The sequence below is a fragment of the Ranitomeya variabilis genome, chromosome 1, assembly GCF_051348905.1.
Source record: "Ranitomeya variabilis isolate aRanVar5 chromosome 1, aRanVar5.hap1, whole genome shotgun sequence".
Lineage (NCBI taxonomy): Eukaryota > Metazoa > Chordata > Amphibia > Anura > Dendrobatidae > Ranitomeya > Ranitomeya variabilis.
In genome coordinates this window covers 1,153,679,866-1,153,824,044 of record NC_135232.1, presented here as the reverse complement: position 1 = coordinate 1,153,824,044, position 144,179 = coordinate 1,153,679,866, and the positions used below count along the sequence as shown (strand labels likewise).

The window sequence follows — 144,179 nt, the reverse complement described above, 5'->3', positions numbered from 1 at the left end:
CGGGCCACCAAATCGGACCCAGAGTGACCCGGGCCACCAAATCGGACCCAGAGTGACCCGGGCCACCAAATCGGACCCAGAGTGACCCGGGCCACCAAATCGGACCCAGAGTGACCCGGGCCACCAAATCGGACCCAGAGTGACCCAACCCACCAAATCGGACCCAGAGTGACTCCGCCTACCAAATCAGACCGCCTGAGGGGCACCCAAGTGTGAAAGTCTTGCAGGGGCAGCCCTGGCACCATTCCATGGCACTATCTGTAGTTCCTTCAGGAAATACCCATCTAGTTATAGTGCTTTGGAACAAAGCACTATACTGTTATTCCATCGTGGTAAACTTCTTCTTATTCTTATTCTTATTATTATTCAGTCCGCACGTAATGCGGCCCGAACCGCTTCACTCACAGACTCCAGTGATGTGTCATTTAGAAGCCAGCGTCCCCAAGAGGTGTGCTAAGTATTTTTCGTGTCGATCGGATTTGTAGTTTTGGCGCAATTTGCGTTTGAAAATGTTTTTTCCCCTCATTGTAATGCATTTCAATAGGGAAATTTTCCCATAGGTTATAATGGCCGGGTTTCTAAGGCAATTTGAAATGTACCTGCCACTTGCCACCTGGCTGATTAGCTCATTGATATGCGCAGTCAGACGCAGTTACTATGCCAACGCCTGCGAACTGTACATGACCACACCAGCACAGTTTTGCCAGATAATATCAGCTCTTAAAGTGATAGCACAGCACAATTTCAAAGCACTATCTGTAGTGTTATTATAATTATTGCCCTGCTCACCAAATCGGACCCGGAGTGGCGCCTCCCGCCAAATCGGACCCACAGTGGCGCCGCCCGCCAAATCGGACCCAGAGTGGCGCCGCCCGCCAAATCGGACCCAGAGTGGCGCCGCCCGCCAAATCGGACCCAGAGTGGCTCCGCCTGCCAAATCGGACCCAGAGTGGCTACAACTACCAAACCAGCGCCTGAGGGGCACCCAAGTGTGAAAGTCTTGCTGGGGCAACCCGGGCACCATTCCAAAGCACTATCTGTAGTTCCTTCAGGAAATACCCATCTAGTTCTTAGTTGTTTTCCTTCATGTAGAATGAACCTACAAGTTAAGAAAGGGTTTATTTTAATTCCGATATTTTCGTCCCATTGACTTGCATTGGGATCGGGTATCGGATGAGATTCGATACTTTGACGGTATCGGCCGATACTTTCCGATACCGATACTTTCCGATATTGGAAGGTATCGCTCAACACTACTTTTGACTGATCATTCTGATCTTGGTTAAAAAATTGATACACTACACGCTTCCCACTATCGAAAACCTTTTCAGGCATTGTGCGCTGTGCTACTTTCACCGAATGGCCACGCTCTCCTAAAACCGTTTTTGTTTTTCACAAACATTTTTGGCCTGATACGGGCCTGCCAGATGACAGCTGTTTCAATGTAGATGGCTGCTGCGGATCATCCTCTGCTTCTGAGCTAGTGGCAGCGGCACCCTCTTCTCCAAATGGCTGCCAATCTGAGTCAACGACTGGGTCATCTATCACCTCTTCCTCAATGTCATGTGCACCTTCCTCAGTGTCACCGTGTAAGGTGCTATAGCGTTCGGGACAGGGCACCATAGTCTCATCAGGGTCAGATTCTGGCTCAGTAAACTGCGAGGGCAATGTAGTGATCAGAGACAATGGAACAGCATCACAATCTAGCTGTGGCTGTGCATCAGTGCACTCCATGTCCGATTCTTCTTGTAATTGGCAGTGTACAATTTCCCTTTCTAACCCAGGCACGGTATGTGTAAAGAGCTCCATGGAGTAACCTGTAGTGTCGCCTGATAAATCCTTTACTTTTGGTTTGGAAGAAGGACACAAGGAAACGTCTTTTTCCTGACCGGGAGCATCCACTGACGACTGGCTGCTCTTACATTTAGAACTTTTTGAAGAGGAAGCGAAAAAGCTAGAGGCTGAGTCAGCAAGGAAAGACAACACTTTATTCCTGCTTCTCTGGATTTAAAAGCTGTTTTCCTACTCCCAGGTAAGGGAGCCTTCGAGGCCTTGTGTAGCCAGATGATGACGCAGGCTCAACACCTCCAGCCTTAGGTGCTACTGTGCTTTTGCCACTACCACGAGATGCTGCACCACCAGCACCATCAGTACCAGCTGGCAACCCCCACCCATGGTCTCTTCCACCAGACTTCCTCATTTTTTGGGGGGAGACACTGAACCACAACTCATATTACACCATCGTAATATGAGGGGCCCTGTGCCAGTACCGCCGCCCACGAGAGAGTGTTCCCCCCCAGCTTGAACAGTGCTCTACCACTTGCAATACTACCTCTCCCAGCTCCAACACTGTGTAGTCTGTGCGGTTAAAACCTTAAATGGCACTGCCAATACGAATTATTTGAAATGATAGATGATAGTTAAAATATACAGGGGCCCTGGCCTCCATTTAATACTTTGCGCCTACTACCACTGTCTTTATTATTTGGGCGTAATAACGGTGTCTGCCGCTGCTTCTTTTTTTTCCTTCACTGAACAAAGCTGAACTTCAACTGTTGTCCTGTTTCAAATATTAAACTGCATTTGGCCTACTTGTTGGGTTGGGGCCTACTAACTGTGTCTGCCGCTCCTTGGTGTTCTCCTGGTTTGTTTTTCTTGCGCTTCAATTTTCAGGCTTTCGTTTAAATATTTTTTATATTAAACTGCATTTGGCCTACTTGTTGGGTTGGGCATAGTAACATTGTCTGCTGCCGCCTCTTGTTTTCCTCTACTAAACAAAGCTGAGCTTGAAGCTTCAGGCTTTCGGCCTGTAACAACAATATGAAACTACATTTGGCCTAGTTCTTGGTTTGGGCCTAGTAACGTTGTCTGCTGCTGCCTCTTGTTTTCCTCTACTACACAAAGCTGAGCTTCAATCTTGAGGCTTTCGGCCTATATTTAGAATATGAAACTGCATTTGACCTACTTGTTTGGTTGGGCCTACTAACGGTGTCTGCCGCTGATTGTTGTTCTCCTCCACTGAACAAACCAATGCCGCCTGTTTACTCCTGTTACCAATTTTTAACAGCTTTTAGCCTACTTTTTTATTTTGGGCCTATATCTGTGTTTCTTCATCATTCCTGCCCATTGCCCAGCCACTGCTAGATGAGTCTGCTGGTACATTGATACAGACCACTACATTCCCCTTGCACTCTACACAGCCTGAATCTGACCCTGCTGAAACTCAGGTTCCCCTTCCCGCATACTATACCACCTTACGTGGGGACAAAGAGGAATGTGCAGATGAAAGTGTAGGTTCCTTCATCAGGTGGGGGGGGCATACTCGTTGGCGACGTCACTGGCACAGGGCCCCTCATAGTACGCAAAAGTGTCTCTGCCAGTGTGAGACGCCACCTGCCATCAAACACACCGCTGTACTATGAGGGGCCCAGTGCCAGTGCCAACGAGTGTGCCCCCCCTGCTTGCTCAGGATCACAGCACTTGCAAATTTGAAATTCTTACCTCTCCCTGCTCCACCGCCGTGACGTAGTCCAAAATTTCCTGGGCCCCTGAAAAAGTTTAGCCAGCCCGAATCCCCCCACAACTTTTGCCAAATGAGCCCCAATTTTCAATGCCTAACTATTCTTATAAGGTAAATTAAGATTGACAAGCTTAAGTAACAAGAATTGATGTTTTTGGCATTAAAATGGGCTCTGGTGGTGTTTTCCTGTCCTCCACTCACTGCCGACTTTGCTTCCCCATTGACTTGCATTGGGTTTCGTGTTTCGGTCGGATCCCCGACTTTTCGAAATAATCGGCCGATTTCACCCGACCCGACTTTTCGCGAAACCCGACTCGATCCTGAAAAAGTAAAAGTCGCTCAACCCTAGTTAACCACTACACACCTTACGATGGATAAATGAAATAATAGACAACAGGGGTTGGAAAACTAAACTACTAAACAGCTATGATTCCTGAACTAAACAAATTAACACCAGAACATGGAGAACTATACTAATAAACAAAAGGGATTAGAGAACTAAACTACTGAACAGCCTGGGTTGGAGAACTAAACTAATACACACCAGGGGAAGGAGAACTAAAGCAGTAAACACTACAGTGTCACTAGACACCAAGTCTTGGAATTGCCAAGGCTTGCAGAATAAACCTCTGTCTGTAACAATTTCTGCAGTGCCTCTGCCTCATCCACCTCCTCTAGTGCCTCCATATGGGCTCTCAACCTCTGCCTTAATTAAACACAGGTTACAACACTGCAGAGAGAATCCCTCCCACACCTTCGTACTGCACAGCCCGGGCTCACCGTTATCAGGCAGTGTTTACAATAATATTGTCACGGTTCACACCGTGCTGCCAACAATATGTCACTGATCCCAACAATATGTCAGGGATCCCGGGGAGGTTACCTCGATCATCCCCACTACTCACCCCAATTCGTCACGATTAGTGTTGAGCATTCCGATACCGCAAGTATCGGGTATCGGCCGATACTTGCGGGTATCGGAATTCCGATACCGAGATCCGATACTTTTGTGGTATCGGGTATCGGTATCGAAACAACATTAATGTGTAAAATACAATATTAATGTGTAAAATAAAGAATTAAAATAAAAAATATTGCTATACTCACCTATCCGACGCAGCCTGGACCTCACCGAGGGAACCGGGAGCCTTCTTTGCTTAAAATGCGCGCTTTTCCTTCCTTCTGTGACGTCACGGCTTCTGATTGGTCGCGTGCCGCCCATGTGGCCACGACGCGACCAATCACAGCAAGCCGTGACGTAATTTTCAGGTCCTTCTAGGCATTCAGTATTTTAAAATTACGTTCCGGCTTTGTGATTGGTCGCGTCGCGGTCACATGGGCGACGCGACCAATCACAAGCCGTGACGTCACGGGAGGCAGGAGAAGCGCGCATTTTTAATATTACGTCACGGCTTGTGATTGGTTGCGTGCTGCCCATGTGACCGCGACGCGACCAATCACAGCAAGCCGTGACGTAATTTCAGGTCCTGAATGCAGAAATAGGCATCAGGACCTGAAATTACATCATGGCTTGCTGTGATTGGTCGCGTCGCGGTCACATGGGCGGCACGCAACCAATCACAAGCCGTGACATAATTTTAAAAATGCGCGCGTCTCCTGCCTCCCGTGACGTCACGGCTTGTGATTGGTCGCGTCGCCCATGTGACCGCGACGCGACCAATCACAAAGCCGGAACGTAATTTTAAAATACTGAATGCCTAGAAGGACCTGAAACTTACGTCACGGCTTGCTGTGATTGGTCGCGTCGCGGCCACATGGGCGGCACGTGACCAATCACAAGCCGTGACGTCACGGAAGGAAGGAAAAGCGCGCATTTTAAGCAAAGAAGGCTCCCGGTTCCCTCGGTGAGGTCCAGGCTGCGTCGGAGAGGTGAGTATAGCAATATTTTTTATTTTAATTCTTTATTTTACACATTAATATGGTTCCCAGGGCCTGAAGGAGAGTTTCCTCTCCTTCAGACCCTGGGAACCATCAGGGATACCGTCCGATACTTGAGTCCCATTGACTTGTATTGGTATCGGGTATCGGTATCGGATTAGATCCGATACTTTGCCGGTATCGGCCGATACTTTCCGATACCGATACTTTCAAGTATCGGACGGTATCGCTCAACACTAGTCACGATCCGTGGTTGTTTGATTGCCCTTTGTTAGGGCTAGCGGAATGCACCGAGTATAGGTAGGAAGCTACAAGGTGCGTTCGCAGCCCGGGGTCCACCTTGCAGAGATATCTGCTGCAAAGTAATGGTGGATAAACTCTGAGTTCACACGTGAGTTAAGCTTCACCCCGTGTGAACTGGAAGTGATCTCTTATACCGCACTGAGTCGTGCTGTACACAAAAAAATATTGCCCTAACTAGGGTTGTGCTTGCAAGCAAGCCAACGATTAATTGCCCCCACCGACGCTAACTGCCTGCTTGAGTGTACAGTCCCAGCACTACAGTCTCACACCACATGTATAAAGAGTGGTAAAGTATCCACTGGCATAAGCCAAATACATTTGATACTATTGCATGGCTGTGCGGCCATGCAAACCTTTTATAGTTGCAACTCTTTCAGGACCTTCCTGGAGGACCAATAGGAGCTGCTACAGGGCCTGAGCACGTGACCCCCGACCTCCAATGAGAGGTCCTCCTGTGGGCATGCTCAGTGTGTGAAAAGCAGGACTTAGTTCCAGACAAGCCTGCTCTCCGCTGAGCTGTGCTGGCTACAGAAGTGCAGCGTCCCAGAGTCTGATGGTACTAAAGGAGTTCACCTGACCAGGTATCACAGTCACACACTACTGTGAAGAGTGGAACAAAAATGGTTACCAAAAAGAATTTGTGATCAATATTGACCTGTCCATTCAAGGACATTTTAGCCATAGTGTGAAATCCTATTTTTTGTTTGTGAAACTGCCACTTAGGCGAAACTGTACTGTTTTGTTTGTTGTGAAACTATCACATAGCCGAAACTGTTTTTTTTGTCTTCTCTTTTCTCTCTTTGTTTAAACAAGCAAAACTTGTATAACCACTGAAACTACCTGTACAACTATATAAAGAGGGGATAGCACCTTGAAGGCAGGCGTGCTTCAGAGGCTTCCCAGTGATATACTATACGAGACGTGTCTTGTGTATTATTTCTGGTGATTCCCCACTTCCAAAGGCTGCTCCGACTGAGTGTGGTCCCGACATTTCCTGGCGCCTGAACAGGGACCCGAGGTCTGTGTACTCCTTCAAGAACACCGGCAGAATACGAACGAAAAGAGAATCTGGGATAATGGACGGCAGATGAATAAAAACCTGGCCAGGTAAGAGACACTGTTAGATCTCTTATATCTGCCCTGCACTGTCCGTAAGATTTTCTGTGTCGTGTCCTTTAGCGGGTAGTTCTAGTAGAGGAGGATACCTATAGCTCGGGTTCTTGAACTACTTAGGAATTGACCACCTCACGGAGTACGGCATTGAATGAGAGTGAATGTGAATAGAAGGTGTGTGGAAGTTGGGAATAGCCCTATAAGCCGCCCAGTGTGTTGAAACAGAAGAAGTGACTGTCCCACTGGGCAACGTGGTTGCGTCCTTTCGGGGAGACCTCCGTGCCTATGTTCAATCTCTGATCCTGTCTTTGACGAAAACCTGGTGACGGATAAGTGTATGATAGTATGAGCCCAGGACAGATAAATTAGCCTGGGACAAGATACGTTGTATTTTGATCCTCTGTCTGGTTGCATTTGTGTTGTTTGCTATAGGTGTAGGAATCAGGATTTTCTTACATCAGCATGGTACGCAGAAGCCGTTAAACATCCTAGCTCCTTAGGAAGAAGGTAACGAGGTATTCTCATACCCAAACGCCACCTAGGGCAAGAAAAGAAAAAAGCTCAGGATAAGAAAATGGGGAATAAGCAAACAAAGTCGGAACCAGAAGAATTAGATATCTATACTATCATAAAGGAGAGAAGTGGTGAAGATGCCACTAAGGGGCTGAGAAAGATTTTTAGTAAGTTTGGAGTTACTAAGGCAGAAGCCTTTAGTAGAAAAAAATGGGAAGGAATTCAGGAAAAAAAAAAGGCATAATCAGAGACAAGAAATGGATAGATCAGATCCAAGCGTTGATTGATGTCTCTAGGATAGCAGAAAAAGAGGGATGGACATATAATCAACAGAATAAAAAGTGGTGTATTAGACCCGCAGGCTATGGAGAAAAACAAAATGTGGAATATAAGAACACCCCACCCCCATACCTTAACCCACATGCCCCATCTTTTCTCCAAACACCACCTCAAAGTTTAGCCGGACCAGGAGGATGGGTATGTCCGCACTGTGGACAACAAAATCCAGACTGGAGAAATGATTGCCTAGCCTGTGGTACACCTAGACATGGCGCTGTACTTGCCCCTGTTAGGGTAGTACCAAGACCCTTTAGGGAACCTGGTGCTGACGGAGTAATGGGAACTAGATATCACCAAACTCGACAATATTTCCCTTGGTCCCCCGCTGAAGGCATGTCTCTCTTGCATAACGCACCAGATCCCACCCAGTGTCCAGTTAGATTTGCACAATATATACAGCAAATTATGCAGACTCACGCTGGAGTTTGGGCAGATGGAGAAGAATTATGTAGAATGAAAATGACTCCTGGACTCTTCCAGGAGCTATTAGCAAATCTACAGGTACATAGGCCCCAGGCAGGAGATGGTGCCTTACAAACGATAGAATCAGGTACGCAATTTGTAGATCACTTAATGGTTTTCATGAGTGAAAAACAGAGGCAGAGAGGAACAACGGGAGTGGTGGCTCAGAAATCTGGACAATCAGTAGACGAATATTATCTAAGTGTAGAAAATAATTTCAGAGATGAAGGCATGGATCTAACCGCTTCAGGAATGATGAGGTTAGTTACAAAAACCTTTATAGATGGATTGTCTCCAAAAGTGAAGGAAAAGCTTAAGGCCGCAACCCCTGATTGGAGAACCTTGGAAGACCCACACCTGGCTAGACAGAAAGCTGTAGGGATAGAAATGGACTTAAGAGAAAATTCTAAGCCAGTAAGAATTGCACAGGCTAATACTGGCTCTGCTAATCAAAAGTTTACTTGTCATTACTGTAAGAAGCCAGGACATTTCCAAAGGGAATGTAGGAAGAGAAAAGCAGATATAGATTCAGGAACCTTTGTACCCAAAAATAGGATAAATAACCCAGCGCCTGATCAAACAGACAGCTCAGAATGACTGAAGGTTATGCAGGTCTCTCTTCCTTCTAGAAGACCAATAATACAAGTTGAGGTTGAGGGTAAAAATGTACCTTTTCTGATAGATACGGGAGCAACATCCTCCATTTTAAATCAAGACTTTTTACCATATCCTGACAATATATCCTCAAAGGTTACATATGCAGAAGGGTATGATGGTAAAATTCAGGCGTTGCCCTTTACAAAACCTTTAAATGTGAGCTTTGGCCCTAAAACCTTTGTATCCAAATTTTTATTTGCTAAAGGTGCACCTACCTGCTTGCTGGGTACTGATGTCTTAAGTAAAATGCACGCAAACATCCATTTTAGAGAAAATGGCACAGTTATGCTGACCATCCCTGAAGATGCAGAAACTCTGGAACAATATGTTAGAATACAGGCAATGGAGGATTTTCCCGAAATTTACACTCAACAAGCAAAAATTGACTTGTCTCGGGTTCCTGACAGCCTATGGGCAAAAGGAGACACTGATGTAGGATTCTTATCAGTAGCTCCTATACTGTTAGAAACTGCCCTGGGAACCATTTTACCTCAGCTTAGGCAATACCCCATCAGCGCCCAGCAAGAACTGGCGATTTCTCAACAAATTCAGGATTATGTGTTACAAGGTGTTTTGGTAGAAATCCGGTCACCCGCCAATACACCCTTATATCCTGTTAAAAAGAAAGTTTCCTCCAAAGAAACTATGGTGAAATATCGCATGGTGCACGACCTACGGGAAATCAATAAGGTTTTGGCACCGGTCACCCCTGTGGTACCGAATCCTCATACCTTACTGTCTCAAATTCCCAGCACTGCTGCATATTTTACGGTAATTGACTTATCAAACGCATTTTTTTCTGTGCCACTACATAAGAACTGTTGGCATTTGTTTGCCTTTACATTCAAGGGTAAACAATTAGCATGGACAAGATTGCCACAAGGTATGGTACACTCACCAACTTTGTACTCTGAAGCAATGCAGACCGTGCTGAAAAATTTCACCCCAGAACCAGGAGTAGTCATTCTACAGTATGTAGATGACTTACTTATTTGTTGCCCTGATGAGCAGACGGCAGTTACCTCAACTGTTAATTTCTTAATTTTCCTAGCGCAAGAAGGCTGTAAAGTAAATAGACAGAAACTCCAGGCCTGTCAACAAACAGTCGTGTTCTTAGGTCACTGCATATCACAGGGCATCAGACATCTCACACCTCAACGTACGGAAGCCATACGTAACATGCTTGAACCCAGGAATCACAAACAGCTGCGTGCTTTCCTAGGTATTGTTTCACACTGTAGACAGTGGATCATACATGCAAGTCAACTCATGCAGTCTTTATATGACTGTATTGCCAACACGCCATATTCACTCAGTGAAGAGGCTAAACAGTCATTTTCCTCTTTGAAAACAGCACTGGTATCAGCTCCGGCTCTGGGACTCCCAGACTACACTAAACCTTTTCAATTGATGGCAGCTGAGATATCCTCACATGCTACAGGGGTGCTCACACAAAAACATGGAAACAAACAGAGACCTGTGGCATACATATCAGCTCATCTGGACCCTGTAGCTAGAGCCGCACCTTCTTGTGTAAGAGTAGTAGCCGCAATTTCACTGTTATTAGATAAAGCTTCTGAGATTGTTCTTGATCACCCACTTCTAGTTCAGACCACTCATGATGTACATGGCATTCTTAACCAGGTCCAACCTAAACATATTTCAATGGCCAGACACCTCCGTCTCCAATGTTCCCTACTACTGCCGCCCAACATTTCCTTTGCCAGGGTTCAGACTCTTAATCTCGCGTCTTTGCTCCCTTTAGAGTCTGAGGGGGGTACCATACCTGAGGAAACTGCACTCTCCAACTCCTTTGACCCATCAGAGTCAATGCATGATTGTGTACAATTAATGGAACAAGAGACTCAGGGCTTACGTAATGTACGTGACAAGCCACTCTGTAATGCTACATTTGAACTTTTCATAGATGGCAGTAGATATGCAGATATGAATGGACAATTTCATACAGGTTATGCGGTAGTAACTCAGCATGAAGTGCTGAAAGCAGAACCTCTCCCTGCTAATCAGTCTGCACAAGAAGCAGAACTTACGGCATTAGTTGAAGCTCTAAAAATAGCCAAAGATCAGACAGCAAACATATACACTGATTCTAGATATGCACATGGCATTATTTTCGATTTTGGCGTAATATGGAGAGCCAGAGGTTATATGACTGCTTCAGGCCAACCTGTTAAACATGCCTCCCTCATTAGACAGATTCTGGAGGCAGCACAAGAAACTAAAGAAATAGCGGTGATAAAGGTAGCTGCACATGTGAGACTCGACACCGAGGAAGCCAGGGGTAACGATAAAGCCGACAAAGCAGCAAAACAGGCAGCACGTAAACCCTTACATCATGCCCACACACTAGATAGCTCTGAAGATGATGAGGAGAGATTGAAGGAAGCTCAGAAACAGGTAGACGACGAAGAACGAGGGCAGTGGCAGAAAAAAGGGGCAGAAGATCAGCAAGGATTATGGAAAAAAGGAACTTTGTTGTGTTTACCCAGAGCCTGGTACCCCGCAGTGGCGAGTGACCTCCACCTACCTACGCATGTATCGGCAAACGGTATGACGCTCAAGGTAAAAGAAAGGTGGTTGGCTCCAGGCTTTGGTAATTTCGCTCGGAACATGTGTGCTGCATGCGCTATATGCCTGGCACACAATCCAGGTCAGACCATTAAAACCCCAACCAAGCATCATGTAAGACCACTGTATCCCTTTCAAAGACTCCAGATCGACTACATCCAGCTTCCTAGGTACAATGGATACGAATATGTGCTTGTGTGTGTGGACATGTTCTCAGGGTGGCCAGAGGCTTATCCAGTTCGTAAAGCCTCAGCAAAAACTACTGCCATTAAAATAGCACATGAACTGATACCCCGTTACGGCATGCCTGAGGTGATCGAGTCAGATAGGGGTACCCATTTTACTGGAGAAATATTCCAGAATGTTATGAAAATGTTGGGAGTAGAAAACCAGTTTCACACTCCGTATCACCCACAGAGTTCAGGTAAAGTGGAAAGATTAAATGGAACAATAAAATTAAAAATCCAGAAGGCCATGGCAGAAACAGGAAAGCCTTGGACCGAGTGTCTTCCACTTGCCCTGTATTCCATCCGAAACGCCCCAAGGGGGAAGGCTAAGCTGTCACCACATGAGATTCTTTTTGGTAGAGCAGCAAATTTGGGTTGTTATTTTCCACAACAACTGATGTTGAATACTGAGACTTTAACTGCTTATGTACAAGAATTACAAAAACGTTTAACTAAAGTGCATTCGCAAGTTTTTGCTTCCCTTCCAGAACCAGAAAATCTCGAAGGAGGCCACAAGTTGAAACCTGGTGATCAAATCTACGTGAAAAGACACACCAGAAAGACTCCGGAACTGAGATTTGACGGACCTTTCCAAGTCCTGTTAACAACTCCAACAGCAGTCAAGCTTGAAGGAAAGGCATCATGGATACATGCAAGCCATTGCAAAAAAGCAGTATAAGACTCATGATATTGATGTTAATAATGTTAACCTCAACGGAGGCATGGGAAAGATTGAATTCTCTAGCCCCTTTGAACAATAGATTCGTACAACATCATAGAAAATTAGTGCATGATTTGTTAAATAATACGCAACCCCTGGCAGATTGTTGGATCTGTACCCATTCACCAGTATCAGCCACAAGTATACCTTTTCTAGCAGTTCCCGTGTCAGCTGAAGAAATATTCGCTTGGCCTAATTGTTCAGACAACCTGGCCAACAACCAACCTGGCAATACTAGACTATGGAATACTACAATCGCCATACCAGTTGTGGGATGGGTAGAATTTCCTTGGTGGCAGGGCAATCTTACAGGAAAAATAGGCAACTTACAATATTTAGCACTCAGAGGAGGAGCATGGGTACCTAGGAATAAGACTGGATTAACTGATTTAGGACAGGTCCCCACTGAAAATCTACAGCTCAGTTTCAGTACAACCACCCCTTCCTCTGATGCTTTCAAACCTACAGTATTGGAAAGGTACATACATAATAGAAAATGGGAACATTCCGAGTTGTTCCCCCAAGGTGATGCAAACAGTTGTACAAGTAAGCCGGGGAACCTGGTTTGTAATGAATCCGATGAGTATGTCAACGGAATGCATGTATGTGGGAATCTCGCAGCCGGGTACTGTAGCCCCTTGGGACAAAAACCCTCTTGGTGTATGCTTCAGAATGTATCTAGTTTTGTGGATTTGGCTCACAGATTGGTATTGCAGCACTCAGCTTTGTGGGATCTGCCTGAGGGTACATTTTGGATATGCGGAGAAGGAGCATATAAATGGCTTCCCGTAGGTATAAAGGGTACTTGTGCATTAGGACGCCTAACCCCGGCTACTTTCATAATTTCGAACAAACAAGTGAATATGCAAGCCGTGCCCAAGCACACACTGTATAAAAGAGCTGCAGATAACTCACCACGTCCCTCGGGGAGGCCACAAATAGTACAAATGGGAATTCCCAACAAAATTGCTAGTACCATTTTTATTTATCCTATGTTAACACAGATGTGGGATAAATTAGTTAGAGCCACGGATTATCTAGATGACCAGATTTGGGATATATTGGACATATAAGGCTAAGGCAGACGCTGGGACCGAAGTCTCTGCTGAGCAGGTTCCCCTGCGGCTGCAGGAGAATAGGAGACCGCAGCAGACATGGTTTGAGATTCCCCCTGTGCAGCGGCAGGAACTCGACACCGAACATTACCCCACACCTAGGTCCCCGTCCTCCTTGAGCCTCGCAGCAATAAGCAATGGAGCCCAAATGTGCTTCCCAGGTTCTGTCCTCTGGACTGTGACCCTTCCAGTCAACCAGATAGTATTTTTGCCACGTACCACCTTGCACCCCAAGATAGAGTTCACCTCGTACTCATCCGTGGATGAACCCGATGTCCCGGCAGATGACTCGGAAAACCGGGACATATAGACGGACTTTAAGAGGGAAATGTGGAAGGTGTCGGTGATACCAAGGCGTGGAAAAATAGCCAAATGGTAGACCACAGGGTTCACCTGTTCCAGAACCATGAAAGGACCAATGTAGCAATGCACAAACTTAGTGGACTAAACTCGCAGCCTGATGTTACGGGCGGAGAGCCACACTAAGTCACCAGTAGCGAAGGTCGGAGCAGGGCGCCGGTGTGCATCGGCAGAAACCCTCATTCTCTCCTTGGAAGCCCGAAAGGCATCCTGTGTGCGGTCCCAAATGTAATGTGCCTCCACTGCCCAGTCTGCCACCCTGGAATCAGTGGATGTCACAGGCATGGGCACAGGGACACTCGGATGCTGGCCATAATTAAGGAGAAATGGAGTCTGCCCAGTGGAATCGGCTACGGCGTTGTTCAGAGCAAATTCCGCCCAAGGTAGCAAAGATGCCCAGTCATCCTGCCTAGCAGAGACAAAACGCCACAGGTATGTCACCAGTGTCTGGTTGGCCCTTTCTACCAACCCATTTGTCTTGGGATGGTATGCGGAAGAGAGATTCAGCTCAATGCTGAGTAAACGACAGAGCTCTCTCCAAAAGTGAGACGTAAACTGGGGACCTCGGTCACTGACAATTTTGTCAGGCATGCCATGTAGATGGAAGATATGCTTAACGAACAACGCCGCCAAGGCCCGTGCAGAAGGTAACCGTGGAAGCGGCACCGAGTACACGATTTTGGAAAAATGATCAGTGATCAGAATGGGGTTCCTGCCAGTCCATTGCAGCCTGTAGTTTGGCAGGATCCATAGCCAATCCTGGGGCAGAGATGATATAGCCAATTAAAGGCAAGGACTCCTGCTCAAACACACACTTCTCCAACTTGGCGTATAGGGAGTTTGCCCGTAAGAGGTCGAAGACTCTGCAAACATCTCTCCGGTGGGAGTCAATATCTGGAGAGTAGATGAGAATATCATCCAGATAGACTATGACCGAGGTGGTGAGCATATCCCAGAAGATGTCGTTCACAAAGTCTTGGAAAATGGCTGGGGGATTACAGAGCCCGAAGGGCATCACCAGATATTCATAGTGCCCAACCCTGGTGTTAAAATCCTTCTTGCATTCGTCCCCCTCACGGATGCGAATCAGGTTGTAAGCATCCCACAGATCTAATTTAGTAAATACCCTTGCTCCCCATAGTCTACCAAAGAGCTTAGATATCAGGGGTAGTTGGTATTTATTCTTAGCGGTGATGGCGTTAAGACCCCTGTAGTCTATGCATGGACGTAGTTCTCCACTCTTCTTCTGCATGAAGAAGAACACCGCCCCTGCAGGTGACACTGACTTCCTAATGAATCCTCTTGCCAGATTCTCTCAGATATACTGGGACATTGCCTCCATCTCCGGAAGAGATGACGGATAGACTCAACCCCAGAGAGGCTCTGCACCAGGCAAGAGGTCAATAGGGCAGTCATAGGGATGGTGAGGCGGAAGGGTCTCCGCAGCCCTTTTGGAGAAGACATCTGCATAGGGCCAATAGTACTTGGGGAGAGAGGAAAGATCTACGGGTATCTCAGTTGTAGCAACCTGAACACCCTTCCTCTTACATCTACCCTCATAGGATTGACTCCATCCCAGAATTCCCCCTGAGGACTACTCTATATGAGGAGAGTGATAGCGTAACCATGGTATCCCCAACAGGACCTCACCAATTCCCTCAGGAATGACTAATCTATCTATATATATAATTGTATAATGGAAATCCCAATCAGCGACGGGCACAGTATCGACGTAGATGTCATAATGGTTGCCATGGCGACGATGATGTCATAAAGGTTGCCTCGACCAATCAGCGACGGGTACAGTCTGCCGCGAATTCTGGAATCATCATTGTGCATATACTACGGGGACATGCATATTCTAGAATACCCGATGCATTAGAATCGGGCCACAGTCTAGTATATATATAATTGTCTAAGGGTTTTTCTGTCTGTCTGTCTATCTGTCTGTCCTGGAAATCCCGCATCTCTGATTGGTTGAGGCCGCCAGGCGGGCACAGTCTGCCGTGAATTTGCCTCGACCAATCAGCGACGGGCACAGTATCGAAGTAGATGTCATAATGGTTGCCATGGCGACGATGATGTCATGAAGGTTGCCTCGACCAATCAGCGACGGGCACAGTCTGCCGCAAATTCTGGAATCATCATTGTTCATATACTACGGGGACATGCATATGCTAGAATACCCGATGTGTTAGAATCGGGCCACAATCTAGTAGGGAAATAATCTCCTGATGAGATAGAGACATGGAAAGAGTGAATGGAATGGTTTGTTGAGTAATCGAGAGGGTATTGTCGACCCATTTACCACTCGAACGGTCCCTGGTTTGGTGATCATCACTAGGGGTATTGCGTGTCATTGGGCAAAAGCAGATGACATAAAATTGCCCTCCGCCCTGGAGTCCACTCAAAGCTCTACCATAAGAGTGGATGGGCCTATGGTAATTGTCCCCTTGAAGGACAATTTGGAGGAAAACATCACCAGGTCTAGTGTACTTCCTCCAACTACCACTAGACGTTGACGTTTTCCCGACTGCTGAGAACACCTGGAGGCAAGGTGTCCTCACTGCCGGGAAACATGACAGACCTTACTGTAAGAACACGAGCGGTCCGGGACTTAGATCCTGCTCGTGACACCTCCATAGCCTCATGTGACTCGGATGCCTGGACCAGTGATTCCTGAGGTTTGGCGAAGGTGGGAGCCAGCCAAAACCTCTGCCTACACTGGGCTCACTCTAACCTTCGCTCGTTAAAACAAAGTTTTAAAGCTCACATGGGCGGCCGCGGACCAATCACAAGCCGCGACGTCACCGTGACGTCACCGAAGGTCCTGGAAGGGCTGATTCTTAGGAAGGAAGGCTGCCGGAAAGAAGCAGAGCATGTACGAGGGTGAGTATATACCTAATAGGAATATACTCACCCTCGGCTTCTTTCCGGCAGTCTTCCTTCCTAAGAATCAGCCCTTCTAGGACCTTTGGTGACGTCACGGTGACGTCGCGGCTTGTGATTGGTCCGCGGCCGCCCATGTGAGCGGTCACATGGGCGGCCGCGGACCAATCACAAGCCGCGACGTCACCGTGACGTCACCGCAAGGCCCTGGAGGGCTGATTCAAAGGAAGGAACGTTCCCGCGTAGTACCAGGGCGCAACAGAGGGTGAGTATAGCGCTATTTTTTATTTTAATTCTTTATTTTACACTTAAATCTGAATTCCGATACCAATTCCCGATATCTTAAACATATCGGGAATCGGTATCGGAATTCCGATTCCAGATTCAGAAGATCGCCGACTTCATGGCCGACCCCACACAGGGGTCGGGTCGGGTTTCATGAAACCCGACTTTGCCAAAAGTCGGCGACTTCTGAAAATGTTCGACCCGTTTCGCTCAACCCTAGTCATCAGTCATCATTTTGATAATGCGGGGTGTTATGGACCTGGTGGTTAGGAGCACCTGAAATGACCTGATAGTCAAACTGCAAAATAGAGCGAGCTCTGGGAAGTGGGAGCTTTGCTGACCGCAGCCCTAATCCTATTATCACACACACTAGAATTAGCCGTGGATCGTGCCTGACTCTGCCTAGACGACTCTTCACAGCCTGAGAGGTAACTACCCCTAAAGAGAAATATAGCCTCACCTTGCTCAGAGAAATTTCCCAAAGGAAAAGAGCAGCCCCCCACATATATTGACTGTGAGTTAAGAGGAAGGCACAAACACAGGAATAAGACAGGTTTCAGCAAAGGAGGCCAGACTTACTAAATAGACAGAAGATAGATAAAGGGATCTTTGCGGTCAGCACAAAAAACTACAATAAGCCATGCAGAGTGAGCAAAAAACCCCCGCACCGACTCACCGTGCGGTAGGTGCCACTCTGCAACCCAGAGCTTCCAGCTAGCAAGACAATATCATGATAGCCAGCTGGACAGAACTTAGCAGGTACTCAGAAATATATTCAGCACACAAATGAACAACAAAAGAGCTTAGCAGGGACTTAGCTTCTGCTGAAGTAGACAGGTCATCAGGAGATCCAAGTGAGATCTGAACCAGTACTGATACATTGACAGCTGGCATCATGTAACTTTCTGAGCAGAGTTAAATAGAGGAACCAGCCCAGTCCTAAACGATGCAGCTGAGGAAGCCACTTCAAGACCAGCAGCACCAATTTCAGCCACCAGAGGGAACCCATGGACAGAACTCACCGAAATACCATTCCTGACCACAGGAGGGAGTTCAAGAACAGAGTTCACAACAGTACTCCCCCCCTTGAGGAGGGGTCACCAAACCCTCACCAGAACCCCCCGGCCGATCAGGACGAGCCAAATGAAAGGCACGAACCAAATTGGCAGCATGGACATCGGAGGCAAGAACCCAGGAATTATCTTCCTGACCATAGCCCTTCCACTTGACCAGATACTGAAGTTTCCATCTTGAGATACGAGAATCTAAAATCTTCTCCACCACATACTCCAATTCTCCCTCGACCAACACCGGAGCAGGAGGGTCAACGGAAGGAACCATAGGCGCCACATATCTCTGCAACAACGACCTATGGAACACATTATGGATGGCAAAAGAAGCTGGAAGGTCCAAACGAAATGACACAGGATTGAGGATTTCAGAAATCTTATAAGGCCCAATAAAACGAGGCTTAAACTTAGGAGAAGAAACCTTCATAGGAACATAACGAGATGACAACCAAACCAGATCCCCAACACGAAGTCGAGGACCAACACGGCGACGGCGGTTAGCGAAACATTGAGCCTTCTCCTGTGACAATGTCAAATTGTCCACTACATGAGTCCAAATTTGCTGCAACCTGTCCACCACAGAATTCACACCAGGACAGTCCGAAGGCTCAACCTGCCCTGAAGAGAAACGAAGATGGAAACCAGAATTACAATAAAAAGGTGAAACCAAAGTAGCCGAACTGGCCCGATTATTAAGGGCGAACTCAGCCAATGGCAAGAAGGTCACCCAATCATCCTGATCAGCAGAAACAAAGCATCTCAGATAGGTCTCCAAAGTCTGATTGGTTCATTCAGTTTGGCCATTTGTCTGAGGATGGAAAGCAGAAGAAAAAGACAAATCAATGCCCATCTTAGCACAAAAGGACCGCCAAAACCTTGAAACAAACTGGGAACCTCTGTCCGACACAATGTTCTCCGGAATGCCATGCAAACGAACCACATGCTGGAAACACAACGGAACCAAATCAGAGGATGAAGGCAACTTAGGCTAGGGAACCAAATGGACCATCTTAGAGAAGCGATCACAGACCACCCAGATGACCGACATCCTTTGAGAGACAGGGAGATCTGAAATAAAATCCATGGAAACATGCGTCCAGGGCCTCTTCGGGACCGGCAAGGGCAAAAGTAACCCACTGCCACGAGAACAGCAGGGCTTCGCCCGAGCACAAGTCCCACAGGACTGCACAAAAGCACGCACATCCCGGGACAAGGAATGCCACCAAAAGGACCAAGCCACCAAATCTCTGGTACCAAAAATTCCAGGATGACCAGCCAACACCGAACAATGAACCTCCGAGATAACCCTACTAGTCCATCTATCAGGGACAAACAGTCTCTCTGCAGGACAGCGGTCAGGTCTATCCGCCTGAAACTCCTGTAGAACCCGCCGCAAATCAGGGGAGATGGCAGACAAAATTACCCCCTCTTCGAGAATACCAGTTGGCTCAGAAACTCCCGGAGAATCAGGCACAAAACTCCTTGAAAGGGCATCAGCCTTCACATTCTTAGAACCCGGAAGGTATGAAACCTCGAAATCGAAACGGGAGAAAAACAGTGACCATCGAGCCTGTCTAGGGTTCAACCGCTTGGCAGACTCGAGATAAGTCAGATTCTTGTGATCCGTCAAGACCACCACGCGATGCTTGGCGCCCTCAAGCCAATGTCGCCACTCCTCGAATGCCCACTTCATGGCCAACAACTCCCGATTGCCAACATCGCAATTACGCTCAGCCGGCGAAAACTTTCTAGAAACGAAAGCACATGGCTTCATCACAGAGCCATCAGAGCTTCTCTGAGACAAAACAGCCCCTGCTCCAATCTCAGAAGCATCAACCTCCACCTGAAAAGGGAGCGAAACATCAGGCTGACACAACACAGGGGCTGAAGAAAAACGACGTTTCAGCTCCTGAAACGCCTCAACGGCCGCAGAGGACCAATTCACCACATCCGCACCTTTCTTGGTCAAATCAGTCAGTGGTTTAACAATACTAGAAAAATTAGCGATAAAGCGACGGTAAAAATTCGCAAAGCCCAAGAATTTCTGAAGGCTCTTTACAGATGTAGGCTGAGTCCAATCATAAATGGCCTGGACTTTAACTGGATCCATCTCGATAGTAGAAGGGGAAAAAATGAAGCCCAAAAAGGAAACCTTCTGAACTCCGAAGAGACACTTAGACCCCTTCACAAACAAGGAATTAGCACGAAGGACTTGGAACACCATTCTGACCTGCTTCACATGAGACTCCCAATCATCCGAAAAGACCAAAATATCATCCAAATATACTATCATGAATCTATCCAGATACTTTCGGAAGATGTCATGCATAAAGGACTGGAATACAGATGGCGCATTAGAAAGCCCGAATGGCATCACCAGATACTCAAAATGGCCCTCGGGCGTATTAAACGCGGTTTTTTCCATTCATCGCCCCGCTTAATACGCACAAGATTATACGTTTCTCGAAGATCTATCTTGGTAAACCAACTAGCCCCCTTAACCCAAGCAAACAAATCAGCCAATAGAGGCAAAGGGTACTGAAATTTGACCGTGATTTTATTAAGAAGGCGGTAATCTATACAAGATCTCAGAGAACCATCCCTCTTGGCCACAAAAAAGAACCCTGCTCCCAACGGTGACGACGACAGGCGAATATGCCCTTTCTCCAAGGACTCCTTTATATAGCTCCGCATAGCGGCGTGTTCTGGCACAGATAAGTTGAAAAGTCGGCCTTTAGGAAACTTACTACCAGGAATCAAATTAATAGCACAATCACAATCCCTATGAGGAGGCAGGGCACTGGACTTGGGCTCATCAAATACATCCTGGTAATCCGACAAAAACTCAGGTACTTCAGAAGGAGTGGAAGAAAAAATTGACAACGCTGGAACATCACCATGGGCCCCTTGACAACCCCAACTGGACACAGACATAGATTTCCAGTCCAATACTGGATTATGGACCTGTAGCCATGGCAAACCCAACACGACCACATCATGCAAATTATGCAACACCAAAAAGCGAATATCTTCCCGACGTGCAGGAGCCATGCACATGGTCAACTGGGTCCAGTACTGAGGCTTATTCCTGGCCAAAGGCATAGCATCAATTCCCCTTAATGGAATAGGATGCTGCAAGGGCTCCAAGAAAAAACCACAGCGCCTGGCATACTCTAAGTCCATCAAATTCAGGGCTGCGCCTGAATCCACAAACGCCATAACCGAGTAGAATGACAAAGAGCAAATCAAAGTAACGGACAAAAGAAATTTAGGCTGTATAGTACCAATGGTGATAGACCTAGCGGACCGCTTAGTGCGCTTAGGACAATCAGAGATAGCATGAGTGGAGTCCCCACAGTAAAAACACAGCCCATTCTGACGTCTGTGCTCTTGCTGTTCAGCTCTGGTCAAAGTCCTATCACATTGCATAGGCTCAGGCCTCTTCTCAGAGGACACCACCATATGGTGCACAACTTTCCGCTCCCGCAAACGCCGATCGATCTGAATAGCCAAGGACATTGATTCATTCAGACCAGCAGGCGTGGGGAACCCCACCATAACATCCTTAAGGCCCTCAGAAAGACCCTTTCTGAAAATTGTTGCCAGGGCACACTCATTCCATTGAGTAAGCACAGACCACTTTCTAAACTTCTGACAATACATTTCAGCATCATCCTGACCCTGACATAGAGCCAGCAAGATTTTCTCTGCCTGATTCACAGAATTTGGTTCGTCATAGAGCAATCCAAGCGCCAGAAAAAATGCATCTACATTAAGCAATGCAGGATCTCCTGGCGCAAGGGAGAATGCCCAGTCTTGAGGGTCACCACGCAACAAGGAAATAATGATTTTTACTTGCTGACTAGGGTCACCAGAGGAGCGAGGTTTCAGAGCAAGAAACAGTTTACAATTATTCTTGAAATTCAGAAATTTAGATCTATCCCCAGAAAACAAATCAGGAATTGGGATTCTAGGCTCTAACATAGGATTCTGAACTACATAATTCTGAATGCTTTGTACCCTTGCAGTGAGATTATCCACACAAGAGGACAGACCTTGAATGTTCATATCTACACCTGAGCCCTGAACCACCTAGAGGTTAAGGGGAAAAAAAAGACTAAACACACTGCAGAGAAAAAAAAATGGTCTCATATCTTCTCTTATCCCTCTATTGAGATGCATTAACACTTTGGGCCAGCTGTACTGTTATGGACCTGGTGGTTAGGAGCACCTGAAATGACCTGATTGTCAAACTGCAAAATAGAGCGAGCTCTGGGAAGTGGGAGCTCTTCTGACCGCAGCCCTAATCCTATTATCACACACACTAGAATTAGCCGTGGATCTTGCCTGACTCTGCCTAGATGACTCTTCACAGCCTGAGAGGTAACTACCCCTAAAGAGAAATATAGCCTCACCTTGCCTCAGAGAAATTCCCCAAAGGAAAAGAGCAGCCCCCCACATACACTCACTGGCCACTTTATTAGGTACACCATGCTAGTAACGGGTTGGACCCCTTTTGCCTTCAGAACTGCCTCAATTCTTCGTGGCATAGATTCAACAAGGTGCTGGAAGCATTCCTCAGAGATTTTGGTCCATATTGACATGATGGCATCACACAGTTGCCGCAGATTTGTCGGCTGCACATCCCTGATGCGAATCTCCCGTTCCACCACATCCCAAATATTTCATGTTGTTTACGCCAAATTCTGACCCTACCATCCGAATGTCGCAGCAGAAATCGAGACTCATCAGACCAAGCAACGTTTTTCCAATCTTCTACTGTCCAATTTCGATGAGCTTGTGCAAATTGTAGCCTCAGTTTCCTGTTCTTAGCTGAAAGGAGTGGTACCCGGTGTGGTCTTCTGCTGCTGTAGCCCATCTGCCTCAAAGTTCGACGCACTGTGCGTTCAGAGATGCTCTTAGGCCTACCTTGGTTGTAACGGGTGGCGATTTGAGTCACTGTTGCCTTTCTATCAGCTCAAACCAGTCTGCCCATTCTCCTCTGACCTCTGGCATCAACAAGGCATTTCCGCCCACAGAACTGCCGCTCACTGGATTTTTTTTCTTTTTCGGACCATTCTCTGTAAACCCTAGAGATGGTTGTGTGTGAAAATCCCAGTAGATCAGCAGTTTCTGAAATACTCAGACCAGCCCTTCTGGCACCAACAACCATGCCACATTCAAAGGCACTCAAATCACCTTTCTTCCCCATACTGATGCTCGGTTTGAACTGCAGGAGATTGTCTTGACCATGTCTACATGCCTAAATGCACTGAGTTGCCGCCATGTGATTGGCTGATTAGAAATTAAGTGTTAACAAGAAGTTGGACAGGTGTACCTAATAAAGTGGCCAGTGAGTGTATATTGACTGTGAGTTAAGAGGAAGGCACAAACACAGGAATGAGACAGGTTTCAGCAAAGGAGGCCAGACTTACTAAATAGACAGAAGATAGATAAAGGGATCTTTGCGGTCAGCACAAAAAACTACAAAAAGCCACGCAGAGTGAGCAAAAAAACCCCGCACCGACTCACGTTGCGGTAGGTGCCACTCTGCAAACCAGAGCTTCCAGCTAGCGAGACAATATCATGATAGCCAGCTGGACAGAACTTAGCAGGTACTCAGAAATATATTCAGCACACAAATGAACAACAAAAGAGCTTAGCAGGGACTTAGCTTCTGCTGAAGTAGACAGGTCATCAGGAGATCCAAGTGAGATCTGAACCAGTACTGATACATTGACAGCTGGCATCAAGTAACGATCTGAGCAGTTAAATAGAGGAACCAGCCCAGTCTTAAACGATGCAGCTGAGGAAGCCACTTCAAGACCAGCAGCTCCACTTTCAGCCACCAGAGGGAACCCACGAACAGAACTCACCGAAATACCATTCCTGACCACAGGAGGGAGTTCGAGAACAGAGTTCACAACAGCGGGAGTCCCTTTTTAGGATACACAAGGCAAACTCCGCCATATGGGCCAATGTTCCAGGTGTCAATTCACTGCTTGTGCTGGGTTGAGGAGCACTTTCTTGCAAATCAACATCACTTGTGTCCCGCAAAAACCCTGTACCTGACCTTGCAACGCCACCAGTTTCTATTGCCCCCTGAGAAGCATCCTCCTCCCATAAATATTCATCCCCATCATCCTCCTCCTCCTCTTTGTCCACCACCTCGTCCAGGAGAGTTCCCTGAGTTCCCTGAGATGATAGCTGACTGTCATCAAGGCTTCCCTCCTCCTCGGCTGCAGACACCTGCTCTTTAATGTGCTTCAAACTTTGCATCAGCAGACGCATTAGTGGGATGCTCATGCTTATGATGGCGTCGTCTGCACTTACCAACTGTGCATTCCTCAAAACACTGAAGGACTTGACAGAGGTCTTGTAGCTTCGACCACGGCACACCAGACAACTCCATGTCTGACATCCAAGTGCCTGCCCGTGTATGTGTATCCTCCCACAAATTAATTACAGCACGCCTCTGTTCGCACAGCCTCTGAACCATGTGCAGTGTGGAGTTCCACCTTGTTGCAATGTCGATTATTAGGCGGTGCTGGGGAAGATTCAGCGATCGCTGATGGTTCTGCATACGGCTGGAGTGTACGGGCGACCGGTGGATGTGCGAGCAAAGTCTTCACACCTTCAGGAGCAGGGCTGATAACTCCGGATAATTTTTGAGGAAGCACTGCACCACCAGGTTCAAGGGGTGAGCCAGGCAAGGTATGTGTTTCAAATCTGAAAGGGCTATGGCAGCCATAAAATTCCTTCTGTTATCACTGACTACCTTGCCTGCCTCAAGATGTACACTGCCCAGCTATGACTGAGTTTGTTGCTGCAAGTACTCGGCCAGTACTTCCGCGGTGTGTCTGTTGTCGCCCAAACACTTCATTTATAACACAGCCTGCTGACGCTTACCACTAGCTGTTCGATAATGGGACACCTCGTGTGCAACACTGGCAGCCGCTGGAGTGGTCATGCGACTGCGCTCCATGGACGAGCTTTCGCTTCTGGAGGAGGATGAGGAGGAGGAGGGGTGGCGAACGCCTACAGCCAACTATTTCCTAGAATGTGGGCTAGGCAGAACTGTCCCACTATGGCTGTCCCCTATGGACCCTACATCCTCCACACTAACCCAGTGCACCGTGATGGACACGTAACGTCACTGGCCATGCCTACTGGTCCATGCATCTCTTGTGAGGTGCACCTTTCCACTGACTGATTGCCTCAGTGCATGGACAATGCAGTCTTTGACATGCTGGTGGAGGGCTGGGATGGCTTTTCTCGCAAAGAAGTGCCAACTGGGTAGGTCATAGCGTGATACTGCGTAGGCTATCAGGTCTTTGAAAGCTTCGCTTTCAACCAACCGGTAGGGCATCATCTCTAACGAGATTAGTATAGCAATGTGGGAGTTCAAACCATGTGTACGTGGATGAGAGGATGAGTACTTTATTTTTCTAATGAGAGTCTCTTGTAGGGTGAGCTGGACTGGAGAGCTGCATATAATGGAACTAGCGGGGGTGCTGGTGGACATGGCGGATTGAGAGAGGATTGGTGATGGTATTCTTGATGTTGGCCTACATTCAGTGTTTCCAAGAACCTTGTGATTCCCTGACTGCTTTGGCCTTGCGACGATACCTCCACATTTGCTGCTGCTGGTGTCCTAACCGGTGGGCCTACAGTGAGGGAAGCAATGAAGCGTTGCTGACTACCTTCATTCTGAGCAGGTGCACCAACGGTACGGGACGTTTGGTAGTTAGTCCAGGCTTGCAAGTGCATGCTGGTAAATGTCTTAGCATGCACGTTGTATTTAAATTTTGAAGATTCTTCCCTCTGCTAAAGATCTTTGAGCATTAACAGATAAGATAAGCATGACTGTTCATTCGGATCTTGGTTAAAAAATTGCCACACTGCACTCTTCCTACTATGGAATCCCTTTTCAGGCATTGCATGCTGTGCTACTTTCACCGGATGACCACGCTGTCCTAAAACTGTTTTTGTTTTTGACAAACGTTTTTGGCCTGAGAGGGGCCTGCCAGATGACAGCTGTTGTGATGTAGATGGCTGCTGCAGATCCTCCTCCTCCGCTTCTGAGCTACTGGCAGCGGTACCCTCTTCCCCCAATGGCTGCCAATCTGGGTCAACAACTGGGTCATCTATCACCTCCTCTTCAATATCATGTGCACCTTCCTCTGTGTCACCGTATAAGGTGTTATAGCATTCGGGACGGGGCACCATAGTCTCATCATGGTCAGATTCAGGCTCAGTACACTGCAAGGGCAATGTAGTGATCTGAGTCAGTGGAACATCATAATAATCTAGCTGTGGCTGTGCATCAGTGCACTCCATGTCCGATTCATCTTGTAATGGGCATTTAACAATTTCCTTTTCTAACCCAGGCACGGTATGTGTAAAGAGCTCCATGGAGTAACCTATAGTGTCGCCTGAAGCATCCTTCACTTTTGGTTTGGGTGAAGGACACAAGGAAACGTCTTGTTCCGGACCGGGAGCATCCACTGACGACTCGCTGCTTTTATATTTTGAACTTTCTGAAAAGGAGTCGAAAGAGCTAGAGGCTGAGTCAGCAAGGAAAACTAAAACTTTTTTCCTGCTGCTCCAGCTTTAAAAGATGTTTTCCTACTCCCAGATAAGGGAGCCTTCGAGGCCTTGTGTAGCAAGACGATGACGCTGGTTCAAAACCTCTAGCCTTAGGTACTATTGTGCTTTTCCCACTACCACCAGAAGCACCACCACCATCAGTACCAGCTGGCAACCTACGCCCACGGCCTTTTCCACCAGACTTCCTTATTTTTTGGAAAATCTAACCAAAATAGCAACCGTTATATGGTACTGTAAAACAAGGTAGAAGATGTATATAAACTTCTTGAGAATTTAAATCTCACTATTTTTGGGGGGAGACAGAACCAAAACTCAGGCCCTGTGCATAAAACAACACAATGTAAGTGGCAGAAAGTGGCTGGCTGATATACGACAAACTAACAGGACTGAAATATCCACTTTGTGAGAATTTGAATCTCCCTTTTTTTGGAGGGAGACTGAACCAAAACTCAGGCCCAGTGTATAAAACAACACAATGTAAGTGGCAGAAAGTGGCTGGCTGATATACGACAAACTAACAGGACTGAAATATATCCACTTTGTGAGAATTTGAATCTCACTTTTTGGGGGGGAGCCTGAACCAAAACTCAGGCCCAGTGTATAAAACAATGTAATGTGAGTGGCAGAAAGTGGCTGGCTGATATACGACAAACTTAAGGTACCGTCACATTAAGCGACGCTGCAGCGATAGCGACAACGATGCCGATCGCTGCAGCGTCGCTGTTTGGTCGCTGGAGAGCTGTCACACAGACCGCTCTCCAGCGACCAACGATGCCGAAGTCCCCGGGTAACCAGGGTAAACATCGGGTTGCTAAACGCACGCCCGCGCTTAGTAACCCGATGTTTACCCTGGTTACCAGCGTAAAAGTAAAAAAAACAAACAGTACATGCTCACCTGCGCGTCTCCCAGCGTCTGCTTCCTGACACTGACTGAGCTCCGGCCCTAACAGCACAGCGGTGACGTCACCGCTGTGCTTTCATTTTCACTTTAGGGCCGGATCTCAGTCAGAGCAGGAAGCAGACGCTGGGGGACGCGCAGGTGAGCATGTACTGTTTGTTTTTTTTACTTTTACGCTGGTAACCAGGGTAAACATCGGGTTACTAAGCGCGGCCCTGCGCTTAGTAACCCGATGTTTACCCTGGTTACCAGTGTAAAACATCGCTGGTATCGTTGCTTTTGGTGTCAAACACAACGATACACGGCGATCGGATGACCAAATAAAGTTCTGGACTTTATTCAGCGACCAGCGACATCACAGCAGGATCCTGATCGCTGCTGCGTGTCAAACTAAACGATATCGCTAGCCAGGACGCTGCAACGTCACGGATCGCTAGCGATATCGTTTAGTGTGACGGTACCTTTAGGGTATGTGTCCACGTTCAGGATTGCATCAGGATTTGGTCAGGATTTTTCATCAGTATTTGTAAGCCAAAACCAGGAGTGGGTGGTAAATGAAAAAGTGGTGCATATGTTTTTGTTATACTTTTCCTCTAATTGTTCCAGTCCTGGTTTTGGCTTACAAATACTGATGAAAAATCCTGACCAAATCCTGATGCAATCCTGATCGTGGACACATACCCTAACAGGACAGAAGCATATCCACTTTGTGAGAATTTGAATCTTCCTTTTTTGGGGGGAGACTTAACCAAAACTCAGGCCCAGTGTATAAAACAATGCAATGTAAGTGTCAGAAAGTGGCTGGATGATATACGACAAACTAACAGGACTGAAATATATCCAGTTTGTGAGAATTTGAATCTCCTTTTTTGGGGGGGAGATTGAACCAAAACTCAGGCCCAGTGTGTAAAACAACGCAATGTGAGTGGCAGCAGGTGGCTGGCTGATATAAGGCAAACTAACAGGACAGAAGTATATTCACTTTGTGAGAATTTGAAACTCCCTTTTTATGGGGGGAGGCTGAACAAAAACTCAGGCCCAGTGTAGAAAACAACGCAGTGTTAGTGGCAGCAAGTGGCTGGAAGTTATATGAAAAAATACAAGGACTGTAGTACAATTTCAATCTTCCTACAATGATCTCAGGACAAGTATGGCAGCAATAAAAAGGACTGCTGCACACAAAAGTGTGGGCAAATAAACAAGATAACTGTGCAGAAAGGAGCAACAGGATTTTTGCTTTTAAAATAGCAGTTGGTTTGCACAGCGGCGTACAAACAGCAATGCAGCTATCAGGGAGCCTTAAAAGGCAGCCTAATAAGCTACAGAGCTGATGCACAAAAATCTAGCCTCCACTGTCCCTGCAAAACAAAGGTGGTGTTGGACAGTGAAAATCGCTACAGCACAAGCGGTTTGAAGGTTAATCTTCCCTCCCTAACTATATCCCTTCTACTGATGAAGCTGCAGCAATCTCTCCCTATGCTACGATCGGCAGAAGTAAGATGGTGGTCGGCGTGCACACCCCTTTATAGCCCCTGTGACACCGCAGAAAGCAAGCCAATCACTGTCATGCCCTTCTCTACGATGGTGGGGACCGAGACCTATATCATCACGCTGCCCACACTCTGCGTCCTCCTTCATTGGCTGAAAAATGGCGCTGAACACGTCATATGAAACGCGACTTTGGCGCTCTGATCGCCGACCGAATGGCCGATCCCACACTAGGATCGGTTCGGGTTTCATGAAACCCGACTTTGCCGAAAGTCAGCGATTTTTGAATTTGTCCGATCAGTTTCGCTCAACCCTATAATTTACCACCTGCGTAAGCGCTATTGAATGCTGTCATTTACTTTAGTTTAATCACCAGCAGCGTTAATTAGATAGCAATGAACGTGCCGAGCGTTAGCTGGCTGGAAACAGCTAGTTTATTATTATTAGGATGTGTAGGTCATAGATCTCTATTTTCTCTGTTGCTGTTGAATTTGTCCATGATTGTCAGGGAATTTACTATCCCTGTTGTTGTCATTTAAAGGGTTAGTTATTTACTGTTGTGATGCAGTGACCCCTGTTACAGCTAGGGGACGCTGCATATGCTTCTCAGGATATGCATGGAGGCATATCTGTGGTTATAATGGTTGAACTAGCCACCTCCCACCTATGGGAGTGGCTACAAGTATATAATGTGACCATGTGGGTCACATGGAAAAAAAGATGGATGGACCTGAGTGGTCTGTGTGCCAGGTCCTGGAGGGCCTCTGTGTTGGGAGGTCCTGGGAGCAGAACTAGATCCATGAAGAGCACATGGGAGAGGCCTTGGACGTGGGGGCCTGTGTGTTGGATGGTCCCAGATGGGGATGGACGTCCTGAATAGCACACAGAGAGGACACGTGTGCAGAGTCCATGATGGCACTGCGTTTGAGGAAGCTACAGCCCGTCTGAGGATCTGGACTGTCAGGTGGCCTGGTGAGCAAGGCATTGCCCAGGACGGTGATCCCAGTTTGGCAGCTTCCCTGAGAGAGTGCTGACAGGAGTCAGCGTATGGAGCAGGAGCTCCTGGAAGGTAACCCAGCATATGGGGAACTGTGCAGTCACCCATGGTAACTGGACAGAGTAAGGTCCAGCATGATTAGAGACTGCAACCGTAATGTCGTATGTTGGTGCCTGTTGTGCTCCATGGACATTAATGAACTGTATGGCGTGCGGTCACCCACGATAACTGGACACAGAGGCTCGGCATGTTTAGTGACCGCGTTTCAAAGCCGTATACTATGATGTGAAGATTAATGTAAAGACTGTTTGCTTGTCGTTCATATTTCTGTGGCTTATGACTCCACATGGACTGTTAAAGTGAAAACCCGTGCCTGACTACATTAATCCACTGCCAAATGAGTGTTCCCCAACACAGATAGTGAGCGCAATCTTACACTGTATAATATTTAGTGATTAAGGCGTAGTTGGCATCTGAGAAACCCAGCAAAAGTAATGAGAAAGCCAAAGCTGGAACTTATGGACTGGGTGGGGTGGAGACCGAGCAAGGAGATTGGGCAGCATGGATAGGATGGCAAGGACAATGTGATATTATATTGCTTCATAAAAATCTAGCAAAATGGCAAAATTCTGATTCACCAGAATCCAAAAATGATGGAAAATTCTAAGAAATTTGATTACCTTAGAACTAGTGATGAGCGAGTGTACTCGTTGCTCGAGTTTTCCCGAGCACGCTCAGATGACCTCCGAGTATTTGTTAGTGGTCGGAGATTAAGTTTTCATCACCTCAGCTGAATGATTTACATCTATTAGCCAGGCTAAGTACATGTGAGGATTCCCTAGCAACCAGGCAACCCCCACATGTACTCATTCTGGCTAACAGATGTAAATCATTCAGCTGCCGCGATGAAAACTTAAGCTCCGGACACTAACAACAGGGCCGCCATCAGGGCATTATGGCCGTGACTGGCGTATGGGGCCTGGTGGGCAGAGGGGGCCGCATCCGGCCCCGTCTCATCTGCCCATCGGGCCCGGCCCCAGCGGCAGGCTTCAGACAGTACACTGAACCTGCGTCTGAGATGCAGGTTCAGTGTCCTCTGTTGCTTGCGGGTCCGTCCGGGCCTGCAAGGCAACAGTTAAAGCCGCCAGCCAATCGGAGGCTGGCAGTGAAGTCGGCGCGCACGAACATCATTCGCCGGCGACTCCGCACTGAAATGCCTGCAATGGACATCGGCACTGGAGCCCGGTCAGGTAAGGAGAAAGGTGTTTTTTTTTGTTTTGTTTTTTTACCGAATGCGGCAAGCCTGGGGCATGATAAAGACAAGAGGGCTTGATGAAGACACGGGGGCAGGAATGTGAGACGGGGCAGGATTGAAAACACAGGGAGCAGGAATGTGAGACACGGGGCAGGAATGTGAGACACGGGGCAGGAATGTGAGACACGGGGCAGGAATGTGAGACACGGGGCAGGAATGAAAACACAGGGGGCAGGAATGTGAGACACGGGGCAGGAATGTGATACACGGGGCATGAATGAAAACACAGGGGGCAGGAATGTGAGGCACAGGGCAGGAATGCAAACATGGGGCAGAATGTGTGACACAGGGGGTAGAATGTGTGACACGGTGGCTGGATGGAGACAAATGGGGCAGGAATATAGGGCAGGATGGAGACAGATGGGGCAGGATGGAGACAGATGGGGCAGGAATATTGGGCAGGATTGAAACAGATGGGGCAGGGATATGGGGCAGGATGGAGACATGGGGCAGGATGGAAACACAGGGCAGAATGGAGACAAATGGGGCAGGAATATAGGGCAGGATGGAGACAGAGGGGGTAGGAATATGGGGCAGGATGGAGACATGGGGCAGGATGGAGACACAGAGCAGGATAGAGACAAATGGGGCAGGAATATAGGGCAGGATGGAGACATATGGGGCAGGATGGAGACAGATGGGGCAGGATGGAGACATATGGGGCAGGAATATGGGGCAGGGTGGAGACAGATGGGGCAGGATGGATATGATGGAGACAGATGGGGCGGCAGGATCATGGGACAGATGGGTCAGGATCATGGGACAGATAGGGCAGGATCATGGGACAGATGGGGAGATAATATGGGAGCGGAATGTGAGAACATATGGCTGGAGCCAGGAATGAGATACACGGGCCAGGATGGGGGATATTATTACCATAGGGGCTAATTAAGGGATATTATTACTGCAGTGATGTATTTATTTTATTTTTTGAGATACTATGTCGCCTTTTTTTCTTCATCTGGTGTAGTGTAGAAGTTGTGGAAAAAATTAAGCAATGTGTTCTGCAAGGGGAGCTCTAGAAAACTGTTATTTTCTGCAGAGACAAGTCCTGGCTGGAAGACGTGATGGTGGTCTGTGCTGCATGAAGATGGAAAGCGAGGCTGAAGCACTTCATCTAGAGACGTCACTGGTGAGTCAGTGTGTTACCTGTACACGGACACTGCATACTAAGTACAGATCTCCTGTGTATAATGGCACATATGGTGATATTAGTATTGTGGTTTTTCTTTTATTAATGATCAGTATTGCAGTATTCCGTCACTATGTGGTCGTAATATGTGGTCTGGTCATGGTGCGATGGTATTTGTCCCTTGTATGAGCTATTATTTGGTCACTGTGGTGGTAATATGTAGTCTGGTCATGGTGTGGTGGCATTTGTTCCCTGTATGTGGTATTATTGACCACCATGTGGTGGTAATATGTGATTTGGACATGATGCGGTGATATTTGCTCCATGTATGTGGTATTATTCGGTCACTGTGGTGGTAATATGGTGTCTGGTTATGGTGTGGTGGTATTTGTCCCTTGTATGTGATATTATTGGTCATTTTAAAAATTGAAAACTAAATAAAAATATACGTAAATTGTATTGCATATTTTAACAAATTTTTAATAGGTTACAGTAGCATAGGGCCCGGCCAAAAGAGTCTGCCGTGTCGTGGTGGCAGATTAGAAAAATCTTTTGGCTAAAACAAAAGCTGCTGTTATATGTGTGATATGGTGATGGGAACTGTTAATGTGTGATAGATGAGAAGTGGAGTTTTTCCAAGAGAGAGTGGTGGGGCTGTGGACAGTTTGAGGGGTGGAGGCGGAGCTGGGGTGGAGCCTGGGCGGAGTCTCAAGGGGGCCCTGAAAATGTTGCCAGTATGGGGCCCCGAAATTCCTAGTGGCAGCCCTGACTAACAAATACTCAGAGGTCACCTGAGCATGCTCGGGGAAAACTAGAGCAACGAGTATACTCGCTCATCACTACTTAGAACAGTTCCTCAAAAATGTGTTCTGTTGATACACTTACCGCTATATGAACCACCGAAAGGAAGTGCTATAACAATAAAGCAAATGTGCAGCCCAGAGATGGGCAAGGTGAGGACGAAAGAACAATCACTTACTATGACATCACCTCCTGAGTATTCAGTACAATATATGTATTCTTTTATTTATCATAAGCATTAAAATCTTACTAATAAAATTGATAACGAGGACTTTTCCCCAGTTTCTGAATGTTAAGCTGGCCAAATCACGGAATAGTGTTTGCACAGATGAACATAATGTAGTTTTTATTTATTAATTTCTCCCCTCCATTATGTAGATAAAAGGTTGTGAAGTTTAGGCTGTAATTTATTATAAGCCCAATGGAGCATTAGCAGAGATTCCCCTCTGGGGGGTTTGTACTTTTTCCCCTGCATGAAGTTGAGCAATCATAAGCAGGAATGATATGCAGGAGTAAAAAGAACATGTCTCCAGAAGGTCAGAAGAACATGTCTTCTCCTGTGGGATGTAATGATGGGGAGCCCTGCTCTCAGCCCTGATCTCTGCAGATACTGTGGAGTATAAAAAAGATCTGAATCTCATTACAAACACCTCTATAACTTTCATTTCACAGCAGTCAGTGAGGGGGAAAGGGGAGTAGAGTTGAGCTGGTCATGATTACAAACACCTCTGCAGTTGCAGCTCTCCCCTCAATGGACTGTCAGTACAGCTGTAGTTCCTTCTCCCACACTCACTGCTGAGAGATGGAAGCTAAACATGTTTGTAATCACACTCTGCAGTAGATTTTAGGCAGAGATCAGGGCAGAGAGCAGGACTATCTGTCATTACATCTCACAGGAGAAAGCATGTTCTTTTAACATTCTAGAGACATGTTCCTTCTTTTCCTGCACGCTCCCAGAGAAATTCTCTGGTGATGCCCATTTGTGTTCTTCATAAATTATAACCTATATTTCTAAACTCATATCTCCACAATGGAGATGGGAAATGATAAGATAAAAGCTGTGTTGTGTTCAGCTCTGCAGCCGCTATTCCATGATGAGTCCAGTTTAACATGGAGAAACTGCTAAAAGATTTTCTTTAAGGAGGAAGCAGATCATTTACCAAAACCACAGAGAAATTTCTACATTTCCCAAACTCTAATACAAATATGAGACGTCCTGATAAATACATCAATTACTGGAGATAACGGGATAATACATTTTTATATGTTTATTTCATACACAGGTTGATAGAGAATCTTACATCTTACTTTAAAATGGTTTCTATGGGTCTAATGTACAGAATTAGTCATTATTATCAGTGGTTCCTAATATTTGCTGTCATTCCTTTCTTTTTCCGAGCAGCTCCGTTTTTTTATTCATTCCAGATTTAAACAAAATAATAAAACATTTAGGGAAAAACACACAACCTAAAAGTCCAGCACTGGAAGCCATCACTGCAAATATCTCCACAGCCACCATGTTCTTCCCTCTGGTGCTCAGATAAGCCGGGATCATGGAAATCCAGACACTGAGGAACACCAGCATGCTGAAGGTGATGTACTTGGCCTCGTTGAAACTGTCCGGTAATGTCCTCACCATGAAAGCCAGAACAAAGCTCACAGCTGCCAGGAGCCCCAGATAACCCAACATGGAGTAGAACCAGATATCTGAGCCTTCATTACACTGAATGATGAGAATCCCAGGATAAGACTCGGTGTCCAGATCTTGGAATGGGGGAGAAATAGACAACCAGAAAACACAGATTACAACCTGAAGGGAAGAACACAACAACACTATGGTATAGGGCAGTTTCACATTCAGCCATTTTCTCCAGGCGCTTCCAGGCTTGGTGGACTTAAAAGCAACACAAACCATGACAGTCTTGGCGAGAAGTGAAGAGACGGCTACTGAGAAGAAAAATCCAAAACTGGTTTCACGTAATCTACAAGTTACATCATTGGGACGACCAAGGAACAAAAACACAGAGAGAAAGCTGAGAAAGATGGAGACCAGGAGGAGGTAACTCAGGTTCCGGTTATTGGCTCTAACAATAGGACTGTCCCGGTAGGAAATAAATATCCCAAATGTGAAGCCGGTCACAAGACATCCGAAGACCGAGATACAGGAGAATACCGAAGCCATTGTGTCATTCTCGTAAGAGATGAACTCCATCACTTTAGGCAGACACTGGTCTCTCTTCTCAAATGGCCATTTGTCATTTTGGCATTTCATGCAGATCTCGCTGTCTGTAGAAACATTTCACAACGTGTTACTTTTATTGTGGGAAGAATAACTAATATTTATCTATTATCTTTCTATCTATTTTAGAAATAATGGAGCAGCACACTTTCTAACTAGGTGGGTGCACAGCCCTGCCGGCAAACAATCTGTATACTTGCCAAATATATAAAGACAAAAAATGGGAAGCAGCACTGCAAAAATTACTTAAAGATTATGGTGGACTTTATTGGGTCCACATGGTGTGGTGACGTTTTGGCTCCCAAGAGCCTTTATCATGCATAATAAATGATTTTGGGAACGAAAACATCGCCACACCATGTGGACCCAAGTCCACCTTAGACTACTTTCACACTAGCGTCGTACTCTGCCCGTTGCAGTGCGTCGGGCCGACGTACCGACGCTAGCATTGTTTGCGCTGCACAATGGGTGCAGCGGAAGCTGATTTTCAGCGCATCCGCTGCCCCATTGTGAGGTGCGGGGAGGAGGGGGGTGGAGTTCCGGCCGCGCATGTGCGGTCGGAAAAGACGTTCTCGACGGAACAAAAAACGTTGCAAGCAACGTTTTTTGCTGCCGACGGTCCGCCACAACATGACGCAACCGTCGCACGACGGTTGCGACGTGTGTCAATGCGTCGCAAATGCATCGCTAATGTTAGTCAAGGCGGAAAAAACGCATCCTGCAAACAACTTTGCAGGATGCGTTTTTTCGCCAAAACGACGCATTGCGACGTATTGCAAAAACCGCTAGTGTGAAAGTAGCCTAACTCCTTAAATATTTTGTGGAGTGCTTCTTCCCATATTTTGGCTTTATCTATCATCTATCTATCTATTTTCTATGAATTATCTATTATCTATCTATTATCTAGCTATTAACTATCTATCTGCATAATATCTATCTGTCTATTATCTATCTGTCTATTATCCATTATTTATCTATTATCTAATATCTATCATCTATTATCTATTTTCTGTGTCTATTATCTATCTGTCTATTATCTATTATCCATTATTTATCTATTATCTATTATCTATCATCTATTATCTACTATCTATCTATCTCTCTGTCTGTGAATCTGTCTAATATCTATCTTTCCATCAATGTTAAATACAAATAAGTTTTATTGGATGACTAAATGCCCATCACATGTCATATCTCTCTCCGTATAAACAAGAAATACCATACTTTACTGCTACATGTTTGTGCATGCAGGGTCGCCATCTCCTTTGGTAATTTTTTTTCTGGACAAATTGGACAAAATACACAGACTTTTTTTTAGACCACACAACCCTTCACACCCTCAAAATAAGATCATGGAATCACATTGACATTAGTTTGTTCATGAAGATAAACATTTTTTGGCAGCAGCGACAAAACACAGATAACTTGTTCCTACTTACGTGCCCAGCATCACTGCTGCCAAACACAAAGCTCAGTGGTTTGTGCCATCTACTTTGTGCTGGACCCGATGAAGATGAGCTCTGTTTGTTATTTTACATGTGTAAAAGCATTTGGGGACAACTTTTCTTAAAAGCTCAGATGTCTTTAAAAAGACTGCATGGACCAGGGCTCATCCCTCTTAATGTCCACACTCCTTTCTCATGGGCAGAATACTACTCAGATAACACAGGGTGAGGGTAAAACAGTGTGGTAATAGTTTATTGGTCCACAAACAGACAATAACATATAGAACTGTCCCAGTAAATGTCCAAGATGATGCAAATTACAGTCTCACTCTTCCAATGGCACGCTGGAATTCGAGCTGCTGCGACCTTGGGGTCTTCCAGAGCCAGCTATACCCACCAGTGGCAACCCGCATTTGGCAGCACCAAGCTTAGAAAGCTGACAGTCTTTTGAGGTATGTGGCCAGGTGACCTGATTGTCCCAACCTGGAATATCTTTTAGAGAATTGAATATGGAGGGCACAACTAAACAATATTGGAGTTAGGGTTTCTGCAATAGCATGCTAATGAATAGAGAAGAAGAGAAAAGCTGCATGCTCACAGAATTAAGTGATGACTAGTGATGAGCGAATACTAAAATGCTCGGTTGCTTGGGTCGAGCAGATTGGGATACTCAGATACTCGACCCGAGCAATGAGCCCAATGTAAGTCTATGGGAAACCCAAGTATTTTTACCGCTATCCCCCTCGGGGGTCCTTTTATGGTCTAAAAATGTCTGAAAATGATGAAAACACTGCTCAAATGACACAGGGATATCATGGGGATCGCCCCTGGAAGCATTTTTGACTTCTAGGTCACAGCTGTAAGCTGTCAGAGTTTCACTCCATTTTTACAGGTGCACCAAAAAACATACAAAAACAAAACCAAAATGGATTTTGCTGAGAAATATGCAAAGGTAAATCCTTTCCAGGGTAATACCTTGTATATAAGTCAAAATAATTAACCCAAAATGAAATGTTCCTCCACCACTTAGGCTATGTTCACACGCCGCGTTTTTGATGCATTTTCAACTTTAACATTGCTTTCAACCAATACAAATGCATTCACTGGGAAATGTCATTGTAACATTTAACAACGCTAGCTGGCCATGTGGTGTGTGACACATAAGGAGACCCATCATGCTTCTTTTCTGAAGGAGGGACTCTTGAAGGCACAAAGCCTATTTTTAGAGGGGCATCAGGCGGCATTAATATTCTTAAAGGGCCATTATTAAACAGTGGGTCTCCTATGCTCTTATTGCCTATGCAATGAGTGGCTGGGCTGCCTAGAATTACAACACACCCAATACCCCTTTCACGAGAGGTGCAGGAGGGCCTCCTGAAAAAATGTTGCATTGAATGCAAGGCCTGCCCTGCTACCATGTCATATACACCCCAATAAGTCTTTGAACCCAGGTACTGGATGGCCACAGGAAAACCCAGTTCACAGTCTTCAGTTGGTTCTGCCAGACTGTTTCCTTATGCATTCAATGCAAGGGCCGCCTTGACCCAAATTTGCAGGCACCCCAATCCCCCTTTGGGAAGAAACATGGAGGAGGGCCTCCATGGGCATCATCCTAGCTCAAAACAGTAAACACTATTTTGTCATGATTTTTTTTTTTTAATTTACCCCCCATCGAGAAATGTTGGTCAGCCAATACGCTTAGTGTATGGGCAGTACGAGTCTAGGAGACCCGCTCCTTGGTAATGGGACAGTTTTTTTATGAGCCCCTCCTCCATGTTTCTTCCAAGGGGGGATTGGGGTGCTTGCAAATTTGGGTAAAGGCGGCCCTTGCATTCAATGCATAAGGAACCTGTATGGCAGGACCAACTAAAGAGTGTGAAGAGGGTTTTCCTGCGGCCATCCAGTACCTGGGCTCAAAGGCTTATTGGGATGCATATGACTTGATAGCAGGGCAGGCCTTTCATTCAAAGCATTATTTTTTCAGGCAGACCTACTGTACCTCTCGTGAAAGGGGTATTGAGGTGTGTTGCAATTGTTGGCAGCCCAGCCACTCATTTCATAGGCAATAACAGCATAGGAGACCCACTGTTTAATATTGGCCCTTTAAGAATATAAATACTGCCTGATGCCCCTCTAAAAATAGGCCCTGTGACTTTAAGAGACCCTCATTCATAAATGAAACAAGATGTGTCCTTATGTGTCACACACCACATGGCCGCTAGGGTTGTTAAATGTTACAATGACATTTCACAGTGAATGCATTTGTATTGGTTGAAAGCAATGTTACAGTTGAAAAACGCTTGAAAAACGCTGCATGTGACATAGCCCAAGTGGTGGAGGAACATTTTGGTCTGGGGTTAATTATTTTGCCTTATATACAAGTCATTACCCTGGATCTACATTAACATATTTCCAAGCAAAATCCATTTTGGTTTTGTTTTGGAATGTTTTTTGGTGCAACTGGAAAAATGGCGTGAAACTGACAACATTGCTTACAGCTGGGACCTAGAAGTCAGAAATGCTTCCAGTGGCGATCCCCATGATGTCCCTGTGTCATTTGAGTACAAATGACAGATTTGACATAACAGACTGTATAAAGTATTTTATTTGTTTTTTGTGAATTTTGGAAAAAAAAATTGTAGAACAAGGCTAGCAGACAGACCTATGCTACGTATGCCTGCTAAGCTACAGTTTTTCCACCACAGATACACCAGGCCTCAGTCTGACATAACACTGTATAAATTTTTTTTGGTTTTTTGGTGATTTTTTTGAAAAAATAAAAATGAGTTGAACAAGGCTAGCAGACAGAACTATGCAACTTATGCCTGCTAATCTACGATTTTCCCACCACAGATACAACAGGCCTCAGCCTGACATAACAAACTGTATAAAGTATTTTTTTTGTTTTTTGTGAATTTTGGAAAAAAAATTAAAAAAATTGTAGAGCAAGGCTAGCAGTGCAGACAATGCTGGGCAGTGACGGTGGCAGTGAACAGTGACCACTGCAGACAGTGCTGGGTGGTAATGGTGGCAGTGAACAGTGACCACAGCAGGCATTGTTGGGCAGTAAAAAAAAGGAGGAAGATCCAGCTCAACGATGCAGTGAAAAATCCATAACTTTATTCCACTACCAAAATAGCGTGTAAGGATAAAACATCAGCACATTTAAAAACCAAGATCAACGCGTTTCTGGTGGCTAAGCACCCTTAATCATGATTAAGGGTGCTTAGCCACCAGAAACGCGTTGATCTTGGTTTTTAAATGTGCTGATGTTTTATCCTTACACGCTATTTTGGTAGTGGAATAAAGTTATGGATTTTTCACTGCATCGTTGAGCTGGATCTTCCTCCTTTTTTTCCTGTTTGTCTACGCCCTGACACAGCGGTTCCGTGCTCCGAGCCTTTGGGAATGTCGATATGGTGAGCTGGACTTTGTTTTCTCTTACTTCGATTGTTGGGCAGTGCCTGCTGCAGACAGTGCTGGCAGGTGAATGAACAGTGACCGCTGCAGATAGTGCTAGGCTGTGACTGCAGCAGAAAGAGCTAGATGGTGACTGCTCGAGACACTGCTGGGCGGTGATGGTGGCAGTGAACAGTGACCGCTGCAGGCAGTGTTGGGCAGTGATCGCTGCAGACATTGCTGGTACTGAAATCCTGCACACCAATCCTGCTCTGCACTGTGTGAATGTGGTCGATGCGGAGTCCATCTATATATATAAGAGGCATCGTGATTACTCGCTAATCCTGCCCCCTACACAGTAGCTCTACCCCCCACACATCACCACACATAATCCCTCCCCCACCACATTACCACACACAATCTCACCCCCCCACCACATCACCACACACAATCCTGCCCCCAACACATCACCACACACAATCCCACCCCCCCACCACATTACCACACACAATCCAGCCCCCCCCACCATATTACTACACACAATCCCGCCCCCCCACCACATTACAAGACACAATCCCACCCCCCACCACATTACCACACACAATCCTGCCCCCACCACATTACCACACACAATCCTGCCCCCACCACATTACCACACACAATCCCCCACCACATTACCACACACAATCCCGCCCCCACAACATTACCACACGTATTCCCGCCCCTTCACATTACCATACATAATCCTGCCCCCCCACATTACCACACACAATCCTGCCCCCCACCACATTACCACACATAATCCCACCCCCACCACATTACCACACATAATCCCGCCCCCCACCACATTACTACACATAATCCCACCCCCCACCACATTACCACACATAATCCCCCCACCACATTACCACATAATCCTGCCCCCCCCCCACATTACCACACGAGGCTTTGTCCTCACACATTACCACACGAAGCTGCATCCTCACACATTACCACACGAGGCTCCGTCACCGCACATTACCATACAAGGCTCCGTCCCCACACATTACCACATGACGCTCCGTCCCCACATATTACCATACCAGGCTCCATCCCCACACATTACCACACGAGGCTCCGTCCTCACTCATTACCACACGAGGCTCCGTCCTCACACATTACCACACGAGGCTCCGTCCCCACACATTACCACACGAGGATCCGTCCCCACACATTACCACACGAGGCTCCGTCCTCACACATTACCACACAAGGCTGCATCCTCACACATTACCACATGAGGCTCCATCCCCATACATCAACACACGAGGCTCCGTCCCTCCACAATACCACACAAATCCAGTTTGCTTTTGATTTTACACTGTGAATAAAATGTATTATTATTATTCTGATATTTAATTATTATTATTGTGTCATGTCGGACGCTGTTCAGACCAGGTCGTTCGACAGACAGCGGTAATTCTGCTTTTGACCACTATGTGCTCATTGGCGTCAGCTAGATTTTGTCTAGCTGGTCCGGGGTTACTTTACCTGGTGCTCGGATTGGAAGCTAGGCCATGCCCATTGCCTTTAAATAGTTCTCCTGAACATTGGGCGTCACCAATTATAGCTTCTGTCTTGTGCGTTGTTATCTCGGTCTGGAGTGGTGAGCTACTAGTTGGAGTATCGTTGCTGGTGGTGTATTTCCCTTTGTCTTATTTACTCCTTCCTATATTTGTATTTATTTTGCCCTGCGCATTTATAGTGTATTCCTGAGTGACTGCGGCGTGGTGTATATTTTCCGTTATCCTTGTCTGTTCTAACTGTGGGTATTGGTGTATGATCTTTTCACTGGGTGGTGGGCGGTGGTTTCAGCCTAGGGTTGAAACAGGAGACAGGGCGAGGGTCGAGGCCTAGACATGCACACCATCAGTGTAAACTCTAGGTATAGGGTCAGTCAGGATTTCCCTAGTCTGAGGGAAATTGCAGGCGCCCGGATTATTAGCTCTTGCCCTCCTACTCTCCCCGTGACATTATAATCGGCCTTTAAAAAAAAAAAAAAAAAAAAGGGGTTTCCTTTTTTTGTTGTGTCATGGATCCAATGACTTCCATAACCCGCCACTTGGAGGCGCTGTCCCTACAGGTCACTGAGTTGAGGGGGGCAGTGCAGCAACAGGGACTAGCAGTATCTAATGTGCAAGCTGGAGCGACAGGTAGAGTTGCTGAGCCTAAGTTTCCTTTGTCTGAAAAATTTGCTGGGGAACGCAGTAAATTTGTTTCTTTTTGTGAAGCTTGCAAACTATATTTCCGTATGCGCCCGATCTCCTCAGGTAATGAGGCTCAGCGTGTGGGCCTGGTGTTGTCATTGTTAAGCGGGGATCCCCAAGCATGGGCATTTTCTTTGCCATCTGATTCTGTTGCAGTTGACTCTGTGGAGAGTTTTTTTTCCTTTCTTGGAAATATTTACGACGAGCCAGACAGAATGGCTCTAGCAGAATCTAAGATACGTACTATTCGCCAGGGGGAGCGAGTTGCAGAGGATTACTGTTCTGAATTTCGTCGCTGGGCGATTGATACACAGTGGAATGATCCAGCGCTGCGGAGTCAGCTTATTCATGGGGTATCTGGAAGGGTTAAAAAAAGCCCTTCTGATGTACGAGACTCCTACTTCTCTAGATTCCGCTATGAGTCTGGTTGTCCGCATTGATCGCCGTTTGCGTCAGGGGAGCATGAGACACCACCTATGGGAGAGGGTTTAGGTTCATGTGTAGTTGCTGCAGGTGAGCCCACGGAGCCAATGCAAATCGCAGGGGTGTCACATGTGAAGCGTTGAGCCCCTGAACTCAGGAAGCAGGGAGCCTGTTTTTACTGCGGTAAGACTGGTCATTTTATTAACATCTGTCCTCTACTGTCTAAGAAAAATGCAACGGCGGAAAACTTCTAAGCTCAGAGGGTGTGGAGGAGACCAATCTGAGCTTATGTATATCCTCCATGGTGGTTTCTCAATGCATGCTCCCTGCTAAGGTTATAATCGCTGGCAGTGAGCTGCCAATTACTGTGTTTGTGGATAGTGGTTCAGCCACAAATCTCATTGATGAGGAGTTTGCGCGCACAGCAGGTTTTAGGATTGAAAAACTGCCTCATCCTATCCGCGTGGTCACCATCAATGCTGCTCCTCTCTCACAGGGGGAGATTACTGAGTTTGTGGCTGAGGTGAAACTCCACATTGGGGTTCTACATTCCAAGCAGGTTACATGTAAGGTGCTCAGGAATCTTCCTGCTCAGGTGGTTTTGGGTTTTCCATGGTTGTCTATGCACAACCCGGTAATTGACTGGAAAACTCAGGACATAATCCAGTGGAGTGATTTCTGTCAGGAGAATTGCCTGGCCACATGTGTGTCTGCTGTGACTTCAAGCGTTCCGGAGTCACTTCTGGATTTTGTGGATGTGTTCTCTGAGAAGGGTTGTTCAGAGTTGCCGCCACATCGCCCCTATGACTGTACTATCAGATTTAAACCAGGGGCCAAATTGCCTAAAGCAAGGATGTTTAACATCTCCGGTCCGGAGAGACAAGCATTAAAGTATTACATTGCTGAAAGTTTGAGCAAAGGGCACATCAGGCCTTCATCCTCGCCTGTGGCAGCAGGGTTCTTCTTCGTGAAGAAGAAAGATGGTGGATTACGCCCGTGTTTGGATTTCAGGGAATTGAACCAGATTATGGTTCGTGATCCATACCCTATGCCACTGATACCAGATTTGTTCAACCAGGTGGCAGGTGCTAAGTGGTTTACCAAGCTTGACCTCAGGGGGGCGTACAACCTCATAAGAGTCCGTCAAGGTGATGAGTGGAAGATGGCTTTTAATACCCCTGAGGGTCATTTTGAAAATTTAGTGATGCCATTTGGGTTGACTAACGCACCTGCAGTGTTCCAACATTTCATCAATAGTGTTGAGCATTCCGATACCGCAAGTATTGGGTATCGGCCGATACTTGCGGTATCGGAATTCCGATACCGAGATCCGATACTTTTTTGGTATCGGGAATCGGTATCGAATCAACATTAATGTGTAAAATAAAGAATTAAAATAAAAAATATTGATATACTCACCTGTCCGGAGGCCCCTGGACATCACCGCTGGTAACCGGCAGACTTCTTTGCTTAAAATGAGCGCGTTTATGGCCTTCCATGACGTCACGGCTTCTGATTGGTCGCGTGCCGCTCATGTGACCGCCACGCGACCAATCAGAAGCCGTGACGTCATGGAAGGCCATAAACGCGCTCATTTTAAGCAAAGAAGGCTGCCGGTTCACAGCGGTAAGGTCCAGGCTGCGTCGGAGAGGTGAGTATATCAATATTTTTTATTTTAATTCTTTATTTTACACATTAATATGGATCCCAGGGCCTGAAGGAGAGTTTCCTCTCCTTCAGACCCTGGGAACCATCAGGGATACCTTCCAATACTTGAGTCCCATTGACTTGTATTGGTATCGGGTATCGGTATCGGATCAGTTCCGATACTTTGCCGGTATCGGCCGAAACTTTCCGATACCGATACTTTCAAGTATCGGACGGTATCGCTCAACACTATTCATCAATGATGTGTTCTCGCATGTTTTGGGGAAATTCATTATCGTGTACCTAGATGACATTTTCATATATTCTTGCGACTGTGATACTCATTTAGATCATGTCAGGCAGGTGTTACAGCTTCTCAGAGAGAATAAGCTGTATGCTAAACTTGAGAAATGTGTATTTTCTGTTCAAGAGTTGCCTTTCTTGGGTTATATTGTATCTGCTTCTGGTTTTAAAATGGACGCCGCTAAGGTGCAAGCGGTGCTGCATTGGGAACGGCCTGATAACCTAAAAGCACTTCAGCAGTTCCTTGGGTTTTCTAACTACTATAGGAAATTTATCAAGGATTTTTCCATCATTGCTAAACCGCTAACTGACATGACTAAAAAGGGTACCAATTTCTCCGTTTGGCCTGAGGCCGTTGTGCACGCATTTGAATTTCTTAAGAACAGTTTTGTTTTAGCCCCCATTCTTGTGAAGCCAGACGTATCAAAACCTTTTGTTGTGGAAGTCGATGCGTCTGAGGTTGGTGTGGGGGCGGTACTATCACAAGGCTCATCTTTGAGTGATTTGCGTCCATGCGCCTATTTCTCCAAGAAACTGTTGTCCGCCGAACGTAACTACGATATCGGCAACAGGGAGTTGTTGGCAATGAAGTTGGCCTTTGAGGAATGGCGACACTTCTTGGAGGGGTCGGTACATCAGGTTACTGTTATTACCGATTATAAGAATCTGCTGTATTTGGAGTCAGCCAAGCGTCTGTCCCCCAGGCAGGCTCGCTGGGCATTGTTTTTCACGCGGTTCAATTTTGTTGTCACTTACAGACCGGGGTCTAAAAACACTAAGGCGGATGCTCTGTCCAGGTGTTTTCCGGGGGGAGAACCTCGGTAGGATCCAGTACCCATCCTCCAAAAGGGTGTTGTGGTTTCGGCTCTCACTACCGAGGTTGAGGCTGAGATTGCCGAGGCTCAGGAGGAGGTACCATCTGAGCTTCCCATCAACAAAGCTTTTGTACCGCTTCATCTCCGCTTAAAGGTTTTGGTGGAGCATCATGATGCTGTCCTGGCTGGACACCCAGGGGTTAGAGGTACCTTGGAGTTGGTGTCACGTCGGTTTTGGTGGCCCAAGATCCGAAAGGACGTGGTCTCATACGTGTCAGCTTGTACCACGTGCGCTAGGGCTAAGACGCCCCGCTCCCGTCCTGTTGGCACACTACTTCCTCTTGAGGTACCTAGTAAGCCATGGACGGAAATCTCCATGGATTTCATCACTGATTTGCCCTCCTCAGCTGGGAACACGGTCATCTTGGTGATTGTTGATCGGTTTTCAAAAATGTCGCACTTTGTGTCTTTGCCTTCGTTTCCTAACGCTAAGACTCTGGCTCAGGTATTTGTGCAGGATGTGGTCAGACTTCATGGGGTTCCGTCTGACATCGTGTCTGATAGGGGTACTCAGTTTGTGGCAAAATTTTGGAAAGCATTTTGCTCATGGCTGGGGATCAAGTTGTCTCATTCTTCGGCGTTTCATCCTCAGTCAAATGGTCAGACTGAGCGTATGAACCAAAATTTGGAACAGTACTTACGCTGCTTTGTCTCTGATAACCAGGAGGAGTGGTCTACCTTTCCTCCTTTGGCTGAGTTTGCCATCAATAATCACCGCCAGAAGTTGTCTGGGGAGTCTCCGTTTTTTTGTGTTTACGGGCTACATCCTCAATTTTGTACTTTGAGTCAGAGGGGCTCTTCCGGCGGTCCGGAGGAGGACCAGTTAGGAGCACAATTGTCATCAGTTTGGAGGAGAGTTAAACAGCGACTGTTGCGTGTGGGTGCTAGATACAAACGTGTGGCTGACAGTAGGCGTGTGCCAGGTCCGGACCTGAGTGTGGATGACTGGGTGTGGTTATCCACAAAAAACATAAGACTCAAAATACCATCCCTTAAATTGGGTCCACGGTTTATTGGTCCATTTAGGGTCACCGCCGTCATTAACCCAGTAGCATACCAATTGGAGCCTCCTACGGTGTATAAGATATACAATGTGTTCCACAGGTCTCTTTTAAAGAAGGTGGTGGGTTCTGTGGACGCGGCGCCTATGCCACCTCCAGTCTTGGTGGATGGTAATTTGGAATTTGAAGTCTCCAAGGTGGTTGACTCTCGTGTAGTGTGCCGCACTTTACAGTACTTGGTACACTGTCGTGGTTATGGGCCTGAGGAGAGGTCCTGGGTACCAGCCACGGACATTCATGCGGATCGGCTGGTCAGGTTTTTTCACCGTCGCCATCCGGACAAGCCGGGTCCTATAAGCCGTTAGGGCCCTGGGGTCCCTCGTAGAAGGCGGGGTACTGTCATGTGGGACGCTGTTCAGACCAGGTCGTTCGACAGACAGCGGTAATTCTGCTTTTGACCACTATGTGCTCATTGGCGTCGGCTAGATTTTGTCTAGCTGGTCCGGGGTTAATTTACCTGATGCTCGGATTGGAAGCTGGGCCATGCCCATTGCCTTTAAATAGTTCTCCTGAACATTGGGCGTCGCTGATTATAGCTTCTGTCTTGTGCGTTGTTATCTCGGTCTGGAGTGGTGAGCTACTAGTTGGAGTATCGTTGCTGGTGGTGTATTTCCCTTTGTCTTATTTACTCCTTCCTATATTTGTATTTATTTTGCCCTGCGCATTTATAGTGTATTCCTGAGTGACTGCGGCGTGGTGTATATTTTCCGTTATCCTTGTCTGTTCTAACTGTGGGTATTGGTGTATGATCTTTTCACTGGGTGGTGGGCGGTGGTTTCAGCCTAGGGTTGAAACAGGAGACAGGGCGAGGGTCGAGGCCTAGACATGCACACCATCAGTGTAAACTCTAGGTAGAGGGTCAGTCAGGATTTCCCTAGTCTGAGGGAAATTGCAGGGGCCCGGAATATTAGCCCTCCTATTCTCCCCGTGACATATTGTCACTAACTTCATTTTAAGTTAATTTACCACCTGCGTAAGCGCTACTGAATGTTGAATGTTGTCATTATTTACTTTAGTTTAATCACTAGCAGCGTTCATTAGATAGCAATGAGCATGCCAAGCGTTAGCTAGCTGGAAACAGCTAGTCTTCTATAAGAAGGTGCCGGACGCCGGTTACACCCCTCAGACTGTACATACCAGTTATATTGGAGATCTCGCCTTCTGAACACGGGATGCAGTCATAGCAGCAGGTGTGAATTGTTGGTTTCACCTTTTTCCAGCTTCCAGGTGAGCAGGGATCTGAGCAGCGGGATACTGGGACCTGAGAAACAGAAGAGAACTTTACCGGAGGGACAAAGACTGAATGCTGATAAATGAGACAAGTGAAGGAGCCGCAGGGTGGACAGGCCACATGACAATCTAGAGGGTGGGAGTGAAGGGGTTAACTAATGTGACAATAAGGATGGGAGGGCTTTTTGGTGGTGTAAGGTTATTTAAGAGATAGGGGAGGGTTCCTGCCTTCTCTTGCATCCTGGATCCAACTGTCCACCCACTATCCGTTTTTTTTATTTTTGAGCAGAAGAGGGCAGTTGTTGACTACCAGCATCAACAAAGCCATCGGTATTCCGTTTAGACTCCACACATAAGACCTCAGGAGTGGACATGGATGTCAGATATATGTACCATCCTCCATAACTTTGATGATGGCACCAAGATGGTGAGCGTCGATGACACCATAATTAGCATCACAATCCCACTTCTCTGCATTCTGAAAACCTCTCTGCTCACAATTAAAGAGGATGCATTGCAGGCAGAGCAAGAGGACATGGAGCAAGGAACCATTCTGGGTGATAACACTCAGCCCAGCCTCATATTGTCCCAACGTGAATTGATGGACAATGAGGAGGAGGAGGAGGAAGAACGGGAGCTACGTTCATGCGCTATAGACAGTACTACAAGCACAGCTGTTCAGCGGGGATGGCCTGAGGACAGGGAGGAGGAGGACAGTATGATCAGTCGTCCTGTTGGTGACGACACAGAAGTCTTGCCTGTAAGCAATCTGGCACACATGGCTGACTTAATTTTGCCCTGCTTTTTCTGTGACCCTCGCTTTATTAAAATTTTCAGTGACACTCATTACTGTCTGGTGACACTTCTAGACCCATGCTACAAGGAGAACTTTCGATCTCTTCTTCCAGAGGCAGATAGGTGTACTAAAATGTTGCAGTACCTGAGGGGAATTACTTAAAAAACGCTGACAGCAGATGTTTGAGTTTGTTGTACAACCAAGGAGTCCAAGCGAAAGAGAGAGAAGTACAATCCAGCTCAGGCAGGGGAACAATGGCAAAGTTCTAGGACAGTTTTCTCAGACCCTCCCATTGTGCCAGCACAGAGGCAAGGTGTGCTGTCACAAGAAGTGCAATGTTTGGGAAGATGCTGTGGGAGTACATTGCAGATTGTACATATGTCCTCCGGGATCGCTCTGTGCCTTTTAATTATTGGCTATCCAAGTTGGACACGTGGCATGAACTGGCTCTCTACGCCTTGGAGGTCCTGGCCTGCCCTGCTGCTAGCATTCTGTCAGAGCGGTTTTTAGTGCCGCTGGTAGAATCATAACAGATAAGTGCATCCGCCTGTCAACAGAAAATGTGACAGGCTGACTCTTATAAAAATGAACAAGGGCTGGATTAGGCAAGACTTCTGTACACCACCAAGTGAAATCAGTGAAACATAACCTCAAATACATTGTCTTTTTTTGGGAGGTGTATTCTCATGCACCCCTTCACAACGACACATGGGTATATGCTTCCTGATTTGGTCTGTTTGGTGTTATCCTCTTCCTTATCCTCATCATCCACAAACATAAGAACACCAGGGTGAACGTATTCCGTGATGCAAAAGTCACTCGTTTTTTGTGCAAGGGTGTCTATGCTGCCCTTAAAATTATTTTTTTTAAATGTACCCCCCATGGGGAAATGTTATCATTCTCCCCCACTAGAACATTATGGTGAATGTGTTCTGTGCTGCTACAGCCATTGAATTTCTGGGCAAGGGAGTCTATGATCCCTATAAATATATTTTTTTAAATGCACCCCCATGGGGAAATGTTTGTCTGCCCATGCACTTCATGCATGGGCATTACAAGTCTACGAGAGACACTGCTTTACATAGGGCCTAGTTTTTAATGAGGTCTTCCTCCACGTCTCATCATCCACCGCTAGTGATCACTGATGAACGAGCAAGCTCGCCACTACTCTGTACTTGCCCGAGTATCACTGTGCTCGGTGTACTCGGGGAGCAACAAGCATTTCAGGAATGATTAGGCAGGAGATTGTGTCTCCTCCCTGCAATTCTGGCGTTCTTTACAGCGCCAATGAACATGGAGTAATTGTCTGCCATCCACTGTAATACCGCAGCCATCTTTGTTATGTTATTATAGTGATTGTCTGGCCGCACAGCGGCATCAGGTCTATAAGAGACCTGACGCCGCCCTGCTTGGCGCATTCTGCTCTGGACTCAGTATGGGGAGAGCTACCACTGAGATAGGGTCAGATTTGTTCTTTTATTAGTTAGTGTGGTTTTAATTTTCACCTTCTCGGTCCAATAAGGGTCGAATACTGAAGAGATCCTTGTTAAAAAAAAATATTTTATTTAGAACAAATTTAAAAACCATACAAAAAGCAAGAAAATGTCACAGAAAGGGATACCGCTAAGGCCCAGACAACTTCCAAAAGGTATACCACAGAAAAATATATAAATGCATCAAAAAAGACACTATTAAATCCAAATATAGTATCAATACCAATATTACTATGCCAAACAGGCTAATTTTATCATACAAAGTATTATCTAATCATGCTCTAATCAATTGATAATTGGTCCCAAAATAGATGCAAGCTATAAAATACAATTATACAAAAAATATATATTACAAATGCAGGTATATGTTATTTTGTCAATAAATAGTTCTTATAAAAATGAATGCACATAAATAATTACATTATACAGTAATATTTGCAGTAGTTTTTTTTAAATATGCAAAATTTCCACAGTGGTGATTCATTATTTAGCCCATGGCTTTATATCTGTGTCAATGATGTAAATATCACATTTTAATTAGCCATACAAAAAGACTGGGCAAAGAAAACACACACGTGCAATCTTCCTACTACGGGAGTAAATCTGTTTGATACGTCCTATCACTTAATGTACCTGGTGTAACAGTTAGTAGATAGTAAACTGATTATACATAAAGTGCTGTGCAAACAAAAGTGCTGTGCATAGATACCTGCGGCTGTGGGCTGTGAGGTGAGGGGATGCCGCTGTATGGACTCGGTACAGTAAAGACAACAGCCCACAGCCGCAGGTATCTATGCACAGCACTTTTATTTGCACGGCAAGTATGGACCTCAAGGCCAAGGAATGTACTTGGCGTACTAAAGCTACTAATATTTTTAAGCAGAATGTCACAGGTGGTTCGCAAGATATTGCTCCTAACAATAGAGAAACTATGCAGAAATACAAAAATGCCTTACATCGAAAAATTAAACTTTAGTGGAATAAGACCTCATTGGAAAATTATTGTACCCAGAAAATTGTTCCAAGAGGACTGCGCATCCAGATATATCCATCATTTGAACTGAATGATGACCTTCTCACAAAAAGATGGTCTGAAACCGCAACAAATTGTTCAGTAGAATTCATCAAAATAATAATAGACAAAAATACCATGTCTTTAAGGGAAGTGGAATCTGAACTTGATACTCTGCAAAGTACATTACAAAAAGACCTATCTACGGTGGAATTTGAAAATTGGCTCAAAGATATCAACAAGGAAAGCGATAAATGGGAAGAAGAGATCAGTCAGAGTAAGTCAAAAAATATATATGAGGGATATGAAAGATTATGAAAATCAAAGGGTGTACAGATGGCAATATAAAACCAAAACAAAAACTACAGAAAAATATCCACGTGAAAGACCTGATATGTCAAGTGCATCAGGAAGCGAGAGTAATGCATCCTTAAGCGATTCTCAATACAATAGAGAAACATACCTGAGAAGCGGCAATAACCGCAAGTTTCCGGATATTTTTAACAAATCTCAAAAATCAAGAAAGAACAGGAATCGATATCAGGTAATAAATTTATCACAACACAAATTGACAGATATCCATTGTAGGATCCTTGAAAGGGGTTTAACATTCTCCCCATCCTCTCGCTTAGATGCCTTCAACTCGATAAAGGATATACACCTCTTGGCAAGAAAAATAGTTTTGAAAAAATTGCATTTTAAATCTGGTGATCAAAGTAAGGGAAATACAGAAGAAGATTTAGAGACCCTCGAAATATTGGAACCTTTGGAAGAGGAAAATGAGATCAAAGAGGTAAGTACCATTCCTCCCCACCTATATACCAAATCCACTAAATTTCCCCCATTAGGACTTTGTTCTACAGTTGAAGTATTTACCAGAATAGTAACCAGTGAAATTGAAACATTAGCAGCACAGCAGGCCGGTGTATATAATTTATCTAGACAAGAAAAATTAGCTTTGGAAGAGTTAAAATCCTGGACAGATGTCCTATACAAGCCAGCAGACAAAGGTGGCAATATTGTCATCTGGCCAACTTCCATGTATGAAAAACAGGCATATAAACAACTAAGTGATAAAACATGTTATCGTAAATTGTGTTACAACCCGCTGACTTCTTTTCAGGAGGATCTTGTTTCCATATTGGAACAAGCACATCAAGTTGGCATTGTCTCAAAGACACTATTGGACAAGATTCGGGATTGCCATCCGAGATTACCCACACTATACCTGATTCCTAAAGTGCATAAGGACCCATGTGATCCCTGGGGAAGACCCATTGTATCAGGTAACGGAGGTCTATGTGAATTAATCTCGGACATTGTAGATCATTTCCTGAAGCCTATGGTCTTGACACTTCCTTCATTCATTAAGGATACCAATCAAGCGTTACAGAGAATAGACCAAATAGTTATAGAGGACAACATGATGCTCGTAACAGCTGATGTTGAGGCGTTATATACCTCAATAAGACATACGGACGGTCTGGAGGCTGCTTCTTGGTATTTACACTCCAGCAATTTGGATGGTGAGTTGGCGGATTTAATTTTGATGCTCCTAGAATTTGTGTTGAATCATAATACTTTCATCTTTGATCAAAATATCTACTTACAGTTAAGAGGGACTGCGATGGGGGCCTCTTGTGCCCCCTCGTATGCAAACCTCTTTATGGGATTCTGGGAGAGAAGTTTATTTTTGGGAGAGGATATACCGGAGATCAGTAAAGTCCATAATTGGATTAGGTACATTGATGATGTGCTATTCATATGGGAAGGTACTACAAGTGAACTTGAGTCCTTCATGGGTAAACTAAACTCCAATTCCAAAAATATTAAATTTACCTTTAAATCCGGTAGGAAACTCGAATTTTTGGATATTTTGATCGAGGCTTCAGAAGATGGTATGCTACAGACGGAAATCTATCGTAAACCGACCTCCACCAATTCTCTTTTAATGGCAGATTCGGCTCATCCAAGATCCACTATACGAAGAATACCAATTGGCCAGTTCTTGAGGCTTAAAAGAATTTGCTTGGATGAACGAACTTTCCACATCCACTCAGCCGATTTGGCAAAAAGGTTTGAGGAACGGGGATATAGCAGAAGATTGATCCGGCAGGGATATCATAGGGCAATTAAAACCCCAAGAAACGATCTATTATATGGACCAACTAATCTAAAATCATTAGAAGACCAATCACAAATACGGTTCATATCAACCTTTAACAACAAATGGAAATCATTAACTGACATTATTCGTAAAAATTGGGGTATTCTTCTGACAGACCCTGTGCTAAAACAGATACTTCCACAGGCACCACAAATGGTGGCAAAGAGATCACCAAATTTAAAGAATATCTTGGTACATAGCCATTATGACTCAAAGCGGGATAAGAAGAACAAGAACAATACAGGCACAAATGGGTTTTTCCCATGCGGGATGTGTAAAGCGTGCTCAAATCTTATTAAATCAACGACCTTCGACAATTATGATGGAACGAGAACATTCAAAATTTTGAGACATCTTAATTGTGTCTCAAAAGGCGTGATATATCATGCGGAATGCCCATGCAAGAAAGTGTATGTGGGTTTAACAACAAGAGAATTGAGGGTCCGAGTAAGAGAGCACATCCGCGATATCGATAAATCAAGAACAATTGAAGATGAAACCTTATTAAAAACTCTCCCGCGTCATTTTAAAAGGTACCACCAATCTAATTCTAGGGGGCTAAAAATCAAAGCCATAGATCAAGTCTTTTTAGGCCCAAGGGGGGGGGAATATATCCCGTGCACTATCCCAACTAGAAAGCTGGTGGATTTACCGTCTGGGAACCTTATGTCCCCAAGGCCTTAACGAAAATATGGGCTTTGCATCTTTTCTGTAATTTTGCATAGTATAGGGTCGCGATATATCTTTTTTAGAGGTTGGGGGGCTAGCTGTAGTTTACACTATAGTTTATGATTTTAATTATGATTTAATTTTTTCCTGTATAGGTTTTAATTCTTATTTCTCTTTTGTAGTTCCATTTTGGTCATATCAGTAAATAGAAGGATCATTCAACAGTGAAAAATCCATGATGATACATGGGGGATGAATTGGCAATTCTTTCGGGTAAAAGACATTCCTTTCTAGAGGACTACTACTAATAACTTTTGGAAATGATTGTATTGATGGAATCACACTTTTTGTTTAAGAATGAGGGTGTGTCGCATCGCCTTCATATGTAACTATGAGGTTTAAAGGCCTCTTATTTCATTTATATTCTGTTATCTAGACAATTTCGTGTTTTTATCTTGATTCGTGTAATTATTAACATCACGTTTTGTACACATTCTTCACATATTAATATTTCACTTATATATTGGTGCACTTACCTTTATTATTTTTTTGCATCTTTGTTCTGTGCTGCTACAGCCATTCAATTTTTGGGCAAGGGAGTCTATGATCCCCATAAATATATTTGTTTAAATGCACCCCCATGGGGAAATGTTTGTCTGCCCATGCACTTCATGTATGGGCATTACAAGTCTAGGAGAGACACTGCTTTACATAGGGTCAAACATTAGTGGATATAGAAAAACACGCCTGAGCACTCACCGGTCCTGGAGTCAAAAATTCCTTTATTAAATGTCCATATAAATCTTCACGGCACGGGGGAACAAAGCAGTGTAAGGAGTGGGCAGGAGGAGACGTTTACATAGGGCCTAGTTTTTAACCCCTTAGTGACAGAGCCAATTTGGTACTTAATGACCGAGCCAATTTTTACAATTCTGACCAGTGTCAATTTAAGAGGTTATAACTCTGGAACGCTTTATCGGATCCCACTGATTCTGAGATTGTTTTTTCGTGACATATTGTACTTCAAGTTAGTGGTAACATTTCTTCGATATTACTTGCGATTATTTATGAAAAAAATGGAAATATGGCGAAAATTTTTAAAATTTTGCAATTTTCAAACTGTATTTTTATGCCCTTAAATCAGAGAGATATGTCACAAAAAATAGTTAATAAGTAACATTTCTCACATGTCTACTTTACATTAGTACAATTTTGGAAACAATTTTTTTTTTTGTTAGGGAGTTATAAGGGTTAAAAGTTGACCAGCAATTTCTCATTTTTACAACACCATTTTTTTTTAGGGACCACATCTCATTTGAAGTCATTTTGAGGGGTCTATATGATAGAAAATAACCAAGTGTGACACCATTCTAAAAACTGCACCCCTCAAGCTGCTCAAAACCACATTCAAGAAGTTTATTAACCCTTTACGTACTTCACAGGAACTGAAACAATGTGGAAGAAAAAAATGAACATTTAACTTTTTTTTGCAAACATTTTACTTCAGAACCATTTTTTTTAATTTTCACAAGTGTAAAAACAGAAATTTAACCACAAATTTTGTTGTGCAATTTTTCCTGAGTACGCCGATACCCCATATGTGGAGGTAAACCACTGTTTGGGCGCACCGCAGAGCTTAGAAGTGAAGGAGCACCGTTTGACTGTTTCAATGCAGAATTGGCTGGAATTGAGATCAGACGCCATGTCGCGTTTCGGGAGCCCCTAATGTGCCTAAACAGTGGAAACCCCCCCAAGTGATACCATTTTGGAAACTAGACCCCTTAAGGAACTTATCTAGATGTGTGGTGAGCACTTTGAACCCCCAAGTGCTTCACAGAAGTTTATAACGTAGAGCCGTGAAAATAAAAAATCGCATTTGTTTTCACAAAAATGATGTTTTCGCCCACAAATTCTTATTTTCACAAGGGTAACAGGAGAAATTAGACCACAAAAGTTGCTGTGCAATTTCTCCTGAGTACGTCAATACCCCATATGTGGGGGTAAACCACTGTTTGGGCGCACCGCAGAGCTTGGAAGTGAAGGAGTACCGTTTGACTTTTTCAATGCAGAATTGGCTGGAATTGAGATCGGATGCCATGTCGCGTTTGGAGAGCCCCTGATGTGCCTAAACAGTGGAAACCCCCCACAAGTGATACCATTTTGGAAACTAGACCCCTTAAGGAACTTATCTAGATATTCGGTGAGCACTTTGAACCCCCAAGTGCTTCACAGAAGTTTATAACGTAAAGCCGTGAAAATAAAAAATCACATTTTTTCTACAAAAATGATCTTTTTGCCCCAAAATTTTTATTTTCACAAGGGTAACAGGAGAAATTAGACCACAAAAGTTGTTGTGCAATTTCTCCTGAGTACGTCAATACCCCATATGTGGGGGTAAACCACTGTTTGGGCGCACCGCAGAGCTTGGAAGAGAAGGAGTGTCGTTTTACTTTTTCAATGTAGAATTGGCTGGAATTGAGATCGGACGCCATGTCACGTTTGGAGAGCCGCTGATGTGCCTAAACAGTGGAGACCCCCCACAAATGACACCATTTTGGAAACTAGACCCCTTAAGGAACTTATCTAGATGTGTGGTGAGCACTTTAAACCCCCAGGTGCTTCACAGAAGTTTATAACGTAGAGCCGTGAAAATAAAAAAATCGCATTTTTTCTACAAAAATGATATTTTTGCCTCCAAATTTTTATTTTACCAAGGGTAACAGGAGAAAATGGACACCAGAAGTTGTTGTACAATTTGTCTTGAGTACGCCGACACCCCGTATGTGGGGGTAAACCACTGTTTGGGTGCATGGCTGAGCTCGGAAGCAAAGGAGCGCCATTTGACTTTTCAATGCAAAATTGACTGGAATTGAGATCGGACGCCATGTCGCGTTTGGAGAGCCCCTGATGTGCCTAAACAGTAGAAACCCCCCAAAAGTGACCCCATTTTGGAAACTAGACCCCCCATGGAACTTATCTAGATGTGTAGTGAGAACTTTGAATGCCCAAGTGCATCACAGAAGTTTATAATGCAGAGTCGTGAAAATAAAAAATATTTTTTTTTTAACAATAAAGATATTTTAGCCCCCAAGTTTTTATTTTCACAAGGGTAACAAGAGAAATTGGACCCCAAAAGTTGTTGTACAATTTGTCCTGAGTATGCTGGTACCCCATATGTGGGGGTAAACCACTGCTTGGGCGCACGGCAGAGCTCGGAAGGGAAGGAGCGCCATTTTGGAATGCAGACTTTGATAGAATTGTCTGCGGGCGTTATGTTGCGTTTGCAGACCCCTAATGTACCTAAACAGTAGAAACTCCCAACAAGTGACCCCATTTTGGAAAATAGACCCCCCAAGGAACTTATCTAGATATGTGGTGAGAACTTTGAATGCCCAAGTGCTTCACAGAAGTTTATAATGCATAGTAGTGAAAATAAAAAATATTTTTTTTTCCCACAAAAGATTTTTTTAGCCCCCAAATTTTTATTTTCACAAGGGTAACAAGAGAAATTGGACCCCAAATGTTGTTGTCCAATTTGTCCTGAGTATGCTGGTACCCAATATGTGGGGGTAAACCACTGTTTGGGCGCACGGCAGAGCTCGGAAGAGAAGGAGCGCCATTTTGGAATTCAGACTTTGATAGAATTGTCTGTGGGTGTTATGTTGCGTTTGCAGAGCCCCTGATGTACCTAAACAGTAGAAACCCCCCACAAGTGACCAAATTTTGGAAACTAGACCCCCTAAGGAACTTATCTAGATATGTGGTGAGAACTTTGAATGCTCAAGTGCTTCACAGAAGTTTATAATGCAGAGTAGTGAAAATAAAAAATATTTTTTTTCCCACAAAAGATTTTTTTAGCCCCCAAGTTTTTATTTTCACAAGGGTAACAGGAGAAATTGGACCCCAAAAGTTGTTGTCCAATTTATCCCGAGTACGCTGATGCCCCATATGTGGGGGTAAACCACTGTTTGGGCGCACGGCAGAGCTCAGAAGGGAGGGAGCACCATTTGACTTTTTTAGCACAAAATTGGCTGTTGTGTTTGGAGACCCCCCTGATGTACCTAAACAGTGGAAACCCCCAAATTATAACTCCAACCCTAACTCCAACACACCCCTAACCCTAATCTTAACCCGATCCATAATCCTAATCACAACCCTAACGATAATCACAACCCTAACCCCAAAACAGCCCTAATCTCAACCCTAACCATAACCCTAATCAAAACCCTAAATCCAACACACCCCTAACCCTAATCCCAAACGTAACCCTAATCCCAACCCTAATCCAAACCCTAATCCCAACTCTAACCCTAACTTTAGCCCCAACCCTAACCCTAACTTTAGCCCCAACCCTAACCATAACTTTAGCCCCGTCGTCACAAAAAAAGTTCAATGTAACCTTTTTTTTGTACGTCGCGTCCGCCATTTCCGCGCATGCGTGGCCGTAACTCTGCCCCCTCCTCCCCAGGACATAGACTGGGCAGCGGATGCGTTGAAAAACTGCATCCGCTGCCCACGTTGTGCACAATTTTCACAACGTGCGTCGGTACGTCGGGCCGACGCATTGCGACCGCCCCGTACCGACGCAAGTGTGATAGAAGCCTAAGGCTACTTTCACACTAGCGTCGTACTCGGCCCATCGCAGTGTGCCGGGCCGACGTACCGACACTAGCATTGTAAGCGCCACACAACGGGTGCAGCGGATGCTGTTTTTTCAATGCATCCGCTGCCCCATTGTGAGGGGAGGCGGGGGCGGAGTTCCGGCCGCGCATGCGCGGTCAGAAATGGCGGACACGTCGCACAAAAAAGTTACATGTAGCTTTTTTTGTGCCGACGGTCCGCCAAAGCACGACGCATCCGTCGCACGACGGATGCGACATGTGGCAATCCGTCGCAATGCGTCGCTAATGCAAGCCAATGGAGAAAAAACGCATCCTGCAAGCACTTTTGCAGGATGCGTTTTTTCTCCGACGCATTGCGACGGAGGCCAAAAAACGCTAGTGTGAAAGTAGCCTAACCCTAACCCTAACCCTAAATTTAGCCCCAACCCTAGCCCTAACCCTAACTCTAACCCTAACTCTAACCCTAACCCTAACCCTAACTCTAACCCTAACCCTAACTCTAACCCTAACTCTAACCCTAACCCTAACTCTAACCCTAACCCTAACACTAACCCTAACCCTAATTTTAGCCCCAACTCGTCTTCTCCTGCCGGCCGGCAGATGGCAGCAGATGGCGGGCGCACTGCGCATGTGCCCGCCATAAGGAAAAAGCCGGCTGGCAGGAGAAGACAGAAGAGGACCCAGGGACACCGGGTGAGTATGTTAGGGTCCCCGAATCCCCCTATTTCTCTGTCCTCTGATGTGTGATCACATCAGAGGACAGAGAAATACAGATCGCTTTTTTTTTTTTTGCGGTCGCCGGTAACCTGTTAATTACCGGCGATCGCAAAACAGGGGTCGGTGCAAACCGACCCCGATCATGTTCTTTGGGGTCTCGGCTACCCCCGGCAGCTGAGACCCCAAAGAACATCCGGGTGCCGGGCGGCGGGCGCACTGCGCGTGCGCCCGCCATTTTTTCCCGGAAAAAAGATGGCGGCGCCCATGGGGACCCACGAGGAGCACCGGGGGAGGTAGGTAAGTATCGGGGGGCTATTGGGGGCCATCGGGGACCCTATTTCTCTGTCCTCCGATGTGCGATCACATCGGAGGACAGAGAAATTAAACGGCACATCGCGTTTTTTTTTTTTTTGTTGCGACCGCCGGTAAACGGTTAATTACCGGCGATCGCAACTCGGGGGTCGGTAAAAATCCCCCGAATCATGTTCTCTGGGGTCTCGGCTACCCTCGGCAACCGAGACCCCAGAGAAAATCCGACTCTGGGGGGCACTATTCACTTTTTCCACAGCGCCGTTAATTAACGGCGCTGTGGTTTAAGTACCCTTAGCGGCCGCCGTTAAAAGGCGTATCGGCAGTCGTTAAGGGGTTAATGAGGTCTTCCTCCACGTCTCATGATCCGCCGCTAGTGATGATCATACATAAAGTGCCGTGCAAACAAAAGTGCTGTGCATAGATACCTGCGGCTGTGGGCTGTTGTCTGTACCGAGTCCATACAGCGGCATCCCCTCACCTCACAGCCCACAGCCGCAGGTATCTATGCACAGCACTTTTGTTTGCACGGCACTTTATGTATGATCAGTTTACTATCTACTAACTGTTACGCCAGGTACATTAAGTGATAGGAGGTATCAAACAGATTTACTCCCGTAGTAGGAAGATTGTGTGTTTTCTTTGCCCAGTCTTTTTGTATGGCTAATTAAAATGTGATATTTACATCATTGACACAGATATAAAGCCATGGGCTAAATAATGAATCACCACTGTGGAAATTTTTCATATTTAAAAAAAACTACTGCAAATATTACTGTATAATGTAATTATATATGTGCATTAATTTTTATAAGAACTATTTATTGACAAAATAACATATACCTGCATTTGTAATATATATTTTTTGTGTAATTGTATTTTATAGCTTGCATCTATTTTGGGACCAATTATCAATTGATTAGAGCATGATTAGATAATACTTTATATGATAAAATTAGCCTGTTTGGCATAGTAATATTGGTATTGATACTGTATTTGGATTTAATAGTGTCTTTTTTGATGCATTCATATATTTTTCTGTGGTATACCTTTTGGAAGTTGTCTGGGCCTTAGCGGTATCCCTTTCTGTGACATTTTCTTGCTATTTGTATGGTTTTTAAATTTGTTCTAAATAAAATCATTTTTAACAAGGATCTCTTCAGTATTCGACCCTTATTGGACCGAGAAGGTGAAAATTATTGTAGGTAGAAGTGCCTGTATTTATAATATTGTTGGACTTTTTGTAAAATTATTAGTTAGTGTGGGTCTACTAGTGTTCAATCCACAAATCCTGATAAACCAACAGTACTCTTTAGGGCAATATCGTGGGTATATAGATCATTGTGCTAGGTAGCCAGAGGAGTCGATGTTAACATATCCACATCACTGCAAGGCATGCAACCACTGTATGTGAGTCTATAGATCTCCCTGCATACATCAAATGGCTCCATTACTGTCTGCTGCTGCGTATTTTATATATACCAGCTGCAGGTATCCGTGGCCATGATTTTTTATTTTTCTTTGCCACCTTATAGCTGCACATTTTAGTACAAAGAAATCCAGAGCCCCATTTTTGTCTACATTTATTTGCTTGATCACACTGCAATCTACAGCCTGATAATTTTAACACAAGAGCATTAAAATCTAACAATCCTAGGCATCAGATGTGAGTGCACATTAAATTCTGGGATTTTTTTTGGTGTACTATATTTTGTTTTGGAGTGTCTTAAAATATTTTTGGTGAACGTCTTTTTGTGTAAAAAATCTTTAGCTGGCAAAAAAATATTTAGCTACAGTTCTTATATTTAGCACTGTGATTTGTACACCACATGCATCACATATCATTGAGCTAAATATTGTGCTATTTTAGTACTCCAAATTGTTTATGTTATTGTCATAGCCTACTTATTGACACAATCTTGTTGTTCCCAAAAAATTAAGGCCACATTTGGATCAGTCTGTTATCGCCGTCAGATGCAAGGTGTATCTCTGGTGTCAAAATTCTTTCTTTCCAGGCATACATTGCATTTTTTAGTCTGCTACCCATGCTGTATACAAATTTTTTTGTTTTAAAATTTTTTACAAAATACAGACCACATATTGAAAGTCTGTTATCTCAGTCAGACGTCTGGTCTATCTGTGGTCTGGAAATATTGGCTTTTTAAGCATACATTCCAGTTTTTGGTCTGAAATCCTTGGTTTATACAGTATTTTATTGTTTTTAAATTTCTAAAAAATACAGCCCACATATTGAAGCAGTCTGTTATCTCAGTCACCCATCTGGTCTATCTGTGGTCTGCAAATCTTGGATTTTCAGGCATACATTCCAGTTTTTGGTCTGCTACCCTTGTATGCAATATTTTGTTGTTTTTAAAATTCAAAGAAATACAGCCCACATATTTAAGAGCATGGTATCTCCATCTGACTCCTGGTCTATCTGTGCTGTACAAATAGTTGATTTTCAGACTTACATTCCATTTTTTATGTCTGCAACCCTAGGTCTAGTGTACAGTATTTTTGGTTAAAAAAAGGCCATATATTGAACTGTCTGGTATCTCTGTGAAACGACTCGTCTATCTGTGGGCTAAAAAGTGTGCTTTTGAGGCTTCCATTTACCTTTTTTTGCTGTGTGTTACCCTAGCTCAAAACACAATTTTGGGGTCAATAATTAAAATACATAGGCCATGTATTGAACCGTCTGTTATCTCTGTCAGATGGCTGAGCTATTTGTGGCCTACAAATTGTGGCAATTCAGGCCGACATTCCACTGTCTTTGTTGTCTGTGACCCTATTTCTAGACACTATTTTTGTGGACTACATAAAAACACAGGCCACATATTTACCATTGTGGTATCTCGTTAAAAATATTTCTGTTTCAAGTTGTTATGGCTGCTTCAGGACTGTGTCTTAAATGCACCAACTACTACCACCATCATCATCTTCTGCATAGAGCCAGCTACTTCGCAAATAGAAAGTCTGAGGAGCACAGGGTGAATGCTTGGGTGGTGTTGCACTCTGTCTCTGTAATATGAAGGTGAAATCTTCTATATTAAGTCATGAATGGAAGAGCCAGAGCAAGAACACCTGAAAGAGCACGGGGCCAGGACACGCAAGTACTGAATCCTTGTGTCCCCGGGCCGGATTCTGACAATCCATCCTTACTAATTCTGAACTTGTTTGATGAGGAATCGAGGATGTAAAAATGTAGCCCCTGCATTTTATAGAACAGAAGCTATAGATGTTAAAATTTCGGCTGTATTGCAACAGGTGTCAATTGGAGAGTGTGGTGGTCGTATATGTGACTTATACTATATGGGTGTTTCCACTACAAAATCCATCGAAAATGTTATTGAATCAAAAATTTTTGGGGCTCGCAACTCTGTTTATCTGTGCACAAACTATGTGTCATGTTGAATACAGTCAACGGATGTTATGTAGATCCCTAATCTCACCTCTATTTTACCAGCATCATTTATTTATAGAAAAACCACGTGGTATTGATGGAGCTGTTGTTTTCTTTCAAAAGAAACAAAATAAGATCAATGAGGTGGTTAGCCGCAAATGCTATGGAGAAATAGTAAAGATGACAATTACTTTCACATTTCAGTTAACACACACTTCACCTACTTGCTTTCACTGTTATAACACTATATTCCGAAGCCTTGAAGAAGATCAATATATTGTGAAACAAATAGGTATGAATAATTTACACCCAAATGATAATACAGAAATCGGAACATACACAACCTATCTGTGGGGAAACGATCTACCACCAAAATTTTGAAGAATGAGCCTAGTGTCATCTTGTGGATTGATATGAGCCACAAAGTCCTTCACATCACACAGGACTGCTCCTGTTGGCTCCCGCCAATAAAAGCGGTACTGCCAGAGAGCGAGGTGTTGTGTGCCCAGTGACTGCCAGAGATCGCTGTGCCATGTGCTCCATGACCGTGAGTACAGCGCACGTGCACACTACAGAGAGCCAGCTCATGCCACGTGTTCAGCTTTGCAAACTAATAATTATAAGGCACAGAGGAATGACAGAGGACATTTGTACGTCAACAAGGTACTCCCTCAGCATCTACCAAACTTTGCATTCCTTGTGAGAGTCCCCCGCGCCTCAGGGCCAGGGCGATCGGAGGGTCTGAGAAAACTCTCTCAGAACTTTGCCAGTGTTCCACTGCCTCTGCTGGATTGGAGTTGTGTCTATTTCACCTGTACTCCTTGCTTTTCCAATGAACTGTGTCTGTGACCTCTGCTGACAGGGTTTTCAGATGTGAATTTTTGTAATAAGTATGCAAGGGCCCTCTGGTCCTCTAACATTTTAGTACACCTGTCTGCCTCTGGAATAAAAGTTATAAAATTCTCCTTGTAGCGTGGGTCTAGAAGTGTCACCAATCAGTATTGCCTGTCACCCAAAATTTAGAGAACACAATGGTGAAGGGAAAGGCAGCATAACATAAACTCATTCATGCGTGCAAGACTGGTAACAGTCAATACTTCTGTGTCCTTACTAAGAGGACGAGTGACCATGCTCTCCTCCTCCTCAGGCCTCCACAACTTTTGACTTACCTCCAAACTATCATTGTAAATACACCACTGTAGTTCTCTCCCACCTCATTGTAGATTGTAAGTTGTCAAGAGCTGGATCATTTTGTTTGGTTTAATTATTGTTATCATTGTAGCTTACTGTAGATTGTAAGCTGTCACGAGCAGGGTCCTTTATTTTGGTTTAATTATTGTATTATTGTCATCGTTGTTACTTTGGACTGTTGTGTTTGAAACTGTTAAACTGTAGACATGTTGGTGCTATATACAGTTCAGAGCAAAAGTTTGGACACGCCTTCTCATTTAATGATTTTTCTGTATTTTCATGACTATGAAAATTGTAAATTCACACTGAAGGCATCAAAACTATGAATTAACATATGTGGAATTATATACTTAACAAAGAAGTGTGAAACAACTGAAATTATGTGTTATATTTTAGGTTCTTCAAAGTAGCCACCTTTTGCTTTGATGACTGCTTTGCACACTCTTGGCACTCTCTTGATGAGCGTCAAGAGGTAGACCTTAATTTCTTAAAGTAATGATGGCCACTAGTTTTTCTTTACTTAGCTGCTTTTTTCTTGCCATAATACAAATTCTAACAGTCTATTCAGTAGGACTATCAGCTGTGTATCCACCAGACTTCTGCCCAACACAACTGATGGTCCCAACCCCATTTATAAGGCAAGAAATCCCACTTATTAAACCTGACAGGGCACACCTGTGAAGTGAAAACCATTTCCGCTGACTACCTCTTGAAGCCCATCAAGAGAATGCCAAGAGTATTCAAAGCAGTTTATAGCTACGGATGGTGCACTCCTCTTTACACTTAATTTTTCACAAGCATCCATCACTTTGTTTGGTTTTCCTCCAAAACTGATCTGCTTTCTCTAATTCAGCATCTCACAAACATGTTGCACTTTGCCCTTTAGACAGACACGTGCATCTTTGGCACCATATTTTTGATGGGCATTTTTTAAGATGAGTCTCACATGTGCATCTGTTACACCGATCTTCTGACGGGCATGAAACACATTCTGGTAATTGGTGGTGGGTAAACGACTAATCATTGCAGCCTGTATCCTGGATCTCATACCTCCCATAGCCACCGCTGTAATTAATCATGTACATTAACCTTCCTGTCATCACCATGCACTTAGTGTATGGGCATTATGAGTCTAGGAGAACCGCTCCTTTGTAATGGAAATTTTGTTTTTTATGAGGCCCTCCTCCATGATTCTTCCAAGAGGGGATTTTGTTGCATGCAAATTTGGGTCAAGGCGGCCGTTGCATTCAATGCATAAGGAAACAGTATGGCAGGACCAACTGAAGAATGTGAAGTGGGTTTTCCTGTGGCCATCCAGAACCTGGTTCAAATGATTCTTGGGGTGCATATAACTTGATAGCAGGGCAGGCCTTGCATTCAATGCAACATTTATTCAGTAGGCCCTCCTGTACCTCTCGTGAAAGGGGTATTGGAGTGTGTTGTAATTTTTGGCAGCCCAGCCACTCACTGCATAGGCAATGACAGCATATGAGTAGTGATGAGTAGTGTTGAGCATTCCGATACCGCAAGTATCGGGTATCGGCCGATATTTGCGGTATCGGAATTCCGATACCGATTTCCGATATTTTCAGTATATCGGATACCAGAATCAGAAGTTCCCATAATTCAGAGCCAGAATTCAGCCAATGAGTAATGTTTAGAAGTGTGGCCACATCCTGTTCTGCATGGTAGGCATGTAACTACTGGCATGGCTGTGATTGGCTGCTGAAATGATGTCATGATGCACTATAAAAGTCACTGCTGCCATTTTGGGCTCACTCTGCTGTGAATTCAGTTAGGGACAGGATGCTGTGTTCTGACTGAGGGCCAGTTTAGAGATAGCGATTTGCTTCATTGTGCTTTACCCAGGCTAATTTAGCAACCGCTGTGTGAGAACCTTGCTTTTGCCTTGCAGCGCTGTTTACAGCTGTCTGCAAGGTCTGTGTGTGAGTGCAGCTCATTCTGTATCCTGTTCACAGCCACAGTCGGTTGTAGTCAGCTCAGGGTGCCTCACTGATATAAACTGTTGAGTCCATTGTCCTTTTTTGCAATTAGTGCAGCCTGCTGCACATTTTTTTCAAATTTATCCTATTAGTGGCTTTCCATCCGTATCCTGCTAGATTGTGGAAAAACACTATATAGGATTACATAGAAGAGCTTCTTTTGGCCTTGCAGCACCGTTTACAGCTGTCTGCACAGTCTGTGTGTGAGTGCAGCTCTCTCTGTAGTCTGTTCTGCCGCCACAGCCGGTTGTAGTCAGCTCAGGGTGCGTCACTGCCTCATACCGTTCCATTCTCCGTTTTTGCAATTAGTGCAGCCTGCTGCACATTTTTTCAAATTTATCCTATTAGTGGCTTTCCATCCGTTTCCTGCTAGATTGTGGAAAAACACTATATAGGATTACATAGTGGAGCTTTTTTTGGACTTGCAGCGCAGTTTACGGCTGTCTGCACAGTCTGTGTGTGAGTGCAGCTCTCTCTGTAGTCTGTTCTGCCGCCACAGCCGGTTGTAGTCAGCTCAGGGTGCGTCACTGCCTCATACCGTTCCATTCTCCGTTTTTGCAATTAGTGCAGCCTGCTGCACATTTTTTCAAATTTATCCTATTAGTGGCTTTCCATCTGTTTCCTGCTAGATTGTGGAAAAACACTATATAGGATTACATAGTGGAGCTTTTTTTGGACTTGCAGCGCAGTTTACGGCTGTCTGCATGGTCTGTGTGTGAGTGCAGTTCGCTCTGTAGTCTGTTCTGTGGAGAAACCTAAAAAGTTTATAAAGTTCACCAAACACTCCACTTTAGAGTTGTGTAGGCCACATTAGCTCATATTAAAGTCTAGTCCACACTTGATAAAATTAGTGTTCCTTATACCTGTTAGCAGCTGTTCAGGAATAAGCACACTAAGCCCTTAGTACTTTTCTGCCTATCTTTATCAGTCTACCAAGATGAAGAAGGCAGAGAGTAAGGCACGTGGGCGTGGGTGTGGAGCAGGGAGAGGACGTGGGGATTCTGTGCCTGCTGCGGGCACCAGTGACTCATCATCCCCCAGATTTAGCAGGGAACAGTCCTTCATGTGCAGCTTTGTAGGAGCTCGCCGTGTCCCGCTGTTGCGGGACGAACAAATTGAAGCCATTGTCAGATGGATGGAAGCTAACGCATCGACTTCAATTAGTGCCACATCCTCTCAGGCACAGAGCACTGAAGAGCACCCATCTGTCTCTTCACCACCTGCCAAATTGCCCAGGCAGTCAGAGAGCCCAGGACAGGAGCCATCTCTACTTCTGTTCTCTGAATCTCTTGGCTTGGAAAGAGGGGGCCAGCCAAGCAGCATTGGAGAAATGGAAGAAGAGGCAGAATGCAGTGATGCCCAACAGCTTTGTCTGACTCTGAAGAGATGGGTGGGCCAGTGTCTCTGGTCAGCACACCTCAGTACGCATCTGATGATTAGACTCAGGTGCCACTTTCAGGTGCGTACTGTGCTGCCGAGACTACCCTGGAGAAGCAGTTGGTGGAAGAGGGAAGTGTAGATGATGAGGTCCTTGACCCATCATGGTGTGAGGTACAGGAAGGTGGCTCTGAGGAAGAGATTCTCCGAACGGGCCAAAGAGGGAGAGGGAGAGGGAAGACTACGGTTTCTGTAGGCTCCACTTCGGCACCCATTAGGAGCATGCCTCTTCCAAAAGCCAAAACGGGCACTCCCAAGACTTGCAGTGCCTGGTCCTTTTTTGACACAGTTGAAGATGACATTTGCTTAGTCAAATGTAAGGTGTGTCATCAGAAAGTCAAAAGAGGGAAAAATGTCAGCAACCTCAATACCACAAATATGTGGAAACATGTGCGGACCAAGCATGCGTTGGAGTTACAAAAACACACTGAAGACCTAGGCCAACCAACAGCGGCACCTACCACCTCTTCAGCTCGTGTTGTTGCCTCTTCCTCCAGCTCACACACAGCTGGTTCGGCTTCCTCACAGGATCACCATGGAAGAACCTCTGGCACTGTTGCCCACAGACCCAGTGTAACTCCACCCACAGCACCATGTTCCCATTCATCCTCACACTCCCAGCCCAGTCTACAGCCATCGGTAGCACAGGCATGGGAGAAAAGGCGGCCATTCTAGGCAAACCACCCCCGAGCACAGGCTCTGAATGCTGGCATTGCAAAACTACTGTCCCTTGAAATGCTGTCATTCAGGCTGGTGGAGACCGACAGCTTCCGTAACTTGATGGCATTGGCAGTCCCACAATACAATGTGCCCAGCCGCTTTTATTTCAGCAGGCAAGCCATCCCTGCCCTGCACAAGCATGTGGAGGGACACATAAAACACGCGCTACTGAAGGCCGTCAGTAGCAAGGTCCACCTCACCACTGATGCGTGGACCAGTCACCATAGACAGGGGTGATACCTTTCCCTCACTGCCCATTGGGTTAATGTAGTTGAGCTGAGTACAGATCGTGCGAGTAGTGCAGGACGTGTTCTGCCAACTCCAAGGACTGCAGGAATCCAGTCTGTACGCATTGACTCCTCCTCATACTCAAGTTCCTCAGAATCATCGCTGCAGGAGCCGTCACAGTCCACCTCCACATGGACCCGTGAACGCTTACCTATTACGACCGATATGAGCACAGCCGTGGCCAAACATCAACAGGCCATATTAAAATGTATTTCTTTGGGGAATCGAAGCCACACAGCACAGGGGCTCTGGAATGCCATCAAGCAGGAGAGCGACGTTTGGTTTGTGCCAGCGAATCTCCAGCCAGGAATGGTAGTGTGTGACAATGGCCGATATCTGGTAGCATCTCTGGGCCTAGGCAGCCTCACTCACATCCTATGTCTGGCACATGTGCTCAACTTGGTCGTGCAGAGTTTTTGAGGGACTATCCAGATCTTGATGCACTGCTGCACAAGGTCCGCGTAGAGTGTGCTCACTTGCGGCGTTCCAGCATTGCAAGATCAACTAAAGCCCAGAGCAGGTTTAAATAACAAACCTAGGCAAGGCGATCAGTGGAGGCAGCTGCTACAGCTACCTAAAGGAGCAGCAGTTCCACTCAAAACCACCAGAGGGAGCCCAAGGGCAGAACTCACAAAAATACCATTAGCAACCACAGGAGGGAGCTCCAGAATGGAATTCACAACAGTACCCCCCCTTGAGGAGGGGTCACCGAACCCTCACCAGAGCTCCCAGGCCGATTAGGACGAGCCAAATGGAAAGCACGAACCAAATCGGCAGCATGAACATCGGAGGCAACAACCCAAGAATTATCCTCCTGGCCATACCCCTTCCACTTGACCAGATATTGGAGCTTCCGCCTCGAAAAACGAGAATCCAAAATCTTCTCCACCACATATTCCAATTCCCCCTCAACCAACACCGGAGCAGGAGGATCAACGGAGGGAACCATAGGTACCACATATCTCCGCAACAAGGATCTATGGAACACATTATGAATGGAAAAAGAAGCTGGAAGGGCCAAACGAAAAGACACCGGATTGATAATTTCAGAAATCTTATAAGGCCCAATAAAGCGAGGCTTGAACTTAGGGGAAGAAACCTTCATAGGAACATGACGAGAAGACAACCAGACCAAATTCCCAACACGAAGCCGGGGACCAACACACCGACGACGGTTAGCAAAACGTTGAGCCTTTTCCTGAGACAACGTCAAATTGTCCACCACATGAGTCCAAATTTGCTGCAACCTGTCCACCACAGAATCCACACCAGGACAGTCAGAAGGCTCAAGCTGCCCCGAAGAAAAACGAGGATGAAAACCAAAGTTACAAAAAAAAGGCGAAACCAAGGTAGCCGAACTAGCCCGATTATTAAGGGCAAACTCGGCCAACGGCAAAAAGGTCACCCAATCATCCTGATCAGCAGACACGAAGCATCTCAAATTGGTTTCCATGGTCTGATTGGTTCGCTCCGTTTGGCCATTTGTCTGAGGATGGAATGCTGAAGAAAAAGACAAATCAATGCCCATTCTAGCACAAAAGGACCGCCAAAACCTAGAAACGAATTGGGAACCTCTGTCAGACACAATATTCTCCGGAATACCATGTAAACGAACCACATGCTGAAAAAATAATGGAACCAAATCAGAGGACGAAGGCAACTTAGGCAATGGTACCAAATGGACCATCTTAGAAAAATGGTCACAAACCACCCAGATGACAGACATCTTCTGAGAAACAGGAAGATCAGAAATAAAATCCATGGAAATATGCGTCCAGGGCCTCTCAGGAATAGGCAAAGGCAAAAGCAACCCACTGGCACGGGAACAGCAAGGCTTAGCCCGAGCACAGGTCCCACAGGACTGCACAAACAAACGCACATCCCGCGACAAGGAAGGCCACCAAAAGGACCTAGCCACCAAATCTCTGGTACCGAAAATCCCAGGGTGACCAGCCAACACCGAACAATGAACCTCAGAAATTACCCTGCTAGTCCATCTATCAGGAACAAACAGTCTCCCCACTGGACAGCGGTCAGGTTTATCAGCCTGAAACTCCTGAAGTACCCGCCGCAAATCAGGGGAGATGGCAGAAAGAATCACCCCCTCCTTGAGGATCCCAGCCGGCTCAAGAATTCCCGGAGAGTCAGGCAAAAAACTCCTAGAAAGGGCATCAGCCTTGACATTCTTAGATCCTGGAATATACGAGACCACAAAATCAAAACGGGAGAAAAACAGAGACCACCGAGCTTGTCTAGGATTCAACCGCTTAGCAGACTCGAGGTAAATCGGATTCTTATGATCAGTCAAAACCACCACGCGATGCTTGGCTCCCTCAAGCCAATGTCGCCACTCCTCAAATGCCCACTTCATAGCCAACAACTCCCGATTGCCGACATCATAATTACGCTCAGCAGGCGAAAACTTTCTGGAGAAGAAAGCACATGGTTTCATCAAAGAGCCATCAGAATTTCTCTGAGACAAAACAGCCCCTGCCCCAATCTCAGAAGCATCAACCTCAACCTGAAAAGGGAGCGAAACATCTGGCTGACGCAACACAGGGGCAGAAGTAAAACGACGTTTAAGCTCCTGAAAGGCCTCAACAGCCGCAGAGGACCAATTCATCACATCAGCGCCCTTCTTCGTCAAATCGGTCAGAGGCTTCACCACACTAGAAAAATTAGCAATAAAGCGGCGATAAAAATTAGCAAAGCCCAAAAATTTCTGAAGGCTCTTTACAGATGTTTGTTGAGTCCAATCATGAATGGCCTGGACTTTAACAGGGTCCATCTCAATAGCCGAGGGAGAAAAAATGAAACCCAAAAAAGAAACCTTCTGAACTCCAAAGAGGCACTTAGACCCCTTCACAAACAACGCATTAGCACGAAGGACCTGAAACACCATCCTAACCTGCTTCACATGAGACTCCCAATCATCGGAAAAAAACAAAATATCATCCAAATACACAATCATGAATTTATCCAGATAATTCCGGAAGATATCATGCATAAAGGACTGAAATACCGATGGAGCATTAGAGAGCCCGAATGGCATCACAAGATATTCAAAATGGCCTTCGGGCGTATTAAATGCTGTTTTACATTCATCACCTTGTTTAATACGCATGAGACTATACGCCCCTCGAAGGTCGATTTTAGTAATCCAACTGGCACCCTTAATCCGAGCAAACAAATCAGAAAGTAAAGGTAAAGGGTACTGGAATTTGACCGTGATCTTATTGAGAAGGCGATAATCTATACAGGGTCTCAAGGAGCCATCCTTCTTGGCAACAAAGAAGAATCCAGCCCCCAACGGTGACGAAGACGGGCGAATATGCCCCTTCTCCAAGGACTCCTTTACATAACTCCGCATAGCGGCATGCTCTGGCACAGACCACTTTCTAAATTTCTGGCAGTATACTTCTGCTGCTTCCTGACCCTGACACAGAGCCAGCAAAGTCTTTTCTGCCTGATCCACAGAATTAGGCTCGTCATACAGCAATCCGAGCGCTTGAAAAAATGCGTCAATATTGAGCAATGCAGGATTTCCTGGCTCAAGGGAGAATGCCCAGTCCTGCGGGTCGCCACGCAGCAAAGAAATAACAATCTTCACCTGCTGAATGGGGTCACCAGAGGAACGGGGTCTCAGAGCAAAAAACAATCTGCAATTATTTTTTAAGTTCAAAAATTTAGATCTATCCCCAGAAAACAAATCAGGAATAGGAATTCTAGGCTCTAATACTGGAGTCTGTACAACATAATCTTGGATACTCTGTACCCTTGCAGCGAGTTGATCCACACGCAAGGACAGACCCTGAACCTCCATATCAGCACCAAAATCCTGAACCACCCAGAGATTAAGGGGAAAAAAAAAAGACAAAACAAGCTACAAAGGAAAAAAAAACCTCAGAACTTTCTTTTCCCTCTTTTGAGATGCATTTAACACATTGTGGGCCAGCTGTACTGTTATGACCTGGTGGTTTAGAGGCCACACTGATATGACCTGGTGGCTAAAACGCAACATGGGACGAGCTCTGAGGAGGTGGTATCTCTACTGACCGCAGTTCCTAATCCTAACAACAACACTAGTAATAGCTGTGGGATGTTCCTGACTCTCCCTAGACACCTCGTCACAGCCTAAGAGCTAACTACCCTTAAAGTAGGAAATAGAAAGCTATCTTGCCTCAAAGAAAACCCCCAAAGGAAAGACAGCCCCCCACAAATATTCACTGTGAGTGGAGAGGGAAATGACGTACACAGAAATGAAATCACATTTCAGCAAAGAAGGCCAATACTAAACTTGATAGACAGAGAGAAAAGGATACTGTGCGGTCAGTATTAAAAATGACAAAATCCACGCAGAGTTTACAAAAATGAACTCCACACCGACTCACGGTGTGGAGGGGCAAATCTGCTTTCCCAGAGCTTCCAGCTAGCCTGAATATGACATAGTGACAAGCTGGACAAAAAGAGACATATTTGCAGAGCAATAGAGTCCAAACAAATGGACAAACAAAAACTAGCAAAAATGTATCTTTTGCTGACAAGGACAGGCCATATGAGAAATCCAAGGAGAGAACCAAATCCAACCAAGAACATTGACAGCTGGCATGAACTAAAGCCCAGAGCAGGTTTAAATAACAAACTCAGGCAAGTCGATCAGTGGAGGCAGCTGCTACAGCTACCTAAAGGAGCAGCAGTTCCACTCAAAACCACCAGAGGGAGCCCAAGGGCAGAACCCACAAAAATACCATTAGCAACCACAGGAGGGAGCTCCAGAACGGAATTCACAACAGGAGACACTTTGTGAAATGGATGAGGAGGAGTCAGTGGAGGAGGAAGACATCGGTCCAGAGGAGGGAGTTACACAATTCTCCAGTAGTCAGTGTGTAGAGCGAGGGTGGGTGATGCAGAGCTGGCAGAGCTCACGCCTCAAGCAGGGGACAGCAGCACATGGTTGATTACATGCTGCAGTGCCTGAGAAACGACCGCCGCATCGCCCACATTCTCAACACGGCTGATTATTAGATGTACAGCCTCCTAGATCCTCGCTACCGGGACAACTTACAAAGCCTCATAACACCGTCGGGTGCTCGTTGCTTGGGTCGAGCAGATTGGAATACTCGGGTACTAGGCCGTAACAACAAGCCCAATGTAAGTCTATGGGAGACCAGAGTATTTTTACCGCAATCCCCCCGGGGTTCCGTTTAAGGTGTAAAAATGTCTGAAAATGATGGAAACACTGCTCAAATGACACAGGGACCTCATGGGGATCATCCCTGGCAGCATTCCTGACTTCAAGTTCACAGCTTTAATCAATTTTTTCCAAGATTCATCCATTTTTCCCTATGCCACAAAAAACAAACAAAAGCAAAACGGGTTTTGCTGGGAAATATGTCACGGTACATCCTTTGCAGGTTAATGACTTGCCTGCAAGGAAAAATATTTATCCCCAGACCAAAAGTGCCCTCCCCCATTTAGGCTTAGCTCAGACGCAGCATTTTTGAAACATTTTTCAACTTTAACATTGCTTTCAACCACTAAAAATGCATTCACTGGGAAATGTCATTGTAACATTTAACAAACCCAGCTGACCATGTGATGTGTGACACATACGCAGACCCATCTTGTTTCATTTATGAAGGAGGAACTCTTAAAGTGACAGAGCCTATTTTTACTGGTGCATCAGGAGGCATTAATCTTCTTAAAGGGCAATTATTAAACTGTGGGTCTCCTAAGCTGTTGTAGCCTAGGCTGCCAAGAATTACGATGCACCACAATACCCCTGTCATAAGATGAACAGGGGGGACTCCTGAAAAAGTGTTGCATTGAATGCAAGGCCTGCCCTGCTAGCAATTCATATGCACCCCAATAAGCTTTTGAACCCGCATACTGGATGGGCCCATGAAAATCCACTTCACAATATGCATTTTGTACTCCTGTACTCCTTTGTTTTACACATTCGTAACAAGGCCAACCCTGCTGCATAATCATATGCACCCCGTTAGGCCTTTGAACCCACATACTGGATGGGCCCATGAAAATCCACTAGTATTTTTTAATAGTATGATGGATCCCTCTTTGCAGAATTATTTACAGGAGAATTTGGCAATTTTATTTGCCATGTTTTTAACACTAAGGTTCAGATACGGCTTTAAAAAAGGCTAATACTTGTAATACAACACAATTTTATTGCAAACTACAAAATTCAAGGAATAGTATGATTGAATAGTGTGAGTATGTAAAATTTTGTATATGTTAACAGACAGAGGTTAATAAGTACATATAAGGATTAAATAAATATAGTGATTACGTATATATAAAGATTAACTACATACAGTATACTTAGATCATCACCAAGAGGCTTTTAAACATCATTCGTCTGGAATATCAGAGAAACAACACCAAGACAGAAAACCCCTGGGAGATTACCTACTCTGCATGGGCATCCCCAATTATGCAGCTATCAGCACACTGTAAATGTACAGGTTCCCCAGTTTTGGCATCTGTCTTAGTCATGTTTCTCTGGTCTTATATAGTGATTTACACTATGTAGTAACTCTAGTTTCACTCACACCTTCAAGTGGTCAGTTTTCAAGGTTGGATGAAACTGAGATATCATGAAGTCATCAGACGAGGGGCCATGAACCCCTAGAAAATAAAAACCACAAGGATTTAGATTAAACCACCACAGGCATAGTTTTAGTAAACCTTAATATTTTACAATGACAAACAGCAAACAGATAGAGGCTTAGAACTGTTTGTGAAGTGAATAACCAAACATTTATCAAGATTATGCCACTATGAGCATTGTATGTCACATCTGTAAATGTTTTACAAGAAATGCAGCTATGTGATTGTCTGAATGCATTCAGTATACAGTATTTTAATTTTGTTTACAAATCACCATTTGCATTTGTATATTCACCATTTGGAGATTTAAGGCAGCCAAAGTTATGGCTCTCAAGGAGAGAAACTAATATAGTGGACAAAGCTATATTTGTAATGAACTTCTGAGCCAAACTAACAGCATTGCTTTATCAAATTTATATGAAGTGTATTGTGTCCAATGTGAGCAACCAGGCAACACAAAAATAAGCTTTTTAAGGTAGCTCTTTAAGGTACACAAATGTTCTGAAGTCTTTGCCAACAAGTATTTGGTTTCACCAATGTGGGGTACCTTTTTTAAAAATATAATATTGCCATCACAGCTCCCCTTGCCCAAACTTCACCAGCCTATAACAGTACAAAGCATGTTCACCCTTGTGATCTATTGGCAGTTAAAGAAGAGACATTGCAGGAGACAAAGTTAAGAATTAGGCCCAATGTAGTGGTGCGTGTCTCTGAGACTTGTAATGCAGTGCATGATCTGCCAAACAATTCCCCAAGGGGGGTACCTTTTTTTAAAATAGACTAGTGCCATCGCAGGTCCCTTGCCCGAAATTCACCGGCCTGTAACAGTACAAAGCACGTTCACCCTGGTGATCTAGTGGCAGTTAAAGAAGATACATTACAGGAGACAGAGTTAAGAAGCAAGCCCAAAGTAGTGGTGTGGGTCACTGAGACTTAAAATGGAGTGCATGAGCTGCCAAACAATTCCCCAATGGGGGTACCTTTTTAAAAAATAGACGAGTGCCATCGCAGGCCCCTTGCCCAAACTTCACTAGCCTATAAGAGTGGAAAGCTTGTTCACCCTGGTGATCTAGTGGCAGTTAAAGAAGAGACATTACAGGAAACAGAGTTAAGAAGCAAGCCCAAAGTAGTGGTGGGGGTCACTGAGACTTAAAATGGAGTGCATGAGCTGCCAAACAATTCCCCAATGGGGGTACCTTTTTTAAAAATAGACTAGTGCCATCGCAGGCCCCTTCCCCAAAATTCACCAGCTTATAACAGTACTGAGCATGTTCACCCTGTTCATCTAGTGGCAGTTAAAGGACACATTGCAGGAGACAGACTTAATAAGTAGGCCCAATGTAATGCAATGCCCAATTCGCTAATGTAGAGTCCTGTTTTTACAAAATAAGCTAGTGCCATCACAGCCCCCGTGGCCAAAATTCACCGTACAGAGCACGTTCACCCTGGTGATCTAGTGGTTCTGGATACTGAGGATGAAGATAAGGAGGAGGATAACAAAAAACAGACCAAATCCGGAAGCATATGCCCATATGTGGTTGTGAAGATGTACATGAGAATATACCACCCCAAAAAAGACAATGTATGAGAGGTTATGCTTCGTTGTTTTTACTTGGTGGTGTACAGAAGTCATTCCCAATCTGACAGGCAGATGCCCTTATCTGTTATAATTCCACCAGCGACACTGAAAACCCGCTCTGACAGAACACTAGCAGCAGAGCAGGCCAGTACCTCCAAGGCATAGAGAGCCAGTTAATTCCACGTGTCCAGCTTGGATACTCAATAATTAAAAGGCACAGAGGACAGAGGAATTTCAGAGGATGTTTGTATGATCTGCAAGGTACTCCCTCAGCATCTTCACAAACATTGTACTTCTTGTGACAGCACTCCTTGCCTCTGTGCCGTCACAATGGGAAGGTCTGTGAAAACTGTCCCAGAACTTTGCAATTGTTCCCCTGCCTGAGGTGGATTGCACTTCTGTCTCTTTCAATTGGACTCCTTGGTGGTACAACAAACTCTGACATCTGCCAGCATTTTTTAAGTAATTCCCCCACAATGGCCCTCTGGTACTGCAACATTTTAGTACACCTGTCTGCCTCTGGAAGAAGAGATTGAAAGTTCTCCTTGTAGCGTGGGTCTAGAAGTGTCCCCAACCAGTAATGAGTGTCACCCAAAATTGTTATAATGCAAGGGTCACGTGAAAAGCAGCACAACATAAAGTCAGCCATGCGTGCCAGACTGCTAACAGGCAAGACTTCCGTGTCCTCACCAACAGGATGACTGACCATGCTGTCCTCCTCCTCCTCATCCTCCTACTCCCTGTCATCAGGCCATCCCCGCTGAACAGTCGGTATGACACTTGTAGTACTGTCTATAGCGCATGAAAGTAGCTCCTGTTCTTCCTCCTTCTCCTCATTGACTGCCAATCCACAATGAGAAGGCATGAGGCTGGGCTGAGTGTAATCCCCCTGTATGGTTCCTTGCTCCATGTTTTGTGCTCTGCCTGCAATGCATCCTCTTTAATTGTGAGCAGATAGGTTTTCAGAATGCTGAGAAGCGGGATGATGACGCTAATTATGGTGTCATCGCCGCTCACCATCTTAGTGCAGTCCTCTAAGTTTTGGAGGATGGTACATATGTCGGACACTCATGTCCACTCTTGAGGTCTTATGTGTGGAGTCTGAACTAAATATCGACTGCCTTCTTGATGTTGGTAGTCAACAACTACCCTCTTCTGCTCACAAAGCCTTTCCAACATAAGCAGCATAGAGTTCCAGCGTGTGGGGACATCACCCACCAGCCGGTAAGCTGGAAGCTGCAAACGCTGCTGAAGCACAGCTAGGGCGGATGAAGCATTAGCTGACTTTCTAAAATGGGCAGACAGACGGCATACTTTCAATAGCAGATCTGTTGTGAATTAGACTTTTTTGGCTCCCTCTAGTGGTTACTAGTGATATGACTCTGGGATTTCCTTCCCTCTGTTTGCACCCAGCTGGGTCATTACTTCAGGGGTGTTGCTATATAAACCTCCTGGAACCTTAGTCCAGTGCCTGGCATCGGTGTTATCAGACACATTCTGTTCGCTCCTGTTTGCTGGTCCTGGTTCGTGCTAAATTAAGCTAAGTCTTGCTTCTTTGTTTTTTGGGTTATTTGTTTGCTATAATTTTTGTCCAGCTTGTACTAAATGTGATTCCTGACCTTGCTGGAAGCTCTAGGGGGCTGGTGTTCTCCCCCCGGGCCATTAGATGGTTCGGGGGTTCTTGAATTTCCAGTGTGGATATTTTTGATAGGATTTTTTGCTGACCATATAAGTTATCTTTCTATATTCTGCTATTAGCTAGTGGGCCTCTCTTTGCTAAATTCCTAGCTCATTCTTATGTTTGTCTTTTCCTCTTACCTCACCGTTATTATTTGTGGGGGGCTTCTATCCAACTTTTTGGGGTATTTCCTCTGGAGGCAAGAAAGGTCTTTCTTTTCCCTTCTAGGGGTAGTTAGCTCTCCGGCTGGCGCGAGACGTCTAGGATCAACGTAGGAACGTTCCCCGGCTGCTGGTATTTGTGGTGCTAGGATTAGTTATATGGTCAGCCCAGTTACCACTGCCCTATGAGCTGGTTTTCTGTATTTACTGACTTAGCATTATTCCTGAGACCCTCTGCCATTGGGGTCATAACAGTATGCCAGGCCAATATTGAATGTTTAAAGCATTGCAGAAGTGGGATAATAACAAAGGAAATTCTGAGTTTTTTTTTTTTTCTTCCTTCTCTTCCTCCCCTTTACCTTTGAGTGGCGTGTGCTTGCTGCAGACATGAATGTGCAGACCTTGATTACAAGTGTTGACCAGCTGGCAGCTCGTGTGCAGGGTATACAAGATTTTGTTACCAGTAGTCCTATGTCTGAACCTAAAATACCTATTCCGGAATTGTTTTCTGGAGATCGATTTAGGTTTAGGAATTTCAAGAATAATTGTAAATTGTTTCTTTCTCTGAGACCCCGTTCAACTGGAGATTCTGCTCAGCAAGTTAAAATTGTTATTTCTTTTTTGCGGGGCGACCCTCAGGATTGGGCTTTCTCGCTAGCGCCAGGAGATCCGGCATTGGCGAATATTGATGCGTTTTTTCTGGCGCTCGGATTGCTTTACGAGGAACCCAATCTTGAAATTCAGGCAGAAAAAGCCTTGCTGGCTATTTCTCAGGGTCAGGATGAAGCTGAAGTGTATTGCCAAAAATTTCGGAAATGGTCCGTGCTTACTCAGTGGAATGAGTGTGCTGTGGCCGCAAATTTCAGAAATGGCCTTTCTGAAGCCATTAAGAATGTGATGGTGGGTTTCCCCATTCCTACAAGTCTGAATGATTCTATGGCGCTTGCTATTCAAATTGACCGGCGTTTGCGGGAGCGCAAAACCGCTAATCCTCTGGTGGTGTTGTCTGAACAAACACCTGATTTAATGCAATGTGATAGAATTCAGACTAGAAATGAACGGAAAAATCATAGATGTCAGAATGGGTTGTGTTTTTACTGTGGTGATTCTACACATGTTATATCAGCATGCTCTAAACGCCTAACAATGGTTGTTAGTCCTGTCGCCATTGGTAATTTGCAACCTAAATTTATTTTGTCTGTGACTTTAATTTGCTCTTTGTCTTCTTACCGTTATGGCGTTTGTGGATTCAGGTGCCGCCCTGAGTCTTATGGATCTGTCATTTGCCAAGCGCTGTGGTTTTGTTCTTGAACCGTTAGTAAATCCTATTCCTCTTAGAGGTATTGATGCTGCGCCATTGGCGGAAAATAAACCGCAGTTTTGGACGCAGGTGACCATGTGCATGACTCCTGAACATCGGGAGGTGATTCGTTTTCTTGTTCTGCATAAAATGCATGATTTGGTCGTTTTGGGTCTGCCATGGTTACAGACCCACAATCCAGTCCTGGATTGGAAGGCAATGTCTGTGTCAAGTTGGGGCTGTCAGGGAATTCATGCTGATTCCCCGCCGGTGTCTATTGCTTCCTCTACTCCTTCGGAAGTTCCTGAGTATTTGTCTGATTATCAGGATGTATTCAGTGAGTCCAGATCCAGTGCTCTGCCTCCTCATAGGGACTGTGACTGCGCCATAGATTTGATTCCAGGTAGTAAATTTCCTAAGGGAAGATTATTTAATCTGTCAGTACCTGAGCATGCCGCAATGCGTTCATATATCAAGGAGTCTCTGGAGAAGGGGCATATCCGTCCATCCTCTTCCCCTCTTGGTGCGGGATTCTTTTTTGTGGCTAAGAAGGACGGATCTTTGAGACCTTGTATTGACTATCGGCTACTGAATAAAATCACTGTAAAATTTCAGTATCCTTTGCCTCTCTTGTCGGACTTGTTTGCCCGGATTAAGGGTGCCAAGTGGTTCACCAAGATAGATCTTCGTGGTGCATACAACCTTGTGCGCATTAAGCAAGGTGATGAATGGAAGACTGCATTTAATACGCCCGAAGGTCATTTTGAGTACTTGGTGATGCCTTTTGGGCTTTCTAATGCTCCCTCAGTATTTCAGTCCTTTATGCATGATATTTTCCGGAAGTATCTGGATAAATTTATGATTGTTTATCTGGACGATATTCTGGTTTTCTCTGAAGATTGGGACTCACATGTGGAGCAGGTCAGGATGGTGTTTCAGGTTTTGCGTGAGAATGCCTTGTTTGTTAAAGGCTCAAAGTGTCTCTTTGGAGTACAGAAAGTTCCCTTTTTGGGGTTTATTTTTTCCCCTTCTGCTGTGGAGATGGACCCAGTCAAGGTCCGAGCTATTCATGAGTGGACTCAACCCACGTCAGTTAAGAGTCTTCAGAAGTTCTTGGGTTTTGCTAACTTCTACCGTCGTTTTATCGCTAATTTTTCTAGCGTTGTTAAACCTTTGACGGATATGACCAAGAAAGGTTCTGATGTTGCTAACTGGGCTCCTGCAGCCGTGGAGGCGTTCCAGGAGTTGAAGCGCTGGTTTACTTCGGCGCCTGTTTTGTGCCAGCCTGATGTCTCACTTCCCTTTCAGGTCGAGGTGGATGCTTCTGAGATTGGGGCAGGGGCCGTTTTGTCACAGAGAGGCCCTGGTTGCTCGGTAATGAGACCATGTGCTTTCTTCTCTAGGAAGTTTTCGCCTGCTGAGCGGAATTATGATGTGGGCAATCGGGAATTACTGGCCATGAAGTGGGCATTTGAGGAGTGGCGTCATTGGCTCGAGGGTGCTAAGCATCGTGTGGTGGTCTTGACTGATCACAAAAATTTGATGTATCTCGAGTCTGCTAAACGCTTGAATCCTAGACAGGCCCGCTGGTCATTGTTTTTCTCCCGTTTTGACTTTGTGGTCTCGTATTTACCAGGTTCAAAGAATGTGAAAGCTGATGCTCTTTCAAGGAGCTTTGTGCCTGACTCTCCTGGAGTCACAGAACCTGTTGGTATTCTTAAAGAAGGAGTTATTTTGTCAGCCATTTCTCCTGATTTGCGACGTGTGTTGCAGAGATTTCAAGCTGGTAGACCTGACTCTTGTCCACCTGACAGACTGTTTGTTCCTGATAAGTGGACCAGCAGAGTCATTTCCGAGGTTCATTCCTCGGTGTTGGCAGGTCATCCGGGAATTTTTGGCACCAGAGATCTGGTGGCTAGGTCATTTTGGTGGCTTTCCTTGTCACGGGATGTACGGTCATTTGTGCAGTCCTGTGGGACTTGTGCTCGAGCTAAGCCTTGCTGTTCCCGTGCCAGCGGGTTGCTCTTGCCCTTGCCTGTCCCGAAGAGGCCTTGGACACATATTTCCATGGATTTCATTTCTGATCTCCCGGTGTCTCGGGGTATGTCTGTCATCTGGGTGGTATGTGAACGCTTTTCAAAAATGGTCCATTTGGTGCCTTTGCCTAAGCTGCCTTCCTCTTCCGATCTGGTTCCTGTGTTCCTTCAGAATGTGGTTCGTTTACACGGCATTCCTGAGAATATTGTGTCTGACAGAGGATCCCAGTTTGTTTCCAGGTTCTGGCGATCCTTTTGTGCTAGGATGGGCATTGATTTATCGTTCTCGTCTGCCTTTCATCCTCAGACTAATGGACAAACTGAGCGAACTAATCAGACTCTGGAAGCTTACTTGAGGTGTTTTGTTTCGGCAGATCAGGATGATTGGGTGACCTTCTTGCCGTTGGCTGAGTTTGCCCTAAATAATCGGGCTAGTTCCGCTACTTTGGTTTCGCCATTTTTCTGCAACTCTGGTTTCCATCCTCGTTTTTCCTCAGGACATGTGGAGCCTTCTGACTGTCCTGGAGTAGATTCTGTGGTGGATAGGTTGCAGCAGATCTGGAATCGTGTGGTGGACAACTTGAAGTTGTCACAGGAGAAGGCTCAGCGTTTTGCCAACCGCCGCCGCGGTGTGGGTCCCCGACTTCGTGTTGGGGATTTGGTGTGGCTGTCTTCTCGATTTGTTCCTATGAAGGTCTCCTCTCCTAAATTTAAGCCTCGCTTCATCGGTCCTTACAAGATATTGGAAATCCTTAATCCTGTGTCCTTTCGCTTGGATCTTCCGGTTTCGTTTGCCATTCACAACGTGTTCCATAGGTCTTTGTTACGACGCTACGTTGTGCCTGTGGTTCCTTCTGCTGAGCCTCCTGCTCCGGTGTTGGTTGAGGGCGAGTTGGAGTACGTGGTGGAGAAGATCTTGGATTCTCGTCTCTCCAGGCGGAGGCTTCAGTATTTGGTCAAGTGGAAGGGTTATGGTCAGGAGGATAATTCCTGGGTGGTTGCCTCTGATGTGCATGCGGCCGATTTGGTTCGTGCCTTTCACGCTGCTCATCCTGATCGCCCTGGTGGTCTTGGTGAGGGTTCGGTGACCCCTCCTTAAGGGGGGGGTACTGTTGTGAATTAGACTTTTTTGGCTCCCTCTAGTGGTTACTATTGATATGACTCTGGGATTTCCTTCCCTCTGTTTGCACCCAGCTGGGTCGTTACTTCAGGGGTGTTGCTATATAAACCTCCTGGAACCTTAGTCCAGTGCCTGGCATCGGTGTTATCAGACACATTCTGTTTGCTCCTGTTTACTGGTCCTGGTTCGTGCTAAATTAAGCTAAGTCTTGCTTCTTTGTTTTTTTGGGTTATTTGTTTGCTATCATTTTTGTCCAGCTTGTACTAAATGTGATTCCTGACCTTGCTGGAAGCTCTAGGGGGCTGGTGTTCTCCCCCCGGGCCGTTAGATGGTTCGGGGGTTCTTGAATTTCCAGTGTGGATATTTTTGATAGGATTTTTTGCTGACCATATAAGTTATATTTCTATATTCTGCTATTAGCTAGTGGGCCTCTCTTTGCTAAATTCCTAGCTCATTCTTATGTTTGTCTTTTCCTCTTACCTCACCGTTATTATTTGTGGGGGGCTTCTATCCAACTTTTTGGGGTATTTCCTCTGGAGGCAAGAAAGGTCTTTCTTTTCCCTTCTAGGGGTAGTTAGCTCTCCGGCTGGCGCGAGACGTCTAGGATCAACGTAGGAACGTTCCCCGGCTGCTGGTATTTGTGGTGCTAGGATTAGTTATATGGTCAGCCCAGTTACCACTGCCCTATGAGCTGGTTTTCTGTATTTACTGACTTAGCATTATTCCTGAGACCCTCTGCCATTGGGGTCATAACACAGATCCAGCAGCTCTGGCTAGCTTTTCAGAAAATGTTGAACCACGAGGTTAAGCACATGGGCCAAGCAAGGTACGTGTGTGAGCTCACCATGCCTCAGAGCCGCAACCAGGTTACAGCCATTGTCACACACGACCATGCCTGGCTGTAGGTTCAGCGGTGTCATCCAAGCATGTGACTGCTCTTTCAGTGCTGTCCACAACTCTTCTGCATTGTGCGGTTTGTCACCTATGCAGACCAGCTTCAGCAAAGCCTGTTGCTGCTTGGCTGAGGCAGTGCTGCAGTGCTTCCAGCTTCTGACTGATGTGTTGATTTTAGAGATGGAGGATGAAGAGGAGGAGGAGGTGCAGGAGCTGTAGACTGTGGGGCAACCCTGATTCACGTAGGGCCAGCAATTCTCGGCGTGTTGAGGATGTGTTCCATCCGACTGGGTCCCGGCTTCCACTATGTTAACCCAGTGTGCTGTCAGTGAGATGTACCATCCCTGCCCACAAGCACTTGTCCACATGTCCGTGGTTAGGTGGACTTTTCCTGTAACAGAGGGCACGGTTAATAAGATGGGACAAATGCTGGTGTAATGCTGGTACGGCACACGGGGAGAAATAGTGGCGACTGGGGAATGAGTACCTTGGGACAGCGCCTCCATCAGGTTGCAGGAAGCTTCCGTCTCAACAAGCCTAAAAGGCAGCATCTGTAGTGCAAGCAGAAGAGAAATATGCAAATTTTGTCCTGTGGCCTGTGGGGCATTGGCGAGGTATTTCCTCTTGCGTTCCAAAGACTGGATTATAGACAACTGAAGGCTGTGCTGGGACAAGGGCGGGGACGGGCTTGATGATGGTGCTGCTTGACTGTGGGCCACAACAGGTGCAGGGCTAGAGGCATCTTCACATGCATGGTGTACTAGGGATTGGCTTCTCCGCAAAACAGTCAAACAAGCAGTGGTGTGACCTGCAGGCAGTGGTCCTGGAGCCTGGGGTTTGGTCCACAAAGTTGGAAGCTTTGCTGCCATGTACCTGATCATGTTGGTGGTGGTCAGGCTAGTTGTTTTGCTACCCCTGCTGATGCGAGCATGGCGGGTGCTGTAAATGGCATGTTTGGGATTATCGGCAGAGTCTTTAAAAAATAACCAGACTCAGTAAGATCTATCAATTGGAATGGCTACTTCTTTCATGTTGGTGTTACAGGGAACGGATGCACGTCTTCAGTCCGTGGCCACCACACTGCTTCTTCCTGCCTGTTGTGGTGGTATGTCACCTTCCCCATGTGTGCTGCTGCCCTCACTCTGCATGTGGAGCGCCCCCACGTTAAGGGCAATGGGGTACTCGGCACGGGTCTATCTCTCTCGGTTCTGGGGATGTCACGGTGGCCCGACCCGGTCCGTGGCCCTTCTGAGGGGCGTCCAATTAAAGGTGTAGTTTGTCTGGTGTTCGTGACGCCACCTGTGGTATTCAGTCAGGGTGATCGACACTGCTTAGGGGTCCGCTGGGGTGATGAAATGGCAGCTAGATGGTATACCTTCCCACAGGTTAAGTATTTCCCCAGGGATTCCCTGATGTGTAGGTGGTGATGGTGGACATTGTAAGGCGCAATGAATAACGAGGACACAAAGGTTGCAGTCTCTACCTTTTACTGAACACTTCAGCGTCCACAGTCCAGAGTACCGTTCACAGGGCAGGTAGAATCCGGCCGGTCCGAAGGCACATGCAGAGTTCCCTTATCCAGGTGGAAATCAGTAGCCTTCTTACTAGCACCTGTGTGTTGTAGTACCTCCCTGCTGAGCACCACGGGATAGTTCTCACAACTTTCGTGGATGTTTCTGATCTTCTCTCTCTCTGTCCCCAAGGATGGTATGGATAGGACAACCCGTATGACGGAGTAGACCTGGAGCTTATTTATAGGGACCCTAGAGACGCCCCTCTCCCACAATTTGCCTCCGTGTCTTCTTAGGTATTAAGGTCGGGCAACCAACTTGGAATTGACTGTCCTGCCGGTCTCTGAAGTAATACGTAGAGTCAATTACTCCCTCGGTGTTCCGGCCACCGGCTACGTGCCTCAAAAGGAGGCTGCCGATCTTGGGGCAGGACTCCTCCCGGTGTTATCTCCTTGTGCTGTGACTTTGTTACTCAATCTCCACAATACAATTCCTTTCCTGTCCTTTCTTAGGATGCTGCTGCAATGGGTGCAGGCACAGCTCCGTAACGTTCTATCTCGTGCTTGGCCTCTGTCAGGATCCCACCCCTGACAGGGACCCTCTGTCTGCAGCTCAGATGTTCCTCCTTCTCCCCCTGTATGCCTGACAGGTCCTTTCTGGGTCAAACCCAGGTAGCTTCTCTCTGACTTCCTATCCAACCCACCTGTTTTACCCGTGTGTGAGGAGTGCTCTAATAGATAGAAGCAAGGCTCCCCCTGGTGGACTGGAGTGTGAAGTGTAGTGTGTGAATGGTGATACCTGGTCAGGTGAACTCCTTTAGTACCATCAGACGTAATATCACTCCCCCTGGTGGAAGAGCGACATTACTGCAATGACCAGGACTCTGGGGCGCTGCACTTGTCCTCCTGCCAGGTTGGGTCAGTAACTATGTCATCCACCATCTCATCTTCCACATCCACAACCTGCTCCTCCTCCTGACTTTCTGGCAATTGTGCCTCCTCATCGTCCACCTCTTCTGATACTTTCCCACCATCACCTTGACGTGACCGGGGCTGGTCAAAGCTTTGGGCATCTGTCCATGCAATCTCATCAGTCCCCACTGCAAGTTGACCGTCCGAGAGTTCAGAATCTTGAAATGGAAAACTGAACAGCCCTACAGAGTGTCTAAGTGTGGAATCAGCTGTCTCAGGGCACTCGGTATGGTGGGAGGAAGGAGGATCAGGGTGAGGAATATCCAGGCCACAGTAACGGCTTCTCAGACTTGACCGTGTGGAAAACAAGGTGGTGGTAGTAGTGGTGGCTAAGTGACTGGAAGCATTATTCACTATCCAACCAACAACCATTTCACACTGCTCTGGCTTTAATAGTGGTGTGCTGCTGTCACCTAGAGACTGGGATGGGAAGGTCGAGCGAGAAGATGTGGGTCTTTGTTGTTGCCCACTTTCACCTTGGCCATGGCCTCGTCCTCTGCATGCACCATCATCATCACGTCCAATTCCCCATCCCTTGCCTTGCCCATTTTAAATGGACTACTGCACTATTTAAAATGTTCAACATAAATATATTTAATAGTAGCGAAATAATATCTGATCAGTATGCCTGCAAATCTACGATTTTTAAAACCCAAACACCAGGCAGGCGTCAGTCTGATATAACAGACTGTATTCAATTTTGGGGGCTTTTTTGTGAAGTAAATTTATGCAAAATAGTGCTGTATAGTATTAGAGTATCAGACAGCAAAAAAGGGGTCCACCGGCCTACAATTACCAAACTTGGACCACACAGATATAAGCGGACTGTCACGAAAATACCACACTGGCAAATATGTGGCCTTTTTATTTTTTATTGAAGCTAAATAGAGCTGTACAGAATTAGAGTATCAGACAGCAAAAAAAGGTCCACCGGCCTACAATGCCCAAACTTGGACCACACAGATATATGAGGGCTGTCACGGAAATAGCACACTGGCAAATATGTGGCCTGTTTTTTTTTTTTTAAATGGCAAATAGTGCTGCATATAATTAGAGTAGCAGACCCCAGAAACAGTGGCAAAACGGCATAAAATGCCAAAACGTGGAGCACGCAGATATATGAGGGCTGTCACGGAAATACCACACTGGAAAATATGTGGCCTTTTTAAATTTTTTGAAATGCAATAGTGCTGCATAGATTTAGAGTATCAGACAGCAAAAAAAGGGGTACACCAGCCTACAATGATTAAACTTGGACCACGCAGATATATAAGGGCTGTCACGGAAATACCACACAATGTTAGGGCTAGCGGAACGCAGCAAATAATTAGAAAGATAGAGTAAGGTGCGTTCACAGCCCGGGGTCCACCGTGCAGAGATAGAACCTGCTAAGTAATGACAGACTATATGGCAGTACAATATGGATTCACACACGGGTTAACTTCACCCAGTATGAAGGCTTATCTACATCGGGGCAATGTAGGATGGGAGCACTAGCGAAGTGTGACTTAATGGAGTGAAAGGCCTTGGAGACCTCCTCAGACCACAATTTGGGATTTGCTCCCTTCTTGGTGAGGGCAACCAGGGGAGCTACCAAAGTTGAGAAGTGTGGAATGAACTGGCAATAGTTAATTAACGAACCCCATAAAGTGCTCGCTTTAAGAGAATGGGGTTCCTGCCAGTCCATCACAGCCTGTAGTTTGGCAGGATCCATAGCCAATCTCTGGGTGGAGAAAATATAGCCCAGAAAAGGTAAGGACTCCTGCTCAAACACACATTTCTCCAATTTTGCGTAGAGGGAATTTGCCCGTAAGAGGTCAAAGACTGCAAACATCTCTCCGGTGGGAGTCCATATCTGGAGAGTAGGTGAGAATATCATCCAGATAGACTACGACTGAGGTGGAGAGCATATCCTGGATGAGGTTGTTCACAAAATCTTGGAAAACAGCTGGGGCATTACAGAGCCCGAAGGGCATCACCAGATATTCATAGTGCCCATCCCTGGTGTTAAAAGCCGTCTTCCATTCGTCCCCCTCATGGATGCGACTCAGGTTGTAAGCACCCCGCAGATCTAATTTTGTAAATACCGTTGCTCCCCGAAGCCTATCAAAGAGCTCAGATATCAGGGGCAGAGGATATTTATTCTTAACGGTGATTGCGTTAAGACCCCTGTAATCTATGCATGGACGTAGTTCCCCGTTCTTCTTCTACATGAAGAAGAACCCAGCTCCTGCAGGTGACACTGACTTCCTAATGAATCCTCTTGCCAGATTTTCCTGGATGTACTGTGACATTTCTTCTGTCTCCAGGAGAGATAACGGATAGACTCGACCCCGGGGAGGCTCAGCACCAGGCTAGAGGTCAATAGAACAGTCATAGGGGCGGTGAGGTGGAAGGATCTCCACAGCCCTATTGGAGAACACGTCCGCATAGGGCCAATATTGCTTGGGGAGAGAGGATAGATCTGAGGGTACCTCAGTAGTAGCAACCTGAACGCTTTCCCTCTAGTAATAATCTTTATTTATATAGCGCCAACATATTCCGCAGCACTTTAAAATTAGCGGGGACATATACAGACAAATTCAATACAAGTTAAGACAATTTAAACCGTGACATTAGGGTGAGGTCCCTGCTCGCGAGCTTACAATCTACAAGGAAATGGGGGGACACAATAGGTGAAAAGTGCTTGTTATTTCAGGTCTGGCAATTATAATACATAGGGATTTTCATACAAAGCTGCATGATCCGGTCATCAGCCCGTGTGTTTAAGTGCAATAGTCAAGTATCAAGCGCAGTTATGTGCATGGAGGGTGTGGAGACAGATGAATAGTAGGGTGCAGATTTAGAATAATATTTGGAAGGAGGGAACAGGGCAAAGTTAGTTTACTGAGTAGTTGATGTGGTAGGCTTGTTTGAAGAGATGGGTTTTTAGAGCGCGCTTGAATAGGTCGGGGCTAGGTATCAGTCTGATCATCTGGGGAAGTGCATTCCAGAGAGCTGGCGCAGCACGAGAGAAGTCTAGTGGACGGAGGTGCGAGGTTCGGATTACGGGGGATGTTAGCCTTAGGTCATTTGTAGAACGGAGGGCACGTGTAGGGCGATAGACAGAGATGAGAGAGGAGATATAAGGCGGTTGAGAACTGTGGAGGGCTTTGTGGGTGAGAGAGATGAGTTTATACTGGACCCTGTAGCGAATGGGTAGCCAGTGTAATGACTGGCACAAGATGGAGGCATCGGTGAAGCGGTTAGACAGATATATGACCCTGGATGCCGCATTCAAGATGGATTGGAGAGGAGAAAGTGGTAAGAGGGAGACCGATCAGAAGAGAGTTGCAGTAGTCCAGACGAGAATGAATAAGAGTGACAGTAAGAGTCTTAGCAGTTTCAAAGGTGAGAAAAGGTCGGATTCTGGAGATGTTTTTAAGATGCAGGTGACAAGAGCGAGTGAGTGATCGGATATAGGGAGTAAAGGAAAGTTCGGTGTCGAATATGACCCCAAGACAGCGGGCATGCTGCTTGGGAGTTATGGTTGAACCCTCCAGGGTAAATTCGATGTTGGGTAGAGAGAGGTTAGTAGAAAGGAGAAACACAAGAAGTTCCGTTTTGGAGAGATTTAGTTTCAGATAGAGGGAGCACATGATGTTAGAGACAGCAGACAGACGACAATCCTTGGTATTTTGAATTAGGGTAGGGGTGATGACAGGGGAAGAAGTGTATAATTGGGTGTCATCAGCATAGAGATGGTGCTGGAACCCAAATCTGCTGATTGTTTGTCCAATAGGGGCAGTGTATAGAGAGAAAAGGAGGGGGCCCAGGACTGAGCCCTGCAGAACCCCGATAGTAAGGGGATGAGGAGAGGAAGAGGAGCCAGCAAAAGATACAGTGAATGAGCGGTCAGAGAGGTAAGAGGAGAACCAGGAGAGGGCTGTGTCCTTGAGGCCTATGGAGCAGAGCATAGTGAGAAGGAGCTGGTGATCCACAGTGTCAAATGCGGCAGAGAGATCCAGGAGAATCAGCAGAGAGCAATGACCTTTGTATTTAGCTGTTAGTAGGTCATTAGAAACTTTAGTGAGGGCAGTTTCAGTGGAGTGTAAAGAGCGGAAACCAGATTGTAAGGGGTCGAGAAGAGAGTTTTCCGAGAGATAGTGGATTAGACGGGAGTGGACCAAGCATTCCAGGAGTTTAGAGATGAAGAAAGGTTAGATACAGGTCTGTAGTTAGCAGTGCAGTTCTGGTCCAGGGATGGCTTTTTGAGTAAAGGGGTTATAATGGCATGTTTAAATGAGGAGGGAAAGATACCTGAAGAAAGAGAGAGGTTAAATATTTTAGTCAGGTGAGTGGTGACCACTGGTGAGAGAGACTGCAGGAGAGGTGAAGGAATGGGGTCACTGTTGCAGGTTGTAGGCCGAGCAGAAGCGAGGATATTGGAAACTTCTTCTTCTGAGACAGGCTCAAAGATGTCTAATGAGCTTGAGGTGCGGCAGGGAAGGGGATCCAGGCACTGAGGAGATTGCACTGAGATATCCTGATGGATGTGGTTGATTTTTTCTAGGAAGTAAGAGGCCAGATCCTCGCCACTGAGATTGGTGATGGGGGCCTGTACTTTAGGTTTCAGGAGGGAGTTTAAGGTTTCAAAAAGTCGTTTTGGGTTGTTGGATAGTGAGGTGATGAGGGTGGTGAAGTAGGATTGTTTGGCCACATAAAGGGCAGAGTTATAGGTTTTGAGCATGAACTTATAGTGGATGAAGTCTTCTGCTAAGAGAGACTTTCTCCACTGCTGCTCTGCACACTTTGAACAACGCTGAAGAAAGCGTGTTTGCATAGTGTGCCAGGGCTGCCATTGTCTGTATCGGGTCTTTCTGCGTGTAGAAGGTGCTGCTTCATCTAGGGCATTCTTCAGTGTATTATTGAAGTGTGACAATGCTAAGGCTGGACAGGAGAGGGAGGAGATGGGGGCTAAAGATGTGTGGAGATTGTCCATAAGCTGCTGGGTATTAATGGAACGTGTATTCTGATAAGTGTGGTAAGTGGGGGTGTCCCGGGTGAGGAGACAATTCTTGACAGAGAAGGAAAGAAGGTTGTGGTCTGAAAGCGGGAGAGGGGAGTTAGTAAAGTCGTGCAGCGATCCGGGACGGGAGAAAACCAGGTCCAGAGTATTCCCGTCTTCATGCGTAGGGGAATTAGTAAACTGTGAGAGGCCGAATGAAGAAGTTAGAGAAAGAAGATGAGAGGCAGATTGGGAGAGGGGATCATTGATGGGGATGTTAAAGTCTCCCATGATGAGGGTGGGGATGTCACAAGATAGAAAGTGGGTAAGCCAGGTGGCAAAGTGGTCTAGAAACAGGCGGGAGGAGCCTGGGGGGCAGTAAACAACCGCCACCCGCAAGGAGAAGGGCTTAAAGATTCTGACGGTGTGGACTTCAAAGGAAGGAAATGTAAGTGAGGGAACCAGAGGGATGACCTGGAAAGCACATTGTGCTGAAAGGAGCAAACCAACACCCCCACCCTGTCTGTTTTCAGGTCTGGTGGTATGTGAAAATTTCAGCCCACCAAACGAGAGAGCGGCATCAGCGGTGGTGTCTGAGTCCTGGATCCAGGTTTCTGTAATAGCCAGAAGGTTAAGGGAATTAGGCTACGTTCACATTTGCGTTGTGCGCCGCAGCGTCGGCGCCGCAGCGCACAACGCAAACAAAAACGCAGCAAAACGCATGCACAACGCTGCGTTTTGCGCCGCATGCGTCGTTTTTTTCATTGAATTTGGACGCAGCAAAAATGCAACTTGCTGCGTCCTCTGCGCCCCGACGCGGGCGCCGCAGCGACGCATGCGGCGCAAAACGCAAGTGCGCCGCATGTCCATGCGCCCCCATGTTAAATATAGGGGCGCATGACGCATGCGGCGCCGCTGCGGCGCCCGACGCTGCGGCGCTGGCCGCAAATGTGAACGTAGCCTTAGAGAGGAAAAGATCGTGAATGTAAGTTAGTTTGTTACACACAGACCGAGCATTACAGAGAGCACATTGGAAAGCTATAGGAGAAGGCATGCACTGAATGTTAATGAGATTAGCAGGGTTTCTATATGCAGCTGGAGGAGAGTAATGTATGCTGGTGGAGGGGGGCCAGGGTTCGGGGAGATGTCACCTGCAACTAGTAGAAGGAGAAAAAACAGAAAGAGCAGGTGGTCGGATGATTTGTATGAACGTTTTGAGTGCTGCATGGCGGTAGTGGCTGGTTTGGAGTGGGTAAGAAATGTCAGTAGAGCCTCAGATTTATACATGGGAGAGGGGAAAAGGGAGGGATGGATATAGAGTGAGTGACCAGAATGTGTTAAAGGGCGGGCGAGTTGTGAGTAGGCAGAAGTACAAACAAATAAGTAGCAGATTGATATGATCAACGCATAATGTAGTATGACTGACCAAGCAGCATGTTTGATTGAAAAACTTATGCACCTTACCTGTCTCCTGCCCTCTCCAACTGCCATTGTTTAACTGCCAAGCACTTTAAACTGTTGCACTTAATATCTGTTGCACACGCGACCCCGCACAAGGGCTATCCCAGCCAGACTAAATATATATGAAATGAAATGACTGCTAGCGTCAGAAACCAAATGGCCACAATCAGCAATTAACCAATTAGAATAAGGCCAGAGCTATGCATTACTATGCAGGGTAAAAAACCAATGCGGAGCAAGGCCATAAAACACTGGGGAAAAAAAAAGGATAACTTTGAACACTTTGAATCAGAGACCAAAAGCAGAGAAAAAACAAACAAAAAAAAAAAACACAGGAGCTATGGAAAAATTACCATGAGCAAAGCTTGCTAAAAATGGATCTGTTCACACTTGCAGTCAGCACACAAATGGATGATGGAAAAATTACCATGAGCAAAGCTTGCTAAAAATGGATCTGTTCACACTTGCAGTCAGCACACAAATGGATGATGGAAAAATTACCTGTGACATCTACCCCCCAAGATTCACCCCATCCCAAAATTCTGCCTGTGGACGCCTCAATATGAGGAGAGTGGTACCGTAGCCAAGGTATCCCTAACAGGACCTCATCAATTCCCTCAGGAATGACAAGCAGAGATATAATTTCCTGATGAGATGGTGACATGGACAGAGAAAAATGGATGGTCTGGTGTGTTATCTGTGAGGACAGTGTCAACCCATTTACCACTCGTACGGTTACTGGTTGAGCTAACATTACCAGGGGAATTGCGTGATGTTGGGCGAAAGCAAAAGACATAAAATTGCTCTCCGCCCCAGAATCCATGCAGACCTCTGCTGAGTGAGTAAATAGTGATTGTCCCCTTAAAGGACAATTTGGAGGCAAACGTCACTGTGTCTAGTGCACCTCCACCTACTACCTCTAGATGCTGACGTTTCCTCGACCTCTGGGGACATCTGGTGGCAAGATGTCCTAACTGCTGGCAAACATGACAAACCTGGAGTGCACGAGCGGTCCGGGACTTAGATCCCGCTCGTGACACTACCATAGCCTCATGTGACTCAGGGGCCTGGACTGGAGATTCCAAAGGTTTGGCGAAGGTGGGAGCCAGCCGAAACCTCTGCCTACACTGGGCTCTCTCTAACCTCCGCTCGTGAAAACGGAGGTCAATACGAGAGGACACAGCTATTAACTCTTCCAATGTGGCGGGAATCTCCCTAGTGGCCAGAGTGTCCTTCACGTGGTTAGCTAGCCCCCTCCAAAATATCGGAATAAGAGCTTTATCTGACCACTCCAGCTCAGATGCTAGGGAGCGAAAGTGGACGGCAAAATGGCTGACCAAGGACGAGCTCTGAGTCAATGCCAACAGTTGGAGCGACATATCATGGGTGACATGAGGTCCTAAAAAGACCTGTTTCACAGTGCTCAGGAACAACGGAGCACTCTGCACCACATGATCGCCACGCTCCCACAGCGGCGTAGCCCATTCCAACTCCCTGTCCGACAGAAGAGACACAATAAATCCCACCTTAGCCCGCTCTGTGGGGAATCATGCGGCCAGAAGCTCGAGATGTATAGAGCACTGGCTCATGGAACCCCTACAAGACTTACTATCACCAGAAAATTTTTCTGGCAGCGGGAGGCGAGATAGAGTCAGAACAGGGGTGGCAGTGGACAAGGTTGCTGCAGCCACGCTAGCAACCTGAACAGCAACTGCAGTTACATTCACAGCTGAGGTTGTGCTCTCGAGAGCCGCCAATCTACCTTCCAGCTGCTGGATGTACCGCAAGGATTGATGTTGGCCGTCATCACTAGCCAGACCCTGGCGCTAGTGTAATATTAGGGCTAGCGGATGCACCAAATAATTAGAAAGATAGCGTAAGGTGCGTTCACAGCCCGGGGCCCACCGTGCAGAAAAGACACCTGCTGCTCGGTAATGGTGGACTAGATGGCGGTATAATGTGAATACACAGACGGGTTAACTTCACCCAGTATGAAGAAAACAAACCCTGTTGTTTTCACAGGGCTGCGGATACCGCACAAAGAGCACAAGCAAGGAGTCGCAGAACTCGACCCCTAGCCTCGGGATTAGAGTACAACTAGACCGCTTGCGCTCGACACCGCAACTGGGGTGTCAGAGTAACCAAAATAATAATTTAGATGCACGGGAGGGCATGCGGTGCCTCTCTGGCGGACGCCACTAACCACCCAGGCTTGGGTAAGGAAAGCACTGTGAAAGCGCACGGCGCTGCACTGGTGGTCACAGCAATCTGACGCTGTATTGTGTGTCACGTGCTGATAGCTAAGTTGGGCGCTAGATAGCAATCATCCACCTTACATGAGCAGTCATACAAGGGAGGGGATAATTAATGAACGACTTTCACACGTCAACACACACACGTTTACAAGTGTACACTAGCGCATAGCCGTGCAGCCATGTGAACCTTTTATAGCGGCAGTGCTACAAGACCTTCCAGATGGACCAATAGGAGCCACAACAGGACCTGAGCATGTGACCCCCGACCTCCAATGGGAGGTCGTCCCGTGGGCATGCTCAGTAAGGGAAAAGCAGGACTTAGTCCCAGAAAGACCTGCTCGCTGCTGAACATTGCTGGCTACAAGGACAGAGCCTGGAAGGGCAGTAGTAATCTGTCATCCAGTATCAGCCTGAGACAGACGCTGTGATCGATGTCTCCACTGAGCAGACTCCACCGTGGCTGTAGAAGAATGGGAGACCACAGCGGAGATGTTTCAAGATTCCCCCTGTGCAGAGGTGGGAACTCGACACCTAACACACTGGCAAATATGTGGCCTTTTTATATTTTATGAAGCTAAATAGTGCTGTATAGAATTAGAGTATCAGACAGCAAAAAAAGAGGTGCACCGACCTACAATGACCGAACTTGGACCATGCAGATATAGCAGGGCTGTCACGGAAATACCACACTGGCAAATATGTGGCCTGTGGTTTTTTTTTAAATGCCAAATAATGCTGTATGTAATTAGAGTAACAGACACCAGAAACAGTGGTAACACAGCCAAAAATGCCAAAATTTGGAGTGCGCAGATATATGAGGGCAGTCATGGATATTAGTGTTGAGCGATACCGTCCGATACTTGAAAGTATCGGTATCGGATAGTATCGGCCGATACCCGAAAAGTATCGGATATCGCCTATACCGATACCCGATACCAATACAAGTCAATGGGACACCAAGTATCGGAAGGTATCCTGGATGGTTCCCAGGGTCTGAAGGAGAGGAAACTCTCCTTCAGGCCCTGGGATCCATATTAATGTGTAAAATAAAGAATTAAAATAAAAAATATTGATATACTCACCCGTCCGGAGGCCCCTGCACCTTACCGCTGTTAACCGGCAGCCTGCTTTGCTTAAAATGAGCGCATTCAGGACCTTCCATGACGTCATGGCTTCTGATTGGTCGCGTGCCGCTCATGTGACCGCCACGCGACCAATCACAAGCCGCGACATCATTCTCAGGTCCTAAATTCCTAGAATGAGGAGTTTAGGGCCTGAGAATGACGTCGCGGCTTGTGATTGGTCGCGTGGCAGTCACATGAGCGGCACGCGACCAATCAGAAGCCGTGACGTCACGGAAGGTCCTAAACACGCTCATTTCAAGCAAAGCAGGCTGCCGGTTAACAGCGGTAAGGTGCAGGGGCCTCCGGAGAGGTGAGTATATCCATATTTATTATTTTAATTCTTTATTTTACACATTAATATGGTTCCGATACCGATTCCCGATACCACAAAAGTATCGGATCTCGGTATCGGAATTCCGATACCACAAATATCGGCCGATACCCGATACTTGCGGTATCGGAATGCTCAACGCTAATGGATATACACTCACTGGCCACTTTATTAGGTACACCTGTCCAACTTCTTGTTAACACTTAATTTCTAATCAGCCAATCACATGGCGGCAACTCAGTGCATTTAGGCATGTAGACATGGTCAAGACAATCTCCTGCAGTTCAAACCGAGCATCAGTATGGGGAAGAAAGGTGATTTGAGTGCCTTTGAACGTGGCATGGTTGTTGGTGCCAGAAGGGCTGGTCTGAGTATTTCAGAAACTGCTGATCTACTGGGATTTTCACGCACAACCATCTCTAGGGTTTACTGAGAATGGTCCGAAAAAGAAAAAAAATCCAGTGAGCGGCAGTTCTGTGGGTGGAAATGCCTTGTTGATGCCAGAGGTCAGAGGATAATGGGCAGACTGGTTCGAGCTGATAGAAAGGCAACAGTGACTCAAATCGCCACCCGTTACAACCAAGGTAGGCCTAAGAGCATCTCTGAACGCACAGTGCGTCGAACTTTGAGGCAGATGGGCTACAGCAGCAGAAGACCACACCGGGTACCACTCCTTTCAGCTAAGAACAGGAAACTGAGGCTACAATTTGTACAAGCTCATCGAAATTGGACAGTAGAAGATTGGAAAAACGTTGCTTGGTCTGATGAGTCTCGATTTCTGCTGCGACATTCGGATGGTAGGGTCAGAATTTGGCGTAAACAACATGAAAGAATGGATCCATCCTGCCTTGTATGGAGCATCTTTGGGATGTGCAGCCGACAAATCTGCGGCAACTGTGTGATGCCATCATGTCAATATGGACCAAAATCTCTGAGGAATGCTTCCAGCACCTTGTTGAATCTATGCCACGAAGAATTGAGGCAGTTCTGAAGGCAAAAGGGGTCCAACCCGTTACTAGCATGGTGTACCTAATAAAGTGGCCGGTGAGTGTACAACACTGGCAAAAATGTGCCCTTTTTTAATGCTAAATAGTGCTGTATAGAATTAGAGTAACAGACAGCAAAAAAAGTGGTAAAACAGCCTAAAATGCAAAAAACTTGGAGCACACAGATATATGAGGCATTTCTCGGTGAATTTAAAACACAAAAAATAAAAAACCGTGGCAAAAGGCTAGCACACACAACTATGCTACGTATGCCTGACAAACTATGATTTTTCAACAGGCCTCTGTCTGACAGAACAGACTGTATATTTTTGTTTTTTGGGGGTGAATTTTTGAAAAAAAAAATCCAACAAGGTATATAGTAAAGAAGCAGCAGCAGCAGCAGACAGTTATGGAGCTTTGGGAAGGATGCAGTGGGAGCAATGTGCGCACATACAGTGCCTGCAGGCCTTGCACTGATGTGGATATGCTGTGTCCTGCCTGCCTAGTGTTGCATTATCTGGACCCACGAATTAGCCCTAAAAAGGACTTTTGGTTTCCTAGGAGTTGTGAATTTTATAGTTGCAGACCTACACTAACTCTAAAAACCACGATTCTGACCCTATCTCGGCAGCAGCTCTCCCTACTCTCGCTGAATCAGGAACAGAATGTGGCGACCAGGGTGGCACCAGGTCTCTTATACTCGGGATGATGCTGTGCGGCCAGCCAATCACTGCACGACCACAACAAAGATGGCTGCGGCGTTTCATGGCCTGGCAGACAACCCCTGCACCGTGATTGGGTCTCTAAAGTCCGCCAAAAATGCTGGGTGGAGACACCAGTTACCGCCTTAATAATCCCGGAAATGCTCACTGTTTGCTGAGTACACTGAGCATAGTGATACTCGGGCAAGTGACGAGCAGTGGCAAGCACATTTGTTCATCACTACATATGAGACCCACTGTTTAATGGCCCTTTATGTATATTAATGCCGCCTCATGCCCCTCTAAAAATAGGCTTTGTGACTTTAAGAGTCCCTCATTCATAAATGAAACAAGATGGGTCTCCTTATGTGTCACACACCACATGGCCAGCTAGGGGTGTTAAATGTTACAATGACATTTCCCAGTGAATGCATTTGTATTGGTTGAAAGCAAAGTTAAAGTTGAAAATCACATCAAAACGCTGCGTGTGAACATAGCCCAAGTGGTGGAGGAACATTTTGGTCTGCTGTAAATTATTTTGCCTTATATACAGGTCATTAGCCTGTACCTTATTTGAAAAAACTGACCATCACATCCATACATAGACTAAAAGTGTGAACAGGTGCTGAACCTAGAGTAACCAACTCATATACAGTCAAGTAAAAAAGGCAGCACACTGCAGCGCTAAGACATGCAAACATGAAACATGAAAACTGAACTGCATTACTGCACTAGAAATATGAAAAATGAGAGCGTTTAGAGCATAAAAATGGCCAATTTTATGTGTACCTGATAGCCCCTTTACGGCATCTCTCTTATACCAGGTCCTACGCTTGCCTACCTCGCTGAGAATAAACGTCTCCATGTGAATAGGTACCTGTGAAAACCTCTTCCTAGACTCATATTCTCTATCTCTGTGGAGGGGTACTGGACCTGCTGCAATTAAAACACCTGTGGCACCTGTAGCCTTCTGACCGAGCACTCCACCTCCTAGCCACAGGTGTTTTAATTGCAGCAGGTCCAGTACCCCTCCACAGAGATAGAGAATATGAGTCTAGGAAGAGGTTTTCACAGGTACCCATTCACATGGAGACGTTCATTCTCAGCGAGGAAGGCAAGCGTAGGAGCGGATATAAGAGAGATGCCGTAAAGTGGCTATCAGGTACACATAAAATTGGCAATTTTTATGCTCTAAACGCTCTCATTTTTCATATTTCTGGTGCAGTATTGCAGTTCAGTTTTCATGTTTCATGTTTGCATGTCTTAGCGCTGCAGTGTGCTGCCTTTTTTACTTGATTAGCCTGTACCTTAACATATTTACCACTAAAATACATTTTGGTTATGTTTTTGTATGTTTTTTTGGTGCACCTGTAGAAATGGTGTAAAACTCTGACAACATTGCTTACTGCTGTGACCTAGGAGTCAGAAATGCTTCCAGGGGCGATCCCCATGATGTTCCTGTGTCATTTGAGCAGTGTTTCCATAATTTTCTGATGATTTTAGACCTTAAAAGAACCCCCGGGGGAAATCATGGTAAAAATACTCGGGTTTCCCATAGACTTACATTGGGCTCATTTCTCGGGGCGAGAACCCGAGTATTCCAATTTGCTCGACTCGAGCATTTTGAGTGCTCGCTCATCACTACTAACCACCTCTTTTCTATATGCACATATAAAACCATGTATGAACAATAAAGCATCAGAATTGGATGGAATGTTATTCTGTCACCACGGGGTACAGTGTCATTCTTTCTTGAACACTCAAAATACTCTGATTGGGAACGGCCGCAGCACACACAGGGATAGAATTATCCCAACCAAATTTCCATAACACCAGCAAGTGAGGTACTCTGCCACACACATCGCACACACAGCAGAAAGGACTTGTTGTTTTATCTGTGGGGTGTCAAGGAGTGGGAACAGTAAAGCCAGTTGCCATGACTACAACTCTGGCCGCCTTACATATAAATAATACATATCATTAACCCCTTTACCCCTAAGGGTGGTTTGCACATTATTGACCAGGCCAATTTTAACAATTCTGACCACTGTCCCTTTATGAGGTTATAACTCTAGAACGCTTTCATGGATCCCAGTGATTCTGACATTATTTTCTCGTGACTTATTTTACTTTACATGAGTCATAAAATTTCTTTGATATACCTTGCGTTTATTTGTGAAAAAAATGGAAATTTGGCGAAAATTTTGAAAATTTCAGAATTTTCCAACTTTGAATTTTCATGCCCTTAAATCACACAGATATGTCACACAAAATACTTATTAAGTAACATTTCCCACATGTCTACTTTACATAATCACAATTTTGGAACCAAAATTTTATTTTGTTTGGGAGTTTTAAGGGTTAAAAATTGAGCAGCAATTTCTCATTTACAACACTATTTTTTCATCACTTTTGAAGTCACTTTGAGGGGGCTATATGATAGAAAATACCCCAAAGTGACACCATTCTAAAAACTGCACCCCTCAATGTGCTAGAAACCACATTCAAGAAGTTTATTAACCCTTCAGGTGCTTCACAGGAATTTTGGGAATGTTTAAATAAATGAATTTTTAACAAAAAATGTTTTTGGGATCCAACTTTTTTATTTTACCAATGGTAGCAGGAGAAATTGGACCCCAAAAGCTGTTGTTCAATTTGTCCTGAGTGCGTTGATACCCCATATGTGGGGGGAATCACTGTTTGGGCTCACAGCAGAGCTTGGAAGGGAAGTAGCACCGTTTTACTTTTTCTACCTGAAATTGGATGCCATTTCACAAGGCCCTGATATGCCTAACAGTGGAAATCCCTAACAAGTGACCCCATTTAGAAAGTTGACCTCCTGTTAGGTGTCGAGTTCCCGCCATTGCAGAGGGGAAATCTCAAACCATGTCCGCTCTGGTCTCCCATTCTCCTGCAGCTGCAGTGGAGCCTGCTTAGCAGAGACATCGGTCCCAGCATCTGGCTCAAGCTGACACTGTGCGAATGGTTACTGCTGCCTTTCCAGGCTCTGCCTTTATGGCCAGCACTGATCAGCAGCAAGCAGGCCGTTCTGGGACTAAGTCCTGCTTTTCCCACACTGAGCATGCCCATGGGACGACCTTCCATTGGAGGTCAGGGGTCACATGCTCAGGTCCTGTTGCGGCTCCTATTGGACCATCGGGAAGGTCCTGGAGTGCTACTGCTATAAAAGGTTTGCATGGCCACTCGGACATGCGTTAGTGTAAACTGATTTACTTGTGTGTAGATGAATGCCTGTCGATGGATGAAAGCTCTGAATCATTCCCATCCCTAGTGTTGTTGCCTGCTCGCTAATGGTAGAAGCGACCTAGCGCCAGACAGTACTATTCTGCACATTCAGCACACAAATCAGCGTCTCTCAGCAGCGACCTCCAGTGTGGCGCCATGTGTTAGGGTGGTTAGTGGTGTCCGCCAGAGCGGCGTTGTACGCACTCTTGTGCGATAAATTATTATTATTCGTTCAGTTCTACCCCTGACACCACAGTATCAAGCGTAAGAGGTCTAGAGTTACTCTTTCCCCTTGTCTTGGGACAGAGTTGTCACCCTTTACTTGTGCTCTCTGTGCGGTATCTCGGCCCTGTGAGAGAACAGGGTTTGCTTCCTTCATATCAGGTGAAGCTAACCCGTGTGTGTATTCACATTATACCGCCATCTAGTCCGCCATTACCGAGCAGCAGGTGTCCTTTCTGCACGGTGGACCCCGGACTGAGAACTCACCTCATATCATCTCTAAATATTATTTGTTGCGTTCTGACAGTCCTAACTAGTGTTGAGCATTCCGATACCGCAAGTATCGGGTATCGGCCGATACTAGCGGTATCGGAATTCCGATACCGGGATTCCGATACTTGGCGCGTATCGGATACCGGAATCGGAAGTTCAATGATTCAAAATTCAGAAATTCAGCCAATGAGAAAGATTCCAAGTGTGGGCACATCCTGTTTAGCATGGACGGCATGAAACTACTGGCAAGGCTGTGATTGGCTGCTGAAATGATGTCATGATGCAGTTTAAAAGTCGCTGGCGCCATTTTGCGATCACTCTGCTGTGAATTCAGTTAGTGACAGGACGCTGTTTGCTGACTGAGGGACAGTTTAGAGATAGCGATTTGCTTCTTTGTGCTTTCCAAAGGCTAATTTAGCAACCGCTGTGTTCACCTACTATTCACCTTCCTTTTGCCTTGTAGCGCTGTTTTCACAGCGATCTGCAAGGTCTCTCTGTGTGTGTGTGTGTGAGTGCAGCCCACTCTCTAGTCTGAGTGCAGCCACATAGGCCATCCATAGCTGGTTGTATTCAGTTCAGGGAGGGTGGTTCATTGCCTCATACTGTCCTTTTTTTTTTTTTTTTTGAAGTAGTGCAGGCTGCTGCACATTTTTTCCAAAAATTCCTATTAGTGTCTTTCCACCCGTCTCCAGCTAATTTGTGGAAAAACACTACATAGGATAAAGTAGAGGAGGGTTTTTGGGCCTTGCAGCGCCGTTTACGGCTGTCTGCACGGTCTCCGTGTGACTGCAGCTCACCCTGTAATCTGTGAGCAGCTATAGCCTGGTTGTCTCCAGCTCAGGGTTTTTCACTGCGTCATACCGCCAAATCAATTTTTTTTTTTTTCAAAGTAGTGTAGTCTGCTGCTAATTTATTTTAAAAAATCCTATTAGTGTCTTTCCACCCGTCTCCAGCTAATTTGTGGAAAAACACTACATAGGATAAAGTAGAGGAGGGTTTTTGGGCCTTGCAGCGCCGTTTACGGCTGTCTGCACGGTCTCCGTGTGATTGCAGCTCTATCCGTTGTCAGTTCAGCCCCAAAAAAATAAATAAATAATAAAGTTCACCAAACACACCAGTTACACACCACTTTACATTTGTGTAGGCCACATTAGCTCATATTCAAGTCTAGTCCACACTTAAGAAAATTAGTGTTTCTTATACCTGTTAGGAGTAGTTGCTCAGGAATAAGCACACAAAGCCGTTAGTACTTTTCTGCTTATCTTTATCAGTCAACCAAGATGAAGAAGGCAGTGAGTAAGGCACGTGGGCGTGGGCGTGGGCGCGGAGCAGGGAGGGGACGTGGGGATTCTGTGCCTGCTGCGGGCACCGGTGAGTCATCAGCACCCACTTTCACAAGGGAACAGTCGTTCATGCGCAGCTTTGTCGCCGAGCGCCGTACACCGCTGCTGCGTGAAGACCAAATTGAAGCCGTTGTGGGATGGATGGCAGCTAATGCATCAACTTCCATTAGTGCCACATCCTCTCAGACACAGAGCACTGGAGAGCAGCCATCTGTCTCTTCACCACCTGCAAAATTGCCCAGGCAGACAGAGATCCCAGGACAGGAGCAGTCTCTACTTCTGTTCTCTGAATCATCTCTTGGCTTGGAAACAGGGGGCCAGCCAAGCAGCATTGGAGAAATGGAAGAAGAGGCAGGGTGCAGTGATGCCCAACAGCTTTTTCTGTCTTCCTCTGAAGAGGCGGGTGGGCCAGTGGCTCCGGTCACCACCTCGCAGGCCGCATCAGCTGATGATGACACTCAGGTGCCACTTACTGGTGCGTGCTCTGCTGCTGAGACTACCCAGGAGGAGCAGTTGGGGGCAGAGGGTAGTGTAGATGATGAGGTCCTCGACCCATCTTGGCGTGAGGGACAGGAAGGTGGTGGGAGCAGCTCTGAGGAAGAGATTCCCCGTACGGCCCAAAGAGGGAGAGGGAGGGAGAAGACTGCGGATCCTGCAGCCTCCGCTTTGGCACCCGTAAGGAGCATGTCTCTTCCAAAAGTCAAAAGGGGGGCTCCCAAGACTTGCAGTGCCTGGTCCTTTTTTGACACAGTTGCAGATGACATTTGCTATGTCAGATGCAAGGTGTGTCATCAAAAAATCAAAAGAGGTCAAAAAGTCGCCAACCTCAATACCTCCAACATGTGGAAACATGTGCGCAACAGGCACCCGGCGGAGTTAGACAAACACACTGAAGAGCTAGGCCAACCAACAGCGGCAGCTACCACCTCTTCAGCTCGTGTTGCCTCTTCCTCTAGCTCACACGCAGCTGGTTCGGCTTCCTCCCAGGATCGCCGTGGAAGAACCTCTGGCCCTGTTGTCCAGAGACCCGCTGTCATTCCACCCGCAGCACCACTTTCCCAGTCAACCACACACTCCCAGCCCAGTCTACAGCCATCGGTAGTACAGGCATGGGAGAAAAGGCGGCCTTTCTCGTCAAACCACCCACGAGCACAGGCTCTGACTGCAGGCATTGCCAAACTTCTGTCACTGGAAATGCTGTCATTCAGGCTGGTGGAGACTGACAGCTTCCGTGACTTGATGTCATTGGCAGTCCCACAGTACAGTGTGCCCAGCCGCTTTTACTTCAGCAGGCAAGCCGTCCCTGCCCTGTACAAGCATGTGGAGGGACACATAAAACACGCGCTACTGAACGCCGTCAGTAGCAAGGTCCACCTCACCACCGATGCGTGGACCAGTCAACATGGACAGGGGCGATACCTTTCCCTCACTGCCCATTGGGTTAATGTCGTTGAGCCGGGTACAGACCGTGCGAGTGGCGCAGGACGTGTCCTGCCCACTCCAAGGATTGCAGGAATCCATTCTGTACGCATTGACTCCTCCTCTTACACCAGTTCCTCAGAATCATCGCTGCAGGAGCTGTCACAGTCCACCTCCACATGGACCCGTGATGAACGTGTACCTGTTACGACCGACATGAGCACAGCCGTGGCCAAACGTCAACAGGCCGTGTTGAAATTAATTTTTTTGGGGAATCGTAGCCACACAGCGCAGGAGCTCTGGAATGCCATCAAGCAGGAGAGCGATGTGTGGTTTGAGCCAGCGAATCTCCAGCCAGGCATGGTAGTGTGTGATAATGGCCGAAATCTGGTGGCAGCCCTGGGCCTCGGCAACCTCACTCACATCCCATGTCTGGCACATGTGCTCAATTTGGTCGTGCAGAGTTTTTTGAGGGACTATCCGGATCTTGATGCACTGCTGCACAAGGTCCGCCTAGAGTGTGCTCACTTGCGGCGTTCCAGCACGGCAAAAGCGCGCATTGCGGCTCTGCAGCGCCGACACCGCCTGCCGGAACATCGCATCATATGTGACCTACCTACCAGGTGGAATTCCACGTTACATATGTTGGAGCGGTTGTGTGAGCAGCAGCAAGCTGTAATGGAGTACCAGCTGTATCAGGCGCAAAAAAGTCGCAGTCAGCGCCGTACAGACTTCACAACCACAGAGTGGGCCACTATGAAGGATGTCTGCCAGGTTTTGCGTCCCTTTGATTATTCCACGCGGATGGCGAGTGCAGATGATGCACTAGTCAGCATGACTGTCCCCCTTATCTGCCTGCTTGAAAAATCACTGCAAGCGCTAAGGGATGATGTTGTGGAAGAGGTGGAGGATGAGGATTCACCACTTCCATCATCTTCTGGACAGTCAGCGCCACGTGGTTCCTCACAAACGCGTAGGCAGGGGACAGTTTGTGAGGAGGATGAGGAGGAGTCAATGGAGGAGGAAGACATCCGTCCAGAGGAGGGAGTTCCCGAATTGTCCAGTACTCAGTGTGTACAGCGAGGGTGGGGTGATGACGAGCGGGCAGAGATCACGCCTCCAGCTGGGGACAGCGTTTCTTGGGCAGTTGGCAGTCTGCAGCACATGGTGGATTACATGCTGCAGTGCCTGAGAAACGACCGCCGCATCGACCACATTCTCAACATGTCTGATTATTGGGTGTTCACCCTCCTCGATCCTCGCTACCGGGACAACGTAGAAAGCCTCATCACACCGTTGAACCGGGAGCGAAAAATGCGGGAGTACCAAGACACACTGGTCAGTTCCATCATCTTCTCCATTCCAACTGAGAGAAGTGCTGCTAGTGCATTCCAAAGCAGCTCAGTGCGTCCAGGCAGTGGTGGAGGCTCTGCACAAAGAGGGAGCAGAAGCAGTGCCTCTGCCCAAGGCAAGACCAGTATGGCCGAACTGTGGCACAGTTTTCTGTGCCCCCCACAAAAGTCTACACCATCACAGACGGCTCCAGTCAGCAGGAGGCAATGGTTCCGTCAGATGGTGACAGACTACATGTCTTGCCCTCTTGCTGTACTCCCAGACGGCTCTTCCCCTTTCAAGTTTTGGGTCTCAAAGCTGGATACATGGCCAGAGCTAAGCCAGTATGCATTGGAGGTGCTGTCTTGCCCTGCGGCCAGTGTATTATCGGAACGTGTCTTTAGTGCTGCAGGTGGTGTACTAACTGACCGTCGCATGCGACTATCCTCCGATAACGTTGACCGGCTTACTTTCCTGAAAATGAACAAGGCCTGGATCTCGCAGGAATTTGCCACTCCTCCTCCTGATTAAATAATTAGGTCACTGTATACGTTATCCAGGTCTCCTGTTGTGTTCATCTTTCTACCACCTGAACTTAAATTCCTGGGCTCCAACACCGCCAGTTGAGGCTCAGATGTGCCGTCTGCACAGTCAAAACATACGACCCAGTGTTATTGGGTTTCAGTAACGTCAGCTGATCCCCAGCTGTGTAGCCGGCAATGTGTCATGCGACCGCCACGCTGACACAACAACTGAAATGTAAGGGAATCTGTCCCCCCCCCCCCAAGGCGTTTGTTACTGAAAGAGCCACCTTGTGCAGCAGTAATGCTGCACAAGGAAAAAGGTAGCTATTTTGGTTTTGCTCCTTGCACACGCAAAACTTAACACTTATAAAATGTGTCCACTGATACCGTAAAACCGTCCCGGAGGTGGGACTTTCCTTCGTAATATGACGCAGCACAGCCGTCATTCCTACCCCCCCGGCGCCGCGCCCCGGCTCCTCAGCGTTGTTTGATTCCGTCCCGGAGCCTGCGCTGTTATGTTATCCCGTGGCCAGGCACACTTAGCGCTGCCCGTCTTCTGGCATCATTTGGTGTCAGGCTGGCTGCGCCTGTGCGGCCACGCTGGCCGAGAGCCCGCCTCGCAGTGTCTTCTGATTTAATCCCACTGGGGGCCTGGGATCTATGGACATGCGCAGTGCATATCTGAACCTCCACCTCTCACTCATCTCCCTATGGCTTCTTCAGACTGTTCGGTGTCAGCTGGTCCCTAATAGCATGCCACGGCCGTGACACCGCACAGTCTGAAAAAGAAGCCGTAGGGAGGGGAGTGAGAGGCGAGGATATGCACTGCGCATGGCCATGGATCCCAGGTCCCCAGTGGGATTACATCAGAAGACACTGCGAGGCGGGCTCTCGGCCAGCGCGGCCGCACAGGCGCAGCCAGCCTGACACCAAATGATGTCAGAAGATGGGCAGCGCTAAGTGTGCCTGGCCACGGGATAACATAACAGCGCAGGCTCCGGGACGGAATCAAACAACGCTGAGGAGCCGGGGCACGGCGCCGGGGAGGTAGTAATGATGGCTGTGCTGCGACATATTACGAAGGAAAGTCCCACCTCCGGGACGGTTTCACGGCTTCAGGGGACACATTTTAAAAGTGTTTAGTTCTGTGTTTGCAAGGAGCATGATGAAAAGAGCCACCTTTTCCTTTTGCATCTTTTGTGCTGCACAAGCTGGCTCTTTCAGCTACAAACGCCTTGGGGGGGGGGTTAAAGGTTCCCTTTCGACTTTCTCAGGCTTCGGCCTACATTGTGTTCCTCTGCTTTTCCACCTGCCCCTGGGCTCCAACACCGCCAGTTGCCGTCCAGAAGTGCTGTACGCACAGTCAACAGTCCCTCCTCTGTTATTGGGGTTCAGTAACGTCAGCTGTTCCCCTGCTGTGTGTGTGGCAATCCCTCCTACCTCCTCCAACCTCCTCCAACTCCACCTGTCCCTGGGCTCCAACACCGCCAGTTGCCGTCCAGAAGTGCTGTACGCACAGTCAACAGTCCCTCCTCTGTTATTGGGGTTCAGTAACGTCAGCTGTTCCCCTGCTGTGTGTGTGGCAATCCCTCCTACCTCCTCCAACCTCCTCCTCCTCCACCTGTTCCTGGGCTCCAACACCGCCAGTTGCCGTCCAGAAGTGCTGTACGCACAGTCAACAGTCCCTCCTCTGTTATTGGGGTTCAGTAACGTCAGCTGTTCCCCTGCTGTGTGTGTGGCAATCCCTCCTACCTCCTCCAACCTCCTCCTCCTCCACCTGTCCCTGGGCTCCAACACCGCCAGTTGCCGTCCAGAAGTGCTGTACGCACAGTCAACAGTCCCTCCTCTGTTATTGGGGTTCAGTAACGTCAGCTGTTCCCCTGCTGTGTGTGTGGCAATCCCTCCTACCTCCTCCAACCTCCTCCTCCTCCACCTGTCCCTGGGCTCCAACACTGCCAGTTGCCGTCCAGAAGTGCTGTACGCACAGTCAACAGTCCCTCCTCTGTTATTGGGGTTCAGTAACGTCAGCTGTTCCCCTGCTGTGTGTGTGGCAATCCCTCCTACCTCCTCCAACCTCCTCCTCCTCCACCTGTCCCTGGGCTCCAACACCGCCAGTTGCCGTCCAGAAGTGCTGTACGCACAGTCAACAGTCCCTCCTCTGTTATTGGGGTTCAGTAACGTCAGCTGTTCCCCTGCTGTGTGTGTGGCAATCCCTCCTACCTCCTCCAACCTCCTCCTCCTCCACCTGTCCCTGGGCTCCAACACCGCCAGTTGCCGTCCAGAAGTGCTGTACGCACAGTCAACAGTCCCTCCTCTGTTATTGGGGTTCAGTAACGTCAGCTGTTCCCCTGCTGTGTGTGTGGCAATCCCTCCTACCTCCTCCAACCTCCTCCAACTCCACCTGTCCCTGGGCTCCAACACCGCCAGTTGCCGTCCAGAAGTGCTGTACGCACAGTCAACAGTCCCTCCTCTGTTATTGGGGTTCAGTAACGTCAGCTGTTCCCCTGCTGTGTGTGTGGCAATCCCTCCTACCTCCTCCAACCTCCTCCTCCTCCACCTGTCCCTGGGCTCCAACACCGCCAGTTGCCGTCCAGAAGTGCTGTACGCACAGTCAACAGTCCCTCCTCTGTTATTGGGGTTCAGTAACGTCAGCTGTTCCCCTGCTGTGTGTGTGGCAATCCCTCCTACCTCCTCCAACCTCCTCCTCCTCCACCTGTCCCTGGGCTCCAACACCGCCAGTTGCCGTCCAGAAGTGCTGTACGCACAGTCAACAGTCCCTCCTCTGTTATTGGGGTTCAGTAACGTCAGCTGTTCCCCTGCTGTGTGTGTGGCAATCCCTCCTACCTCCTCCAACCTCCTCCAACTCCACCTGTCCCTGGGCTCCAACACCGCCAGTTGCCGTCCAGAAGTGCTGTACGCACAGTCAACAGTCCCTCCTCTGTTATTGGGGTTCAGTAACGTCAGCTGTTCCCCTGCTGTGTGTGTGGCAATCCCTCCTACCTCCTCCAACCTCCTCCTCCTCCACCTGCCCCTGGGCTCCAACACCGCCAGTTGCCGTCCAGAAGTGCTGTACGCACAGTCAACAGTCCCTCCTCTGTTATTGGGGTTCAGTAACGTCAGCTGTTCCCCTGCTGTGTGTGTGGCAATCCCTCCTACCTCCTCCAACCTCCTCCTCCTCCACCTGTCCCTGGGCTCCAACACCGCCAGTTGCCGTCCAGAAGTGCTGTACGCACAGTCAACAGTCCCTCCTCTGTTATTGGGGTTCAGTAACGTCAGCTGTTCCCCTGCTGTGTGTGTGGCAATCCCTCCTACCTCCTCCAACCTCCTCCTCCTCCACCTGTCCCTGGGCTCCAACACCGCCAGTTGCCGTCCAGAAGTGCTGTACGCACAGTCAACAGTCCCTCCTCTGTTATTGGGGTTCAGTAACGTCAGCTGTTCCCCTGCTGTGTGTGTGGCAATCCCTCCTACCTCCTCCAACCTCCTCCTCCTCCACCTGTCCCTGGGCTCCAACACCGCCAGTTGCCGTCCAGAAGTGCTGTACGCACAGTCAACAGTCCCTCCTCTGTTATTGGGGTTCAGTAACGTCAGCTGTTCCCCTGCTGTGTGTGTGGCAATCCCTCCTACCTCCTCCAACCTCCTCCAACTCCACCTGTCCCTGGGCTCCAACACCGCCAGTTGCCGTCCAGAAGTGCTGTACGCACAGTCAACAGTCCCTCCTCTGTTATTGGGGTTCAGTAACGTCAGCTGTTCCCCTGCTGTGTGTGTGGCAATCCCTCCTACCTCCTCCAACCTCCTCCTCCTCCACCTGCCCCTGGGCTCCAACACCGCCAGTTGCCGTCCAGAAGTGCTGTACGCACAGTCAACAGTCCCTCCTCTGTTATTGGGGTTCAGTAACGTCAGCTGTTCCCCTGCTGTGTGTGTGGCAATCCCTCCTACCTCCTCCAACCTCCTCCTCCTCCACCTGTCCCTGGGCTCCAACACCGCCAGTTGCCGTCCAGAAGTGCTGTACGCACAGTCAACAGTCCCTCCTCTGTTATTGGGGTTCAGTAACGTCAGCTGTTCCCCTGCTGTGTGTGTGGCAATCCCTCCTACCTCCTCCAACCTCCTCCAACCTCCTCCTCCTCCACCTGTCCCTGGGCTCCAACACCGCCAGTTGCCGTCCAGAAGTGCTGTACGCACAGTCAACAGTCCCTCCTCTGTTATTGGGGTTCAGTAACGTCAGCTGTTCCCCTGCTGTGTGTGTGGCAATCCCTCCTACCTCCTCCAACCTCCTCCTCCTCCACCTGTCCCTGGGCTCCAACACCGCTAGTTGCCGTCCAGAAGTGCTGTACGCACAGAGCCAAACACCTCGCCAATGTGTTAGTGGGGTTCAGCACCGCCAGCTGTTCCCCTGCTGTGTATACGGCAACGTGTACTGCGACCGCCACGCAGGCACAACAAGTTAAATGTAAGGGAACCTGACCCCCCCCCCCCCCAGGCGTTTGTTACTGAAGGAGCCACCTTGTGCAGCAGTAATGATGCAAAGGGAAAAAGTGCCTCTTTTCGTGATGCTCCTTGCACATGCTGAACCAAACACTTATGAAATGTGTCCCCACACAGCGTTAAACCGTCCGGTAGGTGGAACTTTCCTTTGTCGTGTGACGCAGCACAGCCATCATTTTTACCCCCTTGGCGCCGTGCGCCGCCTCCTCAGCGTTGTTTTAATCTGTCCCGGAGCCTGCGCTGTTAGGTTAGCCCTTGGCCATGCACACATGTTGCGCTGCCCGTCTTCTGACCTCATTTGGTGTCAGGCTGGCTGCGCCTGTGCGGGTGCGCTGGCCGAGATCCCGCCTCGCAGTGTCGTCTAATGTAATCCCACCGCGGGCCTGTGATCCGTGCCCGTGCGCAGTGCATATCCTCTCCTCTCACTCCCCTCCCTACGGCTTCTTCAGACTGTGCGATGTCAGCTGGTCCCTAATAGCATGCCACGGCCGTGACACCGCACAGTCTGAAAAAGCCGTAGGGAGGGGAGTGAGAGGAGAGGATATGCACTGCGCACGGGCACGGATCACAGGCCCACGGTGGGATTACATTAGACGACACTGCGAGGCGGGATCTCGGCCAGCGCACCCGCACAGGCGCAGCCAGCCTGACACCAAATGATGTCAGAAGACGGGCAGCGCAAAATGTGTGCATGGCCAAGGGCTAACCTAACAGCGCAGGCTCCGGGACAGATTAAAACAACGCTGAGGAGGCGGCGCACGGCGCCAAGGGGGTAAAAATGATGGCTGTGCTGCGTCACACGACAAAGGAAAGTTCCACCTACCGGACGGTTTAACGCTGTGAGGGGACACATTTCATAACTGTTAGGTTCCGCATGTGCAAGGACCATAATTAAAAGAGCTAAGTTTACCTTTTCCAGCATTAGTGCTGTACACAATGGCTCTTTCAGCTACAAACGCCTGGGGGGGGGGGGGGTTAAAGGTTTCCTTTCAACTTGCTCGAGTGCAGGCTTCGGCCTACACTCCGCTCCCCCTGCTCCTCCTGCTGACCCTGGGCTCCAACACCGCCAGTTGGGGCCCGGTACTGCTAGCTGCACAGAGAAAAACACCTCGCCAATGTGTCAGTGGGGTTCAGCACCGCCAGCTGTTCCCCTGCTGTGCAGCCGGCATCGTGTCCTGCGACCGCCACGCAGACACAACAGACCCAAAGCTGCCGCCAGTGCAGGCTTCGGCCTACACTCCCCTCCCCCTGCTCCTGCTCCTCCTCCTCCTGCTGACCCTGGGCTCTAACAAACCGCCAGTTGGGGCCCAGATGTGCTAGCTGCACAGAGAAAAACACCAGCCAATGTGTCAGTGGGGTCCAGCACCGCCAGCTGTTCCCCTGCTGTGCAGCCGGCAACGTGTCCTGCAAAAGCCACGCAGACACAAGAACTGAAATTGAAGGGAACCTGTCCCCCCTCCCCCAGGCGTTTTTACGTTATCCAGCCACCTTGTACAGCGGTAATGCTGCATGTGTGCAAGGTGGCTCACAAACGTATTCTCCTCGCACATGTGGAACTGAAAACACGTCTGAAATGTGTCCTCTGTGTGACCATTTAACCGTCCCGGTGGTGTGACTTTCCTTTGTAATAACACGCTGCAACCCCCTTGGTAGCGCTGCCCGTCTTCTGGCATCATTGTTTGGCTGGCTGCGCCTCTGCGGCCGCCCTGACCCACACAACGCCCCTCGTTGTCTTAGTTATTGGGACTGCGAGGGTGTGATTGATGGGCATGATCAGTGCATCAGTTCGCCTGTCCCTCATCTCCTTCCGCCTTCTGCGGACTGTGCGGCTTCATGGCCGTGGCATGCGATAAGGGATCAGATGACGCCGCACAGTCTGAAGCGGGTGTAAGGACCCGAGTGTGAGAGGCGAACATATGTGCTGCGCCAGGCCCTGAATCCCAGCCCCGCAGTGTTTTAACAATGTTAAGACACTGCGGGGCTGGGATTCATGGTCATCGCGAAACGCACCGGCCGACATAAAATGATGCCAGAACATGGGCAGCGCTAACAGCGCTAGGCCAGGGGATAACACGACAGCGCAGACTCCTGTACAGCAAATAACAACGCTCAGGAGGCTGCACCCAGCACCAAGGTGGGATTCTTGACATCTGTGCTGCGTCTCATTACAAAGGGAACTCGCGCCTCCAACACAGTTTGACTGTATAAAGGGCTAAATGTTATACGTGTTTCACTCAGCGTGTGCAAGGAGCGAAATTAAAAGAGCAACCTTTGACTTGTGCAGCACTACTGCTGCATAAGCTGTGGCTCTTCTACTTTGTAACCCCTGAGGGGGGGTTAAAGGTTACCTTTGAAATTGGTTCAATTAGGCTTCGGCCTACACTCTGCTCCCCCTGCAGAGCCCTGGGCTCCAACACCGCCAGTTGGGGCCCGGTACTGCTAGCTGCACAGAGAAAAACACCAGCCAATGTGTCAGTGGGGTTCAGCACCGCCAGCTGTTCCCCTGCTGTGCAGCCGGCAACGTGTCCTGCAACTGCCACGCAGGCACAACAGACCCAAAAGCTGCCGCCAGTGCAGGCTTCGGCCTACACTCTGCTCCATCTCCTCCTCCTGCTGACCCCGGGCTCCAACACCGCCAGTTGGGGCCCGGTACTGCTAGCTGCACAGAGAAAAACACCAGCCAATGTGTCAGTGGGGTTCAGCACCGCCAGCTGTTCCCCTGCTGTGCAGCCGGCATCGTGTCCTGCAAAAGCCACGCAGACACAAGAACTGAAATTGAAGGGAACCTGTCCCCCCTCCCCCAGGCGTTTGTACGTTTTAAAGGCCACCTTGTACAGCGGTAATGCTGCATGTGTGCAAGGTGGCTCATAAACGTATTCTCCTCGCACATGTGGAACTGAAAACACGTCTAAAATGTGTCCTCTGTGTGACCATTTAACCGTCCCGGTGGTGTGACTTTCCTTTATAATGACACGCTGCAACCCCCTTGGTAGCGCTGCCCGTCTTCTGGCATCATTGTTTGGCTGGCTGCGCCTCTGCGGCCGCCCTGACCCACACAACGCCCCTCGGTGTCTTATTTATTGGGACTGCGAGGGTGTGATTCATGGGCAGGATCAGTGCATCAGTTCGCCTGTCCCTCATCTCCTTCCGCCTTCTTCGGACTGTGCGGCTTCATGGCCGTGGCATGCGATAAGGGATCAGATGACGCCGCACAGTCTGAAGCGGGTGTAAGGACCCGAGTGTGAGAGGCGAACATATGTGCTGCGCCAGGCCCTGAATCCCAGCCCCGCAGTGTTTTAACTATGTTAAGACACTGCGGGGCTGGGATTCATGGGCATCGCGAACCGCACCGGCCGACATTACATGATGCCAGAAGATGGGCAGCGCTAACGGCGCTAGGCCAGGGGATAACACGACAGCGCAGACTCCTGTACAGCAAATAACAACGCTCGGGAGGCTGCACCCAGCACCAAGGTGGGATTCTTGACACCTGTGCTGCGTCTCATTACAAAGGGAACTCTCGCCTCCATTACACAGTTTGACTGTATAAAGGGCTAAATGTTATACGTGTTCCATTCAGCGTGTGCAAGGAGAAAAATTACAAGAGCAACCTTTGACTTGCGCAGCACTGCTGCTGCAGAAGCTGTGGCTCTTCTACTTTGTAACCCCTGAGGGGGGGTTAAAGGTTACCTTTGAAATTGGTTCAAGTAGGCTTCGGCCTACACTCTGCTCCCCCTGCAGAGCCCGGGCTCCAACAACGCTAGTTGCTGTCCGGAAGTGCTGGCTGCACAGAGCCAAACACCTCGCCAATGTGTCAGTGGGGTCCAGCACCGCCAGCTGTTCCCCTGCTGTGTAGCCGGCAACGTGTCCTGCAAAAGCCACGCAGACACAACACACCCAAAGCTGCCGCCTGTGCAGGCTTCGGCCTACACTCCCCTCTCCCTGCTCCTCCTCCTCCTGCTCCTCCTCCTGCTGTCCCTGGGCTCTAACACACCGCCAGTTGGGGCCCAGATGTGCTAGCTGCACAGAGAAAAACACCAGCCAATGTGTCAGTGGGGTCCAGCACCGCCAGCTGTTCCCCTGCTGTGCAGCCGGCAACGTGTCCTGCAAAAGCCACGCAGACACAAGAACTGAAATTGAAGGGAACCTGTCCCCCCTCCCCCAGGCGTTTTTACGTTATCCAGCCACCTTGTACAGCGGTAATGCTGCATGTGTGCAAGGTGGCTCAGAAACGTATCCTCCTCGCACATGTGGAACTGAAAACACGTCTGAAATGTGTCCTCTGTGTGACCATTTAACCGTCCCGGTGGTGTGACTTTCCTTTGTAATGACACGCTGCAACCCCCTTGGTAGCGCTGCCCGTCTTCTGGCATCATTGTTTGGCTGGCTGCGCCTCTGCGGCCGCCCTGACCCACACAACGCCCCTCGGTGTCTTATTTATTGGGACTGCGAGGGTGTGTTTGATGGGCATGAGCAGTGCATCAGTTCGCCTGTCCCTCATCTCCTTCCGCCTTCTTCAGACTGTGCGGCTTCATGGCCGTGGCATGCGATAAGGGATCAGCTGACGCCACATAGTCTGAAGCAGGTGTAAGAACCCAAGCGAGAGGCGAACATATGTACTGCGCCAGGCCATGAATCCCAGCCCCGCAGTGTTTTAACTATGTCAAGACACTGCGGGGCTGTGATTCATGGGCATCGCGAACCGCACCAGCCAACATTAAATGAGGTCAGAAGATGGGCAGCGCTAACAGCGCTAGGCCAGGGGATAACACGACAGCGCAGACTCCTGTACAGCAAATAACAACGCTCGGGAGGCTGCACCCAGCACCAAGGTGGGATTCTTGACACCTGTGCTGCGTCTCATTACAAAGGGAACTCTCGCCTCCATTACACAGTTTGACTGTATAAAGGGCTAAATGTTATACGTGTTCCATTCAGCGTGTGCAAGGAGAAAAATTACAAGAGCAACCTTTGACTTGCGCAGCACTGCTGCTGCAGAAGCTGTGGCTCTTCTACTTTGTAACCCCTGAGGGGGGGTTAAAGGTGACTTTTGAAATCGGTTCAATTAGGCTTCGGCCTACACTCTGCTCCACCTGCAGAGCCCGGGCTCCAACAACGCTAGTTGCTGTCCGGAAGTGCTGGCTGCACAGAGCCAAACACCTCGCCAATGTGTCAGTGGGGTCCAGCACCGCCAGCTGTTCCCCTGCTGTGTAGCCGGCAACGTGTCCTGCAAAAGCCACGCAGACACAACACACCCAAAGCTGCCGCCTGTGCAGGCTTCGGCCTACACTCCCCTCCCCCTGCTCCTCCTCCTCCTGCTCCTCCTCCTGCTGTCCCTGGGCTCTAACACACCGCCAGTTGGGGCCCTAGGAAGACAAGCTTGAATAGGTCCCCATCCGGGTTCCAGTACCGTCAGCTGGTTCTCGGCAGTGTCTTTTGCTCTTGTACCTTCTGCTCCCCATCCTGGTTCCAGTACCGTCAGCTGGTTCCGGGCAGAGCCTTTGGCTTAGGTGCCTCCCTCTGGGTATCCGAGTTCCACCAACGTCAGGTGGTCCTTGGTAGTGCTTTCAGGCACGGGTACCTCCTGCTTAGTAACCGGGTTCCAGTAACGTCAGCTGGTCCTCGGTAGTTCCATTGGCTCTTGGACCTTCGGCTACCCATCCGGGTTCCAGTACCGTCAGCTGGTTCTCGGCACTGTCTTTTGCTCTTGTACCTTCTGCTCCCCATCCTGGTTCCAGTACCGTCAGCTGGTTCCGGGCAGAGCCTTTGGCTTAGGTGCCTCCCTCTGGGTATCCGAGTTCCACCAACGTCAGGTGGTCCTTGGTAGTGCTTTCAGGCACGGGTACCTCCTGCTTAGTAACCGGGTTCCAGTAACGTCAGCTGGTCCTCGGTAGTTCCATTGGCTCTTGGACCTTCGGGTAGCCATCCGAGTTCCAGTTCCATCAGCTGTTTCTCGGCATTTTCTCAGCCTTCTTGTACCTTCTGCTACATTTCCAAGTTCAAGACCCGAAAGACGATGACCCGGAAGACCACCCCTAAGATGATGACGACACCAGAGACGACAACCACCGAGATGACGACGACCCTGGAGACGATGACCCTGAAGACGACCCCGATGACGACGACCCCGATGACGACGACCCCGATGACGACGACCCTGGAGATGACGACCCTGGAGATGACGACGACAACCTGGAAGACCGAGAAGCAGAAGAACAAGAGGCTGCAGAACAAAGAGCAGAAGAACATTAAGCATAAGACTAAATATCAGAGCAAAAGATATTATCTAAATTATAAGCAGAAGAAGACTAAGCAGTGTATGGGGGTGAGTCCGTTCCTCCTCGTGGTGCCCCTGGATAAAGCCTGATGCTGCAGGCCAAACTGAACGCGGACAAATGTAACTGTTTTGTGACAGGCAGAACGGAAGGTGTAATCTTCAAACTTTTATAGATAACAACTACGGGAATGCCTGTCACAAATAAGAATATGATGAAGAAGTTGAATATAAAAAAGATAATAGTTAAATAAAAAGAATATGAACAATGTAAAAAAAAAAAATATATATATACGTAGAAAAGAAGAAGATGAATAAGGTGAAGAAGTTGATGTCACAGAAGCTGATGATGAGGATAATGAAGAAGAAAGTGTGGGAGAAGTAAAAAATAGGGTGAAGGGCGTGGAAGTAGTGAAACATCAATATCTGACAAAATAAATAAAAAATTAACATAGTCAAATTCTTTCTAACGCCGAACGTCATAAAAAAATTAAAAATACTGCTATTCTATTTGATTGGGATAAACCCCTGTGCCTTTAATGTCTCCGCCACCTCCCCCAATACATCCTACATTATTCTTAGTTGTTTTCCTTCATGTAGAATTAACCTACAAGGAAAGAAAGGGTTTATTTTAATTCCGATATTTTCGTCCCATTGACTTGCATTGGGATCGGGTATCGGTATCGGATTGGATTCCGATACTGTGACGGTATCGGCCGATACTTTCCGATACCGATACTTTCCGATATCGGAAAGTATCGCTCAACACTAGTCCTAACACCTCCTAAGGAACTTATGTAGATTTGTGGTGAGCACTTTGAACCCCCAAGTGCTTCACAGAAGTTTATAAAGTAGAGCCGTAAAAATAAAAATCATATTTTTGCACAAAAATGATCTCTTTGCCCCCCATTTTTTTCCCACAAGTATAACAGGAGATATTGGACCCCAAAAGTTGATGAATTTGTCCCAAGAAAGCCGATACCCTATATATGGGGGTAAGTCACTGTTTGGGCACACAGCAGGGCTTGGAAGGGAAGGAGCACCGTTTGCCTTTTTCAGTTCAGAATTGGCTGAAAATGAGATCGGACACCATGTTGCATTTGGAGAGCCCCTGATGCGCCTAAACAGTGGAAGCTCCCCAATTCTAACTCCAACCCTAACCCCAACACACCCCTAACCCTAATCCAAGTCCTAACCAAACCCTAACAACAAACCTAACTCTAACATACCCCTAACCCTAATCCCAACAGTAACCCTTATCCCAACCCTTACCCTAATCCAAACCCTAACTCTAACTTTAGCCCCAACCATTACCCTAACTTTAGCCCCAACCCTAACCCTAACTTTAGCTCCAGCCTTACCCCTAACTTTAGCCCCAATCCTAACCCTAACCCTAATGGGAAAATGGAAATAAATACTTGTTTTAGTTTTATTATTTTTCCCTAACTAAGCAAGTGATAAAGGGGACTGTATTTACTATTTATAGCGGGTTTTTATATCAGGATTTTATATTTGGCAGCTGTCAAGCTAAAAGACGCTTTTTATTTCAAAAAAATGTTTTTTTACATCAGCACATTTTGAGAGCTATAATTTTTCCATATTTTAGCCCACTGGGTCATGTAAGGTCTTGTTTTTTGTGGGACAAGTTGACGTTTTTATTGGTACCATTTTCAGGCACATGACATTTTTTAATAACTTTTTATTACGATTTTTGGGAGGCAGAATGAACAAAAAAGAGCAATTCATGAATTTCTTTTGGGTGGGGCATTTATACCATTCTGCGTGTGGTAAAATTGATAAGGTAGTTTTATTATTTGGGTCAGTATGATTACTGCATTACCTCATTTAGATCCTTTTTATGTTTTGGTGCTTTATACAATAAAAACTATTTTATATAAAAAATAATTGTTTTTGCGTTGCTTTTTTCTGAGAGCTATAAATATGTGTTCTTTTATTGTTTTTTTTATTTACATAAAGAAATGTATTTATTGGAACAATATTTTTTATTTATTTATTTAGGAATTTTAAAAAATATATTTTTACACAGTATAATATTTTTTTTTTACTTTTTTACATTGTCCCAGGGTGGTACATCACTGTATAAAGTCAGATTGCTGATCTGACAGTTTGTTCAGCACTGTGTCCGATCAGCGATCTGACAGGCAGTGAAGGAGGCTTCTCAGATCCTGCTCTCAGAAGACATTGAGAAGCTACCTCACTGCAGGACCCGGAAGGACCACGTGGCCACCTTGGATCCAGGGGTCTGCAGGCAGGGAGAACCTCAGAACAACACGATCACATTGTTCTGAGTGTCTGAGGGAAGCACGTAGGGAGCCCCCTCCCTGCGCGATGCTTTTCTATGCCACCGGTACGCTACAATCTTATTTGATCACAGTGTTCCGGGATTAAAAGTGCTGGGAGCAGTCCGTAACCACTGCTGCCACTTAGTGCCAAATCTCATCTGTGAGAATCAGCTGACACCCGGCCTCGATTGGCCGCGGTCCCCCCATGAGCACAGCTGGTTGCACGTGACTTACTCTCCCTTCCATAAGAAGTAAGGCCCAGGTCACAGGGACGGGATAGTACGTCAGATGGCAGAAAGGGGTTAAGAAAGGAAATAAGCCCTATTGTCCTAACAAAAAATAAGAAACAGGAGATACAATAATAAAATGCTCAAGGGTAAGAATGTGATAGAAAAACAAATACATGCTCATCCTATAAATTGGTAGCACAATAATTAAATACAGGATTTGTTTGGTAAGAATGGAATTAATCATGTCTGTTTTACACTGAGCTGTGGATTGAAATAAAGGTAAAATAGGGTTCAGATGAAATATCCATAGCTAATTTGATCATTAGGACCACTAGGTGTGGTGCATAAATGGCATGAAGGTTTACAGTAATGGCATGGAGGAAACTGAGGTTTTGGACATCTGGACACGCTATATTAATGACATCTTGATTGTATGTGGGGCTCAATTGAGGAGTTCAACATTTTTGTAGTCAAACTTAACCATAATGAGATTGGTCTGTTTCTCACATCAGTAATCAAATCTTCCTCCTTACCCTTCCTGGATATTCTCATTGAGAAAGGGAATAAAGGTGAACTTATTACTTCCACATGCAGAAAGCCTACAGCCATCAATGCCCTTGTACAGTGGAGCAGTCACGACCCTAAACATCTTACCCGTTACCTCTCCACTAGTGTTGAGTTCTATGGGGGCTGTGCTGCATTATATTCTATGGGGCTGTGCTGCATTACATTCTATGAGGGCTGTCTGCCTGCATTACATTCTATGGGGGCTGTGCTGCATTATATTGTATGGTGTCTGCCTGCATTATATTCTATGGGGCTGGCTGCATTCCATTCCATGGGCCTGTGCTGCATTATATTCTATGGGGCTGTGCTGCATTACATTCTATGGGGGCTGTGCTGCATTATATTGTATGGTGTCTGCCTGCATTATATTCTATGGGGCTGGCTGCATTCCATTCCATGGGCCTGTGCTGCATTATATTCTATGGGGCTGGCTGCATTCCATTTTATGGGCCTGTGCTGCATTATATTCTATGGGGCTGTGCTGCATTACATTCTATGGGGGCTGTGCTGAATTATATTGTATGGTGGCTGCCTGCATTATATTCTATGGGGCTGGCTGCATTCCATTCCATGGGCCTGTGCTGCATTATATTGTATGGGGCTGTGCTGCATTATATTCTATGGGGCTGTGCTGCATTATATTCTATGGGGCTGTGCTGCATTATATTCTATGGGGCTGTGCTGTATTACATTCTATGGGGCTGTGCTGCATTTAATTCTATGGGGCTGGCTGCATTACATTCTATGGGGGCTGTGCTGCATTACATTCTATGGGGCTGGCTGCATTACATTCTATGGGGGCTGTGCTGCATTACATTCTATGGGGACTGTGCTGCATTAAATTCTATGGGGCTGTTCTGTATTACATTCTACGGGGCTGGCTGCATTACATTCTATGGGGGCTGTGCTGTATTACATTCTATGGGGGCTGTGCTGTATTACATTCTATGGGGGCTGTGCTGTATTACATTCTATGGGGGCTGTGCTGTATTACATTCTATGGGGGCTGTGCTGTATTATAGTCTATGGGGGCTGTGCTGTATTATAGTCTATGGGGGCTGTGCTGTATTACATTCTATGGGGACTGAGCTGTAATGCTGGATACAGCTGTAATTATATGTTATATAGTCGTGTTACACTCCCCTCACTTCTTGTAGCCTACAAGTGTACAAAGATATTATACAGTCACCATGCGACAAGTGGGCCTGTGTGACTTCAAATGCCAGGGCTGAATTTTAGTCCCAGTCCGGCCCTGCCCGATACCAATACAAGTCAATGGGACTCAAGTATCGGACGGTATCCCTGATGGTTCCCAGGGTCTGAAGGAGAGGAAACTCTCCTTCAGGCCCTGGGATCCATATTAATGTGTAAAATAAAGAATTAAAATAAAAAAATATTGATATACTCACCTCTCCAACGCAGCCTGGACTTTACCGCCGTAACCGGGAGCCTTCTTTGCTTAAAATGCGCGCTTTTACTTCCTTCCGTGACGTCACGGCTTCTGATTGGTCGCGTGCCGCCCATGTGACCGCGACGCGACCAATCACAACAAGCCATGACGTAATTTCAGGTCCTGAATGCCTAATTCTAGGCATTCAGGATTTGAAAATTACGTCACGGCTTGTGATTGGTCGCGTGCCGCCCATGTGACCGTGACGCGACCAATCACAACAAGCCGTGACGTAATTTCAGGTCCTGAATGCCTAATTCTAAGGCATTCAGGATTTGAAAATTACGTCACGGCTTGTTGTGATTGGTCGCGTCGCGGTCACATGGGCGGCACGCAACCAATCAGAAGCCGTGACATCACGGAAGGAAGTAAAAGCGCGCATTTTAAGCAAAGAAGGCTGCCGGTTCCCTCGGTAAGGTCCAGGCTGCGTCGGAGAGGTGAGTATATCCCTATTTTTTTATTTTAATTCTTTATTTTACACATTGACATTAATCCCGATACCGATTTCCGATATCACAAAAGTATCGGATCTCGGTATCGGAATTCCGATACCCGCAAGTATCGTCCGATACCCGATACTTGCGGTATCGGAATGCTCAACACTACTCTCCACTCACTCTCTCCTAGATCCTTCACAGTTCGGTTTCCGCCCCCTACATTCGACAGAAACTGCACTCATCAAAGTGACCAACGACCTTCTGTCAGCAAAATTTAATGGTGACCACTCTCTGCTCATTCATCTTGACTTTTCTGCAGCTTTCAACACTGTTGACCACCACCTCCTACTCTCTAGGCTCCAGTTACCAGGCATTAAGGACACTGCATTCTCCTGGTTCTCCTCCTATCTTTCTGACCGCTCCTTCAGTGTTCTGTTCTCTGGCTCCACTTAATCTCCTCTTCCTCTCACTGTTGAGGTACCTCAGGGCTCAGTCCTTGGCCCACTTCTCTTCTCCCTCTACCTGGCCCCAATAGGACAGACCATCAGCAGATTTGGCTTTCAGTACTATCTTTATGCTGATGACACACAACTATACTTGTCATCCCCTGACCTTACCCCAGCTGTAGTACAGAATGCCAGTGACTGTCTGTCCGCAGTCTCCAACATCATGTCTTCTCTTTATCTGAAACTCGATCTTTCTAAAGCCTAACTTCTTCTGCTCCTGTCATCTACTAACCTCCCTAAATCTGACGTTTCCCTCTCCGTGGGGGGCACCATAATAACACCCTGGCAGCAGGCAGGCTGTCTGGGTGTTATATTTCACACCAATCTTTCCTTCACCTTCTATATACAATCTGTTGCCCGCTCGTGCCACCTACACCTAAAGAACATCTCTAGAATCCGCCCTTTTCTCACCATGGAAAGATCAAAAACCATCACTGTCGCCTTGATCCACTCCCACTTGGACGACTGTAACACTGTATATATTGGCCTCCCTGTTACTCGACTTTCCCCTCTCCAGTCTAACCTTAATGCAGCAGCGAGGGTCATCCTACTGGCTAAGGCTACGTTCACATTTGCGTTGTGCGCCGCAGCGTCGGCGCCGCAGCGCACAACGCAAACAAAAACGCGGCAAAACGCACGCTAAAACGCTGCGTTTTGCGCCGCATGCGTCGTTTTTGGCCGCAAGTTGGACGCAAAAAAAATGCAACTTGATGTGTTTCTTGCGTCCAACGCTTGCGGCCATGCGGCACTAAACGCAGCACAACGCATGTCCATGCGCCCCCATGTTAAATATAGGGGCGCATGACGCATGCGGCGCCGCTGCGGCGCCCGACGCTGCGGCGCTGACCGCAAATGTGAACGTAGCCTAATCGGTACTCGGACACGTCCGCTCTTCATCAGTCGTTACACTGGCTGCCCATTCATTATAGAATCCAATTCAAAGTACTTGTTCTCACGCACAAAGCTCTCCACAGTGCGGCCCCCCTTACATCTCCTCCCTCATTTCTGTCTATAGGCCTAACCGATCGCAGCGCTCTGCAAAGGAGTTTCGACTAACCTCTGCACTAATCCGTACCTCCCACTCCCGACTCCAAGACTTCTCCTGCATTGCGCCAATCCTCTGGAATGCTCTACTTCAAAAATTAGGACCAGCCACTAGGGTTGAGCGACTTTCACTTTTTTAGGATCGAGTCGGGTTTCGTGAAACCCGACTTTGTCAAAAGTCGAGTCGAGTGAAATCGTCTGATTATCGCCAAAAGTCGGGGATCAACCGAAACACGAAACCCAATGCAAGTCAATGGGGAAGCATAGTCGGCAGTGAGTGGAGGCCAGGAAAACACCTACAGTGCCCATTTTAATGGCAAAAACATCCATTCTTGTTACTGAATCTTGTCAATCTTAATTTACTTTATAATAATAGTTAGGCATTGGAAATTGGGGGTCATTTAGCTAAAGTTGTGGGGGGGGTAGGGCTGGCTCAAGTTTTTCGTGGGCCCAGGAAACGCGGTCTACTTCACGGCGGTGGAGCAGGGAGAGGTAAGTATTTCAACTTTGCAAGTGCTGTGATCCTGATCAAGCAGGGGGGGCACACTCTTTGGCATTGGCACTGGCACAGGGCCCCTCAAAGTACGGCGATGTGTTTGCACGGCGGGGGCGCCTCCCACCTGCAGCGACACTTTTGCGTACTATGAGGGGCCCTGTGCCAGTGACGTCGCCAACGAGTATGCCCCCCCTCCTGATGAAGGAACCTGCACTTTCATCTGCACCTTCCTCTTTGTCACCGTGTAAGGTGGTATAGTCAGGGCCGTATTTAGAGTTTCTGCTGCCCTAGGCACTTTTCGTGCTGCCACCCCCATTGGCGAGTATGACTAATGCAGACACTATCGGCAGTGACTTAGGCTACTTTCACATCAGCGATTTTTGACATTTGCGGCAGATCCGGCAGTTTTTCCGCATCCGTAACGAATCACTTATGGCAACACTGTGTTTGGCCTCATTCATTCCCTATGGGACTTGCGGCACTTGCGGTTTTGTTGCGATCCGGCAAATGCGGTACTTGCAGCAACAGGAAAAAAAAATGCTGCTAGCAGTGTTTTTTTTTTTTGTCTCGCCTCAAGTGCCGCACATGTCCACAAGTCCCATAGGGAATGAATGAGGCCAAACACAGAGTTGCCGGCCTGTAAGTGATATGTTACGCGACAGATCCGGAAAAACTGCAGTGTCTGCCGCGAGCGGAGAAAATCGCTGATGTGAAAGTAGCCTTAGCAAACCTTTCCATTAGTTGTCATGTGAGATTCTGGTGGATCTCATACACAGTACATGGTCAGCTGATTCTGCCACGGTTGCACGGTTTGGCTGACAGATTTTTAAGGGCAACCTGTCAGTCGATTCATACTACCAACACCACGGGCAGCATCGCTCAGACTGCAAGCAGGGACGTTTATCTCTGCAATGCTCGGACGTTTAACAGAGAATAGTGAAGAGCTGGATGGGTAATTTAGTGAGAGGACGGACTGATCTGTTACCATCGTCTGTGGGCTTCTCCCTCCATGTCTCTAGATCAGGGGTGGGCAATTTATTTCCCCGAGGGGCCAGATGAAAGACCATGACTGTTGTGGAGCATGAAATAGCATGAAAATAATTCTACTCAATATTAATTAGTATTAATTGTATCACTTAATATTGAGAATTAAGTATGCTGACACCCGCTATATATCTTTAAACCCCCCCACAGCCCCTTATATACAGCATGAGCCCCACACAGCCTCCCCATATACAGCATGAGACCAGCCTCTCATCTCCTCAGCAGCCTCCCCCACCAGCCTCTCATCTCCTCAGCAGCCTCCCCCACCAGCCTCTCATCTCTCCTTACCAGCCTCCCCTCTCCTCACTCACATCAGCAGACTCCCGTCTCCTCTCTCACCTCACTCCTCTCTGCAGCTTCCTCTGAGTCCTCACACACTGCCCGCCTCCTCTCCCTGGTCACCGCCGACTTCAGTATCTTCTCCCACAAACATGTCCGTCCTGCTTCTCTACAAAAAAGCAAAATGTCTTCCAGCTTGAAATGTGTAAATCACCACAATCTGTGTCTCCCCTGTATGTGCATGCTGAGACTTATAGTGCCACAGCAGCTGAGACAGGACGGAAGGGCTCTTACCTGCAGACAGCAGCCGTGGACCTTAGCAGGGTCCCCCCTCTGACAGGCAACATCTGAGGGGGAAGACAAGCACAGAGGTGAGACCCCCAATATCCCCAGACCCCCCTGATGCTCCCTGTACAAACCCCCCAGTCACCTTCTCACCACATGGGGACAGTACTGGCAGAGCACATGAAGTGCAGCACTGAAACACTTCCCCCGCAGATGACACAGAAAGGTTCCTTGTTACCGAGGAGACAGGAAATCCTCGGGCTGACAGCAGTTAACTCCTTACTGTCTGTGCCGTCACCTGCGGAGTATCCCTGAGGGCTCTCACACCTCCAGTCTGCTCCAGTGCTCCTACATAAGAGCGCGCAGCGTGTCACATGACCCGCGTCAGGACCGTGATACACTTGGGCCTGCTGCTTAAAGGTACAGCACCCATTTCTGCCCCATACAGTAGTCAGGGCTGTAATGCCCTGATGGCGGCCCTGCGCCCGAGACCCCCTCCCCCCGCAGCAGCCAAGACTGAGGTGGGTGGGTGGGGCCAGGGGTGAACCTAGCCTCTATGCTGCCTGAGGCGAACTGCAAAATGGCGCCCCCCCCCCCCCATAGTAAAATCAGTATAAATAAATAATCTGGTTTACTCTTTACTTACATTCAATTTACATTACATTTACTCTGTACATGCATTCAGTAGTTTGAAGTCACAGAGTGCAGAAATATGTCTACAGCCCTGAACACCCCTTTAATTGCTACGTACTGTAGATCTGTATCCAGATGTACGATAAATAATAATGATTGCAGGGGCCTTCACCATTTGACCCCCACTAATCACAGGCTGCAGTGGTCGTACTAGTATGTACAGCAAATGACTGTGAGGTCAGTGATTGGCTGCAGCGGTCATGTAAATAATGCACAGGTCAACATCACTTTTGGTACCAGAGGGGAACACCGACACGAATGAGAATCACTAAATAATGTAATAGGGGGTTTTCAATTTTATTTTTTAAGACCATCCCTTACTCTTTTGAAAATTTGGCAAAATAAGAGAAAATTAAAGCCCACAACTGTCAGGTGACTGGCACAGGCCCCCCTTCAGAGAAGCGTCTAAGGCTATGTGCACACATTGCGGGTCCGCAGCGGTTTCCCATGCGTTTACAGTACAATGTAAACCTATGGAAAACGGGATCCGCAGTGCACATGCTGCGGAAAAATCGTGCGGAAACGCTGCGGTTTACATTCCGCAGCGTGTCAATTCTTTGTGCGGTTTCTGCAGCGGTTTACACCTGCTCCATAATGGGAATCTGCAGGTGTAAAACCGCAGGTGAAATCCGCACAAAATACGCAAAAAAAAAAAAACACAGTAAAGAAGCGGTAAAACGCAGTGCCTTTTACCTGCGGATTTCTGAAATACTCTGCGGAAAAATCTGCAGCCCTCAAAAATACGTGTGCACATAGCCTCACAGTCACCTGACCGCTGCAGCTAATCACAGGTTTTATCTGTTCTGTGACATCCAGATGGTGCAGTCATCACTTCCAGAGCTGCTGTCGACCACCAGAGAGGTCTGTGGCTGAATTTCCGGGGGTGACAGGAGAGCAATATCTCTCTGTGTAGGATTTATTTTAAATAAACTAGTATGTATATACTGTATATTTCCCCATCTCAGACAACCCCTTTAATGCCAGGCAGGATACAATACAAACATAACACATCCTCTTCTATTTACCTTCATGGTCGCACAGTCTCCTGCTGCCTGCAGCTCCTGTGCTTACCTGGTGTACACCAAAGAGGGCACACAGCAGGCAGCCAGGGGGGACTGGTACCATTGTCATATTAAGGAAGCAATTTATGACGTGGGATTTACCCTGCTGGCATCACTGCTATATTCTAGTGACAGTGACAAGCGCATAATACCAGGGGCATAGGAGGCTAGATGGGGGCACGAGAGAACAGAGCGGGGGGGACGAGAGAACAGAGCGGGGGGGCACGAGAGAACAGAGAGGTGGGGACGAGAGAACAGAGCGGGGGGGCACGAGAGAACAGAGAGGTGGGGACGAGAGAATAGATGGGGGCACGAGAGAATTACAGCGACGGTTGCGCACTCTAATTGTGAATATAGGGGAACCTCAGAATATGACCTCGCTGTTATTGAAAATAAATCTACATACAAAAACGAACATTGATTTTACCGCCATATTGTGATAATATGCAATTTTTATGGGCGCAATACTCTGAGTGCCCCTATAACAATACAATAATGCTGAAGTGCCCGCTTTACATTTAATAATGTCCCCTAAGTTCCCTCATGTACTGCTCCATTATACACAGTATGGTGAGCTCAAAGCTTCCATATACACAGTCTAAGGCCCCCACAGCTCCCCTACACACAGTATGATGATTCTATAACTCCCCGATACACCGTATGATGTTCCCACTGCTTCCCTAATTACACAGTATAATGCTGACAGATCTCCACTATAAAAAGCATAATGCCCCCCAGAGCTCCCCTATATACAGTGTAATGGGCCAACAGCTCCCATATGCACAATATGCCTTCACAGTTCCCTATACACAGTATGGTGGGTCCACAGCTCCCTTCTAAACAGTATGATGTCCCTCACAGTTCTCCTGTACACAGTATGATGTGGCTACAGCTTCCTTATACACAGTATGATGGACCCGCAGCTCCCTTATACACAGTATGATGGGCCCGCAGCTCCCGTATACACAGTATGATGGGCCCGCAGCTCCTGTATACACAGTATGATGGACACATAGCTCCCTTATACACAGTATGATGGACACACAGCTCCTCTATATACAGTATGATGGGCCCACAGCTCCTCTATACACAGTATGATGGGCCCACAGCTCCCTTATACACAGTATGATGGGCCCGCAGCTCCCTTATACACAGTATGATGGACCCGCAGCTCCCTTATACACAGTATGATGGACCCGCAGCTCCCTTATACACAGTATGATGGGCCCGCAGCTCCCTTATACACAGTATGATGGGCCCGCAGCTCCCTTATACACAGTATGATGGACACATAGCTCCCTTATACACAGTATGATGGACACATAGCTCCCTTATACACAGTATGATGGACACACAGCTCCTCTATATACAGTATGATGGGCCCACAGCTCCTCTATACACAGTATGATGGGCCCACAGCTCCCTTATACACAGTATGATGGGCCTGCAGCTCCCTTATACACAGTATGATGGACCCGCAGCTCCCTTATACACAGTATGATGGACACATAGCTCCCTTATACACAGTATGATGGACACATAGCTCCCTTATACACAGTATGATGGGCCCACAGCTCCCTTATACACAGTATGATGGGCCCGCAGCTCCCTTATACACAGTATGATGGACCCGCAGCTCCCCTATACACAGTATGATGGACACATAGCTCCCTTATACACAGTATGATGGGCCCACAGCTCCCTTATACACAGTATGATGGGCCCACAGCTCCCTTATACACAGTATGATGGGCCCGCAGCTCCCTTATACACAGTATGATGGACCCGCAGCTCCCTTATACACAGTATGATGGACCCGCAGCTCCCTTATACACAGTATGATGGGCCCACAGCTCCCTTATACACAGTATGATGGGCCCGCAGCTCCCTTATACACAGTATGATGGACCCGCAGCTCCCTTATACACAGTATGATGGACCCGCAGCTCCCTTATACACAGTATGATGGACACATAGCTCCCTTATACACAGTATGTTGGGCCCACAGCTCCCTTATACACAGTATGATGGACACATAGCTCCCTTATACACAGTATGATGGACACATAGCTCCCTTATACACAGTATGATGGGCCCACAGCTCCCTTATACACAGTATGATGGGCCCACAGCTCCCTTATACACAGTATGATGGACCCGCAGCTCCCTTATACACAGTATGATGGACACATAGCTCCCTTATACACAGTATGATGGGCCCACAGCTCCCTTATACACAGTATGATGGGCCCACAGCTCCCTTATACACAGTATGATGGGCCCGCAGCTCCCTTATACACAGTATGATGGACCCGCAGCTCCCTTATACACAGTATGATGGACCCGCAGCTCCCTTATACACAGTATGATGGGCCCACAGCTCCCTTATACACAGTATGATGGACCCGCAGCTCCCTTATACACAGTATGATGGACCCACAGCTCCCTTATACACAGTATGATGGACACATAGCTCCCTTATACACAGTATGATGGACACATAGCTCCCTTATACACAGTATGATGGACACACAGCTCCTCTATATACAGTATGATGGGCCCACAGCTCCTCTATACACAGTATGATGGGCCCACAGCTCCTTTATACACAGTATGATGGGCCCGCAGCTCCCTTATACACAGTATGATGGACCCGCAGCTCCCTTATACACAGTATGATGGACCCGCAGCTCCCTTATACACAGTATGATGGACCCGCAGCTCCCTTATACACAGTATGATGGACACACAGCTCCTCTATATACAGTATGATGGGCCCACAGCTCCTCTATACACAGTATGATGGGCCCGCAGCTCCTTTATACACAGTATGATGGACACACAGCTCCTCTATATACAGTATGATGGGCCCACAGCTCCTCTATACACAGTATGATGGGCCCGCAGCTCCTTTATACACAGTATGATGGACACACAGCTCCTCTATATACAGTATGATGGGCCCACAGCTCCTCTATACACAGTATGATGGGCCCACAGCTCCCTTATGCACAGTATGATGGGCCCGCAGCTCCCTTATACACAGTATGATGGACACACAGCTCCTCTATATACAGTATGATGGGCTCACAGCTCTTCTATACACAGTATGATGGGCCCACAGCTCCCTTATACACAGTATGATGGGCCCACAGCTCCCTTATACACAGTATGATGGACTCACAGCTCCCTTATACACAGTATGACGGGCCCGCAGCTCCCTTATACACAGTATGATGGACCCGCAGCTCCCTTATACACAGTATGATGGACCCGCAGCTCCCTTATACACAGTATGATGGGCCCACAGCTCCTCTATACACAGTATGATGGGCCCGCAGCTCCCTTATACACAGTATGATGGACACACAGCTCCTCTATATACAGTATGATGGGCCCACAGCTCCTCTATACACAGTAAGATGGGCCCACAGCTCCCTTATACACAGTATGATGGGCCCGCAGCTCCCTTATACACAGTATGATGGACACACAGCTCCTCTATATACAGTATGATGGGCCCACAGCTCCTCTATACACAGTATGATGGGCCCACAGCTCCCTTATACACAGTATGATGGGCCCGCAGCTCTCGTATACACAGTATGATGGGCCCGCAGCTCCCTTATACACAGTATGATGGGCCCGCAGCTCCCTTATACACAGTATGATGGGACCACAACTCCCTTATACACAGTATGGTGGGGCCACAGCTCCCTTATACACAGTATGATGGGCCCGCAGCTCCCTTATACACAGTATGATGGGCCCGCAGCTTCCTTATACACAGTATGATGGGCCCGCAGCTCCCTTATACACAGTATGATGGGCCCGTAGCTCCCTTATACACAGTATGATGGGCCCACAGCTCCCTTATACACAGTATGATGGGCCCGTAGCTCCCTTATATACAGTATGATGGGCCCACAGCCCCCTATACACAGTATGATGGGCCCACAGCTCCCTTATACACAGTATGATGGACCCGCAGCTCCCTTATACACAGTATGATGGGCCCGCAGCTTCCTTATACACAGTATGATGGGCCCACAGCTCCCTTATACACAGTATGATGGGCCCACAGCTCCCTTATACACAGTATGATGGGACCACAGCTTCTTTATACACAGTATAATGGGGCCACAGCTCCCTTATACACAGTATGATGGGCGCGCAGGTCCCTTATCACAGTATGATGGGCCCGCAGCTCCCTTATCACAGTATGATGGGCCCACAGCTCCCTTATACACAGTATGATGGACACACAGCTCCTCTATATACAGTATGATGGGCCCACAGCTCCTCTATACACAGTATGATGGGCCCACAGCTCCCGTATACACAGTATGATGGGCCCGCAGCTCCCGTATACACAGTATGATGGGCCCGCAGCTCCCTTATACACAAGATGATGGGCCCGCAGCTCCCTTATACACAAGATGATGGGCCCGCAGCTCCCTTATACACAAGATGATGGGCCCGCAGCTCCCTTATACACAAGATGATGGGCCCGCAGCTCCCTTATACACAAGATGATGGACCCACAGCTCCCTTATACACAGTATGATGGGCCCACAGCTCCCGTATATACAGTATGATGGGCCCGCAGCTCCCTTATACACAGTATGATGGGCCCGCAGCTCCCTTATACACAGTATGATGGGCCCACAGCTCCCTTATACACAGTATGATGGGCCCACAGCTCCCTTATACACAGTATGATGGCCCACAGCTCCCTTATACACAGTATGATGGGCCCACAGCTCCATTATACACAGTATGATGGGCCCACAGCTCCCTTATACACAGTATGATGGGCCCGCAGCTCCCTGTCATGATTTGGCAGTCTGCAGTCACATAAAGTGACTGCAGACATTTATTCCAAACCTTTATCAACTTTATAGTATTAAATTGCTTATTATTAAATTATTAAAGCACCACTCTAGCAGGGTTTTTTTCCACCTTTGGAGTAGTGTTTTAAGCGCAGGTCCCCATTCCCAGTCATTTACTCATCCTCCGGCGTATTCACTATTTTGTGGCACTGCTGCAGTCCCACAGCTCAAACTTGTGAGTGCAGCTTCTGACAGGCCAGAAGTGAGAAGCTATGTCACAAGCGCTCAATGTAAGACTATGAGGCTATGTGCACACGTTGCGGATTTGTATGCGCATTTTTCCCGCACCGTTTTTGCAAAATCCATAGGTAAAATGTGCTGAGTTTTACATGCGTATTTACCGCGGATTTCCTGCTTTTTTGTGAGGATTTCACCTGTGTTTTTACACCTGCGGATTCCTATACAGGAGCAGGTGTAAAATGCTGCAGAATCCGCACAAAGAATTGACATGCTGCAGAAAGTACAACGCAGAGTTTCCATGCGGTATTTTCAACACCATGTGCACTGCAGATTTGGTTTTCCATAGGTTTACATGGTGCTGTACAACGCATGGAAAACTGCTACGAATCCGCAGCCAAATCTGCACCGTGTGCACATAGCCTGACAGTGAGAAAGCGGCCAGAACGAGGCTCCCATAGACTCACATTGATTAGTGACCTCTGCGCCGCTTCATGAAACACTGGAGCCGCGGACAGGTCACAAACTGCAGGAGACGGAGCCGAGCGGAGACTAAAACAGATGAGAACGCCAGAAGGTGAGTATCAGACAGAGGGCAGGGGACGCGGATTGTCAGCACCGCTCCAGCAATGAAATAAATAATAATGCTGCAGTGGTGCTGTAAATGTGAGGCAGCTCTTGGTTACTGTATGCGGCTCCTTATACTAATACTCATAAAAGACCCAGGTGGTACGTATCAAAAGCCCCCGACCCCCATCTCCAGCCTCCCCAGACAGCAAATATTACCTGTGATGGAGCACATATAATATCATAACAAAACATTATAATATTCAGCCCCAATACCCCCATCATCTCACATCCACCCCTCGGTGCCCTGTCCCACTTCACCCACCTTCAGCCCCCACAACACCCCCATGGTCTCACATTTACCCTCCAGTTCCCTGCCTCCCCTCCCCCACTTAAGTACCCAATACCCCCATCATCTTTCATTCACCCCATCAGTACCCTGTCCCCCTCCCCCACCTTCAGCCCCCACAACACCCCCATAGTCTCACATTTACCCCCCCAGTACCCTGTCTCCCCTCCCCCACAATACCCCCATGCTCTCACATCCACCCCCTCAGTACCCTGCCCCCCTCACCCACAATACCCCAATGGTCTCACATTCACATCACAGTGACATACCTGAATTTAATAAGCCTAAAATGTTCCATCCCCAGCACTTACTGATAACGTTTGCAGGCAGGACCAGGAAGTGTCTTGGTGAAATGCAACATGTGGGCACTAGGACCCAGCGTGCACAGAGGGAAGAACTGCAGCGCCAGCCAGGGAAAAGCTTCCTGATCAGGTCAGAAGGGGCGAAACCCAGGGCCGGCCTTTGCCCTGTGCGACCTGTGCGGCCGCACAGGGCGCCAAGGCTCGTTAGCATACAAGGGGCGCATTTGAGCTCAGCAGATTAAAGGGCCACTGTCACCCCCCTCCAGCCGTTATAAACTAAAAGAGCCACCTTGTGCAGCAGTAATGCTGCAGTCTAACAAGGTGGCTCTTTTAGTTTTTGATTAAGTTATTACCTCAATAAAGCGATTTGAAAATTGTCCACAAAGACCAGCTATTGTACTGGGAGGCGGTCCGAAGCGTCCTGTATGAATCCCCCAACGGCCGTCACTCTTCTCTTCAGGGGCGCTGGTTTCCGCCCCCTGAGCGCTGTTATCTTCTGAAATCCGGCGCTTGCGCTGTTCTTTCCTGCCTGGGGCCTGCGCAGTGTTTACTGTGAGTCACAGCACAGACGCAGGGTGCCTGACTGCGCCTGTGCCGGCAGTGCGGCCGCCCTGTTACTGAATCCCCGCCCCGCACTGTGCATAATGAATAACACAGTGCGGGGCGGGGATTCAGTAACAGGGCGGCCGCACTGCCGGCACAGGCGCAGTCAGGCACCCTGCGTCTGTGCTGTGACTCACAGTAAACACTGCGCAGGCCCCAGGCAGGAAAGAACAGCGCAAGCGCCGGATTTCAGAAGATAACAGCGCTCAGGGGGCGGAAACCAGCGCCCCTGAAGAGAAGAGTGACGGCCGTTGGGGGATTCATACTGGACGCTTCGGACCGCCTCCCAGTACAATAGCTGGTATTTGTTGACAATTTTCAAATCGCTTTATTGAGGTAATAACTTAATCAAAAACTAAAAGAGCCACCTTGTTAGACTGCAGCATTACTGCTGCACAAGGTGGCTCTTTTAGTTTATAACGGCTGGAGGGGGGTGACAGTGGCCCTTTAATGTCACATTACATCACAATGTAGACGCTGCGGCTTAATGGCCTGAGGGCGCCCGCACCTCTTGTGGCGCCCCCCGCCGCGCCATTTGCGCTATCTGTATCTGCTGCTCGCCTGCTCCTGCCCAGTGCCGCCCGCCCGGCGCCCGCCCTGTTGCTCGGCTCTCTGCGTGTGACGTAATGTCACACGCGCAAGCCGTTCTCCCGCTGGGCAGGGACAGCACGCAGAGGAACTTTAGTTCCGCCTTCTGCTGTCCCCGGCGGGAGAGAACGGCTGCACAGCGTGTGACATGATTACGCCACACGTCCCCGCTCGTGCCCCGCCGCTCTCTTCCCGGCACTGAAGAGCAGAGCAGAGGTGGACCTGAGGAGCCAACTGTTACTCAGCCAAGCAAAGCGTGAGTAATAACCACCTCACATGGCCTCCACTATGCTGGCGGTCGCCCCGGGGGGGGGGGGGGGGTTGGGGTTCAGCTTGCTTTTTTGCAGTGTGCGTGTGGGGGGGGGGGGGTTGGGGTGCAGCCTTATTTTTTGGTGTGTGTGGGGGGGTGGGGTTGGGGTGCAGCCTTATTTTTTGCAGTGTGTGTGTGGGGGGGGCGGGGGGGGGTTGGGGTGCTGCTTTATTTTGCAAACGTATTATGTGTGGGGGGGGGCGGGGGGTTGTGGTGCAGCTTTATTTTGGAAACGTATTATGTGTGTGGGGGGGGCGGAGTGGGGTTGGGGTGCAGCTTTATTTTGGAAACGTATTATGTGTTGCCGCAAGCAAGGGGCCCATCCGCAAGCATGGTCGCTGTGACTGGGTCCGGACACTGTGGCTGGGCACCATTGCTGTGACCCTTTTGCTGTGGGGCCCATTGTGTGGCTGGGCCCTGTTGCTGTGGCTGGGCACTGTGCTTGTGGTGGGGCCTAGCCACAGCAATGGGGCCCAGCAGCAAGCACGGGGCCCAACAGCAGCAATGGGGCCCAGCCACAAAAAAAGGGGACCAGCCGCAAGAAAAGGGCCCAGCGACAGCAATGGGGCCCAGCCACAAGCACGGTCACTGTGACTGGGTCCGGACACTGTGGCTGGGCACCATTGCTGTGACCCTTTTGCTGTGGGGCCCATTGTGTGGCTGGGCACTGTGCTTGTGGCAAAAATAAAAAAAAGGACACACCATGGATGCGGGCGGGCGGCACTGGGCCCCCCCAAGCCACGGGCCTGGGTGCTTCCGCATCCGTCGCATCTATGGTGTGTACGCCACTGCATATGGCTCTAGGAACACAAAAGGGTGTTTAGCCTGATTTTCAGGCGTCCTATGGGTCTACCATGTAACATACTACTATGTCCAGGGCAGAAGGGGCTAAAATAGCACTATGGTGCCTAACCTAACCATGGCAACCGGGGGGGCAATTGGGGGTTAGGTGCGTTGCTCAGGAGCCACCCTACTCTCACTTCCTCCCGCTCCTCTCTGCTAAATGTATTCATCCATCCTTCTCCTTCTCCTTCTCCCCCTCCCACTCTTCCCAGACTTTGTGCAGTGTACAGTGGCTTACTTGTTTCTAGTTACTTATCACCTGCTCACCTCTGCCACCTTAGGTTTAAATGAGCAGATAGATGGTTATAGTAGCACTAGATGGCAGCCCGATTCTAACGAATCGGGAGTCTAGAATCCATATATCTGCCTGGGGCCCCATATGCTGCCTGGGGCCCCTGTGCTCTGCCTGGGGCCACTGTGCTCTGCCTGGGGCCACTGTGCTCTGCCTGGGGCCCCATATGCTGCCTGGGGCCCCTGTGCTCTGCCTGGGGCCCCTGTGCTCTGCCTGGGGCCCCATGTTCTGCCTGGGGCCACTGTGCTCTGCCTGGGGCCCCATATGCTGCCTGGGGCCCCTGTGCTCTGCCTGGGACCACTGTGCTCTGCCTGGGGCCCCATATGCTGCCTGGGGCCCCTGTGCTCTGCCTGGGGCCCCATATGCTGCCTGGGGCCCCTGTGCTCTGCCTGGGGCCCCATGTTCTGCCTGGGGCCACTGTGCTCTGCCTGGGGCCCCACATGTTCTGCCTGGGGCCACTGTGCTCTAACTGGGGCCCCATATGCTGCCTGGGGCCCCTGTGCTCTGCCTGGGGCCACTGTGCTCTAACTGGGGCCCCATATGTTGCCTGGGGCCCCTGTGCTCTGCCTGGGGCCCCATATGCTGCCTGGGGCCCCTGTGCTCTGCCTGGGGCCCCATATGCTGCCTGGGGCCCCTGTGCTCTGCCTGGGGCCCCTGTGCTCTGCCTGGGGCCCCATATGCTGCCTGGGGCCCATGTGCTCTGCCTGGGGCCCCGTGTGCTGCCTGGGGCCCCTGTGCTCTGCCTGGGGCCACTGTGCTCTAACTGGGGCCCCATATGCTGCCTGGGGCCCCTGTGCTCTGCCTGGGGCCACTGTGCTCTGCCTGGGGCCCCATATGCTGCCTGGGGCCGCTGTGCTCTGCCTGGGGCCACTGTGTTCTAACTGGGGCCCCATATGCTGCCTGGGGCCCCTGTGCTCTGCCTGGGGCCACTGTGCTCTGCCTGGGGCCCCATATGCTGCCTGGGGCCCCTGTGCTCTGCCTGGGGCCCCATATGCTGCCTGGGGCCCCTGCCCATATGCTGCCTGGGGCCCCTGTGCTCTGCCTGGGGCCACTGTGCTCTAACTGGGGCCCCATATGCTGCCTGGGGCCCCTGTGCTCTGCCTGGGGCCACTGTGCTCTGCCTGGGGCCCCATATGCTGCCTGGGGCCCCTGTGCTCTGCCTGGGGCCCCATATGCTGCCTGGGGCCCCTGTGCTCTGCCTGGGGCCCCTGTGCTCTGCCTGGGGCCCCATGTTCTGCCTGGGGCCACTGTGCTCTGCCTGGGGCCCCACCCACATATTCTGCCTGGGGCCACTGTGCTCTAACTGGGGCCCCATATGCTGCCTGGGGCCCCTGTGCTCTGCCTGGGGCCACTGTGCTCTAACTGGGGCCCCATATGCTGCCTGGGGCCCCTGTGCTCTGCCTGGGGCCACTGTGCTCTGCCTGGGGCCCTATATGCTGCCTGGGGCCCCTGTGCTCTGCCTGGGGCCCCATATGCTGCCTGGGGCCCCTATGCTCTGCCTGGGGCCCCGTGTGCTGCCTGGGGCCACTGTGCTCTGCCTGGGGCCCCTGTGCTCTGCCTGGGGCCCCTGTGCTCTGCCTGGGGCCCCATATGCTGCCTGGGACCCCTGTGCTCTGCCTGGGGCCCCATATGCTGCCTGGGGCCCCTGTGCTCTGCCTGGGGCCCCGTGTGCTGCCTGGGGCCCCTGTGCTCTGCCTGGGGCCCCATGTTTTGCCTGGGGCCACTGTGCTCTAACTGGGGCCCCATATGCTGCCTGGGGCCCCATATGCTGCCTGGGGCCCCTGTGCTCTGCCTGGGGCCCCTGTGCTCTGCCTGGGGCCCCATGTTCTGCCTGGGGCCACTGTGCTCTGCCTGGGCCCCACATGTACTGCCTGGGGCCACTGTGCTCTAACTGGGGCCCCATATGCTGCCTGGGGCCCCTGTGCTCTGCCTGGGGCCACTGTGCTCTAACTGGGGCCCCATATGCTGCCTGGGGCCCCTGTGCTCTGCCTGGGGCCACTGTGCTCTGCCTGGGGCCCCATATGCTGCCTGGGGCCCCTGTGCTCTGCCTGGGGCCCCATATGCTGCCTGGGGCCCCTATGCTCTGCCTGGGGCCCCTGTGCTCTGCCTGGGGCCCCATGTTCTGCCTGGGGCCACTGTGCTCTAACTGGGGCCCCATATGCTGCCTGGGGCCCCATATGCTGCCTGGGGCCCCTGTGCTCTGCCTGGGGCCCCTGTGCTCTGCCTGGGGCCCCATGTTCTGCCTGGGGCCACTGTGCTCTGCCTGGGGCCCCTCATGTTCTGCCTGGGGCCACTGTGCTCTAACTGGGGCCCCATATGCTGCCTGGGGCCCCTGTGCTCTGCCTGGGGCCACTGTGCTCTAACTGGGGCCCCATATGCTGCCTGGGGCCCCTGTGCTCTGCCTGGGGCCACTGTGCTCTGCCTGGGGCCTCATATGCTGCCTGGGGCCCCTGTGCTCTGCCTGGGGCCCCATATGCTGCCTGGGGCCCCTATGCTCTGCCTGGGGCCCCTGTGCTCTGCCTGGGGCCCCATGTTCTGCCTGGGGCCACTGTGCTCTAACTGGGGCCCCATATGCTGCCTGGGGCCACTGTGCTCTGCCTGGGTTCACTGTGCTCTAACTGGGGCCCCATATGCTGCCTGGGGCCCCTGTGCTCTGCCTGGGGCCCCATATGCTGCCTGGGGCCCCTATGCTCTGACTGTGGCCCTGTGTGCTGCCTGGGGCCCCTGTGCTCTGCCTGGGGCCCCATGTTCTGCCTGGGGCCACTGTGCTCTAACTGGGGCCCCATATGCTGCCTGGGGCCCCTGTGCTCTGCCTGGGGCCCCATATGCTGCCTGGGGCCCCTGTGCTCTGCCTGGGGCCCCTGTGCTCTGCCTGGGGCCCCATGTTCTGCCTGGGGCCACTGTGCTCTAACTGGGGCCCCATATGCTGCCTGGGGCCCCTGTGCTCTGCCTGGGTCCACTGTGCTCTAACTGGGGCCCCATATGCTGCCTGGGGCCCCTGTGCTCTGCCTGGGGCCCCTGTGCTCTGCAGGGGGCCCCATGTTCTGCCTGGGGCCACTGTGCTCTGCCTGGGGCCCCATATGCTGCCTGGGGCCCTTGTGCTCTGCCTGGGGCCCCTGTGCTCTGCCTGGGGCCACTGTGCTCTGCCTGGGGCCCCATATGCTGCCTGGGGCCCCTGTGCTCTGCCTGGGGCCCCATATGCTGCCTGGGGCCCCTATGCTCTGCCTGGGGCCCCGTGTGCTGCCTGGGGCCCCTGTGCTCTGCCTGGGGCCCCATGTTCTGCCTGAGGCCACTGTGCTCTAACTGGGGCCCCATATGCTGCCTGGGGCCCCTGTGCTCTGCCTGGGGCCACTGTGCTCTAACTGGGGCCCCATATGCTGCCTGGGGCCCCTGTGCTCTGCCTGGGGCCACTGTGCTCTGCCTGGGGCCCCATATGCTGCCTGGGGCCCCTGTGCTCTGCCTGTGGCCCCTGTGCTCTGCCTGGGGCCCCATGTTCTGCCTGGGGCCACTGTGCTCTGCCTGGGGCCCCATATGCTGCCTGGGGCCCCTGTGCTCTGCCTGGGACCACTGTGCTCTGCCTGGGGCCCCATATGCTGCCTGGGGCCCCTGTGCTCTGCCTGGGGCCACTGTGCTCTGCCTGGGGCCCCATATGCTGCCTGGGGCCCCTGTGCTCTGCCTGGGGCACCATATATGCTGCCTGGGGCCCTTGTGCTCTGCCTGGGGCCCCTGTGCTCTGCCTGGGGGCCCCATGTTCTGCCTGGGGCCACTGTGCTCTGCCTAGGGCCCCATATGCTGCCTGGGGCCCTTGTGCTCTGCCTGGGGCCCCTGTGCTCTGCCTGGGGCCACTGTGCTCTGCCTGGGGCCCCATATGCTGCCTGGGGCCCCTGTGCTCTGCCTGGGGCCCCATATGCTGCCTGGGGCCCCTATGCTCTGCCTGGGGCCCCGTGTGCTGCCTGGGGCCCCTGTGCTCTGCCTGGGGCCCCATGTTCTGCCTGGGGCCACTGTGCTCTAACTGGGGCCCCATATGCTGCCTGGGGCCCCTGTGCTCTGCCTGGGGCCACTGTGCTCTAACTGGGGCCCCATATGCTGCCTGGGGCCCCTGTGCTCTGCCTGGGGCCACTGTGCTCTGCCTGGGGCCCCATATGCTGCCTGGGGCCCCTGTGCTCTGCCTGTGGCCCCTGTGCTCTGCCTGGGGCCCCATGTTCTGCCTGGGGCCACTGTGCTCTGCCTGGGGCCCCATATGCTGCCTGGGGCCCCTGTGCTCTGCCTGGGACCACTGTGCTCTGCCTGGGGCCCCATATGCTGCCTGGGGCCCCTGTGCTCTGCCTGGGGCCACTGTGCTCTGCCTGGGGCCCCATATGCTGCCTGGGGCCCCTGTGCTCTGCCTGGGGCACCATATATGCTGCCTGGGGCCCTTGTGCTCTGCCTGGGGCCCCTGTGCTCTGCCTGGGGGCCCCATGTTCTGCCTGGGGCCACTGTGCTCTAACTGGGGCCCCATATGCTGCCTGGGGCCCCTGTGCTCTGCCTGGGGCCACTGTGCTCTAACTGGGGCCCCATATGCTGCCTGGGGCCCCTGTGCTCTGCCTGGGGCCACTGTGCTCTGCCTGGGGCCCCATATGCTGCCTGGGGCCCCTGTGCTCTGCCTGGGGCCACTGTGCTCTGCCTGGGGCCCCATATGCTGCCTGGGGCCCCTGTGCTCTGCCTGGGGCCCCATATGCTGCCTGGGGCCCCTGTGCTCTGCCTGGGACCACTGTGCTCTGCCTGGGGCCCCATATGCTGCCTGGGGCCCCTGTGCTCTGCCTGGGGCCACTGTGCTCTGCCTGGGGCCCCATATGCTGCCTGGGGCCCCTGTGCTCTGCCTGGGGCCCCATATGCTGCCTTGGGCCCCTGTGCTCTGCCTGGGGCCCCTGTGCTCTGCCTGGGGCCCCATGTTCTGCCTGGGGCCACTGTGCTCTGCCTGGGGCCCCACATGTTCTGCCTGGGGCCCCATGTTCTGCCTGGGGCCACTGTGCTCTGCCTGGGGCCCCTGTGCTCTGCCTGGGGCCACTGTGCTCTAACTGGGGCATCATATGCTGCCTGGGGCCCCTGTGCTCTGCCTGGGGCCCCTGTGCTCTGCCTGGGGCCCCTGTGCTCTGCCTGGGGCCACTGTGCTCTGCCTGGGGCCCCATATGCTGCCTGGGGCCCCTGTGCTCTGCTTGGGGCCCCTGTGCTCTGCCTGGGGCCCTATATGCTGCCTGGGGCCCCTGTGCTCTGCCTGGGGCCACTGTGCTCTGCCTGGGGCCCCATGTTCTGCCTGGGGCCACTGTGCTCTGCCTGGGGCCCCTGTGCTCTGCCTGGGGCCCCATGTTCTGCCTGGGGCCACTGTGCTCTGCCTGGGGCCACTGTGCTCTAACTGGGGCCCCATATGCTGCCTGGGGCCCCTGTGCTCTGCCTGGGACCACTGTGCTCTGCCTGGGGCCCCATATGCTGCCTGGGGCCCCTGTGCTCTGCCTGGGGCCACTGTGCTCTGCCTGGGGCCCCATATGCTGCCTGGGGCCCCTGTGCTCTGCCTGGGGCCCCATGTTCTGCCTGGGGCCACTGTGCTCTGCCTGGGGCCCCATATGCTGCCTGGGGCCCCTGTGCTCTGCCTGGGGCCACTGTGCTCTGCCTGGGGCCCCATATGCTGCCTGGGGCCCCTGTGCTCTGCCTTGGGCCCCATATGCTGCCTGGGGCCACTGTGCTCTGCCTGGGTGTAGGACACTGGTGACGTCACTTATCTCCGGACATTAGCTCCGGACAATTAGCTCCGGACAATAGCTCCGGACATTATCTCCGGACATTAGCTCCGGACAGGAAGTTGGCACAAATTGCAGGAAGTAGTATTCTAGGCAATTATATATTAGATGTGGACTGCACTAATAAGACTTTTGGTCCACCTAACCTTTTCAGGGAAGAATAAGGCTACGTTCACATTTGCGTTGTGCGCCGCAGCGTCGGCGCCGCAGCGCACAACGCAAACGAAAACGCGGCAAAACGCACGCTAAAACGCTGCGTTTTGCGCCGCATGCGTCCTTTTTGGCCGAAAGTTGGACGCAAAAAAAATGCAACTTGAAGCGTTTCTTGCGTCCAACGCTTGCGGCCATGCGGCGCAAAACGCAGCACAACGCATGTCCATGCGCCCCCATGTTAAATAAAGGGGCGCATGACGCATGCGGCGCCGCTGCGGCGCCCGACGCTGCGGCGCTGACCGCAAATGTGAACGTAGCCTAACATTTGTCAGGCAAGATGAGCCCTAAGAAAGCATCTGGTGCACAGAACAGAAAGCGAAAGGCCTTAGCAGAACAGGCAAATCAAAAGCAAGCAGGGTCTTTAAAAAGACTGTTCGAAAAATCTTCTGAACATGGTGGCACCAATGTACCGAGCACTGCTGAGGAATCAACATCAGATATTCCACAGCAAGAATGTGAAATAAGGAGTGGTATGGATACAATCCCATTGGAGCCAGGGGAACCATCAACGTCATTGAAAATTAGGATCAGCGAAGTTGACCAAGAGTCTACCATAGCAGACGTTTATGAGGTTGCAGTAGAACAAGATCAGTCTACCACACCAGCCCTCACATCAGAAGGGGATAACACATGCCAGCATGTGGAGGGCATTGATGAGGCTGAAAGCAGTGAAATTTCTGCAATCATTGACTCAGATCCTGCACTTTGGCCTACATTAAATTCTTCATCAATTGATCTAATCGTAGAAGCAGGCCCTGTGCAACTTAAAAATATAGAATTTATGAGAGATGAGAGGAATCGACATTTTTCAGAGGACTTTTACTCTAGAATTTTGGACAATGGCGTGAAACGAGCAAGAAAGTGGTTGGTGTACTCCAAAAGTTTGAACAAAGTATTTTGCTTTTGTTGCAAACTGTTTGATAGAAGATCCCGTACGGCACTTGCATTGGATGGATCACAGGATTGGAGCCATATGAGTCAGATGTTAAAGGCCCATGAAACTTCCATTAACCATTACTCAGCAGAAACAAAGTGG

At 48.1% G+C, this 144,179-nt stretch overlaps 1 protein-coding gene across 2 annotated transcripts; it reads right to left on the bottom strand.

The window, feature by feature from the left end:
* Positions 1–34,556: 34,556 nt before the first annotated feature.
* LOC143793195 (vomeronasal type-2 receptor 26-like) lies at positions 34,557–126,831 on the bottom strand. Of its 2 annotated transcripts, none has more exons than XM_077279945.1 (5): positions 126,625–126,831; positions 126,489–126,541; positions 126,255–126,363; positions 48,079–48,202; positions 34,557–35,589 (listed from the first exon to the last, which is right to left on the bottom strand). In XM_077279945.1, exons 2-5 carry the CDS (start codon positions 126,539–126,541, stop codon positions 34,682–34,684), a joined length of 1,194 nt encoding a protein of 397 aa, XP_077136060.1. In that variant the 5' UTR covers positions 126,625–126,831; the 3' UTR covers positions 34,557–34,681. The 2 variants fall into 2 exon arrangements, with proteins under 2 accessions (XP_077136060.1, XP_077136069.1); XM_077279954.1 differs by having other exon boundaries at positions 126,633–126,767.
* Positions 126,832–144,179: the final 17,348 nt, after the last annotated feature.

What these genes read in the sequence shown, in the direction of transcription:
- LOC143793195 (XM_077279945.1), bottom strand. Translation starts at nt 126,541, where the DNA reads ATGTTGCCTGTCAGAGGGGGGACCCTGCTAAGGTCCACGGCTGCTGTC. An exon ending in AAGCTGCAGAGAGGAGTGAG is followed by an intron (nt 48,203 to 126,254) that starts GTGAGAGAGGAG and finishes TCTGTTTCTCAG; the next exon opens with GTCCCAGTATCCCGCTGCTC. An exon ending in CGAGATCTCCAATATAACTG is followed by an intron (nt 35,590 to 48,078) that starts GTATGTACAGTC and finishes ATGTTTCTACAG; the next exon opens with ACAGCGAGATCTGCATGAAA.